Raw genomic sequence first — 144,179 nt, forward strand, 5'->3', positions numbered from 1 at the left:
AGATTAAAATACAGAGTTAGAACAGTAAAATTTAAGTTAAAATTAAGTGTTAAAATACTGAGAGAATAAAAAGGTCTTCAGCTGGCGATGAAAGGAGTACAGTGTAGGCGCCAGGCGGACCTCTCTGGGGAGCTCATTCCACAACCAGGGTGCCACAGTGGAGAAAGCCCTCCTCCTAGTAGCCACCTGCCTCACTTCCTTTGGCAGGGGCTCATGGAGAAGGGCCCCTGTAGATGATCTTAAGGTCCAGGCAGGTACATATGGGAGGAGGCGTTCCTTCAAATAACCTGGCCCCAAACCGTTAAGGGCTTTAAATGTTAATACCAGCACTTTGAATCAGGCCCGGACCTGGACTGGCAGCCAATGAAGTTGTAAAAGGACTGGCGTAATGTGATCTTGCCAGCCAGTCCCTGTTAGTAAACGGGCTGCCCTGTTTTGTACCAGCTGAAGCTTCCAGACTGTTTTCAAAGGCAGCCCCACATATAACGCATTGCAGTAATCCAAACGAGTGGTTATCAGTAGGGGTGTGCACGGACCCCCCGCTCCGCTTCACTTGCAGATCCACCATTTTCCGGATCGGGCCGCTCCGCCCCGCCCCCGCTCCGCCCACTTCCGCTCCGCTCCGCTCCGAGCTCCGGATCCGGATCCGGAGCTCCGTTTCCCCCCCCCCATAGGCTTGCATTGAAAGCTAAAAAATTATACAACTTTTTTTCTGTTCAAGTTAGAAACCTCACATTTGGCACCATGACACCTCATGGGGGTATACACACGCACACCAAGTTTCAAAGCAATCCCATCATCCCCTGATTTTTGGGGAATTTTTGAAAATCGGGCACCCCATTCACACCCCTTTCCATAGCTCCGTCAATTTGCACGTTAGAAACCTCAAACATGCCACCATGAAAGCTTATCCAGGGATACATACGCACGCCCAGACTCAAGGCAGTCCCATCATCCCCTGATTTTGGGGGAATTTATGAAAATTCAACACCCCTTTCCATAGCTCCGTCAATTTTGCACGTTAAAAAAAAACCTCAAACTCACCACCATGACAGCTTATCCAGGGATACATACGCATGCCGAGACTCAAGGCAGTCCCATCATCCCCTGTTTTTTGGCGGGGCTTAAACCTGCAAAATTTGGAACTTCCAAAACTCCAAGTGAGCGCAGGAAGGACTTCTCCCCTGAGTCAAAGCCACACACACACAACATCCCTGCGAGGTGGGCAGGGGAGGAGGGAGGGAAGGCAGGCAGGCATGCAGCTGGCATTTCTGGGGGCATAAGGAAGTGAGCCAAGGATAAGCCAGTAATGCATAGAAAATGGAATAAATCAATAAATAAACAAAGGAGGGGTGGAATTAAAAGCAGCAGTGTTGCTCAATAAACAGCAAGAAGAATTTTTTTAAAAAGGCTATATCTGTCTTTTACCAGCAATAGGGGGACGTGCCCGGGGGAGGGGGAAGTAGCTGCCAGTTCAACTCAAGACAGCCATTGCTTCACCACGAGAGCTCTAAGAAGCAAACGCTCACTTCAACTCATAACAGGCATCGCTCCACCACTAAGAAATGAACGCTCACTTCGACTCATGATAGGCATTGCTCCACCATTTTACTCTCTTTGGAAGGCTCTAATGGCCTTCCAGTGCAGGAGAGAGTGGGGGCACGTCCACGATGAGATGCCCTAGGGGAGCTCATCCCCTTGCACCACATCTTTTCAGTTGTTCCCCAAAGTTAGGGTGGGTAGCAGTGCTGTGTTTCTATCTCTTATTCTTGGCTTAGTATATGATTTCAGGTTGTGTTTGTGCATTTGGTGGGGCTACTGTTTTAAAAAACACTGGGAAAAGCCCGTTCAGATGAAGAAAGAGAAGTTTCCCAGAATCCCAAGTTACCCGTTTTGCCTATGCCCTCCTCTAACTTTGGGATCATCATGACCGGGAGCTGACTCTGCCCCTCAGGCCTTTGAAAAAGGTATTTTTCCCGCCGATTTTTTAAAAACTTCTAGCGCGCGACCCGCACGACGCAGAAAGTTGAGAGTAGTCTCAAAATGACCCCCATCCACGACTCTCTGTGCGAAAGAATTTTCGGAACGATAGCTTAAAAACCAACCCAGTTATGCCCGAGTCTTTCCCTCAATGCAATCCTATGGGCGAAAAGCCGAAAACGCCGTTTGAGCCGTGCGGTTGACCCGATTTTCAAACAAATATAGCACGCGACCCGCACGACGCAGAGAGGTGAGAGTGGTCTCAAAATGACCCCCATCCACGACTCTCTGAGCACAAGAATTTCCAGAACGATAGCTTCAAAAAGAACGTAGTTATCCGCGATTATTTGCCGCAATGCAATCCTATGGCGAAATGTTTTCAAGATGGCGACCGGAGCGCTCCGCCTGAACTAGGAGCTCCGAAAAATGGTCGCTTCTCTTCGCCTTGCTTCTAGGGGTCCGCGGTCCGCTCCTACTCCGCCTCTGGGTAAGGCGGAGCAGGCCAATCCGCTACTGCTTCTACGCTCCTAATTGGAGCGGATCACACCCCTAGTTATCAGAGCATGGATAACTGTAGCCTGGCTATCTCTGTCCAGATAAGGGCGTACTTGGTATATCAACCTAAGCTGATGAAAGGTGCTCTTTGCCACTGAGTTCACCTGTGCCTCAAGTGACAGTTCTGGATCCAAGAGCACCCCCAAACTACAGACCCGATCCTTTAGGGCGAGTGCAACCCTGTCCAGGACAGGGCAAACATCACCTTGCTGGACAGATGAACCACCCGCTAACAGTACCTCCGTCTTGTCTGGATTGAGTCTCAGTTTATTAGCCCTCATCCAGTCCATTGCCGTGCCCAGGCACTGGTTCAGAACAGTCACTGCCTCACCTGGGTTTGATGAAAAGGAAAGGTAGAGCTGGGTATCATCCGCATATTGATGACACCTCAGTCCACATCTCCGGATAACCTCCCCCAGTGGCTTCATGTATATGTTAAACGGCATAGGGGATAAGATAGAGCCCTGTGGAACCCCATGGCTTAGGAGCCACGGCACAGAGCAATAATCCCCCAGCACCACCTTCTGGAATCGGCCATCCAAGTAGGAGCAGAACCACTGCAACGCAGTACCTCCAACTCCCAGCTCAGACAACCTATCCAGAAGGATACCATGGTCGATGGTATCGAAGGCCGCTGAGAGGTCCAGGAGAACCAACAGCGTCTCACTCCCCCCTGTCTCTCTCCCGACAGAGGTCATCCCACAGGGTGACCAAGGCAGTTTCCGTTCCAAAACCAGGCCTGAAACCTGATTGAAATGGAGCTAGATAATCCGTTTCATTCAAGAGTGCCTGGAGTTGTCCTGCAACCACCCGCTCAAGCACCTTGCCCAGGTTCAGTGTTTAATCCTTGTAAACCACCCAGAGTGTTTCAGCTATGGGGCAGTATAACAACAACAACAATAACCCAAATGCTCTAACTGAGGACCAGCAGCTCCCCAACCATGCCTACCCTTGCCTCCGGCCCTGCAAATTTGGACCTGCTAACGATGCCTTAGTAACTTGTACTAGGTTAACTCAGAGCTTCTTAATCATGCCAGGCATCCCTCCTCCCCAGTTCCTGGGATGAGATTTTGCCCTCATGCTACCCAGATGGGGAAGGAGGGGGGCTGCTGCTGCTGCTGCTGCTCTCTGCCACTCCCAGATGGAAGGTCTGGTTCGTCTATTATTCAGGAGACATAACTGGGCCGTTCTGCTGGGGAGATGAGTGTCAGGCACACAGCAGGGGATGAATCCTGGTGCTTTTGCTCTTCTGGCTTCCTCGGCTCTGACTCACATGCTCATTCTTCCAGCTGGAACGAGCGCCTGTGCAGGCTGACTGGCTGCCCTTGCTCTGTGGTCAGGAAAGCTGGGGATCAAAGAAACGAGGCAAGAGGGTATCGATTTGTGCAAGTGTAGGGCCAACCAAATCACAAGAGGACATCCTTCTTAAGGTTGGAAGGGAAGCGGCTAAAGCACTGGATTAGGGTGCAGTCTGACATATACAATCCACAGGCAAAATTTTAAAAATGCAGATTCAAGATTTAACCGATGCAACATTGTAGAGCAGGTGTTTCTGTGGAAGAGTGAAACCTTACTCAGGGATCCCTGTGTTCTGAGGATTTTTATCAGGCATTTCTCTAGAGTGACGAAGTAATAATATCAGAAAATATTCTCTGAAAGTCAGCTTGTCTGCAGTGATATGTTGGATGCATTATGAGGTGCCTTCTAAGTTCATCTGTGAGGCTCAGCTGGCCTGTTCAGCACCCCACATGAACTGACGGTGTGACCTAGAGGCCTTCCCAGAATCCTTTATAATGTGCTACGTCTACCACAGTAGATGTGTGGGTACACCTTGGCAGCAGTGTTCATTTGAAAAATGCCCCCCTTAGGGTAGAAAGTTTGAGATACACTAGAAAATAGAAGTTAATGAAGAAAAGACAAATTCATATAAGATAAGGCTATCAAGGGCTAGTAGTCATGGTGCAGAAAAGGGCAACTAAAATGATCAAGGGGCTGGAGCATCTCCCCTATGAGTGAAGGTTACAACAGCTGGGATTGTTTAGCTTGGGGGAAAAGGAGGCTAAGGGGAGATGTGATAGAGGTGTACAAAATTATGCATGTTGTGGAGAATGTGGATAGGGAAACATTTTTTCCCTCTCTCAAAATTCTAGAACCTGGGGTCATCCCATGAAGCTGATTGGTGGGAGATCCAGGAAAAATAAAAGGAAGCACTTCTTCACACAGCACGTAGTTAAAGTATGGAATTCACTATCACAAGATGTAGTGATGGCCACCAATTTGGAAAGCTTTAAGAGTGGGTTGGATAAATTCCTGGAAGAGAAGGCTATCAATGGCTACTAGCTCTGAGGGTTATGTGCTACCTCCAGTATTTGAGACAGTAAGCCTATTCACAACAGTTGCTGGGGAACATGGGTGGGAGAGTGCTGTCGCAACGTGTCTTGCTTATGGGTCCCTGGTTGACAGGTGGTTGTCCACGGTGTGAACAGAGTGCTGAACTAGATGAACCCTTGGTTTGAGCCAGCATAGCTCTTCTTACGTTCTTAACTCTGGTCTCAGAGGCAGCATGCCTCTGAACGTTAGTTGCTAGGGAACATGAATTGGAAGGTATTGTTGCACTCAAGTCCTGCTTGTGGGCTTCTCATGAGCATCTGCTGGCCCACTGTGGGAACAGGCCAAAGGGCTGGATAGGTCTGTAATTTGATCCTGCATGGCTCTTCTTGTGTTCTTATGAATCCTGACCAATTCTAACATTCTGGTTTATCCAGTGGGTTCTTTTAAATATGTGCTGGGGAAGCTATTACATGGATTTGGAGTGCCTGAGTAGAAGTGGGTGAGATAAATCTAATTTATGATTGAATGCAAAATGAATCAAAACTGCATGTGTAAAAACAAGGATAATTACGAATTCTCGTTGGTTAGCAAAGCAGTGGCAACTGTGCAATTGAATCATAAGGGGGCAGCAAGAGAAAAGAAGAATTCTGCTTACCAATGTAAAACGATATTAATATAGAAGCTACTCCTGCTGTATCTCAAAAATTATGATATGAACCAAAATCCGTACATGTTATTAACATAAAATCACTAATTGAGGAATCACAGATGCTCTCTCTCTCTCTCTCTCTCTGTCAGTTTCTAAAAGCAGATGGGAAGTTGTAGCAATTTCACAACTGGATATGTGGCCTGTTTTGATTTTCCTTCAAAACAAAACACAATCCATTTTTAGTTCTGTTGCCAAAAGGAGTTCTGGAAAAATGCATGCAGGTGCTAGAAGTGTGCAGTTGCTGGGCTGTCCTTCCTTGACCCAGTGTATAGTACATTAAAGGTGAAACAATCAAGATTCCCTCAACTCCCTTATCTCATGAATGATTGCACAAATGCATGCTGGTGTAACTGGCCTGGTCAAATAAGATGGGTGATTGATGTTAACTTAACACACATTGATTTTTCTGGCTGCCTTGGAACAAGACACAAAACAGATAGTATGTCTTCTGAAAAGATAGGTCTCAGGTGAAGGTTAACTGCAAACAACAGTGCTAACAAGTTATTTGACAATTGATATAATATGGCTGAGGAAGAAACTATGAGTCTGTGAGGGAATTGTGTTAGGGGGGCAATGGAGGAGGCATAATTTTGTAAGTCCACTAGCAAGTTCTGTTGGTAAATGTTCCCCCCCACAATAATTTTTTTTATTGTGAAGTTCAACAAAACAAAAACAAAACAAGAGGAAAATATAAGAAATTGTAGCTATATAAATTTGAATGTATCTATTTCAATACATGTGTAGGAACTATGTGTATGTGTATGTGCAAACATATATGTGTTGTGTATATATGTGTGTGTGTGTGTATACACACACACAAACACACACACACATATATATATATGGGTTCCATATTTAAAAAGGTGTGTGCTTTTGTGAGATCTGCTCTTTGTGAGCACAGTATTAAGTCTTGGACTTATAATTTCATTTTGTAAGGTATTTGTCAGGTTCTCTCCTTATGATCAGTCCAGAAAGTTCTTTCTTACAAATGTCGGCACTACTTGTGTCAGTACCTTGGGCAGTAGTCAGTGTGGCACTCGCACTAATGTAAATTACATCTAGTCATTAGTGCTTCCTGTTGTGATGGATTTCCGGGGGAGCCCATCATACGAGGAAGCACTAATGGTGTTGGCTAGAGGACATGAATGCTAATGCTAGCAGTAGTGCTGTATTGTATATTGCCCTTTGTGAACATGCCACTCTTAAGAGTTTTGAAATGTTTTGCTTATAGCCAACAATGAAAAGTGTCTCTGTGTTCAAGATCCTCTTGCATCTGCTCCAATAGCCCATTACTGCCATCCTAGCAACCAACAAGCATTTCCTTCACAATTCATTCAGTTATCTCCTCCTATCATTTAAGAAATAGTATCATCTATAGTATCCACCCAGCTTCTATAATTACTGAAGTCCCCCTTAAATCCTGTCCTCCACAGCAGGGTGGGCAACTTGTGGCTAGTTATGTGTACAGATATTGCAAAATCTATTCTGTTTGTGTTTCACAGATTGTCATGTGCCTTTCATTCCATCATCTGCTCATTGATGGAATTGGATTCCCCCCCCAATTTCTCAAATATGTGCAAATTCGTATTTGTTCAAATTCGCACTTGCAAAAATTCACATTTTTGAAAATACATAAATTCCCCCCAAATGCACAAATCCTCCCCAAGTGTTTACTCTCCCATGCACATTTCCATGCTTTAGCCTACAGGGAAAATGTGCATTTTCAGCTGGTGTTTTTTTTAAGCGAATTTTTCTACAATGAAATTTGTGTAAAATTCTAGAAAGGGGGGGGGGAACACAGGGAAAGCCGATCCACTGCAGGATCCATTGCTTGGATTCATAGAAATCTGAACTCATTTGATTCCATTGCAGTTTACTCTGACATCCCTATTTTTGGCCTTCCAGATGTTTTGGCCTACAACTCCCATGATCCCCCACCACTGGCTATGCTGGCTACCGCTGATGGGAGTGGTAGGGCAGAATATCTGGACAGCCACAAGTCGCCCATCCCTGCTCTACAATCAGATACTATGCCGTGATCCTTCCTCCTAAATGTTCAAATAAACAGCATAGTTTCAAGTGAAGCTGATAAAAACAAACCAACAACCCGATTCAAACATACGAGGCAAAAGCACTGCATTTATTAGAGAAAGAGTCAGATCATTATTCTCGAGAGGTGCTATTAGGAAAGCTGCACTCCCTTTAGCTTCTACTATTCACAGGAAGACTTTTTTTTTTAAAAAAAAATCACACTAAAATGTAACCAGTCTAGTCCAAGTGCGTGGAATTGTTTATTAAGAGGCAAGGAAACGGAAGGGTACAGCCATGTTTTGGTTACTGAATATTATACGGAGAGAGTCTTGCACATAGACAAAAAGAGTACTAAAGAACAAAGCATTTGCGAAATGAATGAGCCGCTTTCCTCTCATCCGGCTGATATCTTTTTTCTTTCTTTTGTTTTTGTTTGAACATGAACAGTTTCCTTATTTTTACAGGACAAATATTTATATTTTATATATTGCGATAGACAGATGATAAAGCATTGAAGTACCGCATCAGAGGAATCAGTTTTTGGTTTTCAAAAAGCATGCAATTTTCTTTCTTTTTGTTAAAGGTCCATTTTATTTATAACAGAATAACTGTTGCTGGGCTGCACATTGACAAAGATGAGTCATCCAGAGCCACAGGGGAACAGGAGATCATGGGCCTATATCTACACTGCAAACCCGGCTTCCCACAAAGAACCTTGGGAATTGCTGTTTGATGAAGGCGCTGGGAATTCTGTTAGAGACTCATACCCTTTCCTGCAAAGACCTACATTTCCCAGGAAAGGAAATAATAATCAGACCAGTTTTAAATCTGTGGTAAATTTTTGTCCAGAGGAGCTTTCAACAAATTCTTCCTTTGTTAGGGAAAATCACTCATTACAATGTACCTGAATATAATGGAACACAACAGCCTTTTTTCCTTTGCAAAGCCCTTCAAAGCAGAGAAGAAGTAGTGAGGAAGGAATTTCTTAACCTTCCTCTTGACAGTTTGTTTTCCTCTGAAATGCCATGCTGGGCTTCTCTAAATGAGTGATATATAGCATACTTGTGACTGGCCTCATAAGAAGTTTGTGGGTTGATTACATGACATCAACAGCCAGGATGTTTCCCATGGTTTCCCCCAGTAATCCCATGTTTTAAAAACACAGAGATAATTCAGTATCTATTTTATGATGGAATTTATTCCACTACTAGATGGTGTTGATTCATTGCAAAGAATAGTATTCACTTTTCAATTCAAAATGATGTGGTTGCTGTTGGATGCTGCCGTTGTGAATGCAAAAAGATCCAAGAGCTAGTAAGGGTACAGTTTAATCCTTAATGTAGAGATGCCCACTACCAACAAGTTCCTTTATCTCTTCAAGGGCAAACACAGGTCTGGAACATGGATGGAGGCAAACAAAAGCTCCAGCTATGCCTGTGTACTTGTGCTCCATAACTGTAAAGTCCTTGCTGCTAGATGGTGCTACCTTTTATCATGGAGCCTCACCACTCAGTTTATGTAGCAAAGGACCCTGTGGCTCTCAGACCCCCTGACTGAAGAATTGACTAGCCCCTGAGAATACAGCTCCTGGCCACCCCTGGACCAGAGTGCAGCAGCATTCATGGTGTTTGATATGTTCAGTTATGCCATACAGTAGTACTTAAACAATAGCGCATCTACATTCAGCTGGTTTCCTTTTCATGCTAATTGTTTGAAAAAACAATGTTTTGCAGTTCTAAAGGATCTCCTATAAAGAATTCACATTTGGGATGAAATCTCCAAATGCCTGCAGCAAAACCCATGTTGTGGTAGCGGATCTAACAGACCAAACTTCATTAGTGACATCCAAACTTCCGCATTGCTTCTGAATTCAAAGCATGCACATTTGCAAATTCAGGTTTGAATGCTACATTTTGGAACTCACACAGACATGGCATCTAGCATACAGGTCAGGTAAACAAAGACTTGGGGAACCGGTCAGGCTGCAGAGAGGATGTCTAGTCATTTGTCATGACCCCCCTTCAATGGAAGTTTAGTGTGGTGGAAACAGCATCGAAGTAGATGCTGCCATAGCTTCACTTCAGCTTCTATGACAACTGTGGCAGAGAATATCTTCCCTTGTGCACTGTCACATTATGCTGGATGGCCAATCAATGGCTGTATTGCCATCTCTAATGCTTCAGTTTGTTCTTATAGCCAAAAAATGCTAGCAAAGCCATGACACTGTTCTGGGTGAAAGTCCTATATCAAAATAATGGGAGGGTGTCAGTGCTCTTCAGGAGAGGATGGCAGCGATGCATTCAAAAGTGCTGCCCCATCCCCATGATTGCAGAAGAAAGGATGCATTTCACATGAATACATAGGAAGAAAGCTACATTGAAGGGACTGGGATGAGGGAGGACAACCCTGGGAGGAAAAGGTTGTCTTTGAAAATTAGTGGTTGATCCATCCACATGCTGGTTGCCTTGAGGGAACATCATGAGGATATCAGTTATTGTTCATGATCCACCAGGAAGCTAAGGGAACAAATGCAAGAAGTTCACAAAACTCAACGAGGCAAACTGGACTGCAGTTTATTCTAAAACATCAGCTCAGTTCAGACATCACAATCTTGGTCGGATAAACCAAGGTTTATTAGACTGAGAATAAGCCTTCTTTCCACACACTCTACCCTTGCCCTTGTTTGCCAGCTCTCTGTGCTTCTGTTGTTGCTTGTTAAACCTTAGTTACACCAGAATCAGGAAACTGTGGTTTAACAAACTGCTCAGAAGCTCTGGCTATTGAGCAGTATAGAAATGTAATAAATAAACAGTCCTGTCTTAAGTCCCATTTGTCACCTTGGTTATGCCAACCAGTTATTTCAGCAATTTGATCCAAATATCCTTCCATTCTTTCCTGATGGAACTCAAGGCACTACACATAGGTTCCCCAGACAATCTCCCATTGGCTCACACCAAAACCAGACCTGCTTCATTTCAGCAAAGCTCCTGCCTCATGCGTGTTCTTCTGACCATTACAGCATTGACTGTAAGGTAAAGGAGCAGAGCACTACAGCGTAGACTGCTCATATTTCTTCCTGGCTATAATAAGAACAATACCTAGAGTGCTTCAGCCACTTGGATATATTTACATGGTTTATCGAATTCTCTATTCCTGCCTGTCTAGTAATTTTCATTTCTTATCTTTTTAAAATATAGACTTGATGCTCACTGTCTTGGTAGTAAGCCATACTGAACTCATAAACATGTAAACAAGCAACAGGGTCAGGCTGCATGGCTGTTAGTTCTGAAATTCCCAACAGAATTTAGATGAGAACAGGTACACACAATGAGTTGTTTCTGAAACAATCTTCTATGCTTTCAGAAAGACTTTTAAAAAACAAATTATAAAATGAGTACACAATGACCTGTAGCATCAGGGGCTGAATGTGATGTTAGCTTGGGAGTCAAGGACACACATACACACACGTAAAGCGGTATCGGACTGTGTTGTTTCATAAACCCAAATGGTGCTAGCTCAAAAAGTGCTTGCACAACCGGTTGCACACCGCAATACACAACCAGTTGCACAAGTGTGCGCAACCAATTTCACAATGGATTGTGCAAGCATAATGCTTAACGTCCTGCACAATGAGTTGTGCACCCACACTTGCACAAGTGTAACTTTAGTTAGATTCTCCTCTTGCACATAGTTTGGAACTTAGCTTACGCTAGTGCAATGCCATTTGCACTAGTGGAATGACGCAGTTGGATACTGCCCAAACACACACACACACACAGAGGCATTCCTGATACAGACCACTCTTTCCTCACTGCTAGTAGCAGCAGGGACAGAGTGATCTTCTATGAGGATTGTTGGGGGATGGAGTGAAGAGGAAAGGATTGCTGAGAGTGGCAGCGGAAGCCAGAGTATGCTTGGGGGCTGCATATGATCCCTGCAGGTTGTGCACCCCTGCAATAAAAGCTGGAAGCAAAAACAAAAGAAAACAAATCTGTATGGAACATTATTCTACCTGGAAACAGCATGGTGGTCAAGAGTTCTGGAGAGTCCAATAAGTCAATGATGGAACGTTGGAACTTCTTGCTGTAGTCTGATTGCAGGTGGCTGCAAAGCAATGAGGAAGGTTGGAAAAGTGGCAGGTGCTGTTGAACCTCACCTTGTATGGTTGACGTACTAGTCTTCGCTTAGTCATAGTAGGAATCTTTCACCCCACAGGGAATCTACTCCAAATTTTGCCCACCTGAGGACTTTTGAATGACTGCTCCCTGCCAACTTTCATCCAGAAAAACGTTTTGACAATTGGAGGGAATAATTGCTGCTCTGTTTGTCTGCAGACTTTAGGAAGTGGAGGCTGGTGGCAGTAATGGAGTGGAAGAGGCCAAACAAATTGAAGCTTAATCCAGATAAGACAGAGGTGCTCTTGGTCAAAAGGCAGATCAGGGAATAGTGATTCAGCTTGTGCTGGATGGAGGCCATAGCTACATGGGGCAAAATCCCAGGGCGATCCCCGGGATCGTCCCTGTGCATTTACATGACACACAGGGGATCCCGGGATCAGGGAGGGATGATCCCTCCCTTGCCCTGGGATCTCACCCTACCTGGTTTTTCCATGGTCTCGGGAATTGTGGCCAGGCACCATGGTTTGTCCCAGCTCCTCACGATTCCTCACAAGGAGCTGTTACCCGCACACAGGGCGCAGAGCTCCTCAGGAGCTTTGCGCCCATTGGGGGTGGGGTGAGTGGGGGGAAAAATTATTTTAAAAAAATTCACTTACCCTTTGCGCATGAGTGTTCGTGCACTGCTGTCCCTTTAACCAATAAATAAATAAATAGCTGGCGCAACGAGTCTCCATCTGAGGTCGTTGCGTGCCACGTGTGAACTGGGGGAGATCTTGTGATGAAAAAATTGTGAGATCTTCACCCCTCCATCCCGCTAGACTGCTAGGTCTAGCTAAGGCCGGGGTTACACTCCCCCTGAAAACAGAGGTTTGCAGCTTGGGAGTACTCCTGGATTCAGCCCTGAGCCTGGATGTCTAGATGTCAGCAGTGGCCAGGAGTGCATTTGCACAGTTAAAGCTAGTGCTCCAACTGTGCCGGTCCCTAGAGATGTCTGACCTGGCCATGGTGACACATGCCTTAGTTACAACCTGTTTGGATTACTGTAACACACTCTACGTGGGGCTGCCTTTAAAGAGTGTCCGGAAACTCCAGCTGGTTCAAAGAGCTGCAGCCAGATTGTTGACTGGGGCTGGTTACAGGGAGCATACAACTCCCCTGTTAAAACAGCTCCACTGGCTTCTAGTTTGTTTCTGGGCACAATTCAAAGTGCTGGTTTATTTCCTATAAAGCTCTACACAGCTTGGGTCCAGGTTATCTGAAAGATGGTATGCTCCTATATGAGCCGGCTCATGCTCTGAGATCTTCAGGGGAGGCCTTTCTCTCAGTCCTGCCATCATCACAGACACACCTTGTGGGTACGTGGGAGAGGGCCTTCTTGGTGGCTGCTCCAAGGCTCTGGAACTCCCTTACCAAGGAGGTTACACTAGCTCCCTCATTGCTATATTTTTGGCGGCAGAGAAAAATGTTTTTGTTCCGGCAGGCATTTGGGAATTATTATTTATTTATTTATTTATTTATTTATATAGCACCATCAATGTACATGGTGCTGTACAGAGTAAAACAGTAAATAGCAAGACCCTGCCGCATAGGCTTACAATCTAATAAAATCATAGTAAAACAATAAGGAGGGGAAGAGAATGCCAACAGGCACAGGGTAGGGTAAGCAGGCACAGGGTAGGGTAAAACTAACAGTATAAAGTCCGCACAACATCAAGTTTTAAAAGCTTTAGGAAAAAGAAAAGTTTTTAGTTGAGCTTTAAAAGCTGCGATTGAACTTGTAGTTCTCAAATGTTCTGGAAGAGCGTTCCAGGCGTAAGGGGCAGCAGAAGAAAATGGACGAAGCCGAGCAAGGGAAGTAGAGGCCCTTGGGCAGGCGAGAAACATGGCATCAGAGGAGCGAAGAGCACGAGCGGGGCAATAGTGTGAGATGAGAGAGGAAAGATAGGAATACTCTGGACCTGTGTTAAGGCATTTGATTTTTTATTATTATTTGCTTTTTTATTTTTTAAAAATGTTAATATTACAGTGGGTTGAATTTTATTTTAAATTTTGTATATTTATATGTTTTAATTATATATGTTTTAATTTTGCAAACTGCCTTGAGTCCCAGTATTGGGAAAAAGGCGGGATATAAATAAACATAATAACACTAACAACCACCACCATAATATAAAAGGACTGTCCATAAATGATACGCTACTCCATTTTAACCTTAAATAAATCTGTTCATTTGCACAACTTTGTTAACTCTTCCCTACTTTGGGGTGTTGTTGTTGTTGTTTCCCCAAACATTACATGGAGACTAGAGTTGGACTGTAGAACATTGAAGGGTTCCTCCCATTCCCACTACTTGAACTCAGGGGGCTATTCTCACAACCGCTACCAGTGTCGATAATATATTGTTCAAGATGGATCAATGGCGGCTGTGCATTGTTTATGTTTGTGTGTGTGTGTGTGTACATATACATACACACATGAAAAATGGTTACGTAAATCCACTTTAGATTACTTTCCTCTGCCACCATAGATCTGTAAGGAATCACCAACCTTCTCCATGAAGCCACGTCTTGCCAGAACTCATAGAGGATGAAGCAGGCATCACTTGTCAGTTTGTGGGCAGAGACACTACAGGAAAAGATGACAGGCCATGAGGAAAAATGTTATCGCGACCTATCAAGCAGTGTGTGGCATATATAAATGAGACTCCAGTGTCTAGAGCCAGTCTGACTCTTGTACCATAATTACTTATCTTCAGTGACTCATGGGTGAGCTTTTGTTGTAGTTCTCACACAAAAGATAATTGTCTTCATGTGGAGGTTAAAGAACTGCCAGTGCCTTTTAAAGGAACACTGGGCTTGTTGTGACGTCCACATTAATTACAAAGAGTGTATAAAGTAGAATGACGGACATCAACACTTTTATCTGATACTTGGAACTTTCACATCACCTTGACTAACGAAATTAGTAGACATAGTGATAACCTTTATTTGCAGGAATTAATACTAGCCATACTCTCCACTTGCTTGACATGGGGTTGCTACTGTTGCTGCTTTCTGTGGCAGCTCCATGTTGAACCTAATGACCTGGTTCACACATAATCCAACCCACGGTTTCTTTAACACATGGATGGTTGCCCTATCCAGGGTTTGCTTGGCACATGATCAAACAAACCATGGTTTGTTGAATCTTTCTTTCCCACTCTTTCAGTGAGGGGAGCTTCCATTTTTCTGAATATTTTGCATCTATAATTCAGGCAGTTATTAATATATTTCCAATTGCCAACCGTGCTTTCCAGCAGCAAATATAATTATGGAACTAGGAAGAGGGGGATGGAAGTCTGATCTCACAGTAATGTGAACACACAATTATAAATAGCGAATTTGCATCCTGTGCTTCTGTTGGTTTTGCCGTCTATACAGGAAAAGGAGTAATAGTACTTCTTTGTAATGAGGCTGTCTCTTGCAGCACAGTATTTATCTACTTTATGGGGCTCTTAGGCAGATGGCATAGTTCATGGATGTTTGTCAGGCTTAGAATATAAAGCAGCCCTGCATAGACTCTATGTGCTATAAATAACACCTCCCTGGCTGTTTGCAAGTGAGTTAAGGTTCACATGCTGAAGATGGAGAGTCCAACAGAAGCCACGATGGCTGTTCTTAAACATGCTTCTCATCCAAGGAACCTATAAAAGTCAAACTTGGAAGACTTACTGTAGGCAGCTGCTCTGTCCAGCTGTGGTTTCTGTGTAGGATTGCAGAGTTTGGCGGAAGGCCTCCAGTCCACTTTCTGCCACTGAGATCTGTCTCTGTGCCACAAGGATGTGCTGAAGAAAGGGGGAAGAGGTGGCAAGTAGGGAGAGACCCAGTTCTAGCATGCTACATGCAATATTAACAAGTGTCCCTGTGCAGGGTGACCATCTGGAAAGGAGGACAGGGCTCCTGTATCTTTAACACTTCTATAGAATTTCAACAGGCGTCATTTGTATGCATGCAGCACCTGGTGAAATTCCCTCCTCATCACAACAGTTAAAGTTGCAGGAGCCCTGCCCTCTTCTGTAGCTGGTTAATAGCACGCTCATGACTCGCGGATGTTCCCTGGTCATTTTGGTCCTCCTGTGCATCTTCTGCACCATTTCCCAGTTTTAGAGATTTTTAAAAAGACTAAGAAAAACCAACTCTTCTGAAAAATGTTGGTATTTATCTATATTTCCTGCCGTGTGTGGGAGAAGTTGTGCTACAAAATGCCCACTAGAGGGTGCCACCCCATCAAACTATATTGAGGCTGTACAAGCCATGTGGTCACTGTTCTCTTCCTCATGTAATTACAACTTTTCGCAGAAGAGGAAGAGATGCAGGAAGCACAGCTCAGTAAGGGAATGCAAATTTCCCCTGTCTGAAGGAGCTTAGGAGCCTTAGGAGATGCATTTCAACCTTTCAGAATGGGGCAAAACTGCACAAAGGCCAGGAATCCACCAAATGATTAGTCGTTGAGGGGAATGGATTGGGGCCAGGGGAAGGGGGTTGGCCATCTGAGGAACCCCAAAGGGTTGGATTTGGCCCTGGGACCTGAGGATCCCCACCCCTAACTTACGGCAATGTAAAGTCAATATTCTTCCTGCTGCCACTTGATGAGTTGTCAAACAAGCAACCAGGAAACCAGCCTGTTGGCTTTGCATTTGCTGAGTACGGTAAATGAATACTTGAGACGGACATCACTTTTCAAGCCACATCCCCCGTTATTGACATAGCGCACGTGGTACTTTGCAGAACAACATAAGTAAAGGTCAGGTCCCTGTTTCAAGGAGCTTATAGTCTAAACTTAGGCAGCAAGGAGTGCAGGCAACAGAGAGCGGGGAGGAATTGTCACAACGTTGTCACAACATTGCGTCTGCCTAGATGCGTGCTGTCACAACTTAAGAAGAGTCCTTCTGGAGCTGCTCAAAGAGCCATCTAGCCCAGCATTCTGGTTCTGATTGAAACCACCCCACTGACACCAGAGCCACCAGCCTCCACTGCTAGCAGCCATTGACATTCTTGTCTTATAAATGACCCCTATGAATGAAGTTTATATTGCTTTCCCTCTAAGGCCCTACAAAAAAGAGCTGAAGGACAGAAGCACTTTATAGGTTTTCAAGAAGTCATCTGCCTGCATTTGTCTCCTCCCTATTTTTGCAGTCTCTATGGCAGGTGTTTCATAAAAAAATACGCTTCGTGAGACCATACATTGACATATCCCATGGATCTATTACTAAATAAAAATCATATGTGAAGTTCTAGCAGCAAAATAGAACCTTATGTTTCCTGACCTGACCATTTCAGGGCATTTTTAGCTATGGTTTGACTTTAAACCTAGAACTTCCCCCCCACTCCCCAATATGAAATACTGATGCATCTTTTCTCACCCTGGCTGCATTATGTTATAAAAAGTTTCAATTCTAAAATCCTGTCTTCTATACAACTATCAAAGGTATAGGAGCCCTGCCTTTTACTCGATCTGGTTATCAAATCCTCTTCTTTTGTAACCACCTATATTTTAACCACCCCAGTATTCCTATCACATTGGCTGAAGAGATTTGCTCATTTTCGTTATCACCATTCTAAACAAACTTACAGAATCTCTTCCTTTGCAGACCACGTCATCTTTCAGAGGCTCAAGTCTTGGACTCTGAGTAGACAGAAGTGAAGAATTCTTGCAAAAGGAGATAATTTCATGTGAGTGGGTTAAACCTGTAATTTCCATCATGACCATCCTCTTTACTGGAAATTCACAGTCACTATACATCCAGACTAGTCTGCCACAGAAGTTAAGTGGAAGCAGAAACTCTGGATGGTTTGCCTGATGATATGTAACAAGAAGCATAACAGAACAGATTTGGAACACAATCCCATGGAAGTCCAGCCCATCTGAATTTGAATGTTTTCTAGAGGCAATGCCAGCATTTTGACTGGTGTCCAGAGATAAACCAATGGTGGGTCCAGCAGTGGATTATTTGATGCCTCTGTCATTATTTGATGATGGAAATATCAAATGGAATCTCACATGTGTGAATCAGCACAAGAAGACCATACATCTTCGACAGAGCTTTTATTTTTCCTGACATCCCTTCCCAATTAGACTACTGCAATGCACTCTGCGTAGGGGCTGCCCTTGAAGACGACTTGGAAGCTGCAGCTGGTGCAAAATGCAGCAGCTAGATTGCTGACTGGTACATCTCATGAAGACCATATAACACCGGTCTTAAAAGAATTGCATTGGCCCCTATATGCTTCCGGTTGGAATTCAAGGTGTTGGCAATGCCATTCAGAGCCCTAAATGGCTTGGGACCTTACTACTTGAGGGAGTGCCTCTCCCTATATATGCCTGCCCGAGATTTGAGATCTTTTGGAAGAGCCCTCCTCTGCGTCCCACCAAAGCAAGACATACATTATGGTGGTGCATGGGAGAGGGCTTCCTCTGTTGTGGCACCCTGCTTGTGGAATACCCTCCTCCTGGAGGCCCAACTGGCACCAACACTGGCTTCATCTCGGCGCTAAGTTAAAATGTGGCTTTTTATCAAAGCCTTTGGGGGGTAAATTCTCCATGGTTACATATAGTTTTAATTGTTTTATTGCTTTTAAAAATTTCTACTGGTTTTAATTTATTAACGATTTAATACATTTTTGCTGTGTAAATTATTTATGCTTATATTGTTCTGATTTTAACTGTAGGCCACCCTGAGATCCCAGTGATAATAGGGCAGGATACAAGTGTTAAATAAATAAATAAATAGGTGGGATGAAAGAGAGATGTTAGGAGATGAGTCAAAGGATATATGACAGGGGTGAGCATCCAAACTTCATGCCACCCTCAGCCGGTTTTCAAAAGCCCTCAGCAAGTGATCAATTCACACCTCTGGCAAGAGTCATCTGTCCCTCCCTTGGCAGCTCATTGGACAGGAAGAAAGAGGGTGGGAGGAAGAGAGGGAAGGAGAGAAGAAGGTGACAGAAAGAGAGAGAGAGAGAGAGAAGGGTGGTTGCATCCTCTGTTGGACTTCTGTACCTTTCCATTTATTATATTTCCCAAGATTCTTTAACTGCTCTCAAGACTTTTCTCTTCTCCCAGGCATTTAATAGCATTTAACAACATATGCTAAGTTTGTTTGTTTTTTAATGGACCCCAGAACTGTTGTTGTTTAAATGGATGCTGTTGTTTTATACTGTTGTTTTATATTTTGATGGTTTTAAATTTTGTATACTTTTTAATGTTCACTGTTTTTAACTTTTGTAAACTGCCCAGAGAGCTTCAGCTATGGGGCGGTATATAAATTTAATAAATAAATAAATAAAACTGGGTACAGTGTCTCTTAAACTGGTTCAAAGATGGGTTTCAATTGTAGTGTTCCCATCTTAAGAAAAGATACAAAGTACAAAACCAAAATCAAGCCTTCCAACCCTTTGTAAGGAGTATTTGGGTTCTGGTGGTATGTAAATTGGCTTTGTGAGACTGAGCGGCAGATGTCAGCATGGGCCTAATGATAGAATTTTATGCTCAAAGACTCCCTGACTTGAATTATGGAGGATATATTAAGAGAGAACCAGAAATGGAAAAACAGAGATGATGTTAATACAAACTAAGCTGTATTTGAGGCCAGGTCCAAACCAGAGGCAAATGAATTTGCATTCTACCTCTTATTAGTTTCATTTGCAGGCCCACCTTACATTCCAGTTTGTCAATGAGATGCTGTAACTGGTTGATCTCAGATGCCCACTGGCTGTCCGCTTCCACACAAATACCTGGATGCAATGCAAACACAGAGAAGTCTGAGCTGAAATCACAGGAAGGCAGCTTACAGCAGCAGTTCAGTGAATAGGGAGTGTTTCAGTCAGATCAAAAGTCAGACAGACAGCATGCACAGCAAACCTTCACTCTTTCCTTTTAGCACCCATTAGACCAATTTATTTGCTTTTTATTCCTCCTCCACCCTCCATAATGTTTTCTTTATGAGTTTAGATATACCGTATTTCTTCGATTGTAAGATGCCATTGATTGTAAGACGCACACTAATTTCAGTACCACCAACAGGAAAAAAACACCTAAGACACACCTGCGATTCTAAGACGCACCCCATTTTTAGAGATGTTTATATGGGGAAAAAGTGTGTCTTAGAATCGAAGAAATAGGGTAGTGAATCAAAGCGGGCATTAGCTCTGTTCGGAGATCAGCCATGACTACTTCTGAAGCTACAGTATTATTCGTGGGCAGACTTCCTTATGCCACACCTGTAATGGAAAACTGCAAAAGGGGAAAAGCTTCTGCCTGCTGTCTTGGAATTCTTCCTTGTGGCACCCTTTCATGTACCTGAACAATGCTAACATGTCTCCCTCAGGCTTCTTTTCTCCAGACTGAACATCCCAAGTTCCTTCAGCCTGTCCTCACAGGGCATGCCCTCAAGTCCCTGTATCATCTTTGTTGCCCTCCTCTGAACCTGTTCTAATCTGTCAATGTCCTTCTGGAAATATGGTGCCCAGAATCATACAGAATACTCCAGGTGTGGTCTCACTAGTGCCGAGTAGAAAGGAATAAAGACTTCACGTGTCTTTGATACAATGCTTCTTCTAATGCAGCCCAGAACATTGTAAACATCCAGGATGTCTCTCATGCTTCCCCCCACCTTATCGTGCTTTAAAAGCACACTATTTAAATCAGCTATTTTAAACAAGTGCAGAATTGGTCCTATGTAAAGCTGGCATTGCACTATAATTTTGCCACTAGATGGTGCTGTTTCATTAAGGTGAATGGAGCATGCAGAGAAAGGAAGAATTCAATTCAAACAACATGGCTGTCCATGGCCACCTGTGTAATGGCGCTGACTGTAATCCCAGAAAGAAAGCAGAAGCATAAACCCCCGATAAGGAAGTGGGATTTTTTTAAAAAAAAAATGTAGAGAAATGTAGAAAAAGTAATTGAAATTGTTGAGTAATTAAGTGATCAGAAATGAGGTGATACGTCTGGCTGTGTGAACCTGCCCATTGTTATTTCTGGTTTAGGAATTTGTATAAGAGTTCATGTTGCTGCATTCTCTACCGAGACATCGTCATGCCTTGTTTTTATGGAAACCACCCTCTCCCCCTGCCAGCAAAGCAGCCTCATACTAATACAAACACTGACAATAGAAACGGGGAACCTGTCAATACCTGTGGTCAACATCCCTGAATAAGGATCTGTAGGAGACAAGCAGATGTTCTTCTGAACTCTACGACCACATCTTTTTATCGTGCGTGGCCCAACAAGAGCTTCTGGCTTGTTCACATTGTTCCTAAAAAGCACAAAAGCAGCACAATACATCCTCAAAAGCCATTGCTTGTCTCTTTAAGGGTGCTTCTGGACAGATGGTGGTGTGCTAAAAAGCCTCATCTGAAAGCATCTTAAGTAAATTTGTGCAAGCAAAATTCCCAGTTACTCATGACGGAAGCAAAACTTGTGATTTACTTTTAAAATGTGTGGGTATTCACATGTGTGTTATAAAATTATATAATGTAGTAGCACCTGAAAACCTCAAAATAATGCTACCAAATGTGTCCTCTTTGGTAGGATCAGATATAATAAGAACCAAACACAGAGGGCTCCCCATTTCTGTGGATCGTTTCTTATTGGCTGCAATTATTATTGCTGTGTCTGTAATAACACGTTTGTCTGGCAACTCCCAGAATTGCACCGCCGCAGACAGCTGGAAATGCAGGAACTGTTCTTAAAAGCAGTGATTTATTGTCCCTCTTGGGGAAATCACCCTACTCAGCCTGGAAGCTGTATTCATACTGGATGGTCCACAACATCAGGGCCAGCCTGACCTTTAGGCCTAGTGAAGCGGCTGCCTCAGGCCACTCATCCTTGCTGCAAATTCTAAGTTATTTCATTTATTATTGTCACATTTTTTAACTGTCAAGAGGGGGGGAAACACTTGAGGGATGTTCTGCCTTAGGTGCTAAAATAAGCTGGCCCAGTTTGGGTTACTATGTATCGTGACTTGGAACTGGAGAGGGCCCCATTTGCTTTTCTGCCTCAGGCAGCAAAATGACATGGGCCAGAGCAGACACCGGTTCTGTCATTTTACCTGACAACGTTGCAGGGAGATCAGGGACCAGCAAAAAATAAAGCTCCGTGAATGTCAGGGCTAATCCCTCTGGAATTAGATAAGGACATGGTCTGACTCTGAGGCCTTATCACTTGGAACAGGTTGCCCAGTGAGTGCTCCCCTTATTATTTTGGCTTCTCTTTTACCGCTCTTATCAGGACTGGCATCAAGGGCTGGTAGGCATGGTAGGGCCCCTAGCAACACGTCCCAGCAGGGGTCCACTGTCCACTGCCCCTGAGGGTTGCTGCTCCTCTTCATCATTGCAACCTGCTTGTTCGCCTGCCTCTTGCTCTTGCCCAGATAAGCGTGGTGTTGGGAAAGAGGAGCACGGGATGCCAGGGCCTACCTGTTCATGGGATCTCTGCCTGTCAAGCAAGCAGGTGGGAGCAATGGCCAAAGAGGGGATGAAGAGCAATAGCAGCTGTTGACAATGGCGGTGAGAAGGTAAACTCACTGAGGGAGGGCCCCCAATTGAGGACCTCTCAAAACCCTGCACCAGCCCTGGCTTTTATCCACCCCAGCTAGGTGTTGTACCTTTCTCGACCAGCCTGTTCTTCGATGGTGTCTGCAGCACACTCCAGTGAGATCTGCAAGGACTGTAGCTGGTTCATTGTCTCCCGCAGTATGAAGCGGGTCACAAACTGTTCCATCTTGGTGGAGTTCTCATATACCTGGAGAGGGGAAGACATGAGGGCACAGCTGAGCACTGATAGACAATCTTTCCTAGAACTGCTATAGTCTTTCTGGCTCTGGTCCAACGTCCCACCAACGACCCAGATAACTTCAGCATAGGCATGCATCCTGGTAATTTTTTTAAAAAAAATTAAAGGTCATTTATTGAATACATAATCATAAAGGATATTATTTTTATTCATTTATTTATTAAACAGTGTACACACTGATGCCCAACACCGTATTCAGCTTGCCTGACTGGGAGGGCCATTACAGGTGTGTGGGGTGTAGTATTTATGGTTCCATATATCTGAAGAACTTCCTACAGCCAGCATACGAAGAATAACCTTTATTTCAAGTGAGTCACGATACATACAAAAACTGCCTCTCCCATGTCAGGTGAATGCATTTATACAAATCACTAAAACACTCACTCAAGTCAATTAACCCAATCAGCACACAATCATTACATGGGGGGAGGGAATGAGGAGGTGCTGCTCAAGCCCTAGCATTGGTGGGGCTTTGTGGTGACACTGGCCAGAGGAGGGGCTTATAAGGTGATTTTAGCCTTCAGGGGCCCTCCTCTGTTCCTCTTTGAAGTGTGGCTTGTGGCAGAGAGGCTTCCAGCAGAGCAATTCCTTTTCGGTCCTGCCGCCTGGAGCAACAACATGCTGGCAGGGGCGGTGGCAGCGGAGCAGTTGTAGGGCAGCTGGAGGACTGTTCTCGCTGCATCTGGATCTCCCTCTGTATCCCTACTCAATGGTCCCCTCAATTCGGCGCCTATTGTTTGAGACATTAGGATGTGCCTGGGCACACCTCTTGCGCACACCTACGACCTTCAGCAACTTAGGCTCAGAGATAGTGGGTAGGTTCACACAACATGCTAACTCACCATGGGTTATTGTATTGTCTGAATGCAGTGCTTTTTCCACAGGGTGGGTTATTGTGTTGTCTGAACGCAGTGTGCTTTCCGAAGAGTGGCTTGTTGAGCATGCACTGTAGTTGGTTTTTCTTGAACAAGCCACCTTGAGAACCCATGGCTTGTTGTTGGGTTGTTCAGGGTGGTTATCAAGCCACACTGCATGGTTAACAAGCAGCCCTGTGGAAAATGTTATGCGTTCCAACACTGAAACCCCCCCCCCTCCCCACAATAGTTCTGAGACAAATTCAAATCTCAGTCAGTATTACACGGTTGTACTCTAACTTCCAAATAGTACATAAACATAAATCTTTCAATATCCCCAATAAAAATAAGAAATAACACATAGAAATAAGCATTAACTACTGGACTATTTCCATAGATAAGCAAAAGGGTTTGTGAGAGAAGGTCTGCACTGTTCTTTATGAGGGATATTACCTATAGTTTTCTGTAAAGTCTCTGGAGTGTAGCTGTAAAAAAAAGGAGTGCTTTTCCTAACATCATTGATAAAATGTTAGGGAGCCTGAAATCAGAACGCAGGAGTCTTGATTTACAGTTCCAACCCCCTGAACCACAGAAAATTGGAACAACCTAATATGGACTCTGAGTGCTACTCAAGATTACTTTTGTTCCACAACAAATGCATAGTTTTGTTAATTGTGTGGAATCCAGATCTCTTTCTTCAACATAGTGCTTCAGATGCTGGTATCTATTGCATTTGTAAGGTTGAGATTCAGTGACTGCAATTAAAAATGGACCTTTGAATTAGATGTAAGAAATGGATGTTTTGTTCAAGGCCAAACTGTTTTGAATTACCAGAGTACGTTATTTTGGGAAGTGACCCTGATAAAATAGATTGGAGGAGATGGAGCAAATCTTTCTTATCTATTCTTTCCAACCTTTGCAATGTTCTACAGAGCAACAATCCCTTATATTTCTTTTCTTGAGAATGGTCCAATCCATATTTATTTGTGGTGGGCTTTTTTGTTTTGTTTTGGTTACACATAGACCCAGCTTTTCCTTTTTTTTTTTAAAAGCCCAACATAGCAAACAGCAATTTAAAAAATCCTCATAACATTATTAAGCAATAATACATCTAATGTTTTTTTTTCTTTTGTAAAAATACAAGATTAGAGCAGATACAAATGCCAGCTAGTTAAAAACACAATTAAATTAAAATACAGATTAAAACACAGAGCAACGAGAAGAGAGGGAATCAGTTCAGTTGGCCAAACATTTGTTTAATAGAAAAGGTTTTTTGTCTGCCGGAAGAAGGCCATCCACAAGGGTGTAAGGCGGGAATTAGCAGTGAGGGCAAGATACCATAACTAAAACAGCCTAACTGTTGATGCCATGGCTATCCTCTCTACTTCTCTCTTAAACCTCATACAATGTTGCATATTTATGCATGGTGGGGGATTGGGATTGCACCAGATGGCACATCCAACATCCTTTATGCCAGTCCCAGGCAGGACCCCATTTTTTAAAATGTCCTGGCTGCCTGACCCTTTAATTCTATTCACCCAACACAAATGAACCCTCTGCCATCTTCCTGTGTCTGTTAGCTACTGTTTAAATATCCTGGATTCTGTTAAATCCAAAGTTGCAACATTTGCTTAGCCTAACCAATACTAATTTCACATAGAGAGTTGGGCTTTTTATTTGTAATGGGGGTGTGTGGGGGTGTATGAAGGGCAAATACTACAATTACAGGCCTTTTTCCATTTTAAAAATGCTGTAATTTATCTTGACCACTTGGCAAAGTCAGAAAAGTTAAAAACATAAAGAAATCACATTGGGTTGGAATGCAGACATAGGGCCTGTTCAGACAACACGCTTAGCCATGGTTAGTCCACTAACCCTTTTGCAGCAAATGGTTAATGAGCATGTTTAAACCATGGTTATGTAGCCACCATGATTAAAAATGGTTAACATGACACGCTAAGCCATAATGTTTAGCTCAAAATGCTTAACTACTGTGACTTAGTGTGGTGTCTGAACAGGGTCAAAGGCCATGGCTAGACCAAACAACAACAAAACCAAAAATAATGGGGAGAGGAGGAGAGAAATATCATTGGGATTTGGTACAGTTGTTAGTTACTTTCATTTGAGGTGTTAATTTCTCCTCTGCAATTAAATTCATACACACACACACACACACACACACACACACACACACATCATTGTTCTTTATTTGGCAATGAAAATGAATACTATAAAATACTTTATCCACCCAGCTATGCTGCAGGCAAAGAGCCTTTACTTTGGCACATAATTGAACAAAGGAATACACTTTATTAGCCATGCAACCAGGGCACAGGTAATAATGCAATACTGTGAAGCTTCTTGCCCAGCTTTTCCAGATAATGAATAAATGACAGAGAGATGATCTCTATAAAACGCCTACTTCATCCTCATCCATCCAGATAAATTACTTTTGTGTGAACAGACCTATTAGTTTTGACCTGATTATACAATTGTGGATTCAGTTCTGTAGCATAAAATATTCTGTTGAGACACCATCTTTTCAATACAACATTTATTAGAACACAGTTTATGCTGTGCAGAGAAATTAGGTGCTGAAAACACAATTTAAAGCAGAGAAATGGTGCTTGGGGTGGGTTACTGCCCCCTGCACACTTCTCCCTGAAATTGCCTCCCTACCCCTGCTTTTCGCCTTGCAAGGTGAACTTCTAGTTTTGAATCCTTGTTGGCCCCGTTCAGAAGACTGGCAGAAATGTGGAGGGGAAAGCACTGTAGAGCAATGACAAAGGAGGAGGCAAACTCAGGACAGAAATGGGAGGTGGACAGAAGGTGTTGTCCTCAAGATACTACTCTTATGGTTAATTTGTTTGTTTTATAGCTCCCGAAGAAGGAGGTAATCCCTCCAAAACGCATTGAGCATAATAAATTTATTTCTGTTCTGAGCACCGGAGTTTGCCTCCTTTTTTGCCACCCGTTCAGAAGACACCTTAAACCACAGCTTTAAAGCTGTGGTTTAAGGTGTCTTCTGAACATGGCCCTGCTTTCTGACTTAACCACCATGGTTAAAGACTTATAGTTTAAGGTGTCTTCTGAATGGGGCTGTTGAGAGAAAAGCAACAGGTGTGTGTGTGTGTGTGTGTATATACAAGCAGAGGGAGGATTCGGCATCCTCTTGCTCTCCTACTCCACAGGAACGCCCCCTCCTACCCCAGATAGCTCCTTTAGAGTTCTGGTGGGTTCTCACTGCCCCACAGACATTGGAGCTCCTGATTCATAGTCTTCACATGCCCTGTAGAGGTCCCTGGAACAGGGGGAGAACTATGCCAGCTTTCGCCCAGGCATTAATGGGAAGGAAAACAGTTTAAGGAAATAAACAAATACGTCACACTGTGGCATGAACTCAGCAGAGCTTGGGAAAGACCATTCCTCTGCTTTTGGATCTCCACACCTGCATTGGTGGGATTGCTCTGTTAATTCTCATATTAGCAGAACCTCAAAATAAACCTTTTTCCTGCAAATATCTTGCATTTTCTTCTTCTGAAGGACATGTAAGGCTGCTCACATTTTAATAATCGAAAGCTAACACTCTTTGTTAGAAGAAAAGGCTATCTGGAAAATGTACAGTAACAGACAAGAACCAAATAGAGACTCCAAAAATAAACAAATGCACCCTAATGCACAGACTCCACAATGAAATTGACCAATTAATTAAAATCAGCCCCTACCAATTCATCACCTAAGCTTTAGCCGGTTTTTAGCAACTGTTATATTTACAGATGTTTTTCTCTAGTTTTATTTCTTCCTTGCTGTCTTCCTTGCTTCATTCGTGTAGTGATGCTTAAAATAAATACAAACAATATCTAACAATAAGGTTTCCCTATATAACTTTTTATTAGCCATTTCCCATAAATTGAGATATAATATGAGCTTTCACTTCTAGTTAAATACAATCAGCACTACAATTATTTTTCATTTGTTAGATGAATGGAATGTGAGACCTGGCTCTGAATTATAAACAGAGGTACATTGTGTAAGACATTGAGGTTAGCAAGCAACCATAAATTACAGGATGGATTTTTAACAAGAGAATCAATTCACCTACAGAAGACCCACATGCACCAATTTATTACTACAATTACTTGATTAATTCATACAGAGTTTTAGAGGGATGCTTGCCCTCTGTGAAAGAGTACTCAGATGATAAGTTGCTACCATTTGGTGGATGAAGAATGGGGACCTGCCCTGGACTAAAGTTCTACATCTGTCATTGTGTGTTTTTGAGCAACTTGTGAACTCTGAGACTTAGTTCCCCACTTGTAAGCAGCCGAGACCCACGTGGAGATTTGTAGTGTAGCTGCCAGCCCAAAACCGTAGCTGGGGAGAGACTGGAGTGTGTGTACTTAACATTCTGGTCTTCTCTAAATGAGCGATTTATAGCATGCTCGTGACTGGCCACTTACGAAAGTTTGCAAGTTGATTACATGATGTCGTTAACAACCAGGACATCTCCAGCGGTTTCCCCCAGTAATCCCATTTTTTAAAAAAACACAGAGATACTGCATTATGTAATTATCACATGATTTATTCCGCCACTATATGGCGCTGTTTCATTTAAAAGAATAGGATTTCCTTTTCAATTCAAAATCACGTGATCCCTGGTAGTCAGTGTCTGAAGGAGCCCGAAGTGAACACAAAAGACCGAAGACATGGTAAGGATATGGGATTTTTTTCTTAATGTAGAGATGCCCCCAAGTCTAAGGACGGGTGACATAATTTTGTTTCAGTTCATTTTTGTTAAGAATTTACCCAAATTTGCAAAGTTCTCCATAATGGAACAGAAAGAGTTGAGATTAAAAAAAAAAAAAAAAATGAACGTGGAAAGAATCGAAACTGACACATTTGTCCATTAAGGCCCATGGATTTGAGTGCTTAGCTTTCAAAAGTCTGGCTTTCAAACCCTGTGTATTCAGTCATGGCTGTGGCGCTGAATTAGGGTTGCCACCTTTTCTTTTCTGCCAGGCTCCTCCTGTCAGGCAGGTCCAACACATTCCTCTCCATGCTGAGAATAACTGTACCTACTGAATTCGGCCTGTGAATATTGGTGAGGATTATATTTCAGTTCTCTGTCTTGGTGAGAATTTACCAAAATTTGCATCCCCCCCCCCCCCCGCATGTTTCAGAGAAAAAAACTTGATTTTTTTTTTAAAAAAAATCTAATATGGGAGAAAGTGAAACTGACAGATTTGCCCATCCCAATTTTGCAGGAGGAGGGAGAAGACTCGCCCATACACACCATGTTTGTGGAAGAAGAGGAGGAGGAGGAGGTGGTGGTGGTGGTGGTGGAGGAGGAGCTGGTAGATGTGAAGCTGAGCTCAGAGAGACTTACCTAAAGCCACCCACCACCCATTCAGTTCATGGCAGAGGAGAGATTTGAAGCACAGACTTCCTAGCCAAGTCTCTTAGCCACTATAGCACACAACCATGGCCTGAACTGACATAACTGATGTTGTCATTGGCCTGCACAGACTAAAATACACCTTTGCACGGGTGCAACTTCACAGCAGCTGCCTTACATACACTGGACCTGACCTGCTTCCTGTGGCAATGGCCAGGAATTCATTCATTTACAAAATTTATAGACCACTTCTCATCTAAAACATATCCCAAAGTGGTTTACAAAAGAATAAAAATAAACAAAACAAAAACCAACCGACAAGATCACACGCATACATATACAACAGTATTATGAGGTTGCTACAAAGATTTCTATGAAATATTCCCTCAGTCTTTAACATCTGCTCAGATGGTGCTCTGAATAGTAACCCTCTGCATCCAAGGACAAAGGGAGATAAAGGCCTTAGCTAGACCAGACTATATCCTGGGGTGACTACTGGGATCGTCCCTGTGCATCCAGATGACACACAGGGGATCCCAGGCTCAGGCAGGGAACAACCCTCCCTGGCCCCGGTATATAGCCTACCCCTTCAAGCCCGCTATTTCCCATGGATTCGTGAGCCCAAGACCGTGAGCATGTGGCCTGTTTTCGCGGCTTTTCCTGGCTCTGCGCAATTAGTCGTGCGGAGCCGGGAGCTGTGCCCATCGGGGGCAGGGTGGGGGGAGTGGGGAACCCCTTTTTTAAAAAGATAAAATAAAAACCCACTTACCTTTGTGCACGATCGTTTGTGCACGTCATCCCCTTTAAAGGTAAAACAAAAATGGCAGGCGTGATGGCTCACTTCGTGAGTCGCCTCGCCTTACGTGTAAACGAGGGCGACATCCCGCGATACTTGCAGCGCGGGATCTCCCCTCGTCTATCACGGATTTAGTGGTAAGTCAACCTAAGGCCAAAGAGGCAGGCAGGAAGAGGGATTTTGTTTCATTAGGAGCCAACACACTGCAGATGAGAAAAAGACCATGAAAAAGCCAATGTACAAAGCTACATGTTCAATAAATGCCTAAAACATGCCAGTGTTGAGGCCTGATGTATCTCAGAGGGCGAAGATCATCTCACAGGGTGTGTGCCACTGCAGAGAAGGCCCATTTCCATACTATTACCAAAGAGGAGGTCGTAGGCTGCAGCATGGACAATAGGGCCTCCACTGAAGAATGTAGTAGACTGGGAGATTGGTATAGGGGGAGACATTCCCTGAGGTAACCTGGTTCTGAGTTGTATAGGGCTTTGTTTATTCAAGCACAGTAGCAGAATGGAAGCCAGTGTAAGTCCTTTAGGACAGGTGTATGTGTGGTAAGGCCAGCAACCTAGCAGCGACTTGCCGTACAGGAAGTCCCCCATGGATCACATTACAGTAATCATGTGACCAATGCATGGATCACAGTGTCCAGGCCATCACAGTTCAGGGACAGGTGCAGTTAGCATAGCAGCCTAAGCTTGTAGTAGGCATAGATTCCATCACAGTCAAGTCCACCAATGATAAAATGGAAAATGAGGGTATGTGTAGCTGATGTGAGTGTGAACACAATGAAGTCAGCGACAATTGATAAAGGTTGAAAGGCATTTTGCACATCAGATGTGTCAAGAAAAAATAGTACTGCTAATGGCAACATGACTTATAAGTCATCTATTTACAACACTTGAAAGAAACAATGCAGTGAAGAATAAGAACTTTTCTACATGAGGCTACATGTATCTGCTTTTGGTTTTGTCGCAGAATTGAGATCTGAGCACTACATGAAGAGCATTTTCTTTCTTTCCTGCTTTTCCGCTACATAACCTCTAGGTGTGGTATAAAAGAACAGCACAACTTCACAAGAGAAAAATGTGTTTTCTTTTGCTTTCACAAATAATACCACATTTACTCTGCTCTAAAAAGTCTTGCTGAAAGTGCTGTTTAAAAATAGAAGTGAAACTAGAGGGTCATAATGTTATCTGAAAAACCCATAAACAAGTGTGCATAGGGAATGACAAATGCACAGTAAATGTCTTTTGTAGAATGGCTCTGAGTATCTATAAAAGGACACCTCACGAAAGTGTCAGAAGTCTGATTTTCAACAGTTAATTGATTAACCAACTGAAAGCATGTCTGTTGCCTGAAACCAAACCTAAAATACTCCAGTCATTAAGTGTGTCATCACAACAAGTTTGATTACAGGGAGCCGTCGTGAAGTTCAAACAGAGGGAGAATCATTTCTGCCTGGGAGATAAATGACTGAATTACACAAGGAGGCAATGAATAAATTAGATACCAAAAGAGGGCTCGTAAATTAAGGAACAGAGAAGATGCCAGATGCCTAAGTTGAGAGGAGAAAGCAAGAGGACATTTCAAGGGGACATTGTACCAAGGCAAGAATTGCCCCACTGCAATTTCTGTGAAATATTCCATCAACCTTTAGCATCCGCCTGATTGGTGCTCTGAACACTAACCCTCTGCATCCAATGAAAAAGGGAGAGATAAATAGGCAGGAAGAGAGATTTTGTTTCATTAGGAGCCAATACACTGCAGATTAGCAAAAGGCGAACTCTAGTATACATCAACACTGGCTGCAGGAGCTTCCCCTGATGCTCTCTTGAGCCTCATGAATATGCAAATGGCCCCTTTCTTCCACATGCTCCCTTCCTTCAAAATCCCATTTGTTGGCGACATGATAAACATACTCTCCAACTCTTTCTGCATGGCAATCTGATCTTGGAGCAGCAATCCTGCCGTGGCATGCTGTGCTAGTGACTGCCTCTTTTGCTCACTGGTGGTGGTAATGCAATAAAGAGGAAGCCAGATGGAAACCAAGAAGTATCAGTGGAGGCTGGTGGCTCCAGTGTCAGTGGGGCTGTAAATCTGCTCTGGATTTTAGTCAGAAGCAGTCAGAACTCTGAAGGAGCGCTCCAAGGTGTCCTGCTGGCATTGGAGCTACCAGCCTCCACTGAGAAACATGGTGTATGTATATGTACCAGCCTCCACTGAGAAGCATGGGTGTGCATCTTGAAAAGCAGTATCTCACAGTGCTGTACCAAAAATTTTGATTCTTCCATTTTCAGCATTTTGTGGGGTGAGTGAGAGTGAAATGAAAACTCTGGTGAAAGAGGCTGGGAGAAGTGAGAATTTTGAATAACTTTCTCCTTAGGGAAGAGGACAGGATTTCAGTTTACCTCTTTGAAACACTCCATGCATTTGCAGGAGGTGAGGACCCTTCTCCAGCCTGGAGCTCTTTCTAAACTCCCAGGAGACCATGCGAATTCGCCCTCTCCAATAGGAATTCAGGAAAAGCTGCAGAAGCTTCTTTGCAAAGCAAGAGCAATCAAAGCTTTTAGATTGTTAGACAAATTCTGTTATTCCTTGCTGCAACACAGAACAAGCAAGATAAGCATTTTCCAAAGCTCCAAAAGTCCCATTTGTTCTTTGCAAAGAAGCTTTTTGCAAAGAAGTTTCTGCAACTGAGAACTTCTTCCTCAATGCCTGTTGGAGAAAGCAAAGTCACGTCATTTTCTGGGAGTTCAAGAAGGGCTGCCAGGCTGGAGAAGAGTCTCATGCTGGGGGTGTTTTTCAAGTTAAAATAATAATAATTAAAAATAGAAATAAAAAGATCTGTCAGCTACTTCCCAAACTTAAAATGGTATGTGGAAACTCTGTCTCCCTTCCTAAAGTGAAAATTCTCCAAAATCCTTCCCCTCCCTGTGTAAGAGGCAGAGGGGGGAAAGCCTCTTTCACAGGGAGAGAAAAAAATCCTAAAAATAGGGGGCAGGATTCACTTGATGTCAGTATACAACCAATTGATGTACTTTACTCTTCATCACAACAGTTAAAGCTGCAAGAGCCCTGCCCTCTTTTGTATCTTTTTTGATGAAGCGGGAATTTCACCAGGTGCTGCATGCATACAAATGACACCTGCTGAAATCCCCCTTTTCTGTACAATTGTTAAAGATACAAGAACCCTGTCCTCTTTTCCATATGGTCACCCTGTCATTTGGTAATTTGAAAAATGGTTCCACCTCTTCACAAGGATCTCCAGAAGTCAGTTCTCAAAGTGGGAGGTGGATCTATCTCATTGCTGTTGCACATGCATTTAAGTATACCCACATGAACACTAAGGCAACGCGTAATGTGTAGACTGCTGTTTCATAACCTTCAGCTGCTAAGATATATGGTTATATAATGGTTAGCATCTTGTAGGCCCAGGTATGTTTCCCTAGAATATCTTTAAAATAAATGCCAGTGTGTTTGGGCTTTAAATAAGTGGAAGACAGGCTATGACTACAACATACAACAGAATATAGTTCTCCAGTTATTGTTGGACTGTCACTCCCTTAATTCCTGACCATTGCCCATGCTTGCTGGGGTTGGTGGAGTTGGAGTCCAACAACATCTGGAGGACCACATGGTCCTCACCACTGGCATATGAAAAAGGAAGCAGAACTTCCAGCAATATGGGCTGCTGCAGCAGCTCAAGTAGTGAACTTGGATATGCCAATAGGAAAAACCTATTTTCATTTGCGAAATGTGGGAGGGCCCGATGTTGACCTTCTAAAATATCCCAGTTTCCTGGTTGCTCTTGCTCAGCGACCAGAAAGGGTGTCTGGAAGAGAGATTTCAGCTGCTGGTTACAGCCTTGTAAGGGATCAGTGGTATGTACTTCCTTGACCACTGTAAGATCTCCCTGGGAATTTAGATGACATCACAATAGCACCTTGTGTTACTTCACCAGCCTCAGGGGGGCTGGCAGCAGCATTACTATAGCTGCTTCCCAAGCAGGAGGGGCCATACCTTGGTGGCATGATGGGAAATAACACCTCCCACAGAAAGATTAAAAGAACAAAGTGTGATAACGTCTCCGACCAGGAAAAAGACAAAGACAAAGGAAGAAGGGGATTTGTCATCCACCTGAAAAAAAACAAGGCCACTGTAAGTAGCAACTGAAATGTCACACCTGCCTCTGCCCCTACCCCATATTCCACTTATTATTGACTGTTCCTCACACACACTCTTTCTGCAGCTGTATACAGGTAGATAAAACACATCTTCACTCTACAGAAGATTTCTATCTTGACAACCTATTCTCTTCTGCCAACCACCATATATGCAGAGATTATATCATCACACAGACTAACCACAGGGCAGAAACAGAGCCACCCCCTTTTGGGGTGAGGTGGCTAGCTACCAGGGAGAGGGCCTTCTCAGTAATGGCCCCCCAATTGTGGAATGCTTTCCCCAGAGGTGTCCACACAGCATCCAGTTGCTTGTCTTTTCAGCACCAACCCCCCCCCCCCCGTATTCTCCCAGGTCTTTTAGACAGAATTGTTAGCCCTGCTGATTATTTTTATATGGCTTTTTAAAGACCGCGTTGCTTTTTGTGTTGCATGACTGTTAGCTGTGTTTTTGTTGTTTTGTATTTTCCTCTGGGAATTACGACTGAAGAGCTGTATAGAAATGCCAGTAATAAATACATTCTGAATAAGACTTTCGTTTCTGCTGCCTTGGAGTCAAGGCTGGCCATTTATTTATTTTAGCCTCAAGCACCTGCACTGCATCAATCAAAAAGTACTTCCTCAGGATCCCTGGCAAAGGGCATAACTCTCAGACACCAGGCAGCTTCATTGCATTGATGTCCCCAAAATATTGCAACCTGAGTGACCAATTGAATTGCTTGGGCAATTAGGCTGGTTCTGGTAATAGTATGGATTCCAGAGGACCTACCACCAATGGAAGGAACCTTCCTTTGACGGATAAAGACTTCCTTCAGTGGAGGAACCTCCTTCCATCAGGAGAGGCTCCTTCTACCAATGGAGGAAGCGCCTTCCATCAGGGGAAATCACTCTGGATCCAACCTGTTGCCATTGTTTTAAGAGTATTTTTCAATATTATGATTAGGTGGAGGCCCACCATATTAGATACTGTGCAATACTGTTGTTTACTCACCACTTTCCTAAGTAGTGAGACATTTCAGGAGCAGTGCTACCTAGATGTGGTTTCCTTTGGATGAGAGAATGCTGCGGTCTTATGATATCCTATCTGCTTTACTTACAAATATGCAAGTAGTATAAGCCAGCCTCCCCTACTGGTGCCCTCCAGATGTTTAGACTACAACTCACAACATTCCTGACCATTGACCATACTGACTGTAGCTGTTGGGAGTTGAAGTCCAAAACATCTGAAGGGCACACGGTTGGGGAAGAAAGGCATAAGTGAAGGCAACCTCAGACCCTCTTACAATACATCATACCTGCTACACCACATCAAGGCCTGGAACCATCATGGTGCCCTGTGTCTCTTCCAAAATTGCAGTTTCTTCTCTGTCTCTGTCTCTCTGACACACACACACACACAGACCTTATAGTAGATCTTCATTCCTAATGAAGAGTAGCTGTCTTTGGTTTATAGAAACTATAGGGATCTCCTACTAGTGAAACCCTGATCCAGATGTTCCTCTGCACCCACACATAAGCACTCTCTACATATGTACTTACGAAGTGTGCTACATGAAACGATCACATTTTTACTGGCATCCTAATCCTCTGCTTTCTCCTTGGACCACATACCCTTCACCACAGCAGCACCACTATAGGATTGTGCAGCCAATTTCCTGCTGCATCTCATGAGTAATAGACTGGGTTGACCTGCATGTACATATACAAATCTACAGATTAGGGCTCATCACAGCCTAATCGAAGAGGAGAGAAACAATTGGACATCAGAAACCCAATAGCTGAACTATTAGAAATTGTCCAGTCATCTACCAGTAGTTCCCAATCTACCTCTTGCCCTAGATCTTCCATATATTATTATTATTATTATTATTATTATTATTATTATTATTATTATTATTATTATTGGTGACTATATGAAAAGGAGGACAGGGCTCCTGTATATTTAAAGTTGTATAGAAAAGGGAATTTCAGCAAGTGTCATTTGAATACGTGTAGCACCTGGTGAAATTTTGTCTTCATCATAACAGTTAAAGCTGCAGGAGTCCTGCTCTCTTGACCAGATACAAAAGAGAGGAGGGCACCTGCAGCTTTAACTATTGCGATGAAGAGGGAATTTCACCAGATGCTGTATGCATACAAATGACACCTGCTGAAAATCCCTTTTCTCTACAACTGTTAAAGATACAGGAGCCCTGTCCTCCTTTTCATACAGTCACATTATTATTATTATTATTATTATTATTATTATTATTATTATTATTATTATTATTATTTACATTTATATACTGCCCCATAACCAAAGCTCTCTGGCTGGTATACTCCTGGCAGAAAGCAATCACACCAGGGGAACACAACAGTGTTAGAAAAAGCCCTGTTAGGGGGGAAAAAAAGACAGCTGTGATTGTGTGGTCCAAGGAAATGCCTGGTTCAGGCAGCAGAAATTAGGGTAACCATATGGAAAGGAGGACCGGGCTCCTGCATCTTTAACAGTTGTGACGAAGAAGGAATTTCAGGAGGTGTTATTTGTGTGCATGCAGCGCCTGGTGAAATCTCTTCATCACAACAGTTAAAGCTGCAGGTGCTATACCAGAGTGATCAGCTTTAACTGTTGTGAAGAAGAGGGAATTTCACCAGGTGCTGCATATATACAAATGATACCTTTTCTATAAAATTGTTAAAGATACAAGAGCCCTGTCCTCCTTTCCATATGGTCACCCACCCTACATAAATGAATTAGGGAGAATTCTTGTGTTTGAGGAAGGAAAGTTACAGTTTATTAGGAAGCTTCTGTTTTGCTTACAGGTCAAGGTAGTGCTGCTGCCTCCTCTTGGAAAACTGTCTCATGCCTCAAAAGTCCTCCCCCTGTTCACTCTTCCTCTGGGAAGCAGGGTAAACATGTATGGGCGACCGGAACCGAGGGGCTGCCGTGGAGGCAATCTCAGCCCCTCATTGCCGTTTCCCTCAGCAGCACGCCGTGGAGGAGGAGATGGAAAAATCCACCAGATGCATCGATTCCTTACTTTGTTTTGCTTGCTTGAGGAAGAGAAGTCAGGTGGAACCAGTGCCGATGGAGACTCACCGGTTGCCAAGAATAAAATCAAGCATTGTTACACCATACATCCAGTAGGCGTGAGATGAAAACCTGGGTTGTGATCAGCTGACGTTGCCACATCAAGGGCTGGAAACAAACCCCTCCAGAACTTGGGGAGGCAATAAACCAAGTTGAACATCCCAAAAAGTCTGGTCACCTTTAATGTGTGCTTGAATGTGGGGAGAGAACATGGGTCTAGCCTCACATGCTCAGGTTGTATAGCCAGAGTGAGCAGATACAAAAGAGGACAGGGCTCCTGCAGCTTTAACTCTTGTGATGAAGAGAGAATTTCACCAGGTGCTGCATGCATACAAATTACACATGCTGACATTCCCCTTTCTATAAATCTGTTAAAGATACAGGAGCCTGGTCCTCCTTTTCATATGGTCACCCTATGCTAGGGTTAGAGGAAGTGTGCCTCTGATTTGTTAGATGCAAAGGTGACCGAACAACAGACTGCAGTTATTAGTGAGACATATGCTATGGTGGGACCTGGGAGAGGGTTTTCTCTGTTGTGGCACCCTAGCTGTGGAATGCCTCCCCTTGGAGGCCCGTCTGACACCAGTGTCAGTGCTGGCTTCATTCAACTGATTTAATTGGTTTTTACTGCTTTTAAATTCTATACTAGTTCTCGCTTGATTGTTTAATTTGTTTTTAGCTGTGTATGTTTATTGTTTTATATTTTTTTTATCTGTACACTGCCCTGAGATCCTAGTGATACAGGGCAGGATACCTATGTATGTACGTATAAATAAATAAATAAATAAATAAATAAATAAATAAATAAATAAATAAATATTACACTGTGTGCTACCTCTGGGCTCGAAACATAGAAGCGTCCTTATAGCAGGTCAGACCATTTGTCCATCTGGTTCGGTAGCGTCTACTGACAGGCAGTGCTTCTCCAGAGTCTCAGGCAGGAGATTCGCACATCACCTGCGACCTGCTCCTTTTTACTGAAGATGCCAGGGATTGACTCTACCATCTGCATGCCAGGCATGTGCTCAACCACTGAGCTATGGCCCCTCCCCATAAAACACATGTGGGCACTGAGTGCTTCCGCTGACCTCTAAAGATCTCTCTGTTCTCAATCTGCAGATGCCATCTCTTTTGTGGGCTCCTGCTGCTAGGATCTTCGCTGGCACATCCCTGGCGAGGCTGACACTTTAGCAGTCATGCCTTCTTATGGTTGGCCCTTGGAGTGCAGCTACCAGAACATCACTGTGCATGCGCCAGCCCCTGAGAGGATCCCAGCAGCAGCCTGAAAATCAGTGCAATTGGTCAGAGAGAAAGAGGGAGGGAGGGAGAGAGGGAAGGTTGTGTGTAATTTGTGTGTGTGTGTGTGTGTGTGTGTTTTCTGAAAAGGAGTGGTGGCAAAGGATGTCTGTGTGTGAGGGGAGAAAGGATATGCATCTTTGTGTGTGTGTCTGTGGCCATTTCTACACCAGCCCGAAAATCTGGGTTGGTCACGGCCGAGTCCCGGTCTGTCCAAATGACGCACAGGGACTCCCAGGGGTGGGGACGGGGGCAAGCACGGGTTTTCCCAGGGATAGGTACTTCCTGCGAAAACCCGATTCCTCCCGTGGTCTCGGGATCATCCCGAGACTGCGTGAGGTGTGTGGCCGCCTGTCCTGGCTTCTTCCCTCCTCCCCATGAGTAGTGGAGGTCATCAGAGGGAAGGAGTTGGGACAGGGGGAGTCCAGGGCCATCAGGGGTGGGGTGGGGAGCAGGGTTGGGGCTTTTTTCCCCCTTACCTTATTTTTCACTGAAGCGTAAGTGCACTCCAGCTCCTTTTCCTTAAAAAACCAAAATGGCGCTCGCAACATACGTGATGTCCCTCCTCCCTTCCAGGATGTCACGCAGCCATGTAGACACAGGGTGACGATCCTGGAAGTAGGTAAGTCCGGGATTGACCCCCTCTCTGGCCCCCTACACCTGTAGGTGCAGAAAGGGTCTGTATGCGTGGAAAAGAAATGCGTGAAAAGGGTGTATACATATGTTGGGGGGTTGGTGCACCCCCAAGCACTGCTGGCCCTCCACCTATCACTAGCCACACCCACCAAGGTGGCCCCTTAGGGATTCCTTAGCCAGCAATGTGGTCCTCCACTCAAAAATGGTTGCCAAGGCATTTAGCTGCCCATTGTTGTACACAGAATACTAGACTAGGTAGACCTCTTAGTCTGATCCAGCAAGGCAATTTTCTCACATAGTTTCCAGATGCATGTGGAGATAGTCTGTACAGAAAAAACATGTAACTTGTTTCAAAGCATAATTGCAGAAAAATGAAACACGATCTCCACATATGTATACATGAAGTTTTCCTATGCAAAAGTGAATTACAATATAGGAAAAGTATCAGGCGTGAACAGCCTTAACCTTCACAAAAATGGAGAAGCCTCTATTCTTCAACGGAGGCCCTTCCTCTGATCTCAGGTTCTGTATGGGTAGCCTGACCCGTCTATGGAATGCCCTCCTCAGGAAAGCTTGCCTTGTGCCAAGCATGCTGTCCTTTTAGCACCAGGTGAAGAGTTTCGTTAAATCTGACCAGGCATTTCTTCATGATTTATAATTGATTTCATTTTATGATGATGCAGATCTGCTGGAATTTATTGGTTTTATAGTAGTAGTTTCTAGCCATTATGCGAGTGAGCCAATAGCTGGGTTAACTAAAACTAAGCAGATTGGGATCGGGCCAGTGCCTGAATGGGAAATTATCTGGAAACCCCATGAACACTGCTCTGAGCTTTGTGGAGAGAAGGTGGGAAGTCCACAAACCAAAACCATATGAATAGCTAACATTGTTTGGGTTTTACATCAAGCAGAGTCATTACCTTTGAAAGCTTTTCAAGAGGGACAAAAGAAAGGCATTACAGTCATGCCATAGAACAGCACATGACAGAACCCCATGATGTCACAAGAGAAGCCAGCCCTTGTTGGGAACAGAAATGACAAAGAGTTCTCAGAATTCCATGTGCAGGACCATCAGCCACCTGGTTCACAAACGCACACACACACGGTGTCTTGCCAAAGTTTTCTCATATCAAGCAGCACCTGGGAGGAGTTAAAGGTAAATAAGCAGAAATGTGTTGCAAGGTGTACAACAGATTCCATTATCCATCAACGGCTAATGTCATGACAGGTCTTTGGGGATGATACAGTTATGGTTGTATGTTGTGGCACTACAAGAAGGCATCTTACTTCCACGTAGGGACTGTAGTTCTAGGGAAGGTCATAGCTTAGTGGCAGAGCATCTGCTTTGTATGCAGAAGGTCCCAGGTTCAATCCCTGGCACCTCCAGGTAGGGCTAGGAAAGAATCCTTCATGAAACCCTAGGGAGCTGCTGCCAGTCAGTGTTGACAATACAGGGCTAGATGGACGAATGGTCTGACTGAGTATAAGGCAGTTTCCTATGTTTCTATATCATGATTTTCCATGCAGAGCTTCCCAAAAAGCAACAAAAGGCTTAAGAACGTAAGAGTTATGCGAAGTCAAGTACAAGGCTCCATCAAGTCCAGCATTCTGTTCACACTGTGGTCAACCAGGTGCCTGTGGGAAGCCCACAAGTAGGACCTGAGTGCAATTGCACCTTTCTGGCTGTTTCTCAGCAATTGCTTCATCTGGAGATCCACCATGAGTGCCACCAACAAGTCTGCTGGTGCCCACTACTTGGCTGGGAATATCAGGATGCAAGATATGCCAGCAGAGTGGAGTGTGCATGTGTGCAGATCACGCTGGGCAGGTGGGAAACAACTTACAACTTGGCAGCATGGTCTCATGAATGGGCAGTGAGAAACATATCACATCTGTGACAGTACAGAGGCATCTGTGCATGTTCTCATTTACCATCAGGTGTTATCTCAGTAATTTAGAAAAAACAATATTATGATTTTTTTTTACTGCTTCAAGACACAGTTAGGGATTTGAAAGGAGCAACGTATTTCCAGGAGGACAACATACCACTGTGTGTTCTTTTTTTGGATTCACCCCATAGTGTATTTCTACTACCAAGCGTGTGTGTACATGCTAGCACTATATCCAAACCCTCATCAATCTACCCAGCATCACCAGTGCTGGTATGTTAAATTATGATCCCTTCCCACAAAAGTGTTTTGTCTTATATAGAAGGTACTACACAGCAGTAACAGTCAGAATTATCATTTCACCTATATATTTTTTTTGGAGGGGGTGATGAAGAAATACAGCATCTTCCATAAATAAATTTGTTTTGGTAATTATATGGGGTCCTGCAACACCATGTAAGCCTATATGCACCAGTGACTGTGTGTTCCTAAAAATGTCCTGTGCAGGCAACAGTGTACATTCCATGCACAGAAGGGGAAATGGGATCATGGTAGAAATGTCCCCCACACACACACATCCAGCCTCTCTGGATAGACCATAGCTTGTGCACAGACCCTACATGTGTAAAAGCTTTATACGGAGAGGGTCTTTTTGCACCACCTGTACTTTTTGCAGGCTGTCAGCATGTGGACAGCACCTGTGTACATACAGTTTGTACACACATAGTCTCTCTGCCCAAACTCCGTTCCAGGCATGAAAGTTGGGGGTGAGGGCCTACCACAGCACTTCTCCTCTCCCTTCCATGTGTGGCATGTACCCTGTTTGCAGTCATCTGCACAGAGCTACAAAGGCAGAATACCTATGTACAGCAGTCGCTGGGGAACATGGGTGGGAGTGTGCTGTAGCACCATATCCTGCTTGTGGATCTCTGGTTGACAGCTGGTTGGCCACTGTGTGAACAGAGTGCTGGACTAGATGGACCCTTGATCTGATCCAGCAGGGCTCTTTTTAAGTTCTTATCAGATTGTGCATACTTCAGCTAGCCACTGATGAAAGAGGGCCTTATTCCTTATTCATGATAGCAACCATTCTTTGTTGAATGTTGAATATTGTTCCTGTAAGGTTTACAAGATAACCTAACTCTGATCCTCAACTAGAATACTATATGCATAGTGATTGTTGACCAACAAAGCTCAAAGCCTCCTTGCTGCTTTATTTATGCTTTTGATTTCTTGAATTTTTTCTTGGCAGGGTGAGGGAGCTTGTCTCCTTCTCTTATTCTCCCTCCACATTTCACCTCCCATCAAGTCAAGAGAGGATACCAGGAAACCATAACATCATGGAGAAAGATGCAATTGTCATAGACAATGGTAGTGCCTTCAGTCGTTCAGGCTTTGCAGGAGAGGACAAGCCAAGGGTTGTCATGAAGACTACATACTTGCCTCCCACCCATCACCTTGCCCATCGTGTCAGTAGTGAACACAGCGCCAGAAAATCCCAAACACAACCACTCAAACATGGCATCATAATTGACTGGGAAGCCATGGAGAATCTATGGAGCCATGTCTTCTTCTGTGGGTTGAAAGTGTCTACTGAAGAGCATCCCATACTGATGAGTGACTCCCCCTCCTGCCCCACCACAAACAGGGAGAAGATGGCAGAGGTGTTCTTTGAAGACTTTGGTGTCCCAGCTTTGCATGTAGCCAACACAGGGTTCCTATCCCTCTGCTCCTGCGGAAGGGTCACTGGACTGGCTGTGGAGGCAGGGGCGGGGGTTTCCCATGTCACTCCAATGTATGCCGGGCAAACCTGGGTGGAAGGCACCCACCGCCTGGACGTGGCTGGGAGGGTTCTCTGCAAGTACATGCATAAACTGCTACTGGACAACTCCAACAATCCACAACTTATTGGGACTTTGGACAAAAAGATGGTGGCCCGACTTAAGAAACAGTACTGCTATGTGTCGATGGACTATGAAAGCGATCTCCAAGGTGAAGCAGGCCAGGACCCTGTGACCATCGAGATCCCTGATGGGAACTTGCTAACGCTAGACAAAGAACGTTTCTGCTGCCCGGAACCATTGTTCAGGCCACACTTGCTGAGCCAGAACTCCCCAGGACTCCATCTCTTGGCTTTCCAAAGTCTGCAGAAGGTGCCAGACCAATTCAAAGCAGGGGTCATGAATAACATCGTCTTATCTGGGGGCTCCTCATTGTTCCCTGGTTTCCCAGAGAGGATGTGCTTGGAACTGGATGCCTTGTGCCATGGTGGAGGGTATCCTATGAAAATTCTGGCTTCCCCAGAGAGAAGCAATGCAGCTTGGCTTGGGGGTTCTTTGGCAGCTTCACTCAGTTCTTTCCAGCACTTCTGGATGAGAATAGAAGACTATCAAGAGCACGGGGCAGCTTATGTGCACGAGAAATTCAAGTAGGTAAAGAAATGCTTCAGCTGGAAGTAGTTTACAATCCCATTCATTAAAATGGAAATAAGGCAAGAACGGAACAGGGAAGAAAAAAGGGCACACAGCTGGCTTCCCACTTGTGAATGTATTTTGTCTCCAACCAAAATTGAGCACTTGTTGACCTACTGATTTCAGCTCTCAACTTTCTCCTTGAAATCAATGGGAGTTAAAGTACTTAACTAAGCCTGATTGTGCCCAAACTCTTTACTGAAAGAGGCTGTTTTTCTTAGTGACAAAATGTAAATATGTGAAGAGAAAAATTCATGGATACAAGTTATCCCTAAATTCATATTAGTATTCAAAGTAGCATCATTCATTATAATATTACCAACTTTAAACTTGATAGCCACATTAAACCTGTATACCAGTCCTGTTGCCAATTTTCTAAAGGAAAAGAGGAAAAATATATCAAATCAAACAACGAACTATTAACACAAAGGCCACATAAATATGCTCCTTCTTTGCAATAGCAGAGAATGTCTAAATGGCTTCTATTATAAGAAAATGTCCCTTGTATGTGTAACTAGATTTATATTGGATGGAATCTGTACTGTCGAATCTCTCAACTGCAGGAAAAGGGTCTCTAAAGGTAAAACATTTGTCAAACACAGGACATGTTATTCCAGAATTCCCATTAGCCCCAGCCAGTATTGTTGATGGTGGGGGTGATGGGAGTTCTTGGCCAAAACATCTGAAAAGCCACAAGTTGATCAACCCTGCCCAGTGGGGGCTGGTGGTTCCGATATCAGTGGGGCAGTGAATCTGCTCCAGGTTTCAGTAAGAACCAGTCAGAACTCTAAAGGAGCTATCCAAAGTGTGGAAGCACATTAGATAGCTCCTTAAGAGTTCCAATTAGTTGTGACTAAAACCTGGAGCGGATTCATCACTCCACTGACAACGGAGCCACCTGCCTCCACTGTCCTGCCCTAATTTGATGACTAAGGAAAGGCCAAACTTGATTTGATGTTAAGTGCATCTTTGCATTTAAAATGCATGTTTTGCAAAATGAAAATGGTAGCCTGGGTTTATACATGTGCATATGTATGCATTAATTATTAGGATCACAGCAAGTGTGATTGTATCCAATTACCTAGGGAGGTTGTGGGCTGTCCCACCCTAGAGGCTTCAAGAGGCAGCTGGACAACCACCTCTCAGGGACGCTTTAAAGTGGATTCCCGCATTGAGCAGGAGGTTGGACTCGATGGTCTTATAGGCCCCTTCCAACTCTTCTAGTCTATGATTCTAAGTGAAAGGTGGTGGTGGCTACACCATTTCCACTCCTGATGAAAACTGCTCCTTCAAAGCTGCTATTTGCATTGGGAAGTAAGCCCACATTGGCTCCACTGGGAACAATTGAGATGGAGTTCTGAGTTTGCTACCCATCCTACCCTTCTTCGATTACCTTGGGCAATTAAATGGTATACCTTCTATTATTAAAATACAAATGGCGAAACAATGCAGATACTAAAGCCATAATCTCATAGCAGAATTCATATATATTCTTAGAATGTATGAAAAAATGTAACACAATCCTTACACAATAAATTACAAATTGACCTAGAATCAACATAAATCCACAACAAAAAGCAATTACTTCCTGGTTTTCATAAGATTAGATTGTTCATTATATTCTATATGGTTGTACACAAGATCTTGTATTTTCAAGCTCCAGTACATTATGAAAACACTCCTCTTCTCAACAAACTCATCCAACTGTCATCCTTCCTTAACCAAAACAAAATGTATTCATTTGACCATTTATACATGTTTTTTAATATACTGATGGAGTCTCTTTCTTTTTCCAGCTGATAACTAACCATCATTTTTGCTACAATAAGAGAATGAACAAGCATTTTCTGATCCAAGTCTAATGGAATGAGATTATAGACTATTTCCTCTATGTGGATCAGGACTGACTTCCAATATTCTATAATTTTGGAAAACAACCAATAAAAATAAGCAATATCTGCATGAACGGAATTACAGTGCCAGCAGGTAACATGACTTCTTTGACCTTTTTTTTCTTGTTTTCAGTGGTGAAAGAGACCATCTAAAGATCAGTTTATACAAAGTGGTACTGGAATCCAGAGCCAATTCCAGTTAGCAGCAGCAATATTTCATTGTAAATCATTTCATCAGTTTACTTGATAAGAATTAGTAATATTCTATGTGGATTATTCATTGTGCTTTTTAAGATGAGACCAGAGTTTCAAAAACAGCAGGTTCTCTCAATGGTCCATATTTTCTTAATAGTGTATTACCCATGGAATGTATTTGAAAATATTGAAATATTCTGTAATACTGAAGACCTATTCTTTCTCGTAATTCTTAATAAACCATTAGTTCTGCCTCATCTAAAATGTTCCTTATCTCCATAGCATCATTATCCTCCCATAATTTCACATTCCTAAACATATAGTTATATCTGGTATGATGGCAACCTTGATGAAGCTAAGCGGATCTAGGCCTGGTCAGTTTCTGGAAGGGTGACTACCAGGAAACCCCATGTACATTGATTCCTGCATTGAGCAGGGGGTTGGACTCAATGGCCTTGTAGGCCCCTTCCAACTCTATGATTCAATGAATTCTATTCTATATACTGTATGCATTTGCTATTTCCTGGTTATAATTAGGGATGTGTGAGAATTTGGTTCAGCTTGCAGTTTGTTATAGATTTGCATGCCCAAAACTTCTACACAAACTCAGTTGCACTCCAAAACCTACACTTTCCCAAACAATGCAAGCAAATCTGTCAATTAAAAATGCCCACAAACAGGGGCATAGTAGGAAAAAGTGCTCACAAAATGTGCATATTGGGGGGAAATGGATACAAAATCAATATATATATATATATTAGAGGACAGATACACACAACCAACTCCCCCCCTTTTTTTTTAACCTGTGGGCACATTTGGGACTTTGAGAAACTCCTATAGGCATCACCCTGAAATGCCAAATCAGTAGATCACCATTTTGGTTTCTACATGTCACATCTATGGATCTTAATTTGCATCTTATTCTGCAAAAATGTTTGTTTTATGTCCATTAGAAATTGCAACATCTCTTTAGGGTTGTCTAATTCTGCCAAAGGCTGGCAGTACAATACAGCAAATACTTCTTTTAAACCTGCACTTGCTTCGTCTAACTGACGTGGTGCAGATCCACAGCCACTGTGGGGTTTTCCATGCATATGGACAGCCCCCTACCCTAATAGCTGTGCTGGGAAATTCAATGCTAAATATTTGATAGTGCTACTCTAACAGGCAGGGTAAATCAGTGGCTAGTGCCTTGACCTCCATGCATTCATTATCCAGCTATTAAAATGCAGAGGAGGAGTAAGGAATGGGTGATACATTTCACTTTCCTCCGAAATATTATTAATTTCCTGTTAACCAACTGGGCTGTTGGGGTGGAGTTAACTCAGGAACTCTTCTCTTCAGCACTGGCTAGATTTGAATGAGGGATCCAATATTTAGACAGGTGATTCTGAACAGCAGCTGTGATCCACAGATTCCTTATTTTAAAATAATCCCACTGCAATACATGAAACTACTGGAATAAGTGCCATGACAATTGGAGTCAGCTGTCCCTAGAGGTTTTAAACAAAACACACTTCATGAAACAGCTTCAATGCGCATTGAAAGTTGGTTGAAGAGTTTACGTTCTTAAAAGGCAAAATGCCCGAGAACTACCACTTACACCAGCAGAGTTCATCTACATATGTGCTATTGAAGCTACTGTATATAAAGGTACACAGTGATAACTTCTCAATTTAAAGCAATATGTGTTGACTCCACGGCTACAGCTCAAAGAGAAAGCCCAGGACCCTTCCTTTGAGCTGTGAACTAATTGCATGGATGTCAGAGACAGAATGTTATTGCATTCTAGTTATTTTTTTCATTTATTTATTCTAAACATTTCACACTACCTCTCTAACAAAACTCCTTCAGGATGGTTATGGGCCAAATCATGCCCTATTGGCATGTAATGTGGGGATGAGGGGGTACTTTAACAGTATAAAGATCAAGCTGGAGAAAGGCTCTGTGACTGGGTGTCCTATTCATTATTATTATTATTATTTATTTATTTATATAGCACCATCAATGTACAGTGGTTGCTTGAGATACTGGGGAAGCCAGTAGCATCTGATGGCATTTGGGGGAAGTTCTGACCAGTAAGCATAGTCAGATCATAGCAGATAAGGCATGGCAAGCAATGTTAAAGAAGAAAAAAAACAAACAAACCAGGCTCTTGGATAGCTCCAAGTGGGTCTTATTACTTGGAGCTCTCTTATACTAGGAAGATGTTGTCTCAGCAGGGAGACAAAGCGAATTGAAGCCTTATGTAGGTTGACAAAAGCTATAGTATGCTCAGTTCTGCCCCTCCTGGAGAAGCAGACTGGACTGTTAAAGGTCGCTAACCTGATTTTGTAGCTTGATACTTCTACAAGGATGGGGAGATGGAGGTTCTGCTGGGGACATCCTCTGAGTCAGAAAGTGATGGCAGGGCTGTGTCCTCTGCCTGGGAAGACCCTGAAAAATGCACTGATTATTTTACCCCTGAGGAAGTAGCCTATGAGCGTAATCAGATGAGCATTTTATTGCAAGCTCACTACTGCCCACTCATGGATGTTTGCATGTCCTTTAGATGTCATTGTCTGTCTCCTGCATGCCTCCTGCTCCTCCTGCTCATTTTTCCGTACCAAAATAGACCCCTTTAAATCTGTCTTTTTTAAAAAATGCAATGTGCCACCATTTACTGCTGTGTGCAGGAAAAGCTGCACGATAAAAATGGTCCTTGAATGGGCCACATAGTTGTTCGCTGCTTCCTCTTCCTCTTCCCATGTAAAGAGATTGTCGCTATTGTGGGACAGCAGCAGGAGGCCATAGCGATGGTAGGGAAATGCGAAAATCCATCTATGCCTCATCCTCATCAGAATCCTCTGCTGCACACTGGAAGGATTGAGAGCTGCAGGTCATGACACCTCCTCCTATAACTTCCAGCAGTAAGTTGCTTCAGCAATTTTTTAGCTTCAGTATTGGACATAAATAAGAAAAGAAGAAGATTGGCTGGAGCAATAGATTGAAGGAGGGAAGGCATGAAGGGTCAGCATCTCTCTCCCACACACCTCTTTCATTGTTAAAATGAGGCCAACTGCCAAGTGATTAATATATATATGTGGTGGACACATGCTCAGTTTTGCGCTAATACACCTCAGGTTCCCCCCCCCCCCCTTATTGCTCTAGAGTCATTTATGTTTTACTGCTTCATTCTACTTTCAAGTCTATCTAAAACGTTTGTCATCACAAAATCAGATTAGGACAGGCCAACTTTGTTCACATATGCCATAATCAAGTCAAAGAAGTGATTATCCCATTCAAATAGTAAGATCTGTGCTCAGATGCAACCTTTGGGTCATACCTATTACTATAGGGGAATTGAATCACATGAAACATCAGAAACCTGTCACAGTCCCCCACCCCCACCCCAGCTGGGCATGCTGAATTATCTCTGTAATACATTTGTGTCTAAAATAGATCCCAGTGATTCTGTGCTTTAAATTCCTATGGAGATGAAGTGTGATGCAGGGAATAGAGAAGGATTGTTAAATGTTTACCCATCATAAGGGTTTCAAAGTGTTACCACAAAGGGCAGATCTACATCTTGTGTCAAATTGTTACAAATGTGGAATAAAAAGCAGGATATAACACTATGAAAGCAGTATATGGACTGTGGATTGTGCTCCAACAGTTATCAGTGCACTTCAATACCGCCATAAAGCAATAGTGTAGATTTAGGGCCTGTCTTGATGAGGGGTTTGCCCTGGGGTGGATCTGGAGTGGCGGAAGGTCATTTATTTATTTATTTATTTATTTATTTAATTTATATACCGCCTCATAGCCGAAGCTCTCTGGGCGGTTTACAAAAGTTATGATGCAGCTGCCATCCCAAAGCCATCCAGGCGCAAACCCCTGAAACTCTGCTTAAAAAAAGTTGGGCACTTACCCTGACATTTTTTGTTGCGGAGATGAGCCACAGCCGATGGTAATCCCTGATTGGTTGCCATCAAGGGGGCAGACCTTCGGGAGGTCCGAGGCAGGAACACCAGGTCCTGGCACTGTGCGTCCTTCTCTTCCTTCCCCTCTGGCTGCCCCATTCCTCCCCCCCCATTTTTTATTTTTAAAAATAAAAACGGGGGGGGGAGAAGGAATGGGTATCGTGTTTCTCAGAAAGCTCCTGATTTCGCCCTGCTAGGTAATCCACAACGCTTTTATTAAGCAGCAAACATCTCTTCTACCTGAAGAGACTCGAATCTCTTGGAAATTTCCCCCTAGGCAAAACTATGCAAATGAAGCGAGACAATTATCCGACCAAGGATAACAGGAAGCCCTTTCCCAAATGCCCATAACTTCAGAGAGCCCGGTTTGGAGACAGGTTCTGGTGCAATCCTAGCCAGACCGACTTTCTCATGCCTTCCTTCCGTTTTGTGTATTTTAGCTTCCGGCAGACCCTAGCATCAGCTAGCTTGTCGGGGCGCTCTCCTCCGGAAGAAAGCTCACTTCCCACTGAGTGTGTAGGATTTGGCCTTGAGCAGATGAGCTCTAGAGAGGGCTGACTCTCAGCTGGTGAATCGCCCGTGAAAGCTTCCTCCCCCACTGGTACAGGCTAGCTGATGTCTGGCGCCATCTCCTCTAGGTCCAAATCTGTTTCTGATTGATTACTGGAAACACCTTCTCCCAAAACAAGGGCAGTAGGGTTAGCCATGACAATGGGACAGCCAGAGGGAGGAGAGCCAGCTTGGGTGCTGTGCATCCCTCTCTTCCTCCTCCCTTCCCAGTGCAGCAGTGGTGGCAGCAGCAGCAGCAACTCCACACTCGTGCTCCTTCCCATGCATATGCCAGGAAGGAGCACAAATGCGGGCGCCCAAGGCCTTGTGGTACTGATGTGCCGCCATCAAGAAGGTCCTAGCCTAAGAATCATTTTCATATAGAGTGTGGTTTTTTTCCTACCATGGGGCTTCAGTTTTGTCTCACTTTAGGGCCAAACGCCCATGTAATACAGACGACTGGGGGATGAATTAAATCAGGGACTTTTCCTTTTCCCCCAGTCAATTTCTCCCCCAAAAGTTGGGTCCACAGTGGAATTTGGGACCCATGCACCATCCAATGGAGAAAGAAAAAGGTGCTTCATATTGTACCCATCTTTCTTTCTACAACAAGACTATTAGTGGTGTTGGTGAGGCCATTTCGATCAGGAGAATAGTGAAGAAGAAGGGTAACCCCCAACCCCCACAAAAAAAATTCCACAGCATCATTCTCTTCCAATTCAAACAAAATGGAAAACAGAGAACAAGTCTTAGGATGTAGGAAAATAAAGTTCTATGCTTCAAAGTAGCCCAACATATTTTGGCCCTGTAGTGTTTATTTCTGGGCCTTCTTCAGGGGTAAAAATTTGTAAATGGTGTGCAGAGATCTCTGAAAAGATGTCTTGGAGAATAAATCCATTCACAGGAATTATTCTTCGAGATATCTCTTCAAAGTTCTCTGCAGGGTATTTACAAATTTTAACCACTGAAGAAAGTTCAGAAATATATTTCACAGGGTCAAAATGTGTTGGGCTACTTTGAGGAATAAGACTTTATTTTCCTACATTCTGAGACCTGTTCTCTCTTTTCCATTGGGTTGTTTTGGATGTTCTCCTGTTTTGCCTCACACAATTCATACAACACAGAGAGGTGCTTTTAAGCTTTGAAAAAGGCATTGGATGACCTGATCACAGATCTCAGATGCTTTATCAAGTCTGATCCTCTGTTCTCATAATGAAGTGTACATGGATGTCACTACTCTAATCCCTGGGAATGTGGCAATTAATATAGCCACCTGCTTAGCAATCAATGCTGTCCCAATGCTATATTACACAAACAGACATCCAAGAAGATAAGCCGGCCCATGTAGATCAATATAGAACTGTCAAGTATTAACTTTGGTTTGCTTGACATTCCCTGAGCAGTGTGGAAGTTCAAGGTAGCCTTTGATGGTTGTGTTTCCACTCAAGAATACCGCATTGGAGACCTAGGAGGCCTTGTTGTGCAGTAGACATAAGAAATGCCATGCTGGATCAGACCAAGGGTCCATCTAGTCCAGCACTCTATTCGCACAGTGGTCAACCAGCCATTGGCCAGGGATGAACAAGCAGGACATGGTGCAACAGCACCCTCCCACCCATGTTCCCCAGCAACTGATTCACACAGGCTTATTGCCTCCAATACTGGAGATAGCACTCAACCATCAGGGCTAGTAGCCATTGATAGCCTTCTCCTCCAGGAATTTATCCAACCCCCTTTTAAAGCTGTCCAGATTGGTGGCCATCACTACATCTTGTGGTAGTGAGTTCCATAATTTAACTAGACAGAATTGCATGACACAGTGGTGTAGGTGTGAGAAAAACTATAGCTAACAAAGTTCTCTTCTGTATACTACTATTAAAACACAGAAGTCATCTTGTATGTAGTTAACCTAGAGCAGGTTTACCAGAGACACAAGCAATGGAAGTTAGCTGCATCCTTGGACGGAACCAGGAGACTGTATAGGCCTGGCTGTGGCTTACATTTATTACATTATTACCTTGTTAGGGCTTATGCCCTGCAATGCAGCCAAGAAATGTTTCGAATAAACAAACAAACAAACAAATAAATAAATAAAAGTGCAGTGTGTACAAGAGCAGCACTGTCACATAATGTGAAAGTTGTCATGTGGGACTCTTGTCAAGAAAGTGTCATGTAGCACCATTACCCTAGATGTGCCTTGTGGGGACTGATCATTTTGGCCCTTAATAAAAGAAAGCAAGTCCTGGTGCAAAGATGGATTACTTAGTTGCAGTAGTAGGACCATGGCAGAAGAGCTACCCCTATTAATGCAATAAGGAAAGACTTTGCAAAGGAACAATCCAGTCTACTCCATGTTTCATATATAGCATGGGCTCAGAATCTCCTCTTGCTCCTCACAGCTAAACACAAAGCAGCTCCAAATTGGGGCTCATATGCTGAGGTTGGAGAGAGAAATATTTGAAAAGCACACAGTAAAGGAGATCCCTGTAAAATGGGAACTTGCCCAGTTAAGAACATAAGAAGAGCCATGCTGGATTAGACCAAGGCTCCATCTAGTCCAGCATTCTGTTCACACAGTGGCTCACCAGCTGTCATTGGGAAACCCACAAGCAGGATATGAGAGCAACAGCACCCTCCCATCCATGTTCCTACAGTGTTCCTACAATCATGAATGTGGGTTTTGTGACTATAAACCCCACCTGTGCCCACCCCTAATTCACCATCAATTTGGGAGTAAATTTGAATAATGGAAATATCAGAGAGTTGCTTGAAGGAAAAAGCTTGGAATATGTGGCAGAATTTTGGATTGACTCCCTTTGGGTTCTGGTCTTCTATGTTTAACTCAGGCCCTTTCTACACCATCCATTTTTCAAGGGAACATCCCTGGACCATCCCTGCGCATCCAAATGATGCACAGGAGATCCTGGGAGCAGGGAGGGATGATCCTTCTATTTCCGTGGGATAACTGAGACCTAAGTTATCCCATTTTTACCTGAGGTCCTGGGACAATCCCAAGGACGGTGTGGGCACCTGTCCTGGCTTCTTCCCTCTTCCTTGCGAGTAGCAGGGGTCATCAGAGGGAATGAGCTGGGACGGGGGGGGGGGGACAGGAAGTCCAGGGTCATCGGGGGTGGGGTGGGGGTTGGGCCTTCTTTTTTTTTTTACCTTAATTTTCGCTGGAGTGAAAGTGTGTCCCAGCTCTTTCTCTTTAAAAATAAATAAATGGCGGCTGTGATGGGCGTGATGCCCATGACATAGCACAGTTCATGTGGAATGAGGGCGATGTTCCCAGAAGCAGTTAAGTCCGGGATCGTCCCCTCTCCCTCCCTCTACACCCATAGGTGTAGAAAGGGTCTCAATTTCCATAAGAAGAGGGGCTCTCATGTGAAAGCCTCTTAACATGCATCACATCCAAAGATCTAGGCTAATCCAAAGAAAGAAACCTGTGGCAGGCTAATATTGTGTTAATGTATTGGATCCCCCCCCCCTTTTAACCTGTTACAGTTTAAAAAAAAATTAAACATGTTTTTAATTTTACTGTAGGTTTAATTCTATTTTAACTTTTGTAATTTATATTTATATGTTTTAATTGTACATGTTTTAATTTTGTAAACCACCTTGAGTCCCAGTACTGGAAAAAAGGCAGAATATAATCATCATCATCATCATCATCATCATCATCCATAGTTCTCCATTTGGGGCTCTTGGGAGCATACATTATTCATCTATTGCTGCATTGTTGATCCCGCACTGGTTTCTCCCAGGAACAGAATCTTTCCAGGATCTGAATATCTCTGCTTCTCCAACAGCACTAGGAGTTTTCACATTGAGTAACCTTTACAACCACCCAGCCTGGCATAATGAGGTGAGCTCCCTCCTCTTCCTACTGAGATTCCTGCTGAGGGGATCTGAAGCTGTTGCTACTCCGGTCTATTCATATTTTCCCTGATAAAGCACTTTTATACTGGGAGAGAGGCACCTGTTGAATCTTGGCCTATCATCCTGCTGTTAAAGAACTTCATCTAGAAGAAATGGCACCAGGCCTTTATTTCAGTCTTCCTTTTCACTGGCAAACATCTATGCGCAAATGGCGGCAGGGCTTTTTGAGTACATAGGAGCATAGGAAACTGCCTTAGACTGAGGCCTTAGCTAGACCAGGCTTTATCCCGGGGCGAACCAGATGACGCACAGGGGATCCTGGGATCAGGGAGGGATCATCTCTCCCTTGCCCTGGGATAGAGCCCTCCCCTTTGGGCCCGCTTTTTCCATGGTCTCGGGCTGAGCCTGTTTCTGCGGTTTGACCTGGCTCCGCACAATTACTCACATGGAGCCGTGAGCCGTGCACGGGGTGCAGAGCTCCTCAGGAGTGCTGTGCCCATCGGGGTTAGGGTGGGGGAGAGGGGAAACCAAATTAAATTTTAAAAAAACCCTTACCTTCAGCAAGCGAGTGTTCGTGCACTCTGTCTTTAAAAATTAAAAAATGGCGGGCGTGATGCCTCTCTTCCTGAGATCATCGTGCCTCACGTGTAAACGGAGGAGGGATCTTGTGTTAAACACAATGCCAGATCTTCCCTCCTCCATTCTGGATTATAAGGTAGGTCTAGCTAAGGCCCAAGTCAAACCACTGGTTCATCTAGCTCAGTATTTACAACACTGATTTTAGGTAAGATTTCATGCAGGATTCCTAGCCCTACCAGAAGAACCCAGGCATTGGACCTGGGACCGTCTACATGCAAAATGTGTACTCTATCACTGAGCTATGGCTCTTGCCTTAACTATATAGTAATTGCATAACCACAAATGAAACATCTTCGGAAAACAAGCAGCCCATGGGCTGTATATGGAAACACTGGAGCCTTTGTGAGGCTCCCTGTGCTGCTACTGCCACCAAATTTGGCACTGCAGTGGAAGGTAGAGGCAACTCTCCTTGGCAATGTTGCTGTAAAACAAGGCATACAGGAATGGGAAGGGATAAGATTATACCAGGAGTTGTAGTTCGACACATCTGGGCCTTAGCTAGACAGGGTGAGATCCCGGGTTTGAGCCTGGTTTTTCCGTGGTCCTGGGCTGAGCCCGAGACTGCGGAATGTGCGGCCGGGTTCCACAGTTTGTCCTGGTTCCTTACAGTTCCTTGTGAGGAGCCAGGACCCACGCATGGGACGCAGAGTTCCTCAGGAGCACTGCGCCCATTCGGGGGTGGGGTGGAGGAGCAGTTTTTTTTTTAAAAAAAAGCACCTTTCCTTTTGTGCATGAGAGCTCGGGCACATCTTCTCCTTTAAGAAAAAAACCCAAATGGCAGACGCGCCGCCTCTCCCTCTGAGGTCATGTGCTGCGTGTGAACAGAGGGGGAGATCTCACGATAAAAATATCTCAAGATCTTCACCCCTCTGTCCCACTAGACTGATAGGTCTAGCTAAGGCCCTGGACTGCACTAGGTTGGGATGGCCACTCTATAACAACTGAGTAGTTGTCTAGAAAACGCTCCTCCTCTCCTTTTCACTTCCATGCACAGACACGCATGCACACACATTCATTTGCATCCTGTGCAGCATCTGATGTTTCATATGAAATGTGTCGTGCCCCTGAATTCCACTCCTCCTAAATGGAATTAGCATTTAAGCACAGGAGTGAAGTTGTTTTGCACGTTTAAGATGCAAACTTTTCCCAGGAAGATTGCTCATCCATTATGCACGGAGATGTTCTCACAGAGGTCGGGTTTAACATGGAGGGCACTCTACCGCAAACATAAGATGTTGGCGGAAGGGTTTTAAAAAGGTTTGCAGTGTTAGGCTTGGGGCAGAAGTATGGGGTTTGCCTTTTAGGCAGCAGAAAAGGAGGCTGTAAAGGGAAGGGAATGCTGTACACCATTAGCTCAATGGTTTATTCTCTGCTAGGAGCATGTTCAGTTAAATAGATGCACATCTTTCATTTACATCCCAGAGAAACTGACTCCCAACTCAAAACAGATTTGTTATCTAAAGAAACTGATGGCTTTTTTTGGCCACAGTCTTCTGGGGCCTTGCCATTTTCTGGTTGTCTTCATCTTAGCATACATGTTTTAATGAGGAAAGAGAGCAAATGGGGAAACACAGTTCTTGGTTCATCATGGCATCCATTTCATTTCCACGTAAGCCAACGACGTTCACTTGAGCCAACAAGGTTATCAGCCTGTCTTAGATGGACTTGCTGGGGGACACAACACTTTCCCTAACAGGCAGCAACTTCTGAAGTTGTATTTTATTGAAACTGGATTTATTTATAATTGTTTATATTCAATATAGTTTTTTATTTAAAAAAAACCCTATATATTTTTATGCCGTAAACTGCCATTATTATTATTATTATTATTATTTATTTATATAGCACCATCAATGTACATGGTGCTGTACAGAGTAAAACAGTAAATAGCAAGACTCTGCCGCATAGGCTTACAATCTAATATGGGAAGGCTATGGTCTTAAAAGGCAGTTAATAAATGGATTAAATAAATAAATATTCACCACATGCCTGTCAGGATTCCTTCTGTGACCTGGACCCCCTGAGAAACTCCTTAAGGAACTTTTGCCTCCTTAAGAGTCCCCCCTTCCTTCCTTTCCTTTTCCTTTCCCAATAACATGGTGTTTAGGCTGTAGAGATGGGGTGAGTGACACTCCAGACACTTTAGGTATAACACAATAATTTACAGAATATTAAAACTACCAAATTACAAGTAAAGGAATTTAGTCAAACACATTAAAAGAAATTAAAAGTTGCAAAAATGCAAGTTCTTTACCCTTGCTGCATTTAGGCTTTTCCAGCTGCTGCTTCCTTGTGCTCTTGACTTTTCCTGCTCCCTCTGACTGTCTCTCTCACATTTTATACCCTCTTCCCCCCAAAATAGAAAGTACTGTTTGAACCTTGAAGAAATGAAACTTAAGAGAAGAAATGAAACTTAACTGGAAAATAAAACTAGTCTTCTCAGGGTGATGCCCCTCTCAACAGAAAACCCCCAGGTCTCTATGGCCTCATCTTTTTTAAAAAACCTTTGCTTCTGAAGGACTCAAACCTTCATCGTGCCATTTTGGAAACAACAACAACAACGTTATTTATAGTTACCTTCACTAAATGGGAAGTAGGATAGAATCAGTTTCAAATCCTGGATGAAAACATAAAAGCATGTGCAAGAGGTCTAGCTTGCAAACTCTGCAGCCCTGTCCACAGATCAATCAAACTTAAGAAGCTGTCCAGCTGAATATGAGACAAACCCATTCAGAAGCCCTTGGGCATTGGAGGCAGTGTGCAGGCCAGTGACCCAAATGGTGCCTAGCCAACTGTTTCTTTCTACACAGTTCAAGCTTTCTACACAGTACTAGAGGTGATTTAAAGCCATCTGCAAAAGCGGTATATCCCATGTTAGAAACCAACACACACTTACCAGTTTGGTTTTATCCATGGCTGACAGGACAGCCGTGTTGAGTTGCTCCAAAGCAGACAGCACATGCCTGTATTCTCCAAGATGTTCTGAGAAATAATCTGTAACAGGAAAAATAGCATGTTACGATGTTGAAATCAAGCACACCATTTTGTCCTACACTTGCTTGGTAACTAGGGGAACAGGGCTCCTGTATCTTTAACAGTTGCATAGAAAAGGGAATTTCAGCAGGTGTTATTTGTACATATGGAGAATCTGGTGAAATTCCCTCTGCAACACAACAGTTATAGTGCAGGAGCTATACTAGAGTAGGGTCACCATATGAAAAGGTGGACAGGGCTCCTGTATCTTTAACAGTTGTATTGAAAAGGAAATTTCAGCAGGTGTCATTTGTATATATGGGGAATCTGGGGAAATTTCCTCTTCATCACAACAGTTAAAGCTGCAGGTGTCCTGCCCTCTTTTAAATCTGGTCACTCTAGTATAGCTCCTGCACCTTTAACTGTTGTGATGAAGAGGGAATTTCACCAGGTTCTCCATATATACAAATGAGATCTGCTGAATTTCCCTTGTCTATGCAACTGTTAAAGATACAGGAGCCCTGTCCTGCTTTTCATATGGTCACCCTATTGGTAACCCATTTTTAAATAGAAAGGCAGCCCTCGCTTCCATTTATATCTGTGTTGTCGTCATTGTGGTAGGTGGCCAGTGACATTACAGAACTGAGTCAAATCCTTTTGGCCAGGATCCCACCTCGAAATAGCAAAGATCAACAACTTTGAAAGAGGGTTGATCTCCCCACGCACTTTGGGGACAATTATTTAACAATATGCCTAGAAGTACATTTTTCATAGTAGAGAAAGTTAATGACCTACTTACCGCTCAACTTCTCGGTCTCTAAATTGCTGCAAGAGAGAGAGAAAAAGGGAAATATGCCTGTGTGAGATGATGATTCTAAACTTGAGGGAAACAGCTGCTAAAAGTGGCAAAACGGCAACTGTCAGCTAAGGCTCCAAATTAAATCTTTGTTCCAAATGTTGCTCAAATGTTTTGAGGCATCGAAACATATGTGCAAACACTTGGAAACTGATGGCATTCTGCAAGAGGTGGAGTCAGCGCTTCCACTGTGCTGCCTGCAGAAGTGGTCATCTTTCCTTGTATCTGCACTCCTCTTCCCTATCACCCGGCGCAGCCTTGCCCAAAATGGTGCCCTCCAGAAGGGATGGACTACAACTCCCATTATCCACAGACAACATGGCCAAGCAGCCAGGTGAAAAAGAGGACAGGGCTCCTGCACTGTTAATAGTTGCGTAGAAGAGGGAATTTCAGCAGATGTAGCTTATCATGCAAGCTCTACCTAGGAATTCTGGAGGATTATTTGGAGCGGCAACAGGGGAAGGGGCAACCAGGTAGACATTCTGAAATGGACTCACCTGATCCACACTGCCCAGATTATTGTGCAGATCAGATATATTTCTCTTTGGAATCTACATCCACCGGAGTATTCTACAGGGTGGTCTGACGGATTCTGTTTAATCTTTAAATATATATATATATATATATATATTAAAAAGCCCAGTAATAGCCACATGGAGTGGCCAGGAAGCACAGCTGATGCTCCATGGGTTAAAAAGGGACGTACTGACATGTTGAGCTTCATCCCACCAGTGTTATACTGTGCAATCACTGCGAATTACATGAAAAGGACTCTGAAGTTTTCCAGTTTATAATCTGCTTTTATGTGAAGCACTCCCATGCATCCTGCTTTAATTGTTCTTCTCAGCCAAAAGGAGAGTAATATTTTACTGCCCCTTTAAGAGTGAATCTTTTGTTGTTCTCCGAGCGGCCACTAGGGGCGCAGGAGGAGGATTTGATTAAACAAATGCTTACATCTGCATGAGTTTTAAAGCTAAAGACATCAAAATTGGCATAGTAATAGATATTAAGGAGGGCTTTAAGCATACCAAATTTGAATCAGATTGGGTCATCCGTTGAATTGTAATGATTTTTTACATTCCTCCCCCTTAAACTCTTTTCCTTGTATGCAAAGGATCTTAGAAGCACTGCTGCCCGGGGTGTGATTTAGCTAACAACAACAACAGCTTTACGCTATGGGGATAATTCAAGGGAAACGGGTACGTGGGATGAAGCTTGTTGTCCCTCCTAGGGACATCATGTGGAGGGCAGGGGGACATGGTGGCTGCAACATTCCATCATTTCCCAGGTCATTTATGATCCTGCTTTTGTCTTCTATGGCAGTGGCTGTACTTCCTTCCTTGACACTTCACACAGCTATTACCGCTACAAAATACAAAACAAAGTAAAAGGCACTCCTCAGAACACTTCATAAAAATGTTAAGTAGGAAGAAAAATTATGCAGATTTTTAAAAACACCACCACCACATAATTTATGTGGAAATGCGATAGAATGGACTCAGGGAGAATGCAGAAAAAAGGGAAATGGAACAGAAATAGACTGATCCTTTTATCAGCACCTGATGAAATTCCTTCTTCTATGCAACTATTAAAAGTGCAGGATCCCTATCCTATCCTCTGTTAATCATCTATTAAAAGTGTAGGGACCCTACCCTTTATTAAACCCTGTATTATTATTTTTATTTATTTATTACATTTCTATACTGCTCAATAGTCAAAGCTCTCTGGGCAGTTCACAAAAAACAAAACCACAAAATGCAGCATAAAACACAATACAGAATATAAAAGCTTAAAACTACAGCATATATGTGCAATCAGAGTAAAACCTAATAGCAGTGCGCAGCTTTAAAATAAAATAACAGATTTAAAATAATAGAACCAAAAGATGATGATGCTAACATATTAAAATGTTGGGGGGGGGGAGGTATTCACCTGGTGTTGGAAAGAGCACTTTTAATCCTCTATTAAACGTGCAGGAGCCCTACCCAATCCTCCATAAATCCTTTATTAACGGGGCAGGGGCCATATACAATCTTCTGTTAAAAGTGCAGGAGCCAGATCCCATCCTTTATTAATCCTCTGTTAAAGGGGCAGGAGTCTTAGCCTATACTCTACTAATCCTTTGTTAAAAGTCCAAGAACTCTATCCTCTTTTTCATATGGGGCAGTATCCAACTCTTCTCACATGGTAGCAGGACCCCACATGCTAGCGCAACAGGAAACTAGCTGTTCCTGAAGCAACTAGGAATGCTTGTTTCTCAAATGGGGAAGATGACCAGGGTTTGCAGAAGGCAATTCTGCTGACCACTCCCATTCCAGAAAAAAAGGGGAGCTTCTCCTTGTTTCCAAGGCTGCATTCAGAAGCACTAGTTTCCTGTTGCGCTAGCAATTGGTTCTGCGGTTGCAACAGAATGAGCAGGGATACAACGTCTTCTCGCGGGTTAATAATAGAACACTGGAGCAGTCTCCACATATGAAACAATGAACACTCCAGATAACAAAACACGGGTCCCCACTTCCCCAGTTGCATTTGGTACTCATCTAGCGCCTTTCATATTCTGAATTTGTAACAAACATTAGCCAATTAATAATTAAAATGCTGAATAATTTAACGCTGAGGCAAACCTTGAAAAGAAGGGGGGGGGGGAGACAGCAAGGTGCCCAGCCCTCCAAAACAGAATACCAACAGAAGAGAATCTAGAACAAAACATTGCTTTCCTTGTTCTATACATAATGTCATAAATGTAAAAAGAATAGCAATAATGTATCTAACATATTTATTGCATAAAGTGCTTTACAGTTTAATACTTCACTTCAGCCATGCTTTCCCTGGACACATCTAGCTACAAGCACCAGCGTTACCGATAATGAATTCAGCCACTTTCAAGCTTTTTTATAAATGTGCATTTTTCCAACCAGTTGTACTCCTTCTGTTGACTTCTTGAAGACAATCTACACTAAGCAGGATATTGCAGTATGAAAGTGGTATATAAAAGGCAGGAACCACACTACTGCTTTATAGCGGTATTGAAATGAACTGACAACTGCTGGGGCCCATTGACACATACCATATAAAACATTCATATCACTTTCATGCTGCTACAGTCGTGTGAAAAAGAAAGTACACCCTCTTGGAATTGTATGATTTTACATATCAGGACATAATAACAATCATCTGTTCCTTAGCAGGTCTAAAAATTAGGTAAATACAACCTCAGATGAACAACAACACATGACATATTACACCGTGTCATGATTTATTTAACAGAAATAAAGCCAAAATGGAGAAGCCATGTGTGAAAAAGTAAGTACACCCTTACTGATTCCATAGGAATTAAGATGCTAAGTAGCAGACAGGTGCTGCTAATCAAATGCCCATGATTAATTGATCATCACCAGCACCATGTACATTGATGGTGCTATATAAATAATAATAATAATAATAATAATAATAATAATAATAATAATAACCACCTCTATAAAAGCCAAAGTTTTTTCAGTTTGCTGGTCTGGTGCATTCAAGTGTGTGTTAACACAATGCCAAGGAGGAAAGACATCAGCAATGATCTTAGAGAAGCAATTGCTGCTTTCCATCAATCTGGGAAGGGTTATAAGGCCATTTCCAAACAATTTAAAGTCCATCATTCTACAGTGACAAAGATGATTCAAAAGTGGAAAACATTCAAGACTGTTGCCAATCTTCCCAGGAGAGGATGTCCCAGCAAAATTACCCCAAGGTCAGACTCTGCAATGCTCAGAGAAATTGCAAAACCCCCAAGAGTTACATCTCAGACTCTACAGGCCTCAGTGAGCATGTTAAATGTTAAAGTTCATGACAGTACAATTAGAAAAAGACTGAGCAAGTATGGTTTGTTTGGAAGGGTTGCCAGGAGAAAGCCTCTTCTCTCTAAAAAGAACGTGGCAGCACGGCTTAGGTTTGCAAAGTTGCATCTGAACGAACCACAAGACTTCTGGAACAATGTCCTTTGGACAGACGAGACCAAAGTGGAGATGTTTGGCCATAATGCACAGCGCCACATTTGGCGAAGGCCAAACACAGCATATCAGCACAAACACCTCATACCAACTGTCAAGCACGGTGGTGGAGGGATGATGATTTGGGCTTGTTTTGCAGCCACAGAACCTGGGAACTTTGCAGTCATTGAGTCGACAATGAACTCCTCTGTATACCAAAGTATTCTAGAGTCAAATGTGAGGCCATCTGTCCGACAGCTAAAGCTTGGCCGAAATTGGGTCATGCAACAGGACAATGATCCCAAGCACACCAGCAAATCTACAGCAGAATGGCTGAAAAAGAAAAGAATCAAGGTGTTGCAATGGCCCAGTCAAAGTCCAGACCTCAACCCGATTGAAATGCTGTGGCGGGACCTTAAGAGAGCTGTGCATAAACAAATGCCCTCAAACCTCAATGAACTGAAGCAACGTTGTAAAGAAGAGTGGGCCAAAATTCCTCCACAACGATGTGAGAGACTGATAAAGTCAATCAGAAAATGATTACTTCAAGTTATTGCTGCTAAAGGTGGTTCTACAAGCTATTGAATCATAAGGTGGACGTACTTTTTCACACATGGCTTCTCCATTTTGGCTTTATTTCTGTTAAATAAATCATGACACGGTGTAATATGTCATGTGTTGTTGTTCATCTGAGGTTGTATTTACCTAATTTTTAGACCTGCTAAGGAACAGATGGTTGTTATTATGTCCTGATATATAAAATCATACAGTTCCAAGAGAGTGTACTTTCTTTTTCACACAACTGTATATCCTGCTTGGTGTGGTTCCTGCCTTTTATATACCGCTTTCATAGTGCAATATGCTGCTTGGTGTAGAGTAGGCCCAAGATGCAAAATGAGATGATACTAATACTATTTGTACTCTAAAACAGTGGTTCCCAAACTTTTTCAGGTCACCGCCCCCTTGGTTCCATAAACAAATGCCCAGCGCCCCCCTGCCCTACACTATAAAAATCATTATTCAGAATAGCGGTTTTCAATGACCCACTAAGGAAGATAATAATAATAAAATTCAAAACAGTAACAATTAATTTAATATTTATTCAATACATTTTTTTAGTTTATTCAATTAAACATAATTGATGAACTTGATCCAGTGATATCATCTTTTCAAAGTCTGATAGTCATTTAGCAAGAATATTAGATATCACATTTAGTAACTAGGGTAGAGTACCTCACTATTCTGTAAATTCTTAATGTGATGAAGTGATACCAGATTCCCAATGTCTGGTTTAAAATCATTTAACATGAGTCTTAAATCACCATGTTTATTAATCTGGAGTCGATTTCTTTGCTTAGAGGGAAGTAAGCAGACCACACTAAGGGCCTTGCTAGACGAGGTGTTAGCACGCTGTGAGGCCTGGTTTCCCTGCTGTGCGTCCAGATGAATCCAGGGTCAGGCTGCGCTGAGACCTCCCTTAACGCGCCATAGGCGAATTCGCTTATGGCACGCCTTTTCCGCAGCCCCGGCCTGAATGTCTAGCAGGGTCCGTGGCTTTTTGTGGCTACTCGCTTACTCATACGAGCGCTGTGCCCATCGGGCCAGGGGGGGAAGAGAGGGGCAGGGGGAAGGCCGGACCCACCAGGAGAGAGAGGGGAAAGCCGGACATCGGGGATGGCACAGGGTGGGGGGAAAGCCAAAGAGCCGGGGATGGCATGGGGTGAGGGGAAAGCCGGGGATGGCATGGGGGGGGGGGGCGAGGGACAGACGTGGCCCCTTTAACAAAAAAAATATGGCCGACGCTGCAGGGCTTCCGGAGTCCTTGCGCGTCGTGCGTGTAGGAGGCGGGGCGGGGCGCGCTAAAGTTAGCGCGCCGTTGCCCTGCTTCCCTGCCGGCTTATCCGGCATGGTCTAGCAAGGCCCTAAAACCACATTCCACCAAATATGATGCTGGAAATGCAACCAGGAGCTTCTGAACCACTCTCCATAGTGCAGGATAGCGATCAAAAATTTCCTTCTGTAACCAAAACTCCTGGTACGGAAAAACCCACCTCGAGCACCCCCTGCCACCCCTTTGCCTCTTAACGCCCCCCTATGCAATCCCACCGCCCCCAAGGGGGCAGTACCACCCACTTTGGGAACCACTGCTCTTAAAGAATCAAATGTGCAGAGCCGGGGGTTTTCCCTTGGAAGCCATCTCCTTAGACTGGAAGCCACCATTCAGAAGGCACCGTTGCTTAGAGATGGGAAGGGCATCTCCTGGTAAGGCTTCCTATGCTCCTGTTTAAGTCAGCAATCTGGTCTCCCTTGGCTATGGAACCTGTAGGAGGATCTCATCACTAGATCTCGATGTGCAATGAATGTGGGGGGGGGGGGGCTCTTATGGGAGAAGTTGTTCCCTTAGTATGCCAGACCCAGCGTCTTTACAGCTTGAAAGGTCAGAACCAGAACCTTATATGCCATCTGGAAACAAACCCGAAGCCAGCGTAGCTCTTGCAGCACAGGTATAATGTGCCTGCTTAATATGAATCCAGGCAATAGCAAATGAGGTTTCTTTTTCTGGACCAGTTGAAGTTTCCCTCTCTTCCTGAGGTCATTGCGCCTTACGTGTAAATGAGGGTGAGATCTCGCGTTAATCGCAACACGAGGTCTACCCTCCTCTCCCCCGGACTTTCAGGTAGGTCTAACTAAGGCCTTAGTCTATAACTGATATGCTTACGGAACATCTACAGTAATTGTATTTTTAAGTTATTATTTCTTACATTAGATTTTGATCAAGATACCATTTTTAAGCAGTATTTTATTGTTAGCCACTTTGACGCTTTTTTTTTTTGGTTAGAAATGGGATAAATAAATAAATAAATAAACATCCCATGAAGATGAAACCTTTTGCCGTAGCAGATCGAGGCTTCATATTAGGAAAAAAATCTAGCTGTTAGGGCAGAAATTTTTCCAGGGAACGTTGCAAAATACTTTCTTTACAGGTCCCAACAGATGCTGTTCTATTCTTTCTTTTTTCTCTACAGACAGAATTAGGACATCCCAATAGAAAGAACCAGAAAATCAATGCGGCTTTTATTTTGTGATCTGCAATTCAACTCAGCAGCATAATCTCTGTGGATCTTTGTTGTATTTATTTATTCATTACATTTCCAACCCATCCTTCCTCCAAGGAGCTCAAGGTGGTGTAGGTGGTCCTGCCCTCTCCCCCACCCCCTAACCCAGCTTCAATTTTATCCTCATAACAGCCCTGTGGGGTAGATTAGGATACTGTGAGGGCTGACTGGGGCTGACTTGGGACTTGAACCTGGGACTCCTCTGTTCTTGTCTGACAGTCTAACAGTGACATCACAGTCATTGAAAGCAGCCCAGAGAATATGGTTATAGTGCAGCAGTTAAATATTTTAAAACAAACAAACAAGGGTGAATACTGGGGGGAACTTTTAAAGCAGAAATTCTAAATGTTCATTCTCTCCGACCCCATCTTTTTTACTTAGGCAGAAAGTTTAGCCAGCAATCATCAGTGTGGAATCCAAGCAAAGGTGGGTGGTGTGTGCAGCTCTCTGTAGGGGTGTGAAAAGAAGGAAATAGTATGAATAGGGGGCTCTAAAATATTTATCTTGCCAGCTGCCAGCCCTTTCCCCAAAGCAGTGGAAACCCTCTAGGAAAAAGGAAAGGCAGCTCTAGCTCTCCCATCATAGTCTCTCCCTTCTATAGTTGAGTCAAGGTTCTTGCTATGGTCGAAGTTCTTGCTATAGCGACGGTTCTTGCTATAGCGACAGTATTCTTTCTTGAGCCAATCTAGTGAAAATGAAATCAGCACGTTTCACACCCCAGGTGCAGGAGGAAGACATCTCTTTTTGTGTCATTCACACCAAATGCATCATACTGATGCAAAACTACATCCTTTACAAGGATGCTGTGAGGGCATATTGAATACTAGGATTAGGGTGTCCATGTGTCCTACTAGAACACAGTCCTCTATTTGAAGGCATCCTCTATTTGATGGCCTGTCCCTCTATTTCAAGTCAGGTTGAAAGATAAAGAATCCTAACAAGGGAGAGCAGCAGGTGGGGGCTTAAAGTTGCTCTTTCACAGTTAGTACCTGGACAGCCGAGCGAGCAAGCACATAGGCCGGGTGGTCATGGTCTTCCCCACTCAGGTGAGATGAATTGTTTGTTCATTTAAATTAAGTAATTATTTATTTGTAATATCTTTTTGTAAAGTGCCCAGAGAGCTTTGGCTATTGGGAGGCATAAAATATAATAAATTAATTAATCAAATACAATAAATAAAATTATTTCTAAATATTTATCAATAAATACAAATTCTATGCAAAATTGTGCCTTCTTTTTTGTGTGATGCATAACCCGACACTCTAACTAGGATGCCAGGTTAAAGTAGCCAGAAACTGTTTCCAGAATGAAACTTGTGCTAGATCTGAGGTTGCAATCCTAAACACACTTCAAGGGAGACTGCCCCACTGAACACAGTGCAGCTTTAATTCCAAATAATAGGGTGGTGCTGTTAATGACAGTTTGTCGTGACTATCAACAGTGAAGTCAAACATTATTATTATTATTATTATTATTTATTTATATAGCACCATCGATGTACATGGTGCTGCACAGACCACACAGTAAATAGCAAGACCCTGCCGCATAGGCTTACAATCTAATAAAGTTGTAGTAAACAATAAGGAGGGGAAGAGAATGCAAACAGGCACAGGGAGTGTAAACAGGCACCGGGTAGGGTGAAGCTAACAGTAGCCCTGGCCCACTTTGGCCCAATTCGGATCTGGTCTGACCCACTTCGGACTCCATATCCAAAGTGAGTTTCGGACATCCGAATTGGGGTCCTCCCAGCCCAAATGCAAAAGTCTAAACAGTGGAGCACCATCACAAACACTTCTGCCGAGATTTTCAGCTAAGGTTTTTCATAAATGATCTCCTCTAAAGGAGTGGGGGGCGGCGGCACCCTTTTAGACAAGAATGATACAAGTCAAATCCAAAGGGTGAATACCACAATGATGTGCTCCTCCACCTGTAAATCAACAGATATTACAGAAATCCTGGAAGTCTCACCAACCATGTAACACTGCCTTGAATCTTTCTACTGCTTGGTGGATTGGGAAGCTTAAAGCAATAGGGCTTAACACCATACATCAGCCATACCTAACCTGGTGCCTTCCAAAGACACTAAACTACAACTTCATCATCCCCAGACTGCATAGGATCTGAGAAGGCCCAAACAGCCCCAAACTCTGGGCACCGCTTTATACGTTATGCAATTTCCAGAACAGGTCTAGTTCTTACAAGAAGTGTGAAGAAGAGGTCTCTCTTCTTTCTTTGCTTTCCTGGAGAAATGACTCTGAGAAGTGTCCTTAGCCAGTAGGTCACACATGCACTGGAGATCAATCCCAGCAGACTTGACCAAATCAATTTCCTTCGTCAATTCTACTTGTGAAAATTGCCAGTCCTACAGGTTTCAGCATCAAATCGCTCATCCATAAGACATTCGCTTTGTTCTTGCTTGGCACTGCCTTCCTCCCCATCAGACAAGGGTGGCGAAAAGTCACTCAGACACACTAACTTCCCTTTCTAGGGAAATCAGCCACCTGCCAGCTCAGAAAGATCCTCATTAGCAATGATCTTCATTGCGCAAATACAATTCCATGTTTTTTTGTTCCCTGGATTCCCTTCCGTGGCTCCCTCTGGAGTTGGTCATCTTGCAACACCTCCGCACTCTGCCTGCACCTTCAATTACTTTTCTGCTTACCTCTGGTTGCTACAGATTAATCTAGGTTAATTTAATCACTTTTGTGAAAATGGCTCCAGGCCAGGGTTAAGGAATCATTAAGGGAAGCAGTGCCACCAGTTCCCGAGGCACAGTTTTTCAGGAGATAAAGCATATTATTTCCATGGCTGTTGGCAGCAGTGACAGAAAAACCCGGCTCTCAAATATGCATGAACCATAATGGGCTATTTCCACCTCCTCATCTCTATGAGCCCTTAGACAGAGGATGAACCATTAGAGACACGTGCTTCCTCTTCCTATTCACTTACAAAAGAGCCTCCCTCTTATGCTAACTAAATTTAGATCTGTATTGTGACAGGCATGTATGTTTCTAATCATTCCACTTCTCTCCAGCTCCTCTGTCACTCTGTTTCTTCAAGTACACTCTTGTCTTTTGCTTCTGTGGGACCAGGATATCGGAGAGTGCTTCTGGATGAGGTTTTTTTATTGCACGGTCACCCTATTTCAAATACGGTATTTGAAGGGGTGTCCAGATGGCAGCATCTTCCATTTGTAACCCTCCTGTGTTTTCCTGCCACTTCTTCCATCTTTTTTTCCTTCCATCTTAAGAAGGGAAAGATGAAATAGGTGCACGATACCTTTTGGATGGTAACATGAGGTGCGGTCTGTCTGGAAGCACACACCCCGTGATATTACCGCCAGCCAGTCATGCCATCTGCCAGGATGTTCCATTCCATTCTCCTTCCCTCCAATGGGAAGCAAACATTGACCTGGTTTGCACATAATGACAACCCAGAGTACGGGTTGAGTATGGTTTGCCATTGAATTGGGAGTTGTTGTTGCATACAAGTCTTGTACTATGGTTTAACTGTGGTTGTTAACCACAAATATGCCAAAGTTCACAATCCAACAACAAACAATGGGTCCTCTTCCTGGGTTGTTCATGGTTAACAACCCATAGTTAAAGCATAGTGCAGGATTTGCTTTCTTCTACTGATAAAGCATCATCTAGGGTGACCATAAGAAAAGGAGGACAGGGCTCCTGTATCTTTAACAGTTGTATAGAAAAGTGAATTAAAGCTGGTGTCATTTGCATGCATGCAGCACCTGGTGAAATCCCCTCTTTATCACAACAGTTAAAGCTGCAGGAACCCTGCTCTCTTTTGTATCTGGTCACTATAGTATAGCTCCTGCACCTTTAACTGTTGTGATGCAGAGGGAATTTCACCAGGTGCTGCGTGCATGCAAATGACACCTGCTAAAATCCCCTTTTCTATACAACTGTGAAAGATACAGGAGCCCTGTCCTCCTTTCCATATGGTCATCCTATAGTAGTGTGAGTGTATGATACAACCCTCACGATAGAGCAGCAATTGGGGGGAAATGAGAGGTCATGCTGCCATTTCAGTTTCCTTCTCTATCTCCCCCCACCCCCGAGTCTGCTGAGTTCCTTGCACACTTTTTGATGGGTGCCCAGCAATGGGGGTTAAAAATAAATTGTGCAGTAATGCATAGCTGCACAGCTCTGTATGAGTGCAGTCATAAATAGCAGCAACAAGAACAATACTACTAGAGAGAAGGAAGAGGAAGAAAGGAAGTTGGGGAGTTCATTTTTGGTGCTTGTTTTTGTTTGTTTCCTGCCTGCAAATCAGTGTGAAGAAAAAGCAGGGAATGAAAAAAAGATGAGAAAGACATGCTGAGGGTTGAAGGTGGAGGGATTTTTTATTTATTTATTTATTGCAAAACACGCTCTACAGCTTTAAAGCCACTCCTACTGGTAAGGGTTATAATATCACACACAGCTTTGTAAGAAATGGAAAGCACCAGCACTAGAAAAACATCATGCAGGTGGTTTGGAAAACAAAGGAATATTGAAGGGAAATTTGCATTAGCACAATAGTGTGTCCAAGCCAGATGTTAAGAGTGCAAGGATAAAGCACACATGTAGATTAGCCCCTGGAGAGCTGCTGCCAGCCAGTGTAGACAATATGGAGTTAGGTGGACCAATTTTGTCTAACACCATATTATGGCAGTTTTTTATTAGGGCTGTGATCCGCTTCTCTTCAGGTCGGAGAAGCAACAGCGAACCGGGGTGATCCGCCTCCGCTACAGGCGGAGGAGAAGCGGATCGGGGGGCTAGAGAAGCATGGCGAAGAGAAGCAACCATAAGCGGATCACGCCTCTTTTCGCGGAGCGCTCCGCCCGCCATTTTGGATATTTTCCCCCATAGGATTGCATTACAGAAAAGATTAGTGGATAACTTTTTTGTTTTTCAAGCTACCTATTTGAAACTCACTGTGCTTAGAGAGTCATGGGTGGGGCTCATTTTGTGCCTATTTTCAGCACTTTGCGTGCTGTGGTTTGCTTGTTATATTTTTTTTTAAAATAGGGTAAAAAAAGCGGGAGAGGTACCTTTTTTTGAAGTGCTGAGAGGCAGATTCAACTCCCAATCATGATCACCTGATGAAGCATCCTCCAATCCCAAAGTTGGAGGGGGGATAAGCAAAATGGGATCCTTAGTAACTTGGGATACTGGGAAACTTTTCTTTCTTAGTCTCTGAACGGACTTTTCCCAGTGTTTTTTGAAACAGTAGCCCCACCAAACGCACAAACACAACCTGAAATCATATACTAAGCAAATAAATAACAGATAGGAAACACAGCACTGCTACCCACCCTAACCTTGGTGAACAACTGAATAGATGTGGTGCAAGGGGATGAGGTCCCCTAGGGCATATGGACGTGCCCAGTGCACTCCTGCCCTTGGAGGGTCATCAGAACCCTCCAAAGATTAACCAGTGGAGAAGCTATGCCTGTCATGAGTTGAAGTGTAAGGTAGCTTCTTAAAGACTGGTCCCTAGACAGGAGCAGTCAAATTGCCACAGTTCCCCCTCCCCCTGGGCACATCCACTTTCCTCTTACTGGTAAAAGACAGACATAGTTGTTGTGTGATTCAGCAACACTGCTGCTTTTAATTCCACCCCTCCTTTGTTTATTTATTTATTTATTTATTTATTTATTTATTTATTTATTACATTTATTATACACCCCATAGCCCAAGCTCTCCTGGCTTTCCCTCTTCAGTGAAGTCAGGCAGGCTTTCATTGTGGTTCAACTCCTTATTGTTGTGGTTATTATTATTATTATTATTATTACTATTACTATTAGTATTAATAAGTACTACTATTATTAACGTTATTAATGGCTGTGATCACAGTGCAGTCAATCAACTCTGAAGCAAGGATCACAAAGCTTGACTCTTATCCTCCTAGTCCCCTAGTTATGGGATGCAAAAGAAAAGGCATCTCTCTGTGCTGCTCCCGCCTCACAGGGATGGTTTGCATTACTGGCTTTGAAACAATCCTTGGCTTACTTCGTTGTGCTCCCAGAAATGTCCGCTGCATGCCTGCCTCCGCGCCTCCACCTGGGTGCTGTTATTTTGGGGTATCTGCTGGGACTTACTTCCCCATAGATCTATGGCATAGTTGTACATCTCTGCCTGCCTCTCTGCCCGCCTGGTGCCTGGGAGATGTACTACATGATGGGCTTTGTGGTTCAACCCCACAAGCCTCTGACATGCTTGCTCCCAGTGCTGTCTGTCCTCCTCTGTGCCCACCTCGCAGGGATGGTTTGTGCGTGTCTTGCTTTGACTCAGGAAGGGTATTCTTCCGTGTGATAAAAGGCAGCTGCATTGCATGCTCTTGGTGTGTGTGTGTGTGTGTGTGTGTGTGTGTGTGTGCATTTTTGGAAGTGTTTCACCTGAGATGAAGATCCTGATTTAGAAAAAAAAATCTTGATTCCCCCAAATCATCTGTGATATTGATTGCTATGGGCAAGCAGTTTGCAATGGATACCTATGGGCAGGTATGGTTTCCTTATGGGCATACTGTTCTTTGTGGGGGATTTTTCATATATTCCCCCAAAATCAGTGGAGGCTTGGATTTCCTTCCAACTAGGCATGAAGGTGGATACATGGATAAGCTGTCTGTCATGGCGGTGATTTTGAGGTTTCTAACGTGAAAACTGACGGAGTTCTAGCATGGGATTTGAATTGGGGTGAGTTAAAAGGGAAAAAAATTGCCAAAAATCAGGGGATGATGGGATTTGCTTGAAGCTTGCCATGAATGTGGATCTAGATGGCATCTGTGAGGTTGTCCACTTCCAAGTTTGTATCTGTAAAAACGTTGGAGTAAATCCCATTTCTGAAAATGGGGTGTCAGATTTTCAAAAATCCCCCAAAATTAGGGGATGCTTGGATTTGCTTGAGGCTTGGCATGCATGTGTATACATGGATCAGCTGTCATGGTGCCCAATTTGAGGTTTCTAGTGTGAAAACTGATGGAGATATCGAAAGGGGTGTGAATTGGGGTTAGGGGTGATGCTTTAAAGGTTAAAAAATCGCCAAAGATCAGGGGATGATGGGATTTGCTTGAAGCTTGCCATGAATGTGGATCTAGATGGCATCTGTGAGGGTGTCCACTTCCAAGTTTGTATCTGTAAAAATGTTGGAGTAAATCCCATTTCTGAAAATGGGGTGTCAGATTTTCAAAAATTCCCCAAAATCAGGGGATGCTTGGATTTGCTTCAGGCTTGGCATGAATGTGTATACATGGATAAGGTCTCATGGAGCCAATTTTGAGGTTTCTAACATTAACAGAAAAAAAGTTATAGGCATTTGGATTTCAATGCAAGTCTATGGGGGAAATTGAGCTCCGATCTGGATACAGTGCTCCACAGCGAAGCGAAGCAGACCATAGGCAGATCGCTGCAGAGCGGAGCGGACCCGACCTGGAAGTTGCAAATCTGGAAGAGAAGCAGATCGGGGGTGTGTGTGCGTCCATGCACAGCCCTACTTTTTATGTTCACTGATTCCAAAGCTGAGCCCTGGTCATGCGTTATGAGAAAGAACACAGCTACCTTTCCAACGGTTATTGAACAAAGGGTGCCCATAAAGAATCCTGAGCTGAAAGCAGAGGATTTTCCTCCCCCAGCTGAAACCACAAGCATTTGGATCCCCCAGCTGAAACTGCAAGTTTGGATGCATTTGTTAATGCCATAGTTAAAGCCAGGGCCAGATTAAGGCCAGCTGATGCCCTAAGCACAGCCCAATAATGGTGCCCCCTTGGCCCTTCCGTTGCTTAGCCGCAAGACATTAAGGCCATAGCTAGTCCTAGTGGTCTAGTGCAACGGAGGGGGAAGGATCTCACGATTTTATGATCGTGAGTTCGCCCCTCTGTCTACACAATGTGCATGATATCCTGGGAGGAGGAGGAAAAGGATGTCACAGCCACCATTTTGTTTTGTTTTTTTTAAAGGGGAAGGAGCGCTTGAGCGGTCAAACGCAAAAGGTAAGTGGGTGGTTTTTTTTAAAAAAAAACTCCCTCTCCCCCCCACCCCACCCCCAATGGGCACAGAGCTCCTGAGGAACTGTGCACCCCATACGCGGTTTCCAGCTCCTCGCGATTACATGTGAGGAGCCGGAATGAAACCACAACACATGGTCACACGTCCTGCGGTCTTGGGATCATCCCAAGACCACGGGAAAAAGCAGGCTAAAAGGGCCTTCTGATATCCCAGGACAAGGGAGGGATCATCCTTCCCTGCCCCCGGGATCCCCTGTGCGATACCCAGGATATTGGCAGGTCTAGCCATGGCCTAAGACTCAATAAGTGCTGAAGGTGAAATAAGACATTTAAAACTCAGTTTTCTTCAAGGCCATCCCCCATGTCAGAACCCACAACTATATTAAATATAAACTGTTTTTTTATTATATTTATTAAACACTAAATAGCAGCAAGCAATGTAAGCCAATTACTTATAACTAGGGCAACAAAAAAATACAAATTTTCATCACTGTTTTATGCATTTTTTAATGAAACTGTTCTAACGGGAAAAATATAAATGCAAAAATTTATTGAAAACAATTTTTAATCTGGAATCCCTTAAAATCAGATGGCCACAGCTATGGTACCATTACTCTGTGGTGCCTCCCTTCCCTTGGTGCCCTAAGCATGTGCTTATATTGCTTAAAGGTTCATCCAGGACTGGTTAAAGCGTTCAGTGAAGCTGCTGCTCTATGCAGCAGCAAAAGCCATTTCCACTCACAGGTCAGTTAATGCTAGTTCCTAATGTGTCTGCAACAATGCAGTCGCCGGAGTAAAGAGAATCAATCCAGAGGCGGATGCGCTTTCTCTAACAACAGACGCCCAAGAGGCATAACTGGTGGTTATTATATTACAGCAGCCAGTGAGGTTTGGATCAACAAAAGGGAGGCATATGGCTGCTTTTGTGCTGAATTGGAGTGCTTCTCCGTCTGGAAAACCAAGGATTAGTGATGTTCCTGCTCACCAGCTCGCTAACAGCAGATACTGAAATCTATATGAATGTCAGCCACATCAACTGCCCTATAGATGGTTAATTTGTTGCTAACCTCTGCATGACTCAGTTACTGATGTTTCACCTGCTGTAATTGACAGTTTGAAGGAAGCTTCTTGGTAGATGATGAGGGGAGGGGGGGAGAACTCATTATAGAACAGAATGATACAGGGATGAAGTCAGTGTGTATAATTCTTTGTAGTCGAATCAGACAATTTTCGGATGGGTAAGTTGAATTTGAAGCATCACAGCTCCTGGTGAGTATGCCCATCCTACTTTTGCCCCTGGTAAAAGAGGGGCTGCAGGTTTTCCACAAACCTGCAAAACCTGTTTGACCAGTGGCAACAAAATATGCAGCTGTGGTCCAAGAGGGAGTGAGGCATGTTGGAAAAGCCAAGAGATCCTGTAAGATGCCCCAAACTACAATGCATTCAGACCGACATGTTTTAATTATTCTTTGTCTGTAAAAATGTATAAAATAATATAAGCCTTTAAATAATGTCATTAATAAAGCATATTTTAAAAATCTCAACATATCACAAATAATGAATATTTTTAACAACAATGCAAACTAGGAAAAGGGACTAAAAAGAAAAGAAAAGCCCTACTTTGCTCTTTTTCATAGATTGTATTGCTGTGAGCCTGGGGAATTGGGCAGGAGAGGGTTAAAATTGGTCATAGCTATTGGCCAGATCTGGCTTGGTGTGTCCTTTGTTTGGGAAGTTAAGCTAAGTGATGGTTGTAGGACAAGTGTGGGGGGCTTCTTTTAGTCTGAGGGCTGAATTCAATTTCAGAGGAGCTCGGTGGGGTGGGGTTGCATTCCACTGGTGGGCGGAGCTGAAGGGGTGTGGCCAAAGAGGGGAGGAGCCCAAAGGCCCTGTCCTTCCCCAAGCCTTGTCCCCTAGTCGGGGGACTACCAGGGACTTTGGAAGGAGGCGGGGAGGAAAAGGTAATTGATCTGTGATCAGAGCTAACAAGAGGGTTCCCCTGAGGGAGCGGTAGTGGTGTGCTCATCCAACACTTGCAGGGAAGGCAAAGGGTGAGCAAAGCCAGGATGAGCACCTTTGCTTGCCCCACATCCTCTTCCCAATGGACTTCACTGCACATGGGCCTTATCCAATGGTTGATGTACCACACAAGTCTAGTTTCCTGGCACACGTGCTGGGAGGATTATTCTCCTGATGACTGGGGTGTCATTTAGCCTTTGCTGGGCTTGGGGGTCATCCAGCATCCTAAACATTTCAGATGCCAACCCTCATCTAGATCAACACTACAGAAACGGACCCTGACTGACTTGCTCAAACAGAGTTGCTTTTCTTATTCAAGCACCTTTTATTTACATGGACATGGGAATCAGTTTAACTGGCAAAAGTAAACCCAAGGTAGGATATTTGCACATTTAACGGAGCAATATGAGCGGACACTGACAATGCTTCTGTGTCTAGGTTCTAAAATGGTCTAGGTCCAAGTGGACCCTCCTTTGCTGAGGGATTTTAAGTAGGGGCTACATGGCCCCTTGGGGATGCCACAGCAGTTGATTTCCTGCATCAGCAGGCAGTTGGACTGGGTGACCTTTGAGAGCCCTTCCAACTCTATAATTCCTTTGATTCTTCCTGATACTTAACCCATAATTCCAGGTGGGAGTTGGTTATGATCACTCAGGGCCAATGTGCATGACTCAGGTCTTTTCATCTCTGGCAGCTGCAGTATTCCATCACCTACTGCTACGTTTCAGCTGCGCAGCTACAGGATGACTCCACAATGTACACGAACCGGCTTTTGGCATCCCGACACAATTGCAGCTTTTCATGGATCAGGTGCCAAAAGCTAGTCTGTGCGGAGAGATCAGTCAAATGACATCAGCTACAGCACACATATGCCTGGCTGAGCCTGTGGCTGGCTATTGGGTCGAACCCCACAAACCACACAGAGCATTTCCTGGCAGGAAATAACATTCTACCTACAAAGAGATTGCCATGTGAGATAATCCATACATATATATATTCTACTGTGTTCTGGGATGCAGTGATTGGCTGTGGCTCCTCAGGATTTGTACACTAACATAAAAATATAAAAAGAGACATATGCTGGATCAGACCAAGGGTCGATCTAGTCAAGCATTCTGTTCACAACCGTTGCCAACGAGCTGTCCCTGGGAAACCTACAAGCACAACCTGAGTGCAATAGCACCCTGCTGCCCATGATCCCCAGTTATTATTTCCCCAGGTTCTCCATATATACAAATGACACCTGGTGAACTTCCCTTTTCAATACAACTGTTAAAGATACAGGAGCCCTGTCCTCCTTTTCATATGGTCACCCTAATTTGCATGTTATTTTAACTTGTCCTTGGTCAGAAATAGCAAAGCTGATTTTGATCCAAGCAATTCAGGCAAACTGCTGTGAACTTAACATGCTATCTTAATTATGATCAGAGTCTGGGCTATTTTTAAAACAGCTTTAATTCCCAGGCTTACCAAGTTCCATCTTCAAGCTGTGTAGTGCTCCCATACTAGCTTCAAGCAGCCTTCTGTGGCTCACAGACAAACAATTGCTACAGCCTTACTGAATTATGAAATCTTAGCACTGCACATCTGGAGACAGGCTGAAGAAAATTCAGCCTAATCATCAAACTTAAATTGTGTTCTTCTGCATATTCCAGTCTCATATATTTTTTCAAAACTCAAAACACAGCAAAATGGATTAGGGCTACACTTCACTTAAAATTAACAAACTTAAATAGAATGAAAATCCCATGTGAAACAAGTGATACAATACTGACTACCTACCAAATAAATGTTGGTTTCATCTTCACATGTCCTCTATATTCATTACATATCAATTAATCAAGGATTCTTTTATGACAGAGTGGGCAAAACATGGGCCATACACAGCTCCCTCACTGGTTGTTTTTTTGACAGCCCCCATCTCCCTCACCTCACAGAAGCATGGTTTTGATTCCCAGCAAGGCACATACTTCTTGTGTCTCTTGTTTTAAAGGAAAATAGCTGGTTTTGGGTATGACATTACACCACTGAATTGCAGCAGCAAAAGCAGTGGTGCAAGAGCAGCAATTTTGTCAGCGGTGGGGAGTGGAAGATCCCCCTGTGGTTTTTTTTGGGAGGGGGGAGTTTGGCCCCTGTATACATAGGAGTTGCCTATTCCTGTTCTATAAGAAGAAAACATTTAGGATCAAAATACATGGTTTTCAAAAACTTCACATCCCTTGTTATTCACATCTTTTTGTTCAGTATTGTCTATATTGATTGGCATCTGTTCTCCAGTGTTTCAGGCAGGGGTCTTTCAGAGATGCTAGGCAAAGTTTGCATGCAAAACACGTGCTTTGCCACTGAGCTACAGCCTTTTCCCAGTAAATGGCTGCATCCCATATCTGACAATTCCAATATACAGCTTTTAAAAATCTTATCTTCAGTTTGAATGCAGTGAGTGCATCCACTTATTTTGGGAAGCTGTCTCTGCCTAATTCTACTGACACAGTCCAATGGGGGTGAAAGATTGCGTTGAGTTGGATTTAAATCTCCTTGTCTGTAATATTTATTTATTTATTTATTTATTGCATTTCTATACCGCTCTGTAGCCGAAGCTCTCTGGGCAGTTCACATAAGATAAAAACACTTAAAAACAATATACATAATAGACGCTAACTTACCCTGAATGACGCCTGTCAATGGCAGTAAACAACTCCCACAGTTCTTCAGAGCTGAGGATGCCATCCGCACAACAGTTCTTAAACTCTTCAAATGACAGCTTTCCGTCATCTACATTTGAATGAAAGAAGAATTACACCTTTGCAAAGCAAGAGCTAACCCCCACCCCCACCCCCCATAGGATATAATATGTAATTCAACATGCTTGGTACTAGGAAAACTTTAAAACATTTCATCCAGGAATTCATAAGTTTCTGTTGAGCAACCTTAGCATTGGTCAAGATATATTTTGCTGATGCAGAGGCTCATACATTGTGTAGTTCATGTAAAGGGACCACTCCCATGAGCAGCCTTAGCACATGCAGGAACTGAAGACAAAACACAGGTCTGGAAGTTTACTGGGGAGGGGGTGGAATTCATTTGGTTCGCATTTTAATGCGAACTTACCACATCCGTCCCTTACAAACCGGAATGGAATTATACAGCAGCATTTGCAGTTTTCTGAATTTTGAGATGCAGTTCTCAAATTTAAAATAAGCACACAAAAAGCCACGTGTGCACAAAAAAGTGCATAATAGGGAAAAGTGAGCACAAAACCACTTTCTTTTCAGGAAAATTGCCTGCAAAAATGAATGTATTAGGCAAAGTGAGTACAAAAATATGTACTATTAGGAGAACTGTAAGAATTTTCATGCTGGCTTTATTTTTTAATTTTTTTAAAGTGATTTGGAAATAGGATTGAATGAACGGAATGTCAGATAAATGAGAAATCGAGCAGAATCACACTTGACAGATCCATCTATCACTACAGAGTCAGAATTTAGGAGGGGCTACAAGTGCTGCATGAAGCAAGTGTTATGATACTGAGCCTACAAAGAAGCTTCTAGCCTCAGATGCGGGCGTGGACCAATGTCATCAATGGTCACTACAAGTGGCCTGTTTATAGGCACATCATCACAAGAGCCATATCACCTCTTCCTTGTTCACACCTAGGCACTGAGGATTAGTTAGTTAGTGCATGAGTCTTCCTTTAATTTTTTGTGAACCACCCATAGAACTTCAGCTTTTGGGCTGTATAGAATTGTAATAAATAAATAAATATTCTCTCAGATTGCAATTTCCTTTGAATAATAACAGCTGGCCAAAGGATGGACTTGTGAAACCTGGTTAAAATCCAGGCACAGACTCCATGTGGATGTGTTAATACAGAGCACCCTCAGTTTACCACCTGTAAATTGGAGATAAAATGACCAACCTTGCAAGACAATGAGAAAACAATGGCAAAACACAGTCAAAATGTAAGAAACATGAATTGTCAAATCGACTTCACAAAAGCCAAGTGTCCATGATGAATCTAAAAATATCATCATAAAACTTGCTATATGGAAAGTTGCAAACCCAGTAGTCGCAGGAGATATAAAGGTCAAAGTCAATTGCAGAATGACAATGAAGGATCAGCATTAAAAGTTGGATTGACCCAAGTTGAAAGAATGATTGACATGCAGGTTTGCATGACAAGGGCAGAGCAAGAGCTACGGACTGCTGTGAGCATGGGAAATGATAGGTAGCAACTGTCATAGTGATAGACAGCAATGGACAAAGGCATGTGGGTAACATCAGGGGACTAAAAATTAATAATTGACTACAGACTGGGTCAACAATGCTATAAATAAGCTTGGGTGCATCTCATGCACACATGATGCCTTGGCTGCCAATTAGTGTCCAGGCGAAGTATAAAGTGTTGGTTATCACCATTAAAGCCCTACATGGTTTGGGTCCAGGTTACCTGTGGGATTGCCTTCTCCCATACAATACACCCCGCACACTCAGGTCCTCTGGGAAGAATCTACTTCAGTCAGCGAAAACTAGGCTGACAACCATTACCCAGAGGACCTTCTCTTCTGCTGCTCCCAGATTGTGGAATGGCCTGCAGGGAGAGACTCACCAGCTTAATAGTCTTTCTGAATTTTAAAAAAAGCTATAAAGACAGATTTCTTCTGGCACGCCTACCCAGTCGAATTTTAAAATGTCATAAAAGATTTTAATATTTTAATAATGCATTGGTGTTATGCTTTTAATCAGTTTTATGTATTTTATATTTTTGTATTCAGTGTTGTTCCTTGACTTGATCCAGAGGGAGAGGCGAGTAAGAAATAATAATAATAATAATAATAATAATAATAATAATAATAATAATAATAATAATGCCTTGAGTTTGCCTATCTGGGGAAGAAATGGTGATCCCAAGAACCTTGGCTTTCATTGAATGACAAAGCTTCTAGCTAGGGATATACAGATTTTGCTAAATCTGTTCTGTCTGTGTTTTGCAGTTGTCACTCTTTCTGTCTTTCATTCTGTCACATAATGGAATCCGATTGTTTAAATTCGAATTTTGTTCTTCTTGCCCTCATTCATGTTGGCACATTTGCGCAAGTGTATAAATGTGCATAGGTGCTCATGCACATGAGTGCAAATCCCCCACCCCTGCCCATCTGAAAAACAGGTACACAAGTCCATGGAACCTGCATGACTTGGAAAAAGCCGGTCTGCTGCAGAATCCGCAGATCAGTGTCACAGAAATTCAAACTCATTTGAAACTGTTGCAGGTTTCTCTAGCGTCCCTACTTTTAGCCCTCATGGTTTCAGAGAAAACTTTGAAAATAGTCAGTCAGTGTTGTGTAGGGGTTATAGGACATGGTTCAAATCCCCATTCCCCATCCATAAAGCTCACTGGGTGACTTTGGGCCAGTCACAATCTCTCAGCCTACTAGGCCTCATAGGGCTGTCGTGAGGGCAAAAGGGGTGGGTGGGGATATGCCACATTGAGCTCCTTGGAGGAGACGGAGAATAGAAGTGTTATTCTTGCAATGATATTTTAAGCATTCAGTGCTCTGTTCAATGTATTTGTTGCCCATCCCCAGGCTTTGAGATGGGGAAGGCTATATAAATAGCTAAATGAAAATGAAAGAGGGACAAGGAAGCCAGGTAGCAGGTCACTCACCGTTCTTGTCGGCACGTCGAAAAATCTGAAAAGAAAGAAAGAACATATTCAAGACAATCCGGGGTGGTAGTGGAGGTGTGTGTGTGTGTGTGTGCGCGCGTGCGCATGCGCACGCATGTGTATAACAAACTAACCACAAAACAGTTTAAAATACCAATAGCTCCTGCTAAATCAATGTGTCAATCCTAGTTACTGCGTATCTGAGCTAGGGTGGCCAGGTGTCCTACTTTGCATTTGAAGGGCTGTCAAAGAATACACCTCTATCTAAAGGTGTTCTCTATTTGAAGGGATGTCGGGCCAAAGTCCAGTTTAAAGGTAAAGAACCATAAGAAGAGAGCAGAGCAGGGACCTTGAAGTGACCCATCAACATTTAGCACCTGGACAGTAGACGAAGGGTGCTTTAGGCCGGCCAGCCAGCTATTGTCTTCCCCTCTATGGTGTGATGCCTTGCATTTCTATTTAAATGATATTCTTTATTTCCAAAGTTGCATCTATACATATAAATTAGTATGTTCATATTTTATGCTTCAAAGGCAAAAGACCCGACCTATTTTGGTAGTATTTTTGAAGCAAATCATTTGTTGTTTTCTGAGTAGCCACTGGGGGCGCAGGAGCAGGATTTGATGTTTAAAGAAAAATTAAACAAATGCTTACATCTGCGTAAGTTTTAAAGATAAAGACATCAAAATTAGCACAGAAATAGATATTAAGGAGAACTTTAAGCATACCAAATTTGAATCAGATTGGGTCATCCGTTGATTTTTTATGATTTTTACATTCCCCCCCTTAAACCCATTTCCTGGTATGCAAAGGATCTTTGGAGCGCTGCTGCCCAGGGTGTGATTTAGCTAGCAACAACAACAACAACAACGACAGCTAAACACTGTAGGGGATAATCAAGGGAAACAGGTACGTGGGATGAAGCTATAAGCCTGTGGAAAAATTCCTTTCAACAGAAGCAGGAGGTCCACAGGGGGAGAGGAATTTGCTGCCTCCACTAAAACTCATGGGGCCTGATTTGCCCCCCCACCCGCCCCCGGAATTCCGTGTATGCATCAAAGTTATTGTATCCATAAGAAATTGCTGGATTGGAAATCTGCACTGTAAGGCACTGGTGCCACCGCAATATCAATATGTGACTTGCACATTGCGTCCGGATCAAAATTGGTGCTGGGTTTCTTATATCACATTGCTTATCAACAGGCATTTCATTGCAGGACAATTCATCCTACAAGAGCATCAATTATGGCCTAGCATGAGAGGAGCCACATGGCTAGGGGACCATTTTCTTTTGCATATTCAGAGAACTTTTCCTATCCTTTATCTGCAAGGCCCCCATGGAGGGTTGCCTATGCTTTAGCAACATGTAGGGCATCCTTTCGCTCCTTTACATAATCTAGGTAAGAGTGCACGAGGGGGAAAAACACAAACCTGAATTGCATCTTCACTCCATTCCTGTTACTCTCATGTGTTTAAATTTTCAGCAGTTTTAGAGAACAAGGATTTGGCTTAAAATATACCAGAATAAAACTTTAAGTGCACTGCCTGCTACATTGCGTTGTCAGGGGGAAAACATTCATAAACCTGACAGTGCTAAAGAAACATGAGTATCCCCCTACATAAACTCCTTGATAATGATAAAAAGAAAAACAGTAAAATAATCCTATGCATTGTAAATACTAATAATTCTATCATGGCATAAACCGCCATGGACTAGAGCCAACTTCATCAGACACACAAATGCCCTATTCAGGAGTTCTGTAATTGACAATAGTAAACATACCAAGGAGGGGGAATGCTAGCCCCACCCCCTCCATTGTCATGTTTGTCACCCTCTACTCATGGAGGGCAACTTTGTGAAGAGGACAGCCTCCTGTACCCATGGGAGCTCTCCGTGTGATCTGGAACGCTGATTTTCCAACATTCCAGATCACGTGGAGAACACCCCCTCCCCAAAATAGGAGGCTCTCCTCTTCACAACCCCACCCCCTATCAGTACGATGGAGGGGGGGCAGGGCTAACATACTCCCACTCCCCAGATTTTTACTACCCTTGATTACAGAATGCTTGAATAGGGCTAAAGTGTTATCCTTAGCTGACACACACACTAACCAATTATGGGTTTTATTCCTGTTATATTATTGTAATAACCTGTTTGATTAAGCAATAAATTCTTTTCTCCTTTGATGTCTCTTGCACCTGGAATACTTTCCCAGAATCCCTGCATGATGCACTTCTCTTACATACTCCAAACCTCTCCTCAAACCCCATGATTTCCATGTAGCTTCTGGCACAAACCCCTGGTCCTGTGCCCTCTATTGTAACTAAGCTGTAACTATAAAATAAATGCATATTCTTCGGCTATTTCTTCTGTTCCATTCCCCCATCTTTCTCTGTTGTCTCCCTTATGTCAAGTTTGGATGGATGGATGGACAGGCAGACACTCAGATGGATTAACTGACTCACATGCGTGCATACCAGAGTACCCAAGAAAAACATTTGCAAGTATTTGGGTCAAAGGGCAGTGAAATACAAATGGTAGCGGTATGTCTATGCAGAATCCAAATATATATTCAAGATAAGAACAGAATAACTCATTTATGAAAGCAGTCACTGGAGATCTCTCCTCTTCCCTCTCTTGTTTTATGGAGGTTTTTAATTTAAAAGTAAAATGGTCTAACTACATACAAATTTGAATATTACCAAATAAAGATCTATAAACATTCAGAAACACAAAAACAATAATTTAGAACATATATGTAAAATTGAAGTCAAATAAATAGCAAACTTAATCACAATAAGTTAGACAAAATACTTAGCTAAAGAAATATAGTGTGGATTCCTGCACTGAGCAGGGGGATGGACTCAGGGCCTTAAAGGCCCCTTCCAACTCTATGATTCTATGGTTCTAGTTTTCCCAACACTTTGTATGATTGTATCTTGTCTTGTGCATAGCTATTTCAAAACATAAATTCCACCTATGCTATATTAATTTAACAAACATAGTAGAAAAGAATCCCAGAGTATCAACTAAGTCCAAGCTCTGTCCAAAATTTAATTTGTTGATAAATTCCAGTTCTACACTGTCACGTTTGAATCTTTCTTGAAAGTCTTTTTGCAAAGTTCAGTCAGTGACTTTCTGATCCAATATCTGGTGGGCTACATCCAGACTATTGCTTTATAGTGGTATTGAAGTGCATTGATAACTGTTGGGTTACAATCCACATTCCATACACTGATTTCATAGTGTTATATCCTGCTTTTTATTCTATGTTCGTAATTATTTGACACAAGGTGTAGATCTGGCCCTAGTGACCATTGGGAGAGTAAAAGAGGAAGGGGGGGGGAATCCACGGATTCACCCCCAAACACCTATTTATCACAGATCCACTTTGTCTGATATCCCAAGTGAGAGGGAAGGAAGACCTAAACCCTGAATAGGCCACTACTGAAATACTAAATTAAAATTCACCTTCCTACAGTACCCTTTATAAATCTATCTGGCTGAGACAAGCTCCTGCTCATTAGCAGTTCTCTTTCCCATTTGGGAGGTCATGATAATATTTTAAATGGTGCCAATTGCCAGGCGTATCTTCATAAAACTTCCTCAGTATGGCAAAAGTGTTCAGTACAGGAAACCAATTTTTTGAAGAAACGAGGTCATAGAAGAATTCAGTTTTGTGCATGATATACTACAGTCTGTAATGATCTCTTTCGTGACTGTCAGAAGAATGTGAATTATTAGAAGCAGGAATTGAAAAATAATTTGCTGTTGGCTCCTCCCCAGTCACTTTCACACCTTCCCCCCAAAAAGATGGACTGAGCTATCTCACCTCTCTCTGCGCCTTGCCACGGGCTGATGCAATGAGAACACACTTGGCTGGCTTCAGATGCATTGAGGAGATGCTAATGTATTGTGTTTATTCGTAAAAAGCTGACACAGGGTACTGCAGTAGTATAACGGACTGCGCTCCAAGCTTTGCTTTAGAATTGAAGTGCCTTCAAGAGGCAGGGTTGGGGGCTCCGTCAGACTAGTCACCTAGCGGTGGCATATCTCTTTAATCCAGGGGCCGACTACAGTTCTGGAGAAAGGGATGCATTCCAGTAGTGGGGGCAGGCCTGAAGGCAAAGGACGCAGGGCCAAAAATTTTTTTGGGGGGGAATGTCAGCATATTTTACTTAAAGCACTTACTGAGCCTGTTTGGACAACATGCTGAGCCATGGTGGTTAAGCATTTTGAGCTAAACATTATGGCTTACTGTGTCATGTGAACCATGACTTAGCGTGCCGTGTGAACCATTCCTAACCATGGTGGCTACATAACCATGGTTTAAACATGCTCACTAACCATTTGCTGCAAAAGGGTTAGTGGCCTAACCATGTCTTAGTGTGTTGTCTGAACAGGCCCACTACAAGTAATTAAGTCCTAGATGAGGCACTTCAATATGGTGGCCATATGAAAAGGAGGACAGGGCTCCTGTATCTTTAACAGTTGTATTGAAAAGGGAATTTCAGCAAGTGTCATTTGTATATATGGAGAACCTGGTGAAATTCCCTCTTCACCACAACAGTTAAAGCTGCAGGAGTCCTGCCTAGCGTGACCAGATACAAAGGAGGGCAAGGCTCCTGCAGCTTTAACTGTTGTGAAGAAGAGGGAATTTCATCAGGTGCTGCATGCATAAAAATGACACCTGCTGAAATTCCCTTTTCAATACAACTGTTAAAGATACAGAAGCTCTGTCCTCCTTTTCATATGGTCACCCTAACTTCAACCATTTAGAAGGGGACAAGAAATGACCAAGGGGTGAGGAACAGAACCACCTGGACACAAGGGGAGTGGGGTGTGAATATTTAGGGAACCCCAGAGGGACAGATTTGGCCCCAATCCCAAGATTCAGGACTTCTGGCCTATGAAATTGCAAACAATCCAAACGGAAGATAGAATGTCATAATTGGATGCAGTGGAGGCTGGTGGCTCTGATTTCAGTGGGGCTGTGTATCCCCTCCAGGTTTCAAACCAGACAGAACTCTAAAGGAGCTGTGCAAGTTGCCAAACCTATTTTGGGGATATGGATCAGCACCTCGGATAGTTCCTTTAGAGTTCTGGTTGGTTCCGACTGAAACCTGGATTGGATTCACAGCCACATTGAAATCGGAGCTACCAGCTTCGACTGCTTGGACATGACTCAGTCTACAGCCTGTGCTTTTTAGCAATGAATCACACATGTCAGGGTGGTACGTTCTAAAGCACATTAAATTGGTGATTCACGTAAAGGTATAGGGCCTGCCAGAGAACAAGGAGGCCATCTCCTGTCAGCTCTATGGCCAACTGGCAAAGACCAGTGTGAGTTAAACCACCCCACTGTTTGAATTGTGGGTGTCAGAAGTACTGAAACTTTCAATCCAACAAATTAAAGTTATCAGCCTCTTCCACAATAGGAATGTTGTTCTTGTAGAACAGTTGTACCACAGGTATAACTCCATGTGAGACTCCACCCTCAACAGAAAACAAGGTCAGCTTCCCAGATCAATTTCCATGTGGGGACTTGCAAAGCAATGGGTTGGATCCAGATTTTGTCATGCTTAGAGTAGACCCATTGGAAACAATGGGATGTAAGTTAGTCATGACTTACTTTTCCCATTGATTTCAATGGGTCTGCTCTAAGCATGACTAATTCTGGATCCAACCCAAGATTTTGATGAGCATGGGTAACAAAACAGACCCATGTGAGCAATGCTAAAATAGGAACAACAGGCAGGTATGTTGCTTCAGATTGATCTAGTAAATTTGAGTTGCTCAAATTTTGCCAAGGAGATATCACTTGAAAAGCTCCTGACTTTAAATACCTTCTGATGGGTCTTCTTTGACTGGGAGAGCACATGAACACAACTAAAGACTTTTCCACCACAACAAAACACCTCTGCACAACCTCTGCTTTTGCTGCGCTAAAACAAACTTGCTCTCATCTTACTAGTGTTAGATAATGGGTACCTGTGGGAGCAGAAATTGAGTCTGCCAGAGATGCATGGAAATATCATTCTGCATTCTCGGAGAGTCCATTAGCCAGATTTCAGAGAGTTTTCCATCTAAATAAAGAAACTTGCATTTTCATCCACTGGAGATCTTTCTGAGTTTTAGAAGAAAACATTCCCCAGACAGGAAGAACTTCCCAGTGGGTTTCCTTCCATGAGTGTTGATTTCTTAATGCTTTGCTATTACCATGTTAAGAGGTATACAGCCATAAGCACGCCATGCTTCCAAATTACCTGGCCTTGCATGCCCTGTGTGCATGATTAGAACTCTCCTATCAAAGTCTACGGGAGAGGTGTGCCTAGGGGAGAAATTCTCTGTCCATGAGCACTGGAAGATTCTACCTCATCTTAGAGCCCACCTACACATATAGCTAAATCGCACGATGGATAGACTACGGGCAGAGGTCATTCATTTGAAACCTTCCCCACAAAAACATCTCATGTGCAGAGATTGTTAGGGCATCAGAGAGGCTGCTCGTCTAGAACCCTTCTCCTTGACTTTAGCATTTCCACAGTCAAAAGAAGGTCTCTAGGGACCAGACATTTTGCTACCTGAGGAAAAGATAAAAAGATGGTGCCCCTCTCACATTTTGTATACAAAATCCGACTGGACTGGCAGTTCAATCTTTCTTCAGTACTGGCAATGACAAAGCATGCTCCCCAACACTGGAAGGCAGAGGTCTAGCTTAAGGGTCCCAGGGCAGTCTGTGTGGTACCTTGCTGAAACACCTTGCTGCTACTGCCTCCCAGAAATGGGGCAGCTAGAGCTGGACCCTCAAATGACCACCGAGAATGTGGTGGATTCATCACCTGGACCAACAAGGGCATGCCAGGGTCCACCCGGGCTGACACTGGTCACTGCAGTTGGTGGGGCTGTGATTCTATTCTGGGTTTCAGTCAGAACCAGCCAGAATCCTAAAGGAGCTATCCAAGGTGCTGAACCATCAAGAATAACAGTTTGTTGGACAGTGAGGTTTTCCTAGCTTATCTGTAACCCAAAGAACAAGCTATGTTTGTTTTTTAAAACAACAAGAATAGAGTGCAGCTCAGGCTACTGCTGAGTAAATTAATGGAACAAAAAGCAGATGGGGTGGAGATTTCAGTCATGTGTAAATTGGTGCGTGCAGAGATTGAGTATCATTCCTTGATATGAGAGAAGGGGTATTCAATGCGTGCCCTTATTTTCGTTTGAGACATGCTGGAGTGCATGTGAGCAGTGGTTGGTATGCATGTGCCTTGGGGTGTGCAGTTAGGGTGGCCATGTGTCCTGATTTGAAGAGGACAGTCCTCTCTTTGAAGGACTGCCAATCCTCTGCCTGAAGAGCAGTCCAATCCAGCTCTGGTTTCTAGATAAAGAAGGGAGACCAGGGCCTTGAAGTTGGTCATCGGCAGCACACTGAGCAGGCAGGCCACACAGGTCAAATGGCCACAGTCTTCTGCACTAGGGTGAGGTGTATTGAATATCTCCTTAAACAATAGTCACTAGTTCTAAATTTTCTTCTATAGGTAGCATCTGAGGGCTGTCTTCACAGCGCCAGGTTAGTGCTGCCTTCCTCTGAAACCTTATGGTTCCCCCTCCTGGGGTGGTGTCAGGCAATCCTGATGCTGAGGAGGGAGTACAGGCTTTCCTGTGGCCATCCAGGTACAGGAGCTGTCTCCCGCCCTCTTCCTGGTGGCAGGTGACCAATCAGTGTTTGCCTTCCACCCGGATTGACCGCAGAGTGACATCAGATGGTGGAAGAGTTGTACTGACATTGCTTCAATTGAAGAAGTCTGGGTAAGTCCCTGACTTTTTCAATCCACAGCTTCGTGGGAAACGCACACCCCCCCCCCAGTGGCTGTGGAGCTGTGCCTGCATTGTATAACTGACTCAGCTCAGATATGCAGCCACTGCGTGGCTTCCCCTGAGTAGATTATGCAAATCTATATCCTCTTTTTTGGAAATAAGTAAATGGCCATCCTATGCACAATTCACAAGCCAGTTTGGATCCTAGATTTCATATCTACACAGATATGTGTGTGTATGTGTGTGTTTGTATCTGCAAGCTTCATGATCTTACACACACACAAAATGATTCTGTCCCAGTTCTGAGGGTTTGTAATTACATTGTTTATTTTATTTATTTATTACATTTATATACCGCCCTCATAGCTAGAGCTCTCTGGGGGGTTGTTGCTTAGTGCATACCTCAAGAGGATTAAATCCTTTTGCATTGTTAATTAACCTTGCTTTACCAATAAGCTCAAGAGCAATGTTGTGAACAAACAACAGCTCTATGAACAAAGTCTGGAACCATCCCAATGAAAAGTGTCACCTTCTCTGTTCCTCCTTCCTTGCACCCAACCCAATGATAAAACTCTCCACCTCAGAGCCCTGAATTTCTCAGGTTCAAGATTTCTCTATTGTTCCACAGAGCCCAAATCTGCTCATCTCCCACTATCTGCAAGATTGGTTTTTCTCAGCAGTAATTATTTATCAGCACGTCCCATCACCTCATACGGCACCATGCTGCCATTTTTGTGTTGGGGTTTAAATGATAAACACAAAGGTGCAGGAAATTGCTCTGAGGTAACTGTTCATTACTGCAAGCAAAATAACTGCAGGATATTTTCCCTGTCCTGAGCCTGAGGTGAATTTAAAGAGTCGCTTTAATGTTAAGAAATAGGGCTGTGAAACAGGGGGTAAGGGAATGGCGTGAATGCAGCAGACAGCCATCTTGTCATCATGTTTGATCTGTTCAAAGCTTCCTTTCCTCTTTTGTGAAGAACCATGCAAAGGCCTCAGCTGGACCTCAGCATTTAAGATGTACCTAGCTGAGGGGGAGTAATAAATGGGTCAGTGCAGTTTCTACAGTACCATACATTTTAACAAGGGATGGATTGGTTAGGGATTCCCAAGTAACAGTTTCTCCTCCTGTGGATTAAGTTTTTTTGTGTTTAATTCTTCTCCAGCTCTCTTCTATTTGTAGTCATGGCTGGTTTCTGTTCATCTTATATACCTGTTACTTGAAACATCTATGATTTTAAAACTACCCATTGGATAGCACTGCTACTGAACTATTTAACAAAACACAGCTAGGATCATACTGGTTGAAAACTGGAGCTACATCACTGAAAACATGTTTTTGTGTGCGGCAGTCATGTCAGCGCCAGGATTGTGAGGGCCCTTGGGCAAGTCACCCTCAATGCCCCCCTCTCTCAATGAGCCTGTTCAGATAACACACTAAACCATAGATAGGCTAGTAACCCTTTTGCAGCAAATGGTTAGTAGCTTGTTTAAACTGTAGTTATTAGGGATGTGCTCCGCTTCTAATCGGACCGGAGAAGCAGTAGCGGAGCGGGGGGCTTCGCCTGCCCTTAAGGCGGAGGCGAAGAGGATTGGGGGGCCGGCGGAGCGTGGCGAAGAGGATCGAGGTGAAGGCGGATCCTTCGCCTCGATCCGGAGCTCCGCCGGAAAGGTAAGTGGGGTTTACCGGGCCCTGCCGCTGCCGCCCATGCGGCGACAGCAGCAGGGCCCGGTAACGCCCCCCGCCCTCCTCTCCCTTACCTGCCTCCGTCTGCGGTCCATCAGCGTCTCCAATTGAGCCCGTGGTTCCAGCAGGAAGTCTGGGCCGCACTTGCGGCCCAGACTTCCTGGTGGAACCGCGGGCTCAGTTGAAGATGGCGACGGACCGCGGACGGAGGCAGGTAAGGCCCCCCTCCTCCTTACCGGGCTCTGCCGCTGTCGCCGCATGGGCGGCGATGGCGGCAGGGCCCGGTAACCCCCCCTATGGGGGGGGACCGGAGCTCCGATCCGGATCCGGAGCTCCGAGCGGAGCGGAGTGGGCACAGGCGGAGTGGGGGTGGGGCGGAGCGGGCCGATCCGAAAATGGCGGATCTTAAAGTGAAGCGGAGTGGGGGGGCCGTGCACACCCCTAGTAGTTATATAGCCACCATGGTTCACACAACAAGCTAAGTTATGATTCCCAGGACACGCTAAGCCATAATGTTGAGCTCAAAAGGCATAACCACTGTGGCTGAGCTTGTCATCTGCACAGGGTCAGTGAGTCTACCTTGTCACTGCCGTTGTCACCAGCTGTCATTACTCTTCTTCATCACCTCTCTCATAATTGCTGCCAGTTACTTGTGACACTCAGAGAGCCAGTGAGCACATAAGCAGGGGCATCGATGCTTCCTTCTTCTTGCCACCACTATTGTCTAGACCAGAGAAAGAGGCAGGTGAACAAAAAAATTGGAATTGTGAGGAGGAGGCTCTTATCCGTGGGCCCCTGCTGGGTTATGGGTCCTCAGCAGGTGCCCATTCATACCTACCCTTGACACCAGCAGCCGTACTTTTAACAGGCCTTTATTCTATTTGGTGCTCACCCATTTCAGCTTCCCCAATTCAGGCACTTTCACAACTTCAGAAGCTGCCAAACTGAAGTGACCCAGACCTCAGTGCAACACAATTAACTTTTGTAGAGCTCTTGACAAAGAGTTCTCCTAGCATGGAAGCTCATTGATTAAATACAATAGTGATTCAACTTCTATTCCAGGTAAATGAAAAATGTAATCCAGTCCCATGTGACAGGGGCATTCAGAATCCTCCCCAGCAAGTGTGTTTCATGCGCTAAATTTTTGTTTTCTTCCTGTGTACAATTACCACTCATCCATTGTTGTTTTCGCCTGCAAGAGCAGCTGTTGGTAAGGCTATAATAGTATCTTGCAGCGTGTTGGCATTTTTTCTCCCCTGTGTGGGTACAGGTAGGGTGCAGACGGCGGGTGGGATGTATTATCTCTCATTTGCTAATGCAAAAAACCCTTTCTATTGTACGTGATCTGGCTGGCTGCAGTGTTTAAGAGCAACCCAGATGCACAAAGAGGAAGCACTTACAGCTGTACGTGGCAGGGAGATGGCATTTCCTTACAAACTCCCACTTGTCCTTTACATTCGCAGCATGCGCCCCGTTATTAAATATGAATTGGCTTTGCAGCTGCTCTGTCTTTTGATTCACAGTCCTTCAAGGCGAGGCAACTAGTCATGGGTGTTGTGGGAAGGGCCTGAGCCTCTCCTAGGAAGAGGCCCTCTGACCTACACTGGCCGTGTTTCAGGGAGTGCCATCTCTCAAGATATAGATGGTTACTCTACGGCGGCTGAGCGGCTTTGGTTTGGGTAAGCCCTTATAGCTGGGGTCTCTTATGTGGTGCTCATCAGCATCAAGTTCCTCTTGCACTCTCTTTATCATTTTTTAATTTCAAAATGAAGATAACAAACTAAAGAGAACTAAAAGAAGGCACTTCAAAACCAATAAAGAAACAAAGGAGTTCACTAATTATAACTCTTAGTCTATCACTGATATGCTTATATAGGGTGACCATATGAAAAAGAGGACAGGGCTCCTGTATGTTTAATAGGTGTATTGAAAAGGGAATTTCAGCAGGTGTCATTTGTATATCTGGGGAACCTGGGGAAATTCCCTCTTCATCACAACAGTTAAAGCTGCAGGTGCCCTGCCCTCTTTTGTATCTGGTCACTCTAGTATAGCTCCTGCACAACTTTAACTGTTGTGATGAAGAGAGAATTTCACCAGGTTCTCCATATATACAAATGACACCTGCTGAAATTCCCTTTTCTATGCAACTGTTAAAGATACAGGAGCCCTGTCCTCCTTGTCATTGTTGGGGGAAATAAGTAGGTTGTACAAATTCCTCCATGCAGATAAACACAAGCGTGAGTTTTGAATCTTCAATGCAGTTTATTTAGAGAAGTTCTTCAAAACAAAACAACCAGGCTTGTAGCAGCAAATTATAACAAAGCAATTATCTCACCATTAATCAAAGTAAGCATAACAGCTTTACAGTTCTTCTTGGCAAAAGTTGGCTTTGCATCAAAACAGCATACTCCTTTCTCTGGCAGCGGCGGCAGCTTACACCATACCCTCAAACCTCCACTGGCTGACTGCATATTGCTATGGAAGAGTGAGCCTTATACTCCCTTCACTCAATCACCAACAGGTGTGCTGAGCTTGCAAGTCTCAGCCAATAATCTAACCTTAATTACTGTTAAGGTTAACACGAAAACCTGACAGTCATATGGTCACCCTAGCTTATGGAACATCTACAGTGTTGCACTTCCTTGTTTCCCTGTGAAATATTTGATTGTTAGAAATACATGAGTTATTATGCATTGATTTATATGTACTTGTCACTCATCCCTGCCCCTGGAAATCTTCTTTGGAGGATGAGCTGGAGCCTCCTGAGTCAGGCATCCTCAGGCAACAAGCTACTTCAAGGGACCCTGGGCCTGACAGAGAACATCCTGGCTCCTCTGGAGAGATGGATTCAGATCTCTGCCTTAGAGAGCTGGAAAGCTCTGCTTCTGAGTCAAGAGGCGGACGCTGAGCCTCCACCTAGCTCCTGAGAACGCCGGCACCTAAAGGTACAGGCTGGGCCCATGGCCAGCATTAAGGAGTGTCTGCTTGCAGAAAAAGACTCCTCAAGAGTAAAGGAATTCTCATGAGTAGAACTTCTTGGGCACTGTGTGCTCCAGCTACTTGTTCTTCTTTTTACAGGCACTACAAAATTAGGAGGACTGTGAGATGGAGACTTCTCAAAGGCCACCAAGACAAGTGAGCTTTTCACATGAGTTTCCCACATCCAAGCTCAACACTATTGTGCTTCTACTGCTCTCAGAAAAGTCTCCTCTCCCCCCCCTATTAAGAATCTAATCTGCTCTCTCTAATTAGGCAGATCTAATCTGTCAGTTCACAAGTTGCCACAAGAGATGTGACGTGGGCTGCCATGAGGGGTAGAGGCAGTGGGGGAATGTGGCATCACCAAATGTTGCGGCAGAGAAGTTTCACGACGATGTGCCACATGTTTGGAGGATTGCACCTATTAGACAATCTCACCCCCCCCCCCTCCTCGCACTAAACCTTCCGCTCTCAACTGCCTGTCCTCTACCACTTCCCCTCTGACTGATTGCCAATTGTGTTAGATTACAGACTGGGTGTCACAAGGCGGGAGGGGGGAAAAGTCAATAAGAAGGAAGCTGTCACTGCTTGAATTAATGCCAGCATAATTCTGACTGGGAAATGATAAGCTGCCATCCTTTCTAATCTAGATTCCTTAGAACAAAGCACACTAATAATAGTAATCTCAATTAGCACCATCTTGATGTCTAAGAATGGACAACTGAATGACAGCTGAGATTCTCCCCACAGCAGCCAACATTAGCGCCTGGCTACATAGTTAAATATTTGCATACAGTTGCAATATATTAGCTTAGCGGTAAGAACCAAGCTTTTACAGAAGGTTTAAAAAATGTACAAAGCTGCTAATTTCCACACCCTGCAAATTAGCTTATATATATATATATATATATATATATATATATTCCCCATGACCCATTTACTGAGGCTGCCCGTCATAGAGCATCATCACACAGGGGAAAATCGTGTTTACTTACCGTCGCTTCTCCGCCTACATGGTTGTCCCTCATTATTTCCTCTTTTGAAAGAGGAAGTAAACAACATGCTCATTGCCCATTCAGTGGGCCTTTTTGATCCCTCTGCTTCTCCTGCACACAGCAGGAGATAGCAGCAACTTCCATTTTAAAAATAAGTCAGACTTACTGGGGTGTGGTTTTTTTTTATGCGCAAAGAAGGTTAGAAGGGGCAGGAGGTGTGCGGGAGGTAGATGACATTGTGAGAGGGGACTGAGAAAACGTAGTAATTTTCTGTTCAATCATGGGCAAAGTGAATCTGGGGATAGGGCAGGTTCCCTTCTGGTTTACACCCTTATACAACATCCTATGAGACTTTTTTTCTTTTTTTTTTTTGGTACATAGGTGCTTTGAAGGCTAGCACAAGCATGCATCAGCCTATTATGTACTAATTAGGGCAGAAATGAGAGCTGTCTGTCTCTCAATCCCAGTTGCCAAGAACAAGATCAGAATTTCGTTTGGTCACTGCTATTAAAACTCAACCACAGCACTGGGTAGGTCACGGCCAGCAGCACAATTCTGTGAACTTTCTATAGAGAGGTAAAGGATGTGGTACAGATGATCACTCCCTGCCTCCCCACCCCCCCAAGCAACATCATACTCATGTTGCAGTCTATATAGTGGGGAAGAGCCGTAGCTCATTGTGATAGAGCACGTGCCTTGCATGCAGAAGGTCCCAGGTTCAATCCCCAGCATCTCCAGGTAGGGCTGGGAAAGAATCCTGCCTGAAAAACCCTGGAGAGCTGCTGCCAGTCAGTGTAGACAATACTAAACTACATGGACCAATGGTCTGACTTGGTATAAGGCAGCTTCCTACAGGACTGACTCAAGACATTTTGCTGACTGAGGGAAAAGGCAAGATGGTGCCCCCTTCCATTCCATGTAGAGAAGTATGACCCCTGCCCCCAATGTCCAATCTAGGGAGGGGGTCTGCCATGGGGAAATCTGGGCTGCTTGGGGTCCTGCGAATTTCCCTGGAGCCTTACCACATCCATTGGATTTCGCAGAGTGGCTCTCCTCCATTCCAAATGGTGTGATGGGCTAATGGCGGCCGCCATTAGCCTATCGCGAGAAAATTATGGCCGTAAATTGCGTAGCTTCTGGCATTTCTGGCTGTAAAGCACTTCCTTCTATGTAAATTGCAGCTATTTATGCTGCCATTTACCTGGAAGGAACTGCTTTACTGGTGCAAATGCCCTAAACTACATAATTTGTGGCCGTAATTTTCCTACAATAGACTAATGCTGGCTGTGTTAGCCTATTGCACTGTTTAGAATAGAGGAGAGCTGCCCCGTGGGACATCCAATGGACCCAGAGATCTGGACCTGGAGATGAGCCTGTCTGCTGCAGGATCTACAGGTTAGATTCTTCAAAATCTGGCCTTATTTGAGTCTGCAGCGATTTTTCTGCCATCTCTAATTCCATGTACAAAAGCTGCCTGGACTGGTGGTTGACTGTTTCTTCAGCACTGGCAATAGGGCAGCATCTTTCACCACACCTGAAGGCAGCTGGCTATGTTAGGGGCCACAGGGTAGGCTGTGTGACCCACAGGTCTCCCCTCATACTCCTTGCTGCCCCCTTATGCCACCTGAGGCGACTACTTCACTTTGCCTAATGCTAGGACAACCTTGCCTGCCCATGTTCCTGTTTTAAAAACACAGTAAACAAATGCATGATACAATAACAAGATTTCTATTCCATACAGGACCAGAGTGAGCACACACATCCTTGGATGAGCCTGTCAGTCATGCCTGGGCCTCTGTCTGTTCTCTTTATTTTATTTTTTTGACTGACACTAATAAGTAAACCAGGCTTGTGCAGATGGATTTGCTGACACCTGCACCATTTTAATCCTCCCACAATGCAATGCCCACAACTCATACATTGTGGATCTTTTATTGGGGAAAATTTAAATGATGCTGTGAAAGCAAGCCCAGCCACTCAGACTGTTGCTTGTCAGCACTGGGGGGTTCCTTACACATTATCAAAAAAGAGGACAAAAGAGGCGGCTGATCCCCATACAATTTGCATTTGCAAAGTGATATGTGTAGACAGACATTTAGAGATAATGACTATATAATTTAAATCAAAATACAAGACATCGCACCATAGTAGAGAAAACTGCTGTCCAGGTGATAAGTGTTTGTGGGCCAATTCAAGGACCCATATGTTTCTTCATCTTTAAATCAGATTTGGACTGGGCAGCCTTTTGAATAGAGGATTGTCCCCTAAGAGCCTTTCAAATGGAAGACTGTCCTGTGTTCCTCCCTCCCCTTTTGATTGTGAATCTTAACAAAACAGAACAAAAAAAATATATTGTGAAGAAGAAAAACAAAGAAACATTACAGATATAGGAATATCATCTCTCTCCCCCCACATCAGATATACCATTCATTAAAAAAAGAAGGGGGAGTTACGCATAGGTTTTAAGAAAAGCAGACCACAGATCTATGTATTTATTCACTCGCAAGTCACGCCTATATAACACCCGTTCAAATGTTGACAGTGCTATTAAGTCCTCAATCCATTGCATTATGGGAGTTGGGCATTTCTCCCTCCAATGTGATAGTAGAAGTCTTTTAGCTGTCATAAGGGCTCCGAAAATCCATTTGTGTGGATGATGTGTTAACTTCCAAGAAACCAGTAGGTAGTTTAGGAGGACATGCACACTGTTCCATATCAAAGATAGTTTCAGTATAAAGTTTATCCTTATTGTGACCTCCTCCCAAATAAGGGAAACTACTGAGCATTGCCAAAACATATGAACTAAAGAAGCATTAGGTGTATTACATAGGGTGACCATATGAAAAGCAGGACAGGGCTCCTGTATCTTTAACAGTTGCATTGAAAAGGGAATTTCAGCAGGTATCGTTTGTATATATGGAGAACCTGGTGAAACTTCCTCTTCATCACAGCAGTTAAAGCTGCAGGTGCACTGCCCTCTTTTAAATCTGGTCACTCTAGTATAGCTCCTGCACCTTTAACTGCTGTGATGAAGAGGGAATTTCACCAGGTTCTCCATATTTACAAATGACACCTGCTGAAATTCCCTTTTCTATGCAACTGTTAAAGATACAGGAGCCCTGTCCTCCTTGTCATATGGTCACCCTACTCAATAGTCATTTTATCTATTAAGAAAAGCATATTTTGGTGGGAGCTATTTTGAGCAGAGAAGTAGCAAAGCGAGGGAATGGCAAAACCTCTCCCCCCGCCCCGGCTGCTTTTTTGCTCAAATTCTGCTCCCTGAAGCTGCTTTTCGTCCAGCAGGATTTCAGTTGCCCCTTACAGGATTCCCTTAAAAACATGCATCTGGAACTGCCAAGCCAGCAAAGAGCAGCTTGGGGGGGGGGGAGGTGCAGGGAGAATGATTTGAGCAGGAAAATGGTGGGGGGGGGAGGGTTAAACACTCCTCCCCCTGTTGCTTCTGCCTTCAAAATTGTCCCTTGATGAAGCTGCTTTTCTTAACAATGAGCATTTCTACACCAGGAGAAAATCCTGCAACTGTGCCACAGCTTTCTCGCTTCCATTTTCATCCCACAGTCTTGAGGTGCTCTCCTTACACCCACTTCCCTTCCGCCTCCCCTTCTCCCCTCTTTAAACAGAAGTTCTATATGTTTCATTTATACAGCCACAAGATGGCGCTGTCTCCTGTCTCTTTAATAGCACGATGTGCTCTTTTCACGATGAAACCTACTTCTATTCCATTTTCAGTTATCGCATATAAATAATGAGAGAGGCACTGGAAGATTGCAGCGTCATGAAACTGACCAGGAAACTTTTATAAGCGGTCAGTCATGAGGCTGCTATAACTGGTTGTTTAGAAGAGCTCATTGTCAGGATATTGTTACATGAGTTTGTATGGTACCTGTAGTTTGCTTCCAACACCCAGAAGATGCTATCCAATATTAGATTATCTTAAGTCCTATTCATTGCACTGTGTCTACTCTAAGTAGGACTAACATTGGTTAAAACCCAGAGTTTCTCTTCACATAGTACTCATTCACTCAAATGTTCTCTGAAATGTTTCAAGAAATGCTACTTTTCTGTATATGTTGAGTAAAATACTTTCAGGGTGAGAAACAGTGTGGTGCAGTGGTTAGAATGTTAGACAGTGATTTGGGAGATCTGAATTCTAGTCCTCACATGGCCGTGAAACTCACTGGGTGACTTTGGGCCATTCACTGACTCTCAGCCTAACCAACCTCACAGTGTCATTGTGAAGATAAAAGGGGAAGGGGGAGGGCCATATCAGCTGCCTTGGGTTCCTTGCAAGAGGGGAAAAGGCTGGATATAAACTTAATAAATAAATAAATAAATAAATAAATAATAATAATAATAATAATAATACATTTTAGAAAGTTGTGAGAGAAGATGGCTGTTGCTTCCCCTCCCCCCTCCCTTTGCTGTCTTTTCCTGTGGAGCCAAGACGTCTCTGGGATGATGAGCTGAATTCTATTCAGGCACCTCCATCACCAGTACAGTAAATCCAAAGGCAGAATTATTGTTCCAGATAATGGTGGATGAGTCAGCAAGAAGTCAGCATGACTTTCCATTCCTAGGCTGCCTTTGCCATGTTAACCGCAAGTGAAAATCTTTAGGTTGCACCCTGGGACAATCCCATATCGCCACAGAGCTCGGGGGCGGGGGGAATTATGAGTGTGAGAAGATACAGCACAGTGGAGGTTTGCACTGAGAAAGAGAGAGAAAGAGAGAGGCCTTAGCTAGACCTACCTCTTTGTCCGTGACGGAGGGGTGAAGATCTCGCAATGGTTTTATCGTGAGATCCCCCTCTGTTTACATGTGGCACGCAATGACCTCAGATGGAGAGGTGTTGCGCCCGGCATTTTTTTTACAGTTAAAGGGCCAGCAGGGCACAAATGCTCGTGCACAAAAGGTAAGTTATTTTTTAAAAAATAATTACTTCCCCCACCCCACCCCCAATGGGCGCAGTGCTCCTGAGGAGCGCTGCGCCCTGTGCGCGGGTCCCGGCAGGAGCCAGGACAAACTGTGGCGCTTGGTCATATGTTCCACGGTCTCGGGCTCAGCCTGAGACCGCAGAAAAACTGGGCCTAAAGGGGAGGGCGAGATCCAGGGGCAAGGGAGGGATCATCCCTCCCTGATCCCGGGATCCTCTGTGCATCATCTGAATGCACAGGGACGATCTTGGGGATCATCCCGGGATTTCACCCCATCTAGACATGGCCAGAGAGAGAAGTTGCATATGTGGATATCTGAATAAATGCTCATCCTTCTATATACTTGCAAACACTGAAAACTCTTTTCAGAACTAAATACAGATGTAGAGGTTTACTTGCAGTGGCCACACAACTATCCAATAAGGCTGCCAGCCTAAATACACTTAGCTGAAAGTAAGCTCCATTGAGACTTACTTTGAACAGACATATTATAGGACTGCATTGTTTTGAAAGAGGTGATAATTTGGAGATGGATAGGTACAGAGTATTTTCTGTTTTAAGGATATTCTCAATAAAACTGTTAAATTAACAAAGTGGAATTTTTAGATGAACAAAAATGCTGTTGTAAAAATAATAAGAGCTGTCATTATCAAATCTATTGCAATTATTAAGATGGAGATGTTCATAGGTTCTTTTGGGGGCATTGTGTACCAATTGATGCATTCTTTTGATATGTGATATTGTTCTCTCTATTTTTGGTATTTTGAAACTATAATAAAAGCATATATATATATATATAAATAGAGAGAGAGAGAGAGAGAGAGAGAGAGAGAGAGGACTGTACTGTAGCTGACCAAGATAATCACACCCAAATGCATGCATGTCTGTTTCAGGAATGCTACACAAATTTGCAATGAATGTGTACACCAAGAGCTCTACAATATTACGGCCAATGAAACCCTATTGGGTTGGATCCAAGCTTAGTCATACTCAGAGCAAACTCATTGAATTCAAGGGGTCTACTCTGAGTATGACTAAGCCTGGATCCAACTCAATGTCTGCACGTAGCCTAAAACCTATCTAGAAGCACAGCACAGACTGCCTCCTGCCACCTGACCCCTTTCCTCCATCATGTGCATCCTTTACATCCACAGTCTGTTGTTTTCTACCCAACTACTCTCAGCACTGAGCAAGCCTAGAACCAGCCTTCATAGCTAAAATATTCATCCACAGCTGGAGAGATCAAAGCAAAGAGAGAGAAACAGAGGTGACCAGGATGCCCAGCAAAATCCAGAATGCTGCCTAGCAGTGCCCAGGAACAATGCACAATAAATAACCAGCTTCATTTGAGCATGAAAAACAAGTATCGCTTCTGGTTCCCAAGTCTATGCATGTGAATGACAGCTGGCTACATGAAAATGACCACCCAGCTTCATAGACATGAAAGGGGGACGGAAGAAGATCTGTAGTAGGACCTGGTTCATCTGCCTGAGCTAGACCCGATTCCTTCTTCATCATACATTTTATGATGTTGACTTGTCCATCCACAAACAAGTTGGCCCTGTCAAGAGAGAACTCTTTGCCATCTACAATGTTTTGCCCTGGTTTACATGAAGATAATCATATTTCTATTTGGGCATGAATATTTTTTTAATCCTCGTCTTCATTTATTTCTTGCCCTCTTAAATCCTGACTACAAGCTCTTTACAGGTGCTCAAAAAAACATGGTCGATGTACACACATAGGTGTGTGCCACTTGACCTATGCACACTCACTGAACATGCCTTTTGGAATATCACTATGATTCTCCCTCACCCTGGTGATCAAACTCTGAAGGACTTGGTTGGGAGTGAACCATTCCAAAGTAAGCAAATGTACACAAAAGAAATGGATAAAGGTACAAGGCATCCAGGACTCATCTCAAATCACTTCTACTTAGATGTACAGTTTTATTGCCAGATAAACCTTGGACACCTGATGCAAAACATCTAGTAATTTGAGAATTTCTCTCTGTGCAGTTGGCCTATGCAATATACATTCATTCCCAGTGGAGCAGAAGCTAAAATATCCTCCATGGCCAAATACCATTTAGGGTTGCCATTTGACTTCTTCTAAGCCACGTCTGGCAGCTTTTCTGTCTCCCAACTAAGCTGATCATATATATTATAATGTTGTTATATTAAAAGTTAACACATTCAAAGAGGCAGTAACTATGATTTTGGGAAGGGGGGGGTAACCCTAACCTCAAAGGAAAGCCTGTGCACATATTATGCTACAATAAAACAAACAAATATAAGGTGCCAAAAAACCTTGAGTGCCAAGACCTGCATCAATGATGCAAATAAAGTATATATTTCTTGATGTGGCATCACTGATGTGGCATCATTGGAAGGAGCAATAACCCAGCCATTGACCAACTCTTTCAAACCTTTTTTAAAAAAATGAAAGCCAGTGGTTTTAGGATGCTGAATTCTGCCCTCAGTAGTACCCCAGTTTCCCTCCTTGCATGGCAGAATCACAGTGTGTGCACTTGAGGGCTCTACACAGAGGAATGTATTGTTTTCAGCACAACCCCCGCCCCTTCCAAGTTCTTCTGGGCAACCCTTTATGTCCATTCCATTCTCTATTGTTGCAAGAGCCTTCTTCGCATGATTATTTTCAGCCATACGGCTTTGCCTTCTTGTACTGAACACTTCAAAAACCTGAAAGCATTCAAAGAAAGCAGCGGCATATTCAGTCTGACGGCACCTTTCGCATTTTTCTTGTAAAGGCGCAGGTTTTTCAGAACTACAAAGCAAACTCTGGAGCCATCTGAAGGCTGACCTTAAGATGTAGCAATGATCAGAACAGCGATTTGATAAAGAGAGATCTCTTGCACCGGTACATTTGTTCCCCTCGTCTCTGCGGTGTATCTGCTTGGAGTACTAACAAGATCACCATGAGTGGAGCTGACACGGCTATGGCTAGGCAAAATGCTCCACACTGAGTATATTGGCACAGATACTCCCCTAGGGCTCATTCTCACCATGGCAGGTTAATGAAGTGGTAGATTTTCAAAAGGCATCAGCATCTTAGGTATATATGGGAAATCGTTTTTTGTTTTATGTGCTTGACATCAGATTTCAAATGGCATTATGCTAACTCTTGAGCACCCAAGTCTTTTTAAGAAGCCTAAAACTACCTTGTTGCATGTAGGGAAGATGTCAACATCTTTAGTTTTCCTGGCTGCCTCCACAACAACAACAGAAACAACAACACAGCCCTTTATCCTCTGTGATTTTGATGTCTTCTATGAACTTCCTTACTGACCAATTTGCTATATCGTATAGTGTGGGGGTAAAGCAATGTAGGTGTCATGTGAAAATCAAGGCATCGGGCCACAGTTCAACCAACAACAAATTTAGGTGTTTTTAGTTTTTGTTTTATCATTTGAAAAGCAGCAATTAAAACAGTTATTGTGATATTTCTAGGAGGTGGGGGTGCAGGGGACAGATTTTAAAATAGTCTTAGCTGGTAACCGCAAGAGCAATTAGAATATGAAAACAACATGACAAAAAAATGCATCCACCTAAACCTTGTCTGTTATTATTGTTACTGCCCGATAGCCAAATCTCTCTAGGTAGTTTTCAAAACATTAACACATAAAAAAAAGTTATAAAATAGAATATAAAAAGCAATGTAATGCAAAACAAAAACAAAAAAACAAACAGATTTAACATAATCAACACTTTAAAAAATCCCAGGACCAGTTAAAACCTTATCATATGCTGTCAAATGCCTGGGAGTAGAAGAAAGTCTTAACCCGGTGCAGAAAGGATGACAGTTGGCGCTGGGCAGACATTACTGGGGAGAGCATTCTAGAAGTAGGGGGCCACCACTGAAAAGGCTCTTTCCCTTTTTACCATCATCCAAAGCTCCCTTGGAGTAGGGTGACCATATTTGGGAAACCAAAAAAGAGGACACCTAGTGTGTGTGTGGGGGAAGCAGCTTTCTGAGTCCTGCAGAAAGTACGTTATTCCCCCGCCACCTTAAAGAACCCGATTGGAGTGGAGGAGGGGAAAGGATTTCATTCTGCACACCACCATCCACTCCAATTGGGGCCTTTTCTATAATGTCCATGAATGACCCACTTTCCCCTTTAAGACCTCAATTGGAGCTCGAGGTGGGGGAATGATGTGCCTCAAGAAAGCATGTCATTCCCTCCTGCCATGCTAATGGCAGCCTTAAAGAGGAAGGTGTGTCATTCCAGGACATTATTGAAAATTATAGAAAATCCCCCCTGACACCATGGAAAGAACAAAAACCAGGACAAATCCGGGGAAATCCTGACAGTTGGTCACCCTACCTTGGAGGAAACACCAGGAGGAGGGTCTCAGATGATGATCGCAGTGTACAGGTCTAACTGTTTCTCCACTTAAGCTGTCCTAGTAATAAAGCTTCAGTTCATCCTAGCCCCTTTGCTATGCATCTTTTAGTGTTTTTTGTTTTCAGCTAAGCTTCTTTTGAACCTGGAGTCTGGGTCCTCTGTTAAACTTTTCTTCCTGGATTCTTTCTTCAGATTTCTATCACTTTTTTGCTCCTTTGTCTGTTTGCCACTTTGACTTATATAAACTCCATTTCCCAATGCATAAGCCAATGAAATAGGTAGTAGCATTGCTAAGTGTATGGTTTCCGTACGGTTTCCTTTCTGCCCCTTGGGTTTCTATTTCCTGGGCTGGCCCTTGTACTTTTATAAACATTTGAATCCCTTGGAAAGAACAGCCTCTAAACGACAAAGAACCCAAATCTAAGCAGAAAGCAGCCATTCTATAACTAAAAACACCAAATGGTCAAACAGTTTCATTCCTTCACAAAGTGATTTCCAGATAAAGATCCAATAAAACTACTATTGTGAAGTACCTACAGTCAAACACCATTTTTTAAGAAAAATATATTATATTTTTATTCTACCCATCCTCCAAATAGCTTTGTGTGGCATGCATGGTTCTCTTTCCACTCATTTAATCATCACAACAACCCTGTGAGATAAGTTAGACTGAAAAGCAGTGGCTGGCCCAAGGTCATCCCGTGAGTTTTCTGGCTGAGTGGAGATTTGAACCCTAGACACTCCAGTTTTAACCTAACGCTTTAACCGCTATACCACATTGGCTGTCAACATGAGCTTCACTGAAATGAATAGGATCTGTAGGACTAGCATGTAATAGACAGAGTCCTAAAGCAGCAATACACAGGCCTTTCTGAGATTCTGTAGGGATACTTTGGAGACACTGGTTTGAAAACTGCCATTTGGACTTGGAGCCTAAAACCTACAGATTATAATTGGATGTTTGAAGAGCTCCATGTTAAACTGATGTAATGTTGCCAGATTAAATGGGTAACTGTGACTTTAACAGCTGTGAAGAAGAGGAACCTTTAACAAATTTGTTTTTTCCTGACTTTCTGCTATATTGGTAGAAGTGGCACCTGTAAAAAAAAAATCCCAGTCCAGGCCCAAAAGGAAACATACATAACACTAAGGACTTTTCAATGTGAGACTGTTAATCCACTGCATCTACTTTCGGTTTCATCACAGAATTGCAACCTGAACATTACATGAATAGCATTCCTTCCCTGCTTTTCTGCTACATAACCTCTAGGTGGTGCTTTGCTATAGTGGAATGGTGCCAATACAGAAGTGGACAAAGCATTTTCTTTTGCTTTCACAAATAGTTCTGCATTTTCCTACTCTAAAAAAAAAATTAGCTGAAAGTGCTCTTTAAAAACAGAAGCCAAACTGGGGGGTTACGATGTCATCTAAAGAACCTATAAACAACCATGAGTAGGAAATGATGAGCACACAAGAAATGCCTTGTGTAGAAAAACTCTAAACTCTTATTTTCTTTCTTTCTTTGTAACTATTTATTTGTCCAAATTTTGCTTAATGGTATTACTTACATACACAAACCTTTTAGTCTTTAAATTCAGCATGGTTTGAAGAGGGGAAAAGGAAACTTAAAGGAGAGGGAATGGGAACAGGGCAGGGGGGAGAAGGGAGGAAGTGTTTATTGTTTATATTTTACTGAATAATGAAAACAAAAGCTATTAAACTGTTAACAATAACAATAATAACAACAAGAAAAGCCCTCAGCATAAGTATTAAGGATGGAGGAGTTCTGCTACACATTCAGTTAGGGAACCTGTTCCACCCCACCCCACCCCCTTTTAGCTTTTAGGATTGGCATATAAAAATGAACAGGATGCATTTTACACTCCAGTAATGGTGGCACTATAAGCACAGTATAGATCCGGTTTAAATAATACAAACCTCTCTGCCAGTTCCTTTGTCCCCAGCAACCCTGCTACCTCCTCTAAACCTTCCTGCTGCTTAGCAGTAACACCTGCCACCATCTCTAAGGCCGTTTTTGTTCACAACATTCAGCACTCTCTCCAAAGAAGCGCACACACACACACACACACACACACACACACACACATCAAGGGATGCATCTGGGCACACAAGAAACATCATGCCCACAGCTACGGGAAGGTGCAGAAGACGTTGCCATGGAGGTAACGAGATCAAGCGGGTTTAGGAAGGAAGCAACGGCTAAGGAAGAAGGCAAGAGTACATTATCTTGCAGATGAGTCACTCGGCAACTTTCATAACCTCCCACTAGGACTGCTGGCTCTAGACCATGAATGGACTTGTACCTTGAACTATTGCATATAAAAAGGAAGATTTGACCACTTGCAGTGAGGCACACCTGGTGGGATATTCTCTTCTATGCAATTCTTAAAGATATGGGAGCCTTCCCTGGATTACAAGTTGGCAAATTCGCCGACCTCAGTGACGAAGAGCTTCTTTAAATGAGTTTTGTAGCAGGCTCGCTACTGGCCACTCACAGATGTTCGTGGATCATTCTGATAACACCGTCAGCGTCCTGTGCATCTCCTGCTCCATTTTCCTGTTTTAGTGCCAAAAATAAAACCTCATATATCCCGACTCTTCTGGGATATATTTGTCGGGTTTTCCTGCCGTGTGCAGGCAAAGTTGTGCTATAAAATGCCCACTGGAGAGTGATGTCCCATTCAACTGCATTGAGGCTGTGCAAGCCATGTCGTTGCTGCTTTCTCCCTTGTGTAATTACAGCTCATTGCAGAAGCAGAAGAGAAGCAGGAAGCAGAGACACAGTAAGGAAATGCTATTTTCCCCCAGCTGAAGGAGCTCTGATTAAAGCCTGAAGAGTTCAGTAAATTATGAATCAAGTTGTCATTTGCACCATTTAGCCTTTTAACCCCGTTATAACGCCATGCTGAATATTTAAACGAATAATAGATATTCATGTTGGTCTATTTTTTTAAAAAATCAATCAATCAATCAATCAATCAATCGAAAAGCCACAGTAGGGCAATACCTTTATTAGGAGCAACGAAAATGTCACAAAATCGTGATCAAGCTTTTGAGTTCTCCAGATCAGAGGTGGGCAATTTGCGGCCCTCCAGATATTTTGGACTACAACTCCCGTGAACCCTCACCATCAATTATATTTCAATGATGGGAGTTCTAGGCCAAAATGTTTGGAGGGTATCACAATGCTCATCCCTGTTCCGAATGGATGTCATCCATGTGAATACTGAATTCAATAAGAAACAAAGTGAAGGAGTTGTCAGAGAGGAAGAAAGGAGTGGAGGCAGGCATCAAGGTCTGTGCAGTTTGTGCCTTAAATTCTTCTGTATACTCAGCTCTTGACACTTTTGCTCTAATCTCCAAATGAACTAGCAAAAGCTCTAGTCCACATCACCTCTCATCTTGTCTTCTCCCTGGTCTTCCATTGTCAGATTTTGTCTACTCACATCTATCCAGCACTCAGCTACCAAAATTATTCCCTTCTCTCCTCATTCTGACCATTGTGACTACACTCTTTGAATCCCTTCACTGGTTTCCTGTCCACTTCCAGATCCTGCGCAAGCTTCTTGTCCTTCCCTTCAAAGCTCTCCATGGCTTTCCCCTCCGTTACCTTTCTGCTCTTATATCCTGGTACATCCTTTGATGTATCACTTGCTCAACCAATGCTCCCCATCCTCAGCTCTCCAAAGCTCTCCTATTCCCTGAAATCACTCTGCCTTTTCTCCCTTGCTTCCCCTTGTGCCTGACACTGCCTCCCAGAATGCCTTATTGCAACCACCTTCCTTACTTCCTTTAAGTTCCTCCTTGAAGTTCATCTTTTATAGGAAGTCTTTGGACTAAGCTTTTGTAACTAAGCCAAAGTCTTGTAATTGAAATAATCACGTAGAGCTTTTCTGCAAAAGGTTGTTTAATCGGGCATTATTCTGCTGTATTTACTTTTGGTTTCATCACAGAATTGAGATCCAAGCACTACATGAGAAACATTTTGTTTTCTGCTTTTCCACTACATAACCTCTAGGTGGCAGTGTGGAATAGTGGAATCATGCAAATACACAAGAAGAAATTGTGCTTTCTTTCACTTTCACAAGTAAATGCCACATTTCCCCTGCTCTAAAAAAAAGCTCACTGAGGCCAGATCTACACCAAGCAGGATATAACACTATCAAAGTGGTATGAAAGCGGTATATGGAGCCAGGATCTACACTACTGCTTTATATCGGTATTGAAGTGCACTGACAACTGTTGGGGCCCATGACACATGCCATATACCACTTTCATACCACTTTCATAGTGCTATATCGTGCTTGTAGATGTGGCATGCGCCCCAACAGTTGTCAGTGCACTTCAATACCGATATAAAGCTGTAGTGAACATCCTGCCTAAAAGTGCTGGTTAGACACAGAAGCAAAACTGGAGGGTCAAGTCATTGTCTATAGAACCCTTAAACAACCATGAGTAGGGAATGGTGAGCGCACGATAAAAGCCTCATGTAGAAAAGCCCTTATTTCCCCACGTTTACTTCTGTCTTCATCTCACCTCACGTTGTTACCCTGTGTCTCTTTTATATTGTAAGCCCCTAGGTGCATGGAACTGTCAAATCTGTCTTGTGTAAAGCACCATGTACACAGAAGCTATATCAACTAGTGTCATAATAATAATGACACTTTCTTTTTCTCCTATTGCCTCTTATCAAACAAGTTTTGCAAGTTTTTGAAACAATACAAAACCTGCAGTATCTATTTAATGGCAGTAAATGTAGGATGAGTGTACACATCATAAGGAGTGATCTCTCTTTCAAACTAACTTCAGCTAAAAAAAACCCTGCATCTCAACTATTATGAGGAATATTAGGAATATGCTGCATCATTAGAACAGATCAAACAGGCTGTATGTAAATATTTTAGCATGCTAACTATGCAAGGACCAGCAGACATTACTTTATGTTTGTCCCTTGGCTATACTTCTAAAGTTCTCTGAACTTGGGGAATGGATTTACTCTCATGTATGTAGAACTTCGTGAATCTGTGGGGGAAATGTTCCATTCTGTTTGGATCCATTTTCAGTGCTTACTGACCTTGTTCATATGTACTAAGTCTTGCTAATTACCTGTGTATTAAAGATTATGTCTCATTTCTGTTACACATGCAGTCCGCTGTCCACATTAAAATCTCAGTCTTATTTGAACTTGTGTGCACATGTATGTTTATGTAACATGGACACATGCTCAACATTTAGTCCAAAATACCGACTTTTACTCTCCGAGAAACTCTTAACTGCTTAAGTAGCAAATATAATTTGCATTATGGCAGGGTTGTTAGCCAAAATTCAAGATGTTCAGAGCTAATTAGCGAGATAATTATGCAGACTGATTAATTGCTACAAAGCAGAGTGCTTTCATTGTACAGGCTTCATTAACTATGACTGAGCCAAGCTGATGAGCTCCGGTGAAATCTAGCAGCTTCTGAAGTCACACTTCCTGTTAAAGCTTCCCTTTCCCCTCCCTGCCCCTCCATACCTCACCCCGTGTTTTAAGCAGGTGCAGCATGGATAGACAGGCTGAGGCCTTTGTATGCCTCACCTGGAAGCATCCTGAGGCCCATTTCCCCTCAACCCCCACCCCGTATGCAGGCTATTGACAGCAGACAGGGATGGCACCACATGACAGTGCCAAAGGAAGAGCAGGCAGCTGGGTGACCAAGGTTCAAGCTGGGAAGGCTTCAGCTGGAAGTGATGGGCATAGTAGGGAAGGAAGACGTAGGATGTACTCCGCTGGAGCTCTTCTGCAACCTACTCTCTCTGTGTGGAGGGAGTACGACTGCAAAGCTGTGTATAGGAACATCATTTTGATACTCTGCTATGGCCAACCAGTAGGCTGGTCCCTTACACATCACCAAAACAGAGGGCAAAAGAGGACATAGATCTGTGTATGCTACCTAGAGATGGAAATCTAGAAATAATGACTATAATTTAAAAAGGTCAATTCATCTCGCCCTAGTGGGAATGATGGTGACCACGTAACCTGTGTGTCTGATGCTCAGTCTGTTGTCCAGGTACAGCTAACTGTGGACAGGCAGCATCAAGGCCTCTGCTTCCCTTCTGATAGTTCTTTATCTTTAAAATGGGCTTGGACTAGACAGTTGTTCAAATGAAGATGCTTTCAAATAAGCAAATAACAGTCCTTCAAATAGAGGATTGTCCCCTGTAAAATAGGACACATGACCCCCACCCACCCACCAACAAGCCAGTAATTATTGGTCAGAGCCCTAAAAACTTTGTTCTGTCATATAACCAGTTCTAGGATATGTTGAAAAGCCTGTAGATTCCTCACAGGCTTTTCTCAGAATCCAGCAGATTCAGCCACATTCCATCAGTCAAAATCTATCCTGGCTCTACCGTAACCGAGTAACTCTGTTCTGGCTCTGCCTGCTGTGGTGTCTGAGCGCCAAATGAGTGCATGTCATGCCCCAGTAAAGATTAAGGCCCTTATTGGTGCGATGTGTGTGTGTGTTTTCTGAATTCTCTGGAAATTGTACATTTCCTCCCCACTTTCCGGAGGCTCCAGAAATCATACCTCCCCCTTTTGCGCCAATGGTGGCCACCATTAGCACAGAGATGGGGGGGGAAGAGCAGGTGGTTGCCAAGGGCTCGTGGGGGCTTGCGAGCCTCCCAAGGGGTCAGCTGAGGCTCACACGGCCCAGCTCATTGGGATGGAACGTGCGAGTGTCTGGGCGAGTGCTTGCCAGGTGGACGTCGGCTGATTTCAGTAGTCCCTAATTTGGAGCGTTATCTCTGGTCAGTCCTCTATTTGAAGGTGTCCTGTATTTGACAGACTATCCTGTCTAAGTCCAGTTTCAAGGCAAAGTCATAGTCGTTTTATTTGTGTAGCACATTTTCCCGCAGTACCTTGTGCTCAAAGCAGTTCACAAAAACATACAAATACAACAAATATAATTCTAATACAACAATAGCTTAATAACAGTTCGTTTAAAATGTATCAAAAATTTAAATAACCTCAAGGCATGCCAATTGTTAACAATATCCCGTACCAACGATAGGAATGTTATGCTCACATTAAACAATTCCTGAAACAGTTGATAAAGAACCCTAAGGGGGCTGCGTCTTGATGTGGTGCATCAATAGCAACTGGATGACAGACTGAGCAAAGCACACTGGTCACAGTCTCCCACGCTATGGCGAGACTGTATTTCTATTTAAATTATAGTCATATAAATTTGCATGTATACCTGTGAATCAGCATTTGCAGATGTTATGTAAACTGGTGTCCCCTCCTGTCGTCTTTGTGGGAGATGCATTTTTCCTCTTTTCTGGCAATGCGTAAGTGGCCACACTTTCCCAAGGGCCTGTGTTCTTTAACTCAGAAGTTGGTGACCCTGAAGTTCCCAGCTGTTTACCTGCTTCCTATACCTTTCAAGAAGGAGATGTTCCACTAAATGAGAAACCTTTCCCAGAAGAAGTGCACATCTTTCCAATTGATGTGCCCACGATTTATTGCCAGCATCGTAAGTAAAATTGTTAATTGCTGCATGTTGTCTATCCTTCGTTTGCTTATACTGAACAGGCATTCCAAGCAGTTTCCAGGAAAAGAGTGCTGTATTCAATTTTCCCTTGGCACAAATAATTTATAAAGGAGCATGCTTTGATAGCACATCTTTGTAGCAATTGATGCTTGATTGGTAAGTCTAACGACATTAACTGTTTCCAAAGGAGATCTGTCCTAGAATAAGATTTGTGCTCCATCAAAGAATCGACACAACTAAGCTGAAATATCTGACTCCTTAACATTTTATGAGCTTTGATTTTGTGCAAGCAGCCACAGGGCTTTGAGTGAGTGTCTGCACGGTAGAAAATAGGAGAACTGATCACCAGACGCAAAAGACTGATTCGATTGCTTAAACATATCAGTAGGTTTCTTCCCTGTGCCCACAAATGGAGTTGCTCTGAGCTCTCTGAAACATTCAGTACTTATGATGCTTACAGTGCAAATCTGTGCTTATTTACTTGAAAGTAAATCCCATTGCATTCTATGGGGGGGGGGATTAGTGTGCATGGAATTGTAAGCTTACAAGCATCCAGCCTTTCTTTCAGATTGTTTTCCATTCTTAAATTTATGAGACATGCTGTGTGCATAATGGTTGGGTAATACTTGCCAATCAGTGTTAAATTTTATAAATGAACAGCAAATATGTTTTCAAGCTTTTCCCATAAAGCAGCCATTGTTTTTTCAATATCAATGCAGAAGTGGGGGGGGGGCTTTAGTTTTCATTTTCAACCCATCATTTCTATCCCGATATGTTAGGGCAGTAAAATTTTAAGGCCTGCTAGTGAAAATTTCCATCCCAGATGTTGTATCATTGATTGATTAAAAATGAACTTTTGATTCTATTTCAGAAAAATACATTTTCCCCCATCAGGAATCACGCCCCCTCCACATGATCAAACAATATGAGCACAGGGAGGGGTCCCACAGCTTCCATCCCTGCAAGGGTGGTCACATACATCTCCAAAATGAGGACATGCATCACCAAAGAAGAGGGCAAAAGAGGCCATCATCTGCATAAAATATGCACATGCTAATTGATACATTATGTATATAATTACTATAGATTAAATAGAAAAAAACCCCCAATATATTACACATCAGTCAGGAATACTGTGACCAGTTGGCCTATGTGTGCCCACCTGCACTTGCTCACTTCCACACATACATGGCGAGTCTTGGGTTATGGCCACCATAACCCACTGGGTCATGGCCACAATAATCCCCCCCCAACCTTTGCATGTTGACTAAGAAAGTCTGAAGGGGCAATCTTTGTGCGTTCCGTTGAACACACATAAAGTCATCTACATAATTCGGGAGCATGCACAATCCTGGTCCCTGATTATGGGGACCATTCTAGTTTCCCCTTCAGACCTTTCCACTCAATGTGTGAAACCAGTGGGGACAGTGACACTGGGGACAATGAAAGTGTGACCCCCTCTGTGCATTGTTCAAATGACATGCATGCGGGAATAACATCTGAAGGTTGGGTTTTTTTTGGGGGGGGCTAACTCATTTATCTGAGTTAGAAATATGTTGCAACACTGAAAACTATAATGTTATGAGCAATTTTATCAAATGAATAATGTTCCTTATCTTTTTAAATTATTTTAAAATCCCCATCCTAGATGACAGATGCTATATTATTTCTTCTTTCAAACTGACCTCTTCATATTAACATCATCTAAGTTTCCAAAATCATTCACTTTTGGACCCCATAAGGAGAAATTGGTTTTGAGTAGACAAGTACATATAGATCTGTATCACTATTACGCAATAGCTTTTAGTTGTTTGGGTTTTATTTTGATTTTTTTAGGTATGTACATTTTTTTAAAATTAAAAATGTAAGGCGGGTCTCTTTTTTATACTGAAAGGTAGCATGCAAATCCAATAAATAAATTGTATCAGTGACATTAATCAGGCATAATGCTTCACACACTTTCTAAGTGCTATGCAACCCTTATTCACTGCCACAGTATTGGCTCATGCAGGTGATCAACTGGCAGGAAAAGTGGAGCGTGCGAGGTGGGAACTCATGCAGCTGCATGGGCTGTGATGTGTCAATCAACTTCCAGGAATGAATTAACTTGAAAATAAACCTCGATTTCAGTGGTACAGGAAGATCATTTTAGACTCAAGACTTAATAGTTTTAAGTTCCCCATCTTTAAATAGCACTGTATATTACTTCACTTACTTCAAAATAGGGTAAACCGGTGCTACTGCATTTGGGGGCCATCGTGCTCCTTCTACTGAGTGCGACCCTTAGACTTCTGCCCCAGAGTCTGAACCTGATGGCACCCTGTGGAGGCCGGTGACTCCAATGTCAGTGAAGTGGTGAATCCGCTCCAGGTTTCAGTCAGAACTCTAAAGGAGCTCTCCTAGGTGCTTGTTCATCAAAGATAGCTCTTTCAGAGTTCTGACTGAAACCCGGAGTGGATTCACCATTCCACTAACATTGGAGCTTCCGGACTCCACTGATGGCACCACTGCTCGCTTCTTCAAAAAAATCATTATGTTATTTCTTCCTTCCAACCTTAGTCTTGTAACATATGATTTGGCCCTTATGGTGCACCCCCTCCTCCGCTACACACACTCACACACACACACTGATAATTGTGTGAACAGGTAGCGATCAGTCAGTGCATCACTTCCTATTTTTCTCATTTAAAAAATGGCACTCATTAAGGAAATATAAACTACTATGTAGAAGTGGTCCACAAAAGCTTCTGCCATAAATGTATGAGTCTTTAAGGCACTATAAGATCCTCTGTCGTATAGCAGACTAATAGGATTGCTCCTCTAGAAATGATGCTATGTTAAATCTCACCTTAAACCTTTTCCATGCCATTGTCTTGTCCTTCCTCTTTCAGCACTAGATCCTTTTAAATACACGCACTAATCAGTTTGCACTGTTTGGTCATTCACCCAGATGTTTTGGTCATTTAAACTACTCATTTCTTTAGTAGACGCTACATCCAGGTACTCCATGATGCCTTAACTTTTTATTTATTTATTTATTTATTTATTTATTTATTTAGTTTTAGCTAAGCTCATGATTCCACGAGAAAGAAACACACAAAAATTAATGGCAAGTTTGTGAGGGACAATGAATGGAGCTGAAATGTAATTCAGCAGTAATGCTTTAAATGCTGTGAGCTTTCGTTCCCAGTTTAGAGAGAGGAAACCTCTTGATTTCCCCAAGACCACATGATCCCTTTGTAGAGGCAGGACGTGAATGAACCCAACTCTTTCAGATCCTGTCCCAAAATTCTATGCTGGAATACATTTCTGTCTCCCTGTCACTCAAAGGCTGCATTTTCTGTATGCGCACCTACACACATTTCTCTGAAGCATTTCCGTGCAGGAACACAAGGAGTTTTACTCGCCTTGCTTCCTGGGACTTAGTAAGTTTCTAGAATCGGACCTCTAGGCACACCACTAAAGGTGTGTTTTGCACACGACAAAGTGTGCAATTCAGAAACCTGGAAATACGAATCCGACGTGCCATTTAAATATATATGTGACTTCTCTTCTGACTTCTCCCAACCACTCTGATTTCACCCATAGGGAAAACATGCACCGTGTCGCTACTTACATCATGGAAGATGGCCAGTCCCTTGCCATAGTGCTGCGGGCTCTCGGTGGATTTGTAAGCATGCTTGCCAGAGAGCAAGCACATTGTCAGCATCTCTGTACATGCCATCATCTTCTCACTGAGGATTGCCGGGCTCTTCTTTCACAGTCACAGGAAGGCTGGCCCCTCGGATTCCCTGCTGGCCAAATTGCCTGCCACACTGGATGCCCGGGATGCAGTGAGTGACAGTGACCGAGGCTGCTCTGCAGTAGTAGGGAACGGCAACTACTGTACACTGAAGAGATGCTCTTGCCAGCCTCCAGGCAACTTTCAGTGTGTGTGTCTCAATCCCCTCCTCTAGGCTGCACCAATTGGTCAGGATTTTTGATGGGCAGGTTTTGTTCTTCGAGTCTCTCGTCATCAGCTTGGAGCAGCAGACTCAGCAAGAGATTCCTCTTGAGAGAGGAGGATTGACTTCAAGGGTGGCAGGCTGAGCTCCTGTTAGCGGGAGTGCACAGATCCTCGTCACCATTCACGCCACTTCTCACGCTGGAGGGTAAATTGACATGCAGGAAAGGATTCTGGTAGGAGAAAAGTTTCCAGAAGGAAAATGACAGGGGGAAGGCTGAAGGAGTTGGGGAGGAAATTAAGGGGGACGGTGTTCAACTCTTAACATAAGAACAGAAGCAGTGCCCTGCTGGATCAGACCGAGGGTCCATCTAGTCCAGCACTCTGTTCACACAGTGGCTAATCAGCTGTCGACCAGGGACTTAAGAAAGCAGGAGTTTGTGCAACAGCACCCTCCCATCCATGTTCCCCAGCAACTGGTGCACATGGGCTTACTGCCTCGGATACTGGAGGTAGCACATAACCATCAGGGCTGGTAGCTATTGATAGCCTTTTCCTCCAGGAATTTGTCCAACCCCCTTTTAAAGCCATCCAAATTGGTGGCCATCACTACATCTTGTGGTAGTGAGTTCCGTAATTTAACTATGCGCTGTGTGAAGGAGTACTTCCTTTTATTTGTCCTGAATCTCCCACTAATCAGCTTCATGGGATGAGCCCGGGTTCTAGTATTTTGAGAGAGAGAGAAAAATATCTCCCTATCCATATTCTCCATACCATGCATAATTTTGTACACCTCTATCATGTCTCCCCTCAGCCTTCTCTTCTCCAAGCTAAACAATCCTAGCTAATGTAACCTCCCCTCATAGGGGAGATGCACCAGCCTCTTAATCATTTTAGTTGCCCTTTTCTGCACTTTTTCCAGCTCTATAATATCCTTTTTTAGGTGTGGTGACCAGAACTGTACTCAGTATTCTAAGTGTGGTCGCACCATAGATTTGTATAAGGGCAGTATGATACTGGCCGTTTTATTCTCAATTCCTTTTCTTATAATGCCTAACAAGGAGTTTGCCTTCTTTACAGCAGCTGCACACTGGGCGGACATTTTCATCAAGCTGTCCACCACAATCCCAAGATCTCTTTCTTGTTCGGTCACTGCCAGATCAGATCCCATTAGGTTATACTGGAAGTTGGGATTTTTTGCCGCAACGTGCATCACCTTACACTTGCTTACATTGAACTGCATCTGCCATTTGGACACCCACTCTCCCAGCTTGGAGAGATTCCTTTGGAGCTCTTCACAATCCCTTTGTGTTTTAACAATCTTAAATAATTTGGTGTCGTTGGCAAACTTCACCACTTGACTGCTCACTCCTAATTCCAGATCATATATGAACAAGTTGAAAAGAATTGGTCCCAATACTGATAACTGTGGGACCCCACTATTTACTTCTCTCCATCAGGATAATTGACCATTTATTCCTACTCTCTGCTTTCAATTTTTTAACCAGTTACTGATCCATAAGAGGACCTCTTGTTTTATTTCATGACTCTTTGGAAAAGATGCCAGAAGAAAAGTGCAGGGGACTTACAGATCTTTGACCAAGAAATCACGGAGTTGTGTGGTTGGCCTTGGATTGCCAAGACATGGTGTGATTTTCTTAGATGACATGCCAGGCTTCGCTATTTGTGGAGGGGAGCTCCACTTGTCCAGCTGGATGAGTCCTAGAGCAGTCTGGGTATGCACTTGTGGTGCATACCAAGCCTGTGGAATGCTTGCTTGCATGCAATGCCTTCCATATCCTTGTGGTGGGTCATAAGGCAGTACTTTTGGTATATAGGTGGAGCATCTTGCTCAGGTTCAGATCCCCGAGCATAAATGTACTATGATAAAGTCCTCCGTGGTATTCTGTATACAACATTCTCAGGCGGTGAACAACCTCTTCATTTCCCTCCCAGTATCTTACACTAGCAGACACTGAATTTCTCAACAAAGACAGCCAGATTGTAACAGAAGTGTATGATTGCCACAGCAAAGTAACAGGCGGGCTGTTTCTCAAAGCAGATTGGCCCTATCCTTTGGGGGACGTGGTCTCAAGATATTCTCAAGATCGCTCAGCACAGTTTGTATTAACCTCACATACTTAAAAAGTCACACACAAATTGTGAGAAAGGAATTGTTTCTACCTTTCTCATGGGAGGATTTTCAAGCAATCATGTTTAATTGCTCCTTAGGGTAGCTCTGAGGGCATCGGGTTGCGGACACCTGCTCTAGATGAAGCTTTTGTTGTGCAGTCACCTTGCCTCAAGCACAGGATTTTAGGAGGGGCCCAGACATCATCTTCCATTCATAACCCTCCCACGTTTTCTCACTGTCTTTCTTCTTATCATGGAAAATCCATTAATGAAGGGAAGATGGAAAAAGTGCACAATGCCATATGATTAGTAGGGCTAGGAGCTTGCCAACTGGAAGCACTCTTATACTCTAGATCAGTCTTCCCCATCCAGGTACCCTGCAGAAGATGTGCTAGAGTACAACTCCCAGCATTCCCCAACTAGCATGGCTGATTTGGGTGCTGGGAGTTGTAGGGCATCTCTACACTAAAGAGCTATATGCTTCCTGCTTCTTTCATGGGATTGTAATGGGGTGCTTTACACAGGTGGCGAGGGGTGACCATGTGGTTTGAGTTGCTGACCACATGGCCTGTAATAGAAAATTTCTCCTCCTCAAGTTCATAAACTTGAGTGGGACAGCATCCTCTAGTGGCACAACTTCGGCTATGCGCATTAGGAAATCCTGCAGGGTTTTTTAAAGAATGGGATAACAGAGGGGAAGTGTGGGAGATGTGCAGGAGGTTTTCAACATCATCTAAAAGACCCACCAACTTCTGTGAGTGGCCAGTCGCTAGCATGCCATATATCGCTGGTGCAGAGATGCTTATAGTCCAACGTATCTGGAGAGCACAAATTGGGAAAGGCTGCTCTAGAGGAATTATGTTTGGAATGTTCCCAAGATCAGTAACATAGGTGAGCATCACCACGAGGTTCTTCAAAAGTGCTTGGAAGTGGTGGTGGTGGTCCTTGAACCATGTGTTGAATCCTCCTGAAGAAAAAGGACACTAACACTTGTTAACGGCTATCTAACACAAATGGGAACAGCAAAACAAAACTTTAGGTCCTTGACAAATTGTTTCCCATGTAGTGCAGCACTTCAATAAACACTTATTTTTTCACAGTTCTAGTTCCAGCTGCTCTTACAACAACAACCATATGGACCAGTTACAGGAAATTATGGAGGGTGTTTCTCCTACCGTGTGGCTGCTTTTTCTTCTTCCCAGCATCCAGCTCTTGTTTTTGTTATGACAAGAGCAGCAACAAGAGCATCTCATGCACCCAACGCTGTTCCCTCGGGACAAATGAACCTTCGAGTGTTTTGGGAATATCAATTAACCCAGGCCGACCACTGACAAAAGTCAAATCCCCCTGTGGCCATCAGACGACTCGCAGCAATAATCCCAGGGGTAAACCAGCATCAAATCAACCTAAAGCCCTGTGGCCCATGGAGAAACAAAAGCCTTAACTATGGAATAGGAGCTCTTGCTTTTGCCAAGAAGTTTTGGCAGGGGCATGTTGTTTTGAATGTATGTACCAGGAGACAACTGTTTCTGAAAAGCTGTCAAACTACTTTTTGCCAGGTAAGTGTTTGTGTGAGAGAATGCCCCCCCCCCACCCAATTGTTTTTCCTTTCTTTTGGCCACAGAGACTGCCAGCGAAACACAAAGCAAAATATGACATGGCATTTCCAAAAGAACACAATTTTGCAATTTAGCTGGATACACTGCTGGGATGAAATAACCTCCTCCCCCCCCTCGCGCACACACTGCGCAACTATGCCTTTATCATTTAAATCTGGGATGGAAGCCATCTGTAGCCTGTGACCGACTCCTAAATTCCACAAAGACCAGCAGCGCCCCCTAGAGTGTAAGCAATCACGCCACCCCTCTGGAAGTCTGCAACAAAGAGATATTTTTCCTTTTACTTTCCAATATATATTCTAAGTTTAGTAGGGTGACCATATGAAAAGGAGGACAGGACTCCTGCATCATTAACAGTTGTATAGAAAAGGGAATTTCAGCAGGTGTCATTTGTATACATTTAATTGTGAAGGTGAAAGAAACTAGGGCTGTGCACGGACCCCCCTGAACTGCTTCGTGGCCCGATCCAGAACTTCTGGATCGGGCCTGAACTGCTTTGGGTCGATCCGCCCATCCGCCCCTCCGCGGAGTGAGATCTGGCGGGGCAGATCAAGATTTTGCCCCCCTCTTACCCACTTACTTGCCTCCGCAGTGGACAGCAGAGGCAGGTAAGTGGGGAAGGAGGGGGCAAAATGGGGGCCAAATAAGCCTCCTCCCCCTTACCTGTGTCCGTCGCAGTTGGTCGCGGGCTTCAATTGAGGCCCCAGCTTGAACCTGGAAGAGAAGGCCATGGCCTCTTCCGGCTTGAAGCCAGGGCCTCAATTGAAGCCCGCGATGAACACAGGTAAGCCCCCCTCTCCCCTGCCCCCTTACCTGGCTCTGCTGCTGTTACCGCACAGACTGAGGTGGCGGCAGAGCCAGGTAAGCGAAAATCCCCCCCACCCCCTTACTTGTCCCGTTGTGGTCCATCGCGGGCTTCAACTGAGGGCCAGGTCTCAAAGCAGAAGCAGGCCCGCTTTGAGGCCTGGCCCTCAGTTGAAGCCCACAACGGACCGCGATGGATGCAGGTAAGCCCCTCTCCCTCTGCCCCCTTACCTGGCTCCGCTGCTGTCACCGCATGGACAGTGGCGGCGGCAGAGCCAGGTAAGCCAACTCCCGCCCTATCCCCTTACCTGTGTCCGTCGCGGGCTTCAATTGAGGCCCCGGCTGCAAGCCAGAAGAGAAGGCTGTGGCCTCTTCCAGCTTGAAGCCGGGGCCTCAATTGAAGCCCGCGATGGGCACAGGTAATCCCCCCCTTACCTGGCTCCATTGCCATTGCCGCACAGACTGCGGTGGTGGCGGGGCACCAGGTGAGTCCCCCTCCCCCCCACTTACCTGCGTCCAGAGCTCCAGATCGAGGTGAAACACTTTGCCTTGATCCACAGCCCCCCCAATCCGATTCATCTCCACCTTTGTCGGAGGCGAATCAGGCCACTCTGCTATCGCTTCTACGAACTGAAGCAAAGCGGAGCACAACCCTAAAAGAAAGCACCTTTTCACTTGTGTGTTGCTGTGCTGGTCTATGACCGAAAGAAACAAACAAACAAAATCACTTTTCTGCTATACCCCAATGCCACCAAGAGGTTATGTCATGGAAAAGTGGGAAAAGAAACACTATTGCACGGTGCTCAGATCTCGATTCTGCAACAAAACCAAAAGTAGATACAGCAGATTAACCACAGATTAACAGTCTCATGCAGAAAAATCCCTACTTCCATCTGACCATGAAATTCGGCTCAATGCCATTGTTTCTGTCTCTCAGTCCAATAGTGTATAGAAGGGAAAATCTCATTTTATTAGTTTTATAGGGGCTAAATAAACAAGGCTCAAACTTATACTATTTTCTGGAAACTCTCTTTCCATAATTGTTTTGGTCACTCATATGGAAAGGTGATTTTTAGTGACATTCCTGTGAGAAACAGGGAAATGAATCTTAAGGCTCACTGTCCTTTTCATTACAGAGCTGCAAGGCAAAAACAAAAATAAGCCCAATCTCACAATCCCTATCTTACTCTCTTCTCTTTAGCTGATTGGAGGGTATCTGGTCTCATCAAACTGGAATATTATTCTACCACCACCTGAGTGATCTGTGCTTTCTCAGATGGACTCTCTGCTGGGCTGGCTTCTAATGTCCACTCTCCCTTTAGCCCACAGGTGTCACACATATGGTCTACTAGCCCTATCCCAGATCCGTTTGTACTCCCAGTGCCCAGTATGGCTAGCTACCCATTTCACTTGGAATGTCATGGTCAGCGGAGTATTAAACAGGATCAGAAGGCAAACTCTTTCTTCTACTGATACAGCGTCATCTAGGGTGACCATATGGAAAGGAAGACAGGGCTCCTGTATCTTTAACAGTTGCATAGAAAAGGGAATTTCAGCAGGTGTTGTTTATAAGCATGCAGCACCTGGTGAAATTCCCTCTTCATCACAACATTAAAGCTGCAGGAGTTATACTAGCATGACCAGATGCAAAAGAGGGCAGGGATCCTGCAGCTTTAACTGTTGTGATGAAGAGGGAATTTCACCATGTGCAGCATGCATACTAGTGGCACCTGCTGAAATTCCTTTTCCAAGTAACTGTTAAAGATACAGGAGCCTTGTCCTCCTTTCCAGATGGTCACCCTAGCATCATCAGATGAATGTTTTATAGCACACTCATTACTGGCCACTCATGGATATTCGCCGGTCATTTTGACGATGCTGTCTGCCTCCTGTGCATTTCCCACTCCTTTTTTCAATATTACCGTCATAAAATAAACCTCTTTTAATCTGACCCTTCTGAGATTGTGCTATAAAATGCCCACTAGAGGGTTCTGTCCCCACTGAAATCTACAGGCCATGTGGTCACTGGTCTCTTCTCCATGAAAAGTGCTCATTTCAAATGCAGAAGAGTACCAGAAAGGGAGCTTGTGATAAGGAAATGTGATTTCCCCTTCCCCCCATCTGATGATCTTCATAGTGACCCTGTTCTGATGACATGCTAAGCCATGCCGGTTGGGCTAACCAGGAAGGCTTAGTGTGTCACGTATAACATGTGGATCTGATGCAAACAGCTCTTGATGTCTTCTGGCTACAATCTTGAAGGCTGTTGAATGAGACTACAAGCCTCTAGACAAACGTTAAGCCTCTAGCTGAAGCAGCTAGGTCGGGCTCTCCAATCTTCTCAGGCCCATGGGGACACCTGGGCAGGATTTGTCCCATTCCAGTAGGCCATGTTGCTTCAGATGTTATTAAACGAGTCCTGTACTGCCTGGAAAGGTGGCTGCCATGGGAGTGTGTCACTGGTCAACTTTTCAGCTAATTACAGGCAAACACAGCTGCACAATGCAGCCTTAAGCCAGAGGTCTGAGTTATCACCAAAGAAATCTTTCATGGGAACCAAGCACCAGGGGAGGAGAGTTATTTAGGGGGTGTATCTCAACTCACAGCATCAGCCCAAGACGGCAGAGCAGAAACGGCCAGTTTTGATGCATTGATTGTTTATGGGTCAGATTCTGTTGCCGGAACAAATAATTAGCAGCTATATTAAAAATGTAATAAATAAATAAATAAATAAATAAATAAATAAATAAATATATCCCTGTCTATAAACTGATGCAGAGACAAGAGAGCATTGCAGATGCCAATGTCTATCATTGCCTAGAACTGTTCTTCAGTTTTCATGTTCTTGGAACATGAAAACATGGAACTGCTAACTAGTGCTGCACAAGGAATTTGGGACTTTGTCCATTTCCCTGCCTGGGAACCATTGCTCTGTCTTACCTGCCAGTTACTCTGCCTTGCCTGGACTTTCCATCAATTGGACTACAGAAAGTCAGAAACACTTTCCCCCATGGGCTTCTCATCCGCTTTGGACTTCTGTCTGTTGAACCTTGTGTTGTTAAAACCTGCTGTGGAATATAATGTTGTTCTGCTCATAGAACTTGGATTATTGTTTGCCACAAAACAAGTGCCCTCACCTCTGATTGCCCAGAAAGCCTTCTGGCCTGGACCATTAGTGAGTTTTAAGACTCTTGTTTTCCTTGACACCTGTACATTACAGATTTCCAGTGCAGACTCTGTTGTTGGACCTGATCTTTGGCATTGTGCATGCATTTCTAACTTGGTCTGATTGTAGGCCTGTCCCGTGAATCAAAGATCTGCCACGGCCCTTTTCCAGTAGAAGTTCCGAGGGGAAAACCTCTTTGCAGCTCAGGACTCTTTCTTGTCTAGTTAATTCCTGAATCCCTGGACCAAGTTCAATTTGGACCCCAGCAATGCAAGATCCTGAAATATGAAATGTCTCCCAATAAGCTTAGATTCTGCCTTTTTGCAATTTATTCCTGTACCCTTGATCTTGAGTCAGCTGGAGGCTGTGGGAATCCTGCATTTGGAACAGTTTCCATTGCCTAGGGCTCTTTGGCCTAGTTTATTCTTGAATCTCTCTACTTAGCTCAGATTGGACCCCTGCCACTGCAGGGGGCAGGAGTGGACATGTAAGTCCCATTTCTGCCTGTGGCATCTGTTCCACTGGCAGAAAGACAACGTTGGATTCAATCCCTTGTAAAATAAATGCCCACAGAGGGTTGGCTATGGAAGTTCAGGAATCATTCCCCAGTTCTATATATTCATTAATATTCTCTCCGCATCCCAGTGGAGGGAAGTAGGGACTGAGCAAAAGCTAGGATGTCTCTCACATCCTCTCAGGTGGAAACAATTCTAGGTTAAGTTGGAATTTTATCTGACTTCATCAAAGGAAGATGGTAGGGCTTCTGCTATTGGGCGGTATACAAATGTAATAAATAAATAAATGAATTTGGGGCCAGAATAATCCAAAGAAGATTTTCACATATTTAGAACATTGTTTCCTTTTCCTCCATGTTTGATCATTAGTGAATCAGTTAACAGTAGGGATGTGCTCCGCTTCTAATCGGACCGGCGAATTAGAAGCGGAGCGGGGGGCTTCGCCTGCCCTTAAGGCTGAGGCGAAAAGGATTGGGGGGCCGGCGGAGCGTGGCGAAGAGGATCGAGGTGAAGGCGGATCCTTCGCCTAGATCCGGAGCTCCGCCTGAAAAGTAAGTGGGGTTTACCGGGCCCTGCCGCTGTCGCCCATGCGGCGACAGCAGCAGGGCCCAGTAACCCCCCCTCCTCTCCCTTACCTGCGTCCATCCGCGGTCCATTGGCTTCTTCAATTGAGCCCGCGGTTCAACCAGAAAGTCTAGGCCGCACTTGCGGCCCCGACTTCCTGGTTGAACCGCGGGCTCAATTGAAGAAGCTGACGGACCGCGGACTGTAGTATTTATGGTTTCATATATCTGAAGAACTTCCTACAGCCAGCATACGAAGAATAACCTTTATTTCAAGTGAGTCACGATACATACAAAAACTGCCTCTCCCATGTCAGGTGAATGCATTTATACAAATCACTAGAACACTCACTCAAGTCAATTAACCCAATCAGCACACAATCATTACATATTTCCTTTTTTCTATTTTTTTTTTTAAATTTTCGTACCCAAATCTTAGAGGTTTTCTCACAATTCTTCCTCTAGATGTGATTACTGGTTTCTCCTCCAGCTCCATATTTTTTTTCTTCATTCTGTTCCATATTTACACTTCTACCACCTTCTTTCTCACTCTCCCTATCATGACTTTCCTCACTCATCCTTTTCCCAGACGTTTGTAAGTCCTTTCTATTTCTCCTATATAACCTTTCATCCTGCGTTTCCACCACATATGATCTAGGATTTTGATGATGCTCAATTACTTTTGCTGGTTGCCATATTCCTTCTTTCTGAATAGTAACTCTTTCTCCCACATTTAGTGGTGGCAATAGCTTAGCCCCACGATCATAATAAATTTTCTGCTTTTTTTGTCTTTTTTTTAACTGTTCTTGCACCCTACTATGTGAAATACCTTCTGGTTGCAGCAATGTCTTTGCTACAGGTAATCTTGTTCTCAACCTTCTTCCCATTAGTAGCTGTGCTGGGGACTGATTATCTAGCATAGGTGTATTTCTAAGATCTAACAGGCAAAGGTATATATCTGTATTATCCAAGCTACTCTTCTTTAAGATTTTTTTGACTGTTTGAATAGTTCTTTCAGCCATTCCATTTGATCTTGCACAATATGGACTAGAAGTGACATGCACAAAATTCCATTCTTTTGCAAACATTCTGGATTCCTTAGAGTTAAATTGAGGACCATTATCAGATATTACAGTTTCAGGTATGCCATGTCTAGCAAATACAGATTTACAATGCACAACCACACATTTACTAGTTAGCATTTCCAATGCACAAATTTCCACAAATTTTGAATAATAATCTACTATCAAAAGATATTCTTTCCCATGAAACTCAAATAAACCTACTCCCAGCTTCTGCCAGGGTCTTTCTGGTATTTCATGAGGCAACATCGGTTCCTTTTGATTATTATTTCTGAAAGTTTGACATATCTTACAAGTTTGTATTAATCCTTCTATTTGCATGCACATACCTGGCCAAAACATCTCGAGCTCTTCTCTTACATAACTCAATTCCCAAATGACTTTCATGAATTAATTGCAACATTTCTTTCCTTAACTTTTGAGGCACAATCAGCCTATCATTTTTAAATAATAATCCATCATACACACTTAATTCCTCTCTATAATTCCAATATGGTTTAAGTCCTTCAGATACTTGTGCTTTCCTTTCTGGCCACCCTGACAAAATAACTGCTTTTAATTCTTGCAGAATATTATCTTCTGATGTTATTAATTTAAATTCCTTATATTTTGAGTCAGAAATAGGTAAACAAGACATTAGCAGATTTACAGCCACTTCAGCTTCTTCAGTGTTAAAATTTTCTCCTGACATCATATAAGCTCTTGATAATGCATCAGCTATTTTCAACTCTTTACCAGGTTTATATTTTACATTCAAATGGTATTTCTGTAATGTTAACAACCATCTCTGAATTCTTAGAGGAGCAGCATGTAATGATTTTTTTAAAATTACTTCCAATGGTTTATGATCAGTTTCAACAGTAATTTCTCTACCATATATGTATTGATGGAATCTAGTACACCCAAATACAATAGCCAACATTTCTTTTTCTATTTGTGCATATGATTGCTGACACACATTCATTGCCTTAGAAGCATATGCCACTGGTAAACCTCCTTGCAGCAAAACTGCTCCCAATCCTGTACCACTAGCATCTACTGATACAACCACAGGTTCAGTAACACTATAATATCTTAATACAGGAGCTTTTGTTAATATCTGTTTTAATTCATTATATGCTTCTTCATGACTCTGGGTCCATTCAAACTCTACCTCCTGATTTAGAAGTTGTCTCAAATTAGTTGTCAATGTAGCAAGATTTGGAATGAATTTAGCCAAATAATTGACTATGCCTAAAAATCTCTGTAACTCTTCTTTATTTTGAGGACTTGGCATTGCATTAATAGCTTCAATTTTAGCTCTATCAGGTTTTATTCCTTCTATAGTCAAAATATGTCCCAAATATTTGATTTCACTCATAGAAAATTTACATTTATCCTTGTTCAATTTCAAATTCTTTAATCTACATCTTTCTAGAACTTGTCTAACTCTTTCATCATGTTGTTGTTGTGTCTTTCCCCATATCAAAATGTCATCAATATAACACACAACTCCTTCTAACCCTTCAAACACTTGTTGAATGGCTCTGATATATTTCAGGGGCAGATGAGATACCAAAAGGCATTCTAGTAAATCTATATCTGCCAAAAGGTGTATTAAAAGTACTTAGTCTGGAACTCTTTTCATCCAGTTTGATCTGCCAGAATCCATTACTAGCATCCAACACAGAAAACACTCTTGCACCTGACAACTCACTAGTAATTTCATCTACTGTTGGTAATTGAAAGTATTCTCTCCGGATTGCTTTATTCATATCCCTTGGATCGAAACAAATTCTTATTTTATCTTTACCAGGTTTGTCCACAATTACTATTGAATTTACCCATTCAGTAGGTTCTTCTACTTTAACAATTACACCCATTTGCTCCATTCTTCTAAGTTCTTTATCCACTTTTGCTCTTAACATAACTGGAATTTTACGAGAAGCGTGCACCACTGGTGTTACCTGTGGATCCATTTTAATTACATATTGACCTGGCAAACATCCTAATCCCTGAAACACATCTTCATATTGTTTAGATATTTCTATTCCTTCCTCTCCTTCTAACAAATTTACTCTTTTCACTAAATCTAATTCAATAACTGCTTTTAAACCCAAAATTGATTGTGCTTCAAAATCTACTACTTGAAATTCTAACTCAAATTCTTTCCTTTTATATGTAAATTTCTTAACACACTTCCCAAATACTTCCAATCTTGTACCTGAATAGGTAACTAATCTCATGTTTGATTTCTGTAAACATTCATTCTGAAATTTCTTATAAGTTTTTAAGGATATAACATTAGCCTGTGCCCCAGTATCAATCTTAAACTTTACATGTTTATTCTTTATTTTAAGATCCACAGTCCATCCACAGTCCATCCACAGTCCACAGGCAGGTAAGGTCCCCCTCCCCCTTGGTCCCTCCCCCTTGGTCCCTACCAAGGGGGAGGGCCCCCCGGTAACCCCCCCGCCCTCCTCTCCCTTACCTGCCTCCGTCCGCGGTCCGTCGGCTTCTTCAATTGAGCCCGCGGTTCAACCAGGAAGTCTGGGCCGCACTTGCGGCCCAGACTTCCTGGTTGAACTGCGAGCTCAATTAAAGAAACCGATGGACCGCGGACGGAGGCAGGTAAGGCTCCCCTCCCCCTTGGTCCCTTATCGGGCTCTGCCGCCGTCGCCGCACAGGCAGCAATGGCAGCAGGGCCCGGTAACCCCCCCGCCCTCCTCTCCCGGCCTTACCTGGCACCACTCCCCTCCACTGCGGAGCTCCGATTCGGAGCCGGAGCTCTGCGGCGAAGAGGAGCAGAGTATGGGCGGAGCGGGGGGTCCGTGCACACACTGATATCTAACTGTCATAATTCAATTTCAAAATTAGACTGTAGGTGTGTGTGTGTGTGAGAGAGAGGGGGGGCTCATCTACACCAAGCAGATATTGCACTATGACAGTGGTATGAAAGTGGTATATAAAAGGCAGGAGCCACACAACTGCTTTATAGTGGTATTGAAGTGCACTGAAAACTGTTGGGACCCATGACAAATACCATATACTGCTTTCATACCACTTTCATAGTGTTATATCCTGCTTGGTGTAGATGTGTCATGGGCCCCAGGTGTAGATGAGCCCAGAGAGAGAGGGAGAGGGGAGAGAGGAAATCCAGCTCTCTCAGAACTGTTGCTTCAGGCTTTAGAGATCACAGTATAAATTTTCAATTGTCTCATATTAAAAGGTTGTTTTGAAGTTAAAAAAACTAAGGGCTTAAAATAATTGTGTTTAGGGAACTGACCAGGAATAAATAATGCAGTAATACAGCCCAGACATCTGCTACTGCAGCTTGTATTTTAAGTATCGCTGTGGTTTATCTCCTACTTTTACACACATTTTACTAGAAAATTGGGGAGATGTCTGTCATAAGAAGCATGATGTATGAATGAGACCCAGTGTGGTGTAGCAGAGAGACAGGGAATTGGATCAGAGGTGAGAGGTTCCACCTCTGGCGGTCCACACAGCCAATTGGCTCCTGAGGAAGATCAGTGTGGACAGCCAAACAGGCATTGCCCAAATCCTATTGCCTCTCCTTTCAAATTGTCAGGAGTAGGTGGGGACTGCTGATTGCCAATGCCTTAAACCTCTAGCTCTACTAGCCCCATGCAAGGGAAGTTTAATCTCTGTCATTCGAACGGAACCAGAAGCCTCTTCATAATGCATTTAGTGTGAAGCATAAGGAACAAGTCCTTCATCGCTCAGCCTAGAAGAGTGACTATGTCCTGCGAAAAGGAAGGTGAGAAAGCCGATCCCTTCCTGGTTAGAGCAGCCAGTATTTGTTTCTGCAAACGTCAGGATGTTTTGTCAAGTGTCAGAGTGTCAGGAGCTCAGAGAAAAGAGGAAACGTTGTCTGGGGAAAGAGAGCGGTAAAAGGAGGCAGTGATTCCCAGGGGCTGATTCTTCTGGAATTCTACCATATGCATGGAGTGAGCCTTTTCTTTCCCTCCCAATCTCTTTGACACAATATCCCCGGTGTGTATGTATCCAGGGGGATGCTGGACGGTAAGGAAGTTGCAGAAATCTTCATGGATTCAAATGAGGATTTCTATGAGTCTGACCTACAGATTCTGCAGCAGACTGGCTTTTTCCAAGACATGTGGATTCTGGGGATATACAGAGCAGTTTTTCACTTGCAGAGTGGGCGGAATTTGCATTAATTCATATTAGCATAGGTGCAAAGTACTGCTAATATGTCCTTGTGCACTAGTGGAAATGCACTCATGCACATTAGTTAATGCACATTAGCGATTATTATTATTATTATTATTATTATTATTATTATTATTATTATTATTATTATCATTTGAATACCACCCCATAACCAAAGCTCTCTGGGCAGCTTACATAGGATAAAAAACACTTAAAAACAATATACAAAAAAATTTAATCACAAAAACATACAATTTAAAACCACAAAAACATACAAAAACAAACCCAGGCTAATTACATATTGCTAAATGCCTAGGAGAAGAGAAAAGTCTTGACCTGGTGCCGAAAAGATAATAATGTTGGCGCCAGGCAGGCCTTGTCAGCGAGATTGTTCCACAATTGGGGAGCCACCACAGAAAAGGCCCTCTCTCTTGTTGCTGTCCTCTAAGCTTCCCTCAGAGTAGGCACCCTAGTGTCTGGAAGGAAGTGGAACTGTTCTTATTAACCAACATTTCAGATGTGTTGGAATGCATGTTCCTCCATTTCCAGCCAGCATGGCCATTGAAATGATGGGAATTATAGTCCAATACACCTGAGGGCACCAGGTTGGGGTCAGCTGATACAGGACAGCCATGTCTTTCTAGCATATCTTTAGCCACAGGAAGAACCAATTGAGATTGCAATTGCTGGAGGAGTCACTAACATGATATAATGGTTTGAGTATAATGTCATACTTTGGTATGACAATTGGACATTTGAAATCTGCTCAGCAAAATGTTGGAGTCTGTATGATTTGTTACATGATGCTCTTCATCCTTTCCAATCTTTGCAGGACTCCAGAAGGTCCACCTGGTTGTCTTCAGACCTCTCTCCTGCTTAAGGAGTAGGGTGGTTTTGTGAACCGCCCAGAGAGCTTCGGCTATTGGGCGGTATAAAAATGAAATAAATAAATAAGACCCCTGGTTTGTCCCAGCTGTGCTGAAAGTAATTCACAGAAAGCTGGAGAAGCCACATTTCCTGATCTATAGAATGGCAGTGTGCAGCAACAGCAGCAGGAACAACAGGAACAAAAGGAATGCCTGGATCCTCCTTGGCTAAACTTGTAGACTTGCCAAGACTGCTGGCACTTCTCCCTCCACTCCCGTAGGACCACTTACCTAAGAAAAAGGCTGGCCCTGAGGAGCTGTGCTTAGCACCATCACTTTTTCATGAAATACCTAATTCGGAACAGTTAGTGAGGCATGTCAGGAGAAGCAAAGCTCATCACTGACAAGAATTCCCTTTGGGAGGGTGACTGGAGCCCTCAAAATCCAGATCGTTTATGCTAAGCCTGTCTGATTTCAACAGCTGATTGCTCTGTGTTAGTTGAGTATGTCCACTCCACTTCCCATTCTTCTGCAATGCACTTGATTAACCATTTTTTTAAGGGTGTCTGGATCACAGGCTTACAGTCCTAAGGTAATGCATGCTTACTCAGAAGTAAGCCCATCATATTACAATGGTGGATGCAAGCAGAGAGGTATGGGGGTAAACTACAGGGATGTAATTCATCTCTTCCATTAAAGTTCCCTGAACAGGGGCACATTGAAAGGGGTGGGGAGCAAACCTCTCTCATTCACTGAACAGCACCTACGTGGTTCATGACGTTCAGTTCTACTAGCAGGACTCCACCCACCCAACCCTTAAATATAATAGTTTCAAGTGGTGTTTGACCCATGAAAGCAGCTTTTTAGGTAATGTATAGTCTGCTTGTCTTGCTTCATGTGCCCCTGACAGGCCAAAGCAATTTCATGAAAATCCGGATATAATCTGAAAACACGGCTAAAACCATTTCCATGTAGACTGGAGGCTTGTCTATAAACTCTAAATGCACCATCATGACATAGGCGTGCACAGCTCATCTCATTAGGGGGTGCACTCAGGGAATTTTATTTTTTTAAAGGTGAACTTATATTGAATACTCAATCATAAAGGAGATTATTTTTATTCATTTTTGTATTAAATACTGATGCCCTACTCCACATTGCAGGTGAGGGGAGGATTGAGGAGATGCTTATTGCTTGAGACTTTACGGTGCACCTGGGCACACCTAGCACATCCCTTGTCCACACCTATGCATCATGGCTGCATAGTTGCACCCCATCGTTTATGCGACGCAGCCGCCAATGCACAGCCACATTGGGCTTTTCCCTGCAAAACCACTTTTTCTAAGCGTTGATTTGCCATGACTTTTCCTATTGCCCCGATGGCACCACTGTTGTTTCTTGTCTGTCAGTGGTGGCTTTGGGTTAGTGAGTGTAGCTACAGGCGGATCCCAGTGCAGGGGGAGTACAGGAACACAGGGCAGGGGGCAGGCTGGACAGGCTGAATGACCACCATGCCAATGTTAAAAGGGAAGGAAAGCATGGGCAGTTTGCATATAACACACTCCCTGAATAAATTAAATGAACTGTAGCAGTGTGTATGCATTGCTAGAGGCTTTCAAAGTTATGTGGAGTCCCCCCCCCCTAAAATAAGTTTTCATGGTTTTCCAGTCCCTCCATTTCCTCTCCATTCTTACTATCTGATAATGGCACTGTGATTTTTCCTGGCCAGATAGCCCCCACTCCCTCCTGCTGTGTAAGTCTATCTATGTAACTTTGCAGCAGCAATGCTGCAGGGTTTTGAGTAAATCAGTGAGCAAAGTGGCAGAGTATAGATACCACCTGGGTCCTGCTTACTTCTGAGCAGGCTTAAAATTGGTAAGACTAATATTTTGGACCTGGGCGCTTTGCCTTTTGTCCTGCCCACAGATGAAATGCAGGCTCCAAGATTTTCCCCAGATTCAATGCCAGCCCTTGGATAGGAGCACCATGTACATTGATGGTGCTATATAAATAATAATAATAATAATAATAATAATAATAATAATAATAATAATAATAATAATAAGTGTTCCCCATCTCTGGTCTACACTGACCCAGTTCACATCCATAGTGTCCCAATTCAGACATCACGGAACAACCTCCAATCGGGCCAATTGAAGGTTGCATAGACAAAATGGTGGCAGCCCATATCATGACAAATCATGAGTTAAATAATTAACCTGCAATGAGCTGCTGTTAAATGCAAACAGGGCCACTGTCTGGCAACAACTCTGTAGGGTTTCAGGCAGGATCCTTTCTCATTCGTACCTGGAGATGCCAGATTCAAAACCCAGGAACTTGCAAAGCATTCCCCAATCCCCAATACAGACCTGTGTGAGTATTAGAGTATTGGAGGAGGTCTTGCTGGTTGTACCTTGAGCTGCAGATTGCCATCTCGCAGTAACCAGGAAGCAGACCTTATCTGTGGTGGCACCCAATTTATGGAACGATCTCTCCCACCACCACCCAGTATTCAGGAGGTGCCAACTGTATCATGCTTTAGGTGTCAATTAAAACTGCATTTCTTTGCTCAGCCCTTCCCTGGATGAATGTGCTGCCCAGTCTGTTTGTTTTTAGTTACAGTGTTGTTTTTATTGATTTTAACTTTTTGAGTAACATTTTATTTAAACGTTTAAGCCATTTTAATGTATTTTAATGTATGTTGTGAACCACAGAGATATTTTTTTAAGTGCTTCAGCTATTGGGCGGTATAAAAATGCAATAAATAAATAAATGTTCAGCATCATATAAATCTATTCAATAAATAAATAAGCAAATAGATGTGTGCTACCACTGGGCTACAGTTCATCTCCCCTCAAAAACCTGCCTGTTACACAGATGAAACAGGGCCACTTTATATATTTGCCTCTCCCTACTGGAAGCAAGCCTTGCTCCAGTTCCAACGGTTACCCTTGTGGCTGGGTCAGAGAGCACCCTGCAGAGCCAACTTCAGCTGGAAGGTTGTGGGGAGGAAGTGTATACCCACGGGCCTCCACATAGGAAGTATTTTCATAGGGTTGATCAGTCTTCTTGCTCCTCCAGTGCCCTCATTGGCTGGCTGCCTCCAAAGGCAGGTAAGATCTTCATTTCTTGACATTTCACTGTGAGAAGAATACATTACACAAATGAAGCTGCTGTGCAAATGGTTGATTATACAACCTAATCAATCAATCGCATTTGATTCATTAGATTCTGTTCAGTATCCCTAGAAATGATGCCACTCACACTGAGTTTGGTGCTCTGTCTGTCTAACAAGACCAGTTTGTAGCGGAGAAAAATCTTACACTATATGTACGTGATCTGAGAATCAAAGGGATCTGGGAGAGAGATTCACTGCTTCTTCTCCCTTCCAGCTTTCCTGCTCTTTCCTGCTTCAGGCGAGGGCACAATTAGGCCAGATCTACACCTTATGTCAAACCATTATGATCCCATCATTGTAACACCATATCTCTCTTGTGCATTTATGCCTCATAGGACACACAATGACATCTGTTGCGGCATTTTAGATAATGCGCAATAAAACCCAAGAAGTAACACTGTGAGCTTCTTTACATGAGTGATTTCTTGCATGCTCATGATTGGCCACTCACAGACGTTTGCAAGTCATTTACGTGACATCATGAATGACCAAAATATCTCCCATGGTATTCCACCATGAAAGGAGTCATTTTTAAAGTGGTAATAGCCAGGAAAAAGTGGAATCTTTCACCACAAGATGGTGCCATTTCAATGGAAGTAAACAGAAGGGAAGTATTCAATTAAAACCACAAGGTTGCAATTCTTCGTCTGTGTAATGCAGCCCATAACAATCACGCCCAAAAGCAGGAAGCACAAACATCTCAGATAAGCAATGCGATTTCCTCTTAATGTAGACACCCTATGAAAGCAGCATATGGACTGTGTAATGTGCTCCAAGACTTATCCGTTCATTTCAATACTGCTTGTTTTATACTCTGAATGGTTTTAGTTTTTGTGAACTGCCCAGGGAGCTTCAGCTGTTGTGCGGTATAAAAATGCAATAAATAATAATAAATAATAAATATAAAGCAGTAGTGTAGCTCTAGCCCTAGACAAAATGCAGGGGATCTGAGATTAGGAACTCCCAGTTTAAAATAGTGTGTGTGTGGGTGGGTGGGGGTGGGGGAGTTGTGTAGGTACTGTGACACTGATGAAGGAGGTTTTCATTCTCTTTCTCATATCCTTTTCTCAATGATCCCCAACGTTTCTATTTGCTCCATGGGTGAAGACAGGAAGGCACAGGTATAAGTCACTCAGAGCTGAACCCCTCCCAGCCTCTGACAACCCAATAGTGTTGCAATTCGGTTGCTCCAACAGCAAAGTCCTGGGGAAAAGATCTCTACGCTCTGAGGATTTCATAGAGCAGAAGGTAAAATGGAACAGTAGCTAAAAGTGGCAGGATTTTTGTTATTAAAAAAAAAAGATGATGAAGGAACAAGAGAACAGAAATGCTATTTTAAGGAAGGTGGTGTAGATACTTTAACCCATCACAGAGCACAGTGCCGTATGACATTGCTCTATTATTCAGTGAAATCCAATCATGGCCTTTGGCTGCTATGAATGATAGCATTCGCTGTGACATTAACCAGAATGCATCTGAATTGAATCTATCTCTGGGGTTTCGAATCTAATGCATTGGAAATGCAAACTCATCACTGAGAGACATACCATTTCTTCATGCTGGGATATTACACAAATAATTGCATGCTGGAGGAATTCCCAGAAGAGCCTCTGGAGAATTCCAAAAGGGTTCTCATGTCAGGACATTTGTTTAGATTGCTTACAACTTGCAGGCAACTTCAATACTGTTCATACAGACTTGATCAATACTTAAGGGTCAGAGAACAGGATATCATCCATGGAGGCTGGTGGCTCTGATGTCAGTAGGGCAGTAAATCCACTCCAGGTTTCAGTCAGAACCACTCAGAAGTCTACAGAACCCATACAAGGCGCGGAAGCACCTTTAATCGCTCTTTTAGAGTTCTGACTGGAACCCAATGAGAATTCATTACCCCACTGACATCGGAGCAACCAGCCTCCACTGTGTATATCCATTAATGATTGGGTTGGATTAGATCTTTACTTTCTAAACCTAGAGAGAACATTCCAAGCCAAACTATTGTAGCAGAAATGGTAAGAAGGAAAGGGACGAATTTCCTTCTGCAAGTGGGTCAGCCCACCCCTGGAATGAACGGCCCCCTCCTCCAGCACTTCTCCAGAATTGAATTTGGCACTTGGGCTTGAAGCTTAACATCCCTGGCATGGAGGTGGTGGTTTTCAGGGAGGTCTGCAGTGGAGGAGGGGAGGGATAACCCTTCCTGCACGCTGTGTCCTGACCCCAAAATCACCCACCAACATGTGTGGGAACTGGACAAAGCACCTTTAATTGTTGGTAGCAATGGAACAATTTAAGAAGCCCACTTGCTGTGCAGGATGGGTGGTGGGGTGAAGGAGGAGACACAGTTAAGGAGAAGATGGGAGAAAGAGAGGGGGAAGGAAGGAGGGGGAGAGAGTGAAAGAGAGAGAGAGAGAGAGGAGAGAAAATGAGCTCTTTTTTTTTTACATGAGGCTGTTGATTAGCTGATAATCCACTGTTATCTACTTTCAGTTTTGTTGCATGCTTGATATCCAAGCACTACACAAGGAATGTTTCCTTTCCTGCTTTTGTGCTACATAACCTCTAGGTGGCACTGTGGTATTGCAGAATAGCAGAAATACATGAGCAAGAAAAAGTTTTCTTTTGGTTTTGCAATTAAAGGCTGCATTTCCCTTGCTCTAAAAACTCAGTGAAAGTGCTGGATAGACACAGAAGCAAAACTGGAGGGCCATGTCATCATCTAAAGAACTCATAACCAACCATGAATAGGGAATGATGAGAGCACAATAAGTGACTTGTGTAAAAAATGCCCAAAATGAGAGTGGGAAGAGAGTGGAATGAACAGATAGGGTGTCTATGGAGCAATGGATGGGAAGAAGAATGGGGTGTTTGTGGGAGACTGAATGTGAGGTGGCTCCATGCCCACCAACCCCTGGCACTATTTGGGATGGGGGGGGACAGGCTTCCCATCCCTGCTTTAAAGACTAGCATTGTGTATCTGAGTTTTTGCCTGCTCCACATGTTATGTCAATCTGTAAATAATTATCCCCTACAAAAATGCTAGAAGTCTCCAGCGTTCCTTCCTCTCAAGGAAAAAAACCCTTGTAGCAGCTTTCTCAGGAACATCCTCCTGTTCAGAGACCTGGGGAGTTGCATGTGTGAAACTGTACATCCGAAGGGACACTCCTAAAGAAGAGCTACAAGCTACAGTTGTTGCTGTGTTTCAGCCTGCCCTCCATTTGCCTGAGGCATACCCAGCGAGAATCAAACAGAAACAGCACTGTGAGATGTAATAATCCCATGCAGAAGGGGTGGGGAAAGCACAAGAGGCATCCCAGAGACCATTAGACCTGGAGGGGCAATTCTCACACATGCTTCCTCTTGGAACGACATGCTAACAGTGGAGGCTGGTGGCTCCGATGTCAGTGGGGCAGCACATCCGCTCCAGGTTTCAGTCAGAACTCTGGACTTTGGATAGTTCCTTTAGAGTTCTGACTGAAACTCAGAATGGACTTACTGCCCCACCAATGTAAAAAAGAAAGAAACAGGTAAAGGGGAACATGCACTCATGTTCCCCTTTACCTGTTTAGCACAGTCCTCCCCAACCTGGTGTCCTTCAGATGTTTTGGGTTTCAATTCCCAGCAGCCTCAGCTGGATGGCCAATGGTTAGGAATTTCATTTCACTTCATTGATTACATTTCTATACTGCCCAATAGCCAAAGCTCTCCAATCAGTTTCCAGAGCTTAAAACCCTTAAAATACAAAATATAAAACCAACGAACAAAAAGACAACAATTTAAAAACAATCAACAGTGGGCCTGTTCAAACGACACACCAGATCATGGTTAGGCTACTAAACCTTTTGCAGCAAATGGTTAGTGAGTGTGTTTAAACTGTGATTATAAAGCCACCATGGTTAGGAATGGTTCACATGACACGCTATGCCATAATGTTTAGCTCAAAATGCTTAACCCGGAGGGAATCTACACTTGTCTAGATGAAACGTAACAAGTTGGCAGAGATGACGTCAGCAGTCATGTGATGCTGTTGTTGTTACGTTTCTTCTGACTTTTAAAACTGTTCCACTTTCCATTAAAATCATTTTAATACTAACAATGTGCCCCAACCTTTCGTTGTTTTCAACGCCGTCTTTCAAAGTCTTTCAAGTGAGGGCTTTGCTAGACGAGGGGAGGGAGAGCTGGCACAACGCGACGAGGGGGAGGGGGAGGGAGGGCGGTGAAAGAGGGGACAGAGGCTTAATTTTTTTAAAAAACCGCTTATCTTTCGGGGCGCACGTGGCCCCTTTAAGACGCTGCAGGGCTTCCCTCGTCCCTACGCGTCGCCCCGCCTCCCTGCCGGCTTATCCCGGCAGGTCTAGCAAAGCTCAGAGTCACAGGAAGAAGGAGGTTTACTTCAGAAACGGCATAATGAGCATAATGAAGAACGTTCTAAAGAAGAGTGTGCCTGGGTAAAACGATAGAAGAAAAGGTATTTCAGTTGACTGGGCTCAAGTTGCATTTCGTAATGTAGCAAGGGAGGACGCAACAATGCACTTAAACAATGGTGTAATGAATAGTGTAGATCCCCTCCACCATGGCTTAGCATGTCATCTGAACAGGGTCAATAACTGGACCAATTCAAAACCTTATCACATGCTATCAAATGCCTCTAGAGTAGAGGAAAAGCTTAACTTGGTGCTGAAAAGATGACGATGTTGGTGTCAGGTGGACCTCACTGGGGCGAGTGTTCCACAATCAGGGGGGCCACTATGGAGAAGGCATTCTCCCTTGTTGTCATCCTTCAAACCACCCTCACAGGAGGCACTTACGATTGCATTGCATTGTAGGTTCGTGCTGGGAGACGTGCTCCATCAGGTATTGAAGTCCCGAGCCATATAGGGTTAGAACCAGCACCTTGAATTGGGTTTGGTAGCCAGTGCAAGTGGGTCAGCATCAGTGTGATATGTTCAGAACTTCTGGTCCCTGTTATCAATCTGGCCACTGCTTTTTGCACAAGCTGTAGCTAAAGAACTGTCTCCAAAGGCAGCCCCACTTAGAGCACATTATAGTAAGGAAGTTACCAGAGCATAAACTACTGAAACCAGGTTATCTCTTTCCAGGGAGCTGTAGTCCAAAATGTCTAGAGGGCACCAGGTTGGGGGCAGCTGGTATAGCAGAAGAGCCATTGCCTCACAGCAGATTGCACCAAAGGTATATAAGCCATTAAACAGGAGGGCCTGAGCAAAGTGGAGCAATTGCTGCCATGTAATTATCAGGTGCCTAATTTCCATATTACCTCCCGTGTGGTGTAGTGATTAGAATGTTGGACTGGGACTCCAGAGATCCAGGTTCTAGTTCCCACTCAGCCATGAAGCTCAGTCACAGACTCGCAACCTAACCTACCTCACAGGGCTGTTGTGAGAATAAAAAGGAGAGGAGGAGAATCAGGCAAGTCATCTTGTCTTCCTTGCAAGAAGAAAAAAAGTGCTCTTTAGCCTAGCAATAGGTGCTCTAGGTTAACAGACAAACTGGAGCGTGTTCAGAGGAGAGCAACGAGGATAATCAGGGGTCAGGAAACAAAGCCCTATGAGGAGAGACTGAAAGAACTGGGCATGTAGAGGTCCACCTCTGCTGTGGCACCCCGGCTGTGGAATGAGCTCCCTAAGGAGGTTCGCTTGGCACCTACATTATATTCTCTTAGACACCAGGTGAAGACCTTTTTATTCTCCTAGTATTTTAACAGTCTATAAATTAATTTTAACTTTGCTGTTTTAAATTTGCATTTTAAATTTGTACTTTTGCATTGCTGCTGTTTTTATCTTGGTTGTGCTTTTATATTGTATTTTATATTATGGTTTTGTACTGTTGTTTTGTTTTGAATTGTTTTAATTTTGTAAACCGCCCAGAGAACTTCGGCTATTGGACAATATAGAAATGCAATCAATCAATCAATAAAATGTTTAGCCTGGAGAAGAGAAGATTGCAGGGAGACATGATAGCACTCCTCAAATACTTGAAAGGTTGTCACACAGAGGAGGGCCAGGATCTCTTCTCGATCATTCTAGAGTGCAGGACATGGAACAATGGGGTCAAGTTATAGGAATCCAGATTCCAGCTGGACATCAGGAAGAACTTCCTGACTGTTAGAGTAGTTTGACAATGGAACCAATTCCCTAGGGAGGTTGTGGGCTCTCCCACACTAGAGGCATTCAAGAGGCAGCTGGACAACCATCTGTCAGGTATGCTTTAAGGTGGATTCCTGCATTGGGTAGAAGGTTGGACTCAATGGCCTTATAGGCCCCTTCCAACTCTACTATTCTGATTCTATGACTGCATTAAAATATTAAAATGCTATATTAAACATATCAAACATACAAAACCCAATGTCCTAATTAGGGTACAATGTCACCTCTTACCTTTTTGTTTCTCACTCTAAACTGCCCTATTGCATCACATTCACCCCAATATGTCCACACCCCAAACTTCTAAACCTTTATTGTTTTATATTGTTTGTATGCTTTTATCTGTACGCTGTTCCAGCTGGACATCAGGAAAAACTTCCTGCCTGTTAGAGCAGTACGACAATGGAATCAGTTACCTAGGGAGGTTGTGGGCTGTCCTACCCTAGAGGCCTTCAAGAGGCAGCTAGACTACCATCTGTCCGTGATACTTTAAGGTGGATTCCTGCATTGAACAGGGGGTTGGACTCGATGGTCTTATAGGCCTCTTCCAACTCACTGTCTTATGATTCTATGAACTTAATGTAAACTAACCCATACAACCTAAAGGAATGGTGGATTTTCCCTCTTCAGATGTTTTCTAATTCTGGATTTCCTGCTTTGAACAGGAATTTGGACCAAAGTCAGATCTACACCAAGCAGGTTATAACACTTTGAAAGTGGTTTGAAAATGGGATACAGAATGTGTCATGGGCCCCAACAATTCTCAATACTGTTATAAACCATTGTAAAGCAGTAGTGTAGATCCTGCCCAGGTGATATACAACGGCTCCCTTTTAACTTTATAATTCTGTTGATTCAACTCTAAGCACATTTACTCAGAAGTATTCAATAGACATTCAATAGATGTCTATTTTAAATTTGCATTAAGTGCTGCTGATTGAAAACAAAGCTTATTTAAATTTCATGTGTGATAAAAACTCCCTTTAAAATCCAGTTCCTATCAGTGGTTTATTTATTTATTTATTTATTTATTTATTTATTTATTTATTTATTTATTTATTTATTACATTTCTATACCACCCAATAGCCGGAGCTCTCTGGGCGGTTCACAAAAATTAAAGTGAATTCCACATTACCAAAATTATTTCAGACAAAACAGACAATCCTGCTGCAGAAAAAATAAGTTTTTAAAAATCAGCCATATTCTTCAGCAACATTAAATGCATCGTCTTTTACAGGTGTTGATACATTCTCTTTGGCATGCTCAGTTTTTGTCTGAAATTAAGGGGTGGTGGTGGCTCAAATAGCATGCCAAAGGGGCTTTGCATTATACCTGGGCATAATGTAGGATGTCCCAAAGAGATCCACAACAATGCAATTTGGAACCTGAAACAAATGCACCTTCTGTTTGGATTCTACTTTTATCAGACCACAGTGTGCCTGCAAGGATATAATGTCCCATCACATGAAATGTAATACCTGTAATATGAATTAGTCATTGATGGAACAGCTGTCCTGCCATATGCTCCTATGCCAGTCAATTCCAAATAGAAGATATGTTGAAATAACATTTTCCACCACGAAATACACCTCTAGTGCCTCTCTTACTGATGTACCTTTTTGACTGTACATTGGAGTTGCTTGCATGGGAAATTTATAACAGCTTGGTGCCAATTTGAGAGTCACATTCATCCATTCATTCATTTTGTTTCTCACCATTCGTCCAGGATGGGACCTAAGGTAAGCTCTGTAGGGCACCCAGGTGGTCTCCCATCCAAACACTGACTAAACCCAAACCTGCTTAGCTTCAACAAGGTGGCTGCATCGTGTGCCTTCAGATCAAGCCAGCTGCAATAGTCCTATTCAGGCATTCTCCATCTAAACACATGAGGAAGGGGAGCATGCTAGCCCTGTCCCCTACTGCAGGGGTTCCCAGTTGGGGGTCCGTGGCACCATTCATATATTCACCATTCATTTCTGGAGTCCACCAACGATGAATTCCTACCAGAAGTAAAATATAACATCACTGAGCACCTGCATGATTTAGCGACTAGCTTCAGAGATTACTTCCCTGCACCTAATCCTGAAAACTCATGGATAAGGAATCCTTTTGAATGTGGTGATGTACAACTAACAACTCTATCTGTGGAAGAGCAAGATGCACTTGTTGACATGACTTGTGATGGTTCATTGAAATAATTTTTCAAAGAATATAGACTTGACCAATTCTGGGTGAAGATATTTCCTGATTATAAGAAGTTAGGTGAAAAAGCTTTGGAACATCTAGTTCCCTTTTGTTCCACGTATCTTTGTGAACAAACATTTTCGACATTTTGTTATATGAAGAACAAGCATAGAAATTGGCTCGATGTTGATCCAGATTTGAGATTAAAAGTAGGAAATATTGAACCGGATGTGGAAGGGATTGTTCAGGACAAAAAGAGGCATGATTTCTCCCATCACGTTTAGGTTTAGTAGCTGCTAGACATGTCATAATTTGTTCAATTGTAAACTAGACGTTAGTAAAATTAAATTCATCTTCATATTCCTAACTAAATCATTGTCATTTTTGCGTGGTAATATCACAAATATCACAAATTTTATGGTCTGTTTTTTAGTATACCTAATATCCTTTGCTTATTAGGGGCTACCCCTTATTTTCTCCAAAAAATTGCTTCGCACAGGTAACTACCATAGAGATAACATTTTTTTCAAAAGTAGGGGGTCCATGGCTTGGCATCTGAAAAACAAGGGGTCTGCAGTACATAGCTAATTGGGAACCACTGCCCTACTGGAAAACTTTTCTGTAACCCTCTACTTATGGAGGGTGACTTTCTAAATAGAAGGACCTCCTGTGTGGTGGAGGAGGGTGGACCCTTCAGAGAAGAGGATTGGATACAGAACCATCTCTCTTCTCATAAGCCAGAGGAGAGCACAGGACTGTGCTCCCCCAGGCCACTTGCCTTGAAGTCAGCACGCTGCTTTGGGTGACTTTTGAAATCTCTTCTTCTGTCCTGAAAACAGCCTGTTAAACATGTTACTCAGAAGTAACTCCCATTCACTTCCACTGCACTTACTCAGCACAAAGGGGAGGGAGGGAGGGGTGGAGAAGCCTATTGTTTGGAATCTCTGCTTCTCCAGAGCAGTGCATCTTTGCATAATGTTAATGACTTTAGCAAGCTTTGTTTTCCCTCAAATGAGCCTTCAAGTCAGCACTTCGCTTTGGGATGACTTCTGTTCTTTTGAAATTTCGACTTCTACCCTGAAAACAGCCTGCTCAGCACGGAGCTGAGTTTTTGTTTTTTTTAAAGGAAGGTTTTTAATGATGCGAGACTCCACCCACATATGCTCAAACTAATGCAATTTTGCCACACAAAAGTGCTTTTTTTGTTTTTCTTTCTTTCTTTCTTTCTTTCTTTTCTTTTTTGGTATATGCTGCTTTATGTAAGGATCAGCCAATTCTCTCTGGTGTGGGGGACTGGGTTTCGGAGACTGATTCTGATACTTTAATTGGCTTCTTGTGCCATGGAAGGAGCAAATCTGATTTTATGAAAGCACAGTTTTTCACTGAATCATGCTGGAAAGTGTCTCCATGTAGATGAGCCCAGGGCTGAAAGAGACAGAGAGGATCTCTTGGCCTTGGTCCTCCCAGTAGAATGGCTGTGTGTCCTACTTTACATATGACAGACCTATATTTGAAGGGATACCATTGATTTACGCAACTGTCCTGTCCAAATCAATCAGGGAGAGCAGGCAGGGGCCTTGAAGCTGCCCATCAACACCTGGACAACATACTGAGCGTCTCAGATCACCTGGTCACAGTCTTACCCACTATATATGAATATGCACAGTGTATACAAATTGGTGTCCTCTTTTTTGATGATGCATTTCCTCATTTTTGGAGATATATAAGTGACCATCTTCCTGCCTGGGAAGAAATAGTTAGAGAGAGCGCTCTTGGCAAAAGCAGCACCTTCTGCTTTCTGTTCTCAGTGTAACGGAATATACTATAGGGCAGATACTACTTTGTATAGGAGGTAAATCAACGAGGGACAGCAGTAAAATTAAACTCCATGAAAGTACTTGCATGGCCAGAAAATAGTGCTTAGGTAATTACTGTATTCACTTCAACTGTAAACTACTGCTGTTTTTTAACATGGTAGATTACTACACACCATTGATTCAGAAATCGTGTGTGTACATGTACCCTATGAATCATCCCATTCATTTTCTTGTGGTTCAGGAGGAGAGAATTATGGTGGCTTTTTCCTTTAGATACACTACGTAAATGGTTTAACACCAAACATTGTATAGATGAGCTTTGATAATCTCCATAATAGGAATTGAGAAATCCCTCTGTTAGGGGCATAGGAGACCAGTATTAAAATTTACCTTGGCAGTTCAAATGCTTGATTTATAGAGTGGAACATTATTCTTCCTCAGAGACTAGACTTATAACAAAGTAGCTCATTTCTTCACCCATGAACTGTTTCAGGTACTTCATTGAATGGCCACTTCTTTGCCACTGTAATGGTGCTCTGGAGGCAGCAACAAGAAAGCATCCTGGAAAGACAGCTTTGCAAAATACAACATCTCTTTGAATGTAAGCAACCTGCTCCATTTCCCCCACCCCAAAACTATCCAACTTAGGGTGACCATAGGAAAAGGAGGACTGTATAGAAAAGGGAGTTTCTGCAGGTGTCATTTTTATGCATGCAGCACCTGGTGAAATTCCCTCATCACAACAGTTAAAG

At 43.4% G+C, this 144,179-nt stretch overlaps 1 protein-coding gene and 1 non-coding gene across 2 annotated transcripts; one reads left to right on the top strand and one right to left on the bottom strand.

Annotated features, from left to right (window-relative positions):
* Window positions 1-9,716: 9,716 nt before the first annotated feature.
* NECAB3 (N-terminal EF-hand calcium binding protein 3) lies at window positions 9,717-115,094 on the bottom strand. The gene is made up of 13 exons (XM_063119908.1): window positions 114,842-115,094; window positions 80,869-80,893; window positions 77,870-77,978; window positions 58,037-58,062; window positions 57,161-57,258; window positions 22,370-22,506; window positions 20,898-21,019; window positions 19,417-19,496; window positions 17,335-17,388; window positions 15,435-15,547; window positions 14,272-14,349; window positions 11,619-11,710; window positions 9,717-10,122 (listed from the first exon to the last, which is right to left on the bottom strand). The coding sequence occupies exons 1-13, from the start codon at window positions 114,950-114,952 to the stop codon at window positions 10,094-10,096; spliced, it is 1,074 nt and encodes a 357-aa protein (XP_062975978.1). The 5' UTR covers window positions 114,953-115,094; the 3' UTR covers window positions 9,717-10,093.
* TRNAT-UGU (transfer RNA threonine (anticodon UGU)) lies at window positions 40,101-40,174 on the top strand. Its single transcript has one exon. It is a non-coding gene; the product is annotated as a tRNA-Thr (tRNA).
* Window positions 115,095-144,179: the final 29,085 nt, after the last annotated feature.

This window comes from Elgaria multicarinata, chromosome 1 (assembly GCF_023053635.1).
Source record: "Elgaria multicarinata webbii isolate HBS135686 ecotype San Diego chromosome 1, rElgMul1.1.pri, whole genome shotgun sequence".
Lineage (NCBI taxonomy): Eukaryota > Metazoa > Chordata > Lepidosauria > Squamata > Anguidae > Elgaria > Elgaria multicarinata.

What these genes read in the sequence shown, in the direction of transcription:
- NECAB3 (XM_063119908.1), bottom strand. Translation starts at nt 114,952, where the DNA reads ATGATGGCATGTACAGAGATGCTGACAATGTGCTTGCTCTCTGGCAAG. An exon ending in TTGACAAACTGGAATGTAAG is followed by an intron (nt 17,389 to 19,416) that starts GTGGGCCTGCAA and finishes CTGTCTACTCAG; the next exon opens with AGTCCAAGACTTGAGCCTCT. An exon ending in GACCACCATGCTGTTTCCAG is followed by an intron (nt 10,123 to 11,618) that starts GTAGAATAATGT and finishes TTGTTCCCTTAG; the next exon opens with CTTCCTGGTGGATCATGAAC.